The sequence below is a fragment of the Sceloporus occidentalis genome, unplaced genomic scaffold (assembly GCF_023333645.1).
Source record: "Sceloporus occidentalis isolate IW3139 unplaced genomic scaffold, rSceOcc1.0.p SCAF_2, whole genome shotgun sequence".
NCBI classification, from domain to species: Eukaryota; Metazoa; Chordata; class Lepidosauria; order Squamata; family Phrynosomatidae; genus Sceloporus; species Sceloporus occidentalis.
The window spans coordinates 8905972-9043893 of record NW_028316982.1 but is presented as its reverse complement, the minus strand read 5'-3'; the positions used below and the strand labels follow the sequence as shown (position 1 = coordinate 9043893).

The following is a 137922-nucleotide window of genomic DNA, read 5'->3' as shown; positions in this document are numbered from 1 at the left end:
ACTTAGCCAGGGCAGTTAAAGTGGTCTCAGACTGGATTATTTCTGCAGTGTGTTTCAGACCTAAGTGCAAACTGCTTTCATACTTTAAACTCAGTTTGCAGAAAATGAAGTAAGCTAAAGACAAATGAGGAAAGTAGGATGAGAGAGAAAAGCATCCAAAAAGTTGGACAACAAAGGATGAACCAGAATTGTTCCTGTCAAATTGGGACAATTGGAAGAGTATGCTTTTTGCCCTCAAATAAAGGGACTAGAAAGTTATTTTGCTTTTATGAAAGCTGAATGGAACTACAGCTATGTATGTGGATGAGAATGGACTTCATTTTTCCTACATTCAGCAGAGTTTTTATTTAATGGGTTTTGCAAATTAATCCCATTTGGCAGATAACTGACAGATTTCCCCCTTCTTACTTATATTGCTATATGGCTTCTAAGGCTGGATCTGCACTGCAGAAATATGAAATCAGTTTGACACCACTTGAACTGCCAAAGCTCAATGACACAGAATTCTGGGAATTGTAGTTTGTCATGGCACCAGTGCTCTCTGGCAGAGAAGGCTAAATGTCTCACAAAACTACAATTACCAGGAATCCATAGCACTGAGCCAGGACAAGATTATTTCTCAGTGTGTTTTGGACCTTAGTTTACTCAGTGGGATGAAGTGGAGGAGGAGGAGGCAGAATCGTGTCCTTCTTAGGCGCAAAAGCAACCTGCTGCAGTCTCCTCCAGCCTGTAACTTATGCCATCTTGACCACACTCTGACCATCTGTGGTCAGATTTCATCTGTGAAATGTCAGAAGGACTTATAGTGACCCTGAGGCAGACCCATCATAGTGTTTTCTTGGCAAGATTTGTTCAGAGGAACTTTGCTATTGCCATCCTCAGAGGCTAAGAGAGTGTGACTTGCCCAAGATCACCCAGTGGGTTTCATGGCCGAGCTGGGACTCAAACCCTGTTCTCCGGAGTCATAGTCCAAACCACCACATCATGCTGGTTCCCCTTGTGTTTCAATACTCAGCATTTCACTTAGGGTCACCATAAGGTAGAAATGACTTGAAAGAACAGAACAAGAATAAAATGGAAACAAGACAAAACATTTCTAGCATAATTTCCCCCAACTTCAACAAGAAGGAAACCTAGATTTAGGCCCTTCAGCATCAATTCCCACTTCTTTCTATACCTCAGGCCTCCATATTAAATTTTGCATTGCAAGTTGGTGTGCAATTTTTCTCAAAATCATTTTGGCCACATCAATTGTACTGTATAGATCAAGAGAAGTAATAGTGCCACTCTCTGCTCTGGTCAAGCCCCACCTGGAATATTGTGTCCAGTTCTGGGCACCACAGTTCAAAAAGGACATTGAGAAACTGGAGTGTGTCCAAAGGAGGGAGACCAAAATGGTGAAGGGTCTGGAAACCATGTCCTATGAGGAACAACTTAGGGAGCTAGGGATGTTTAGCCTGGAGAAGAGAAGGTTAAGAGGTGATATGATAGCCCTGTTTAAATATTTGAAAGGATGTCATATTGAGGAGGGAGCAAGCTTGTTTTCTGCTGCTCCTGAGACTAGGACCCGGAGCAATGGATGCAAGCTGCAGGAAAAGAGATTCCACCTGAACATTAGGAGGAACTTCCTGACAGTAAGGGCTGTCTGACAGTGCAACACACTCCCTTGGAGAGTGGTGGAGTCTCCTTCCTTGGAGGTCTTTAAACAGAGGCTGGATGGCCATATGTTGGGGTTGCTTTGATTGAGAGTTCCTGCATGGCAGGGGGTTGGACTGGATGGCCCTTGCAGTCTCTTCCAACTCTAGAATTCATATGATTCTATATCTGACTCCTTTCTCATTGCAAAATACTTGTACTGGCAAAAATCACGAACTGTCATAGCAGACTAGACGTTTGCTGATGGGTTAATCAGCCGGAATAAAAACCAAAGAAACAGTCAGGGAGAAATGTATCTTTCTATCAAACAACCTCCTCCTTTCCTAGAGCGAGCGGATGATAAGTCTCATGGCTTGGAGACACAAAAGGAGCTAATCCAATTTGTTTCTAAATTTGCTGCGCTCACACAGATGCAATCCTCTTTGGCTGAACACTTTCAAAACTGTTTTTTTCAAACAACTGAGAACTCTCAATGGACAAACAGCTCATTCATGTAGGTTCTGCCACTTTTGGACTGTGGGCAAAATACTGTTTGTTTGAACACTCTGGCCTGGGAAGAAAGGGAAAAAACAACCTTGGCTGTGTCCAACTAGCATGCCAAAAGCGTGTCTAAATTTGTGCAGAAGAGAGAGAATATCTGATCACTGGTAGAAAATCCTAGATTAAATTCTTTGTGCATCTCTTTCAAAGAAAGAAAGATTGTGTAGCAGAGCTGGGGAATCTTATTTTTTTCTGGCCCACGATCCTCCCACTATGTTTGCCAAGGGATTCTGGGAATTGTAGTCCCAAATAACCTTCCCAAGCTATGTCAACAAATGAGATTTCCACCAAAGGCCCTGAAGATCTGTTGCCATTCAGAATAATCAATACCAGCCAGCAAGATCATTTGTTTAATCTAAGGCAGACTGGTCTGCATTGGAATGGCACTATATCTTGGAAAAGTTAAGATTTTTGAACTATAACTTTCAGGATCCACAGGAGACCTGCTGGCTTGGGATCCTGGATGTTGTAATCCAAAAATACTGAGTTTTCAAGCTTTGGTTTCAAAAGTGTAGAATGATAGAGCTGGAAGGAGCCCAATAAGTCATCATGTCCAACCTCCCACTCAGTACAAGAACTCCAGCTAGAGCATCTCCAACAGATCGCTTTCCAGTGTCTTTCTGAAGATGTCCAGAAAGAGACATACCACCAACTCTCTAGGAAACTGGTTCCATTGCCAAACTGTTCTGACCATCAAGAAATTCCTTCTAATGTTCAGTCAAAATCTATCCCCCTATAATTTATGAGAGCCAGCTTTGTGTAATGTTTTGAGCATTGGACTATGACTCTAGAGACCATGGTTCAAATCCCAGGTTGGCCAGGTAAACCCACTGGGGGACCTTGGGAAAGTCACACTCTCTCAGCCTCAGAGGATGGCAATGGCAAATCCCTCTGATGAAACGTGCCAAGAAAACCCCAAGATAGGGTTGCCATAAATCAGAAATAACTTGAAGACACACAACAACAAACAACCTAAAACTATTAAACCTGTTCTTTCCTATCAACAAATGCACCCTCTTCTCTGTGACAGCACTTAAGATATTTAAAGAATGCAGTCATGTCACCCCTTAGTTTATCAAATGGGAGGAATTTCTCTTAAATTTGAATGAAAAGAAAGTGGGGCCAAAACGCATTCACTTAAAGTCGCTAGTTTCGCGCAATTACGTGAATAAGCACTGCATTCAAATTGGCTCCCCATTGCCTGAAAATAGCATGCCATTGCCCGAATTTGCATGTGGCAGTCCATCACGCAATAACGTGAAACCCCATGATTGTGTTTGGACTGTCTTCCCATTGCCCGAATTTGTGTGTAGTGGGTTATCATGCAATAACGTTAAACCCCATGATTGCGTTCAGATTGCCATCAGATTATACTTCCAATTCCCCTTGTCTGATAAACTCCTTAGTCTTTTCACCAAGCTGAACATGCCCAACTCCCTCTTTCCTCATATTTTTGTTCTCCTTACCTCTTATCATCCTTGTGGGCCTTCTCTGAACCTGCTCCATCCTGTTTATATCCTCCTTAAAATATTAAACACAGTTCTCCAGATGAGGGCCGATCAGTGCCAAATATAGTGGGAATATTACTTCACTTGACTAGGGAGCTATGATTCTATTAATGCAGACAAAAATGTTGTTCCCTTTCTTTGCTGAAGCATCACACCTCTGGCTCATGTTCAGTTTATGATCAACAATAATCCCAAGGTCCTTTTCACATGTAAACCAAGTAATCCACATCCTATATCTATTACCTATCTGTACTATGGGGATTTGGGATAATTTGGTATAATTCAGGAAGGGAGGAGTCATGCATATGTACATGTGTTTGACACTGATAAACAACTGAGAATCTGAAACCTGTGCATCCTTATTAAATGTACTTGCTATTGCTATTAAATTCTGCTCAGCCAGAGATCAAAATTTTGCCCTGATCCCCACTGTACAGATAGGTAATAGAATCATGGCCAGAGAATCAATTATGTCTGGTGTTTCATAACTCATTTATCATCTTGTGCTGCCTCCTCCTCCTTTCACACGTTTGGACGCCAAGGCCACAGCTGCACATGCTGGCAAATGCCATCCTGTGGGTCTGTTTTTTGGCAGATGATGAAGCTTCCTATGAATGGAGAACATTATCTGAAGTACTCAGATAATGCAAGAAATTAGGCCTAAAAAAAATCTTGCCAAGGCTGGTGGGGAGAATAATTTCTATCAGTCCTATGATTCTTTCAGAACACAGAAACATAAGAGTTAGAAGGGATGCCAAGGACCATCTACTTCAGTTTCCTGCCATGCTGGAATGCACAGCTGAGGTACTCATAGAATCATAGAGCTGGGAGAGATCCCAAGGGCCATCCAATCCAACCCCCTGCCATGCAGGAATACACAATCATGGCCATCCAGCCGCTGCTTAAAAACCTCCAAAGAAGGAGAGTCCACCACACTCCGAGGCAGGGTCATCACTAGGGGGGTACAGGCCTCAACAGGTGACACCCCAAACATTTGCCTTTTTGCAGAAACATATAGCATTTGTCGGTGTCCCTGTTTATGTCACAACTATTGCCATTATATTCAGTGATATACTGAAAGTACGAGTAATATCAGTCCAAAAAATATTACTAAGGATTCTGTATGGCATGATATGGGAGGAGGTTAATCAGGTGTGCATGACACCATGAGTTATTGCACTAGGGAATGCCAACCCTAGTAACATTGCTGCTCCTAGGCAATGTGTTCCACTGTCAAACAGCTCTTACTGTCAAGAAGTTCTTCCTAATGTTTAGGTGGAGTCTCTTTTGTTGTAGTTTGAATCGATCACTCCATGTCTTAGTCTCTGGAGCAACAGAAAACAAGCTTGCTCCATCTTCAAGATGACACCCCTTCAAAAACTTAAACAAGGCTATCATATCACCTCTTAACCTTCTCTTCCCCAGGCTAAACATACCCAGCTGCCTAACTCGCTCCTCATGGGGCATTATGGTGTAGTACCTTTGTTGTAACCCGCTTTGATCTCCCAGGAAAAGTGGGCTATAAATAAACAGTAGTTATTATTATTATTATTATTATTATTATTATTATTATTATTATGGTTTCCAGACCTTTCATCATTATGGTCACCCTCTTGAGTGGTGGCTTTCCAACTATGTTTAAAGACCTCCAGGGACGAAGAGTCCACCACCATCTTCCAAAGCCTTACTTTTCTGCTGGTCCAAAAGGTCTTAACAAACTAGATGTTGCAAAAGTTACTTTTGGGGAAGTACATTCCCTGTAGTCATATTGCCTGGGAAATTCTGGGAGCTGTGAACTTTTCCAAGCTCTGGACTGAACCCATTCAGTTGCTTAATGAGACTCCTCCTTCCCACCATAAGAGGGAGACAAACCCTTGTAGATACTGAGTGCAGAAAGTTTGGTTTTCCTGATAAGTGTACAGGAAATTGGGAGAAGGACAGCTTGTGATCTGTCCTTCATTTTTGATTTTAGTATTTGATTTAGTATTTGGTGCTACCAGTTTTTTTGAACCATCTGTGTTCCTGAAGCCTGATGTAGTCATCAGGCTTCAGGAACATTTCTTTATTTACTTACTAACACTAACATGTTACACTAACATTTATTTATTTACTTACTTAATTTATATGTCACCTTTCTCCCTGGAGGGACCCAAGATGTCTCACAGGCAAAACTAGGACTAGGACATCACAGAATCATAGAATTGGAAGAGACCATAAGGGCCATCCAGTCCAACGCCTTGCCATGCAGGAAATCTCAACATCAACAATCTTCTGGTGTATTTCTTTAAATGCAGCAAAGGCAGGGAAGTTGGACATCATGCATCTCATGACAGAGGACACAGGACTCTGACTTTTAAGTTTACCGTCATTCTGCACCATTAGTAACAAAGGGAAACAGCATGGAATTGCTGGACTAGAATTTATCAGCAAAATTGTTTCTGTGTTAGCCCTAATGGAGGCTGGGAATGTCTCTACGAGTGTTAATAACATAATACAGTCGAACTCAGGAAAGTTTACTTTGTTCGACTACAGCTCCCAGAATCCTCCAACAAGACTAGCTAATGGTCATCTTGGTTGGAGGATTGGAAACTGTAGCCCCTCAAAAGTTAATTTTCCAAGCACTGATGTGATACTGCCAATTGCTACTGTCATAAACATAAGCATATCTTCCAACTGTCTCAATTTGGCAGGGACAGTCCTGATTTATTCTCTGTGCTCCTACTTCTTCCACTGTGGGTGCATCTACACTGTAGAAATAATGCAGTTTGACACCACTTTAAGTGCCATGGTTCAATCCTACAGAATCCTGGGATTTGTAGTTTGGTGAGACACAAGCATTCTTTGGCAGAGAAGGCTAAAGACCTTGTAAAACTACAAATCCAAGGGTTCCATAGGATGGAGCTACAGCAAGGTGGTGTCCTCCCACTTTCCCCTTTCGTTTTCAGATTGCTTCCATTGCTGCAAACTGAGTTCAAATGCAAATGTAGTTTAAACTGAATTAACTCAGCAGGGGGACAGAATCTCCCACTTTCCAATAGGCTCAAGCAAAAGCAAACTGTTGCAGCTTTGCTGAGCCTGGGTGTTCTTCTCCATTAACAATTTTTGCTATTTTGACTACACTGATGTTGCTTCCTCACTTGTGTCCTGGTTTTTACCTATGCAATTGTGGAGGGTATACACAAATCCACTCTTTCTTGTTTACACTGGAGCTCAGCATGGCAAGAATCCAGATCTACCACACCTCTTGCATTCTATGACCTGCCTCCTCTCCTTGTTAATATTTTCTTTCACTTTGTGCCCGTGGATATCTGCCCACTGACAATAGCACTCTATGCATCTGACAAAGTGGGATCTGATTCATGAACGCCTCCATCTGCAATAAACCTGTTAATTTTCAACATGCCACAAGTCACACTGGGGTTTTAAAGTCTCTTGATAAGATGACCTTTGTGGAGGAGTTGCTACCTACCTTCTGCCAGCAAACACCCCTCCTTATCTTCTTAATGCGAGTCCTCTTGCTTCCCTGAAAAGAAGTCCATATGGGTGGTTGCATGATAGCTAATTCGTATCATAATAATTAATGAGTCATTTATATAGCAGAGCAAATTTACATTGCAAGTTCTAAACATAGCACATATCATGACTGAATCTAGGTGGTGGAGAGACCTCTGGTTTGCTCTGTTCCCTGGAAGTTACAACAGTGCTGAGAACCTGGAAAAGTTGCTTTTGCGAAAGATGGAACATCAATGTAATAAACACATACTGGCTGGTCCAACTTATGTCACCCTTGTTCAGTGCAGAATGATATTATTTGCAATCATGAAACCCAGTTATCTGACTTTTATAGCACATTAGTTCAAAGATTTCCAAGGGGAACAGGTTTGCATCCAACCCACATAGAAATTCTCTAGCCTCAAATAAGTGTTCATTCATAGTGATTCATCCTTGTTCTACTTTACTTCAGGATGATATTATTAGCAAGTGAAGGGCAATGGACTGTCTGGTCAGGAATTGCATCATAGACCCACAAAATTATAAGAGCTCTCGTGAAATTCCTTATCAAGGGAGGTGTATTTGGCCCCTGAATTTCACCTCCATGGTCCTTAATTCTGCAGGCAAGCCCTTTTTATTCAACTGATCTTTGGCAGCTCAACTGGGTTGCAGCCTATATTTACCATTGCCCTCTTGGAATCCCATTTGGATGGAGGAAAGAAAAATAGGGTAGAAGCACCAAGAAATAACACATAACTAAGGACCATGGATTTCCTCTTCTGAAGTAAAATGTCTCTTACCAATGGGAGCAACATTTTTGATTTCATGCAAGAGAACCAGTTCAGGCCTTTGACACAGAGCCATGCCCAAATCACAAGCCCTCTTCCTGTAGGAGGTTCCTGTTGAACACCAGGGAAGGGAGAGACCTCTGGAGATCAAGAAGAAAAACAAAGAGGCCATTTGTACATAGGGAAGGCAGCAGAGGTGGCTGGAGTAGGCAGAAGCAGGGTGCAGAGGTCAGGAAAAATTCCAGGCTCGCATGTAGGAAGGCTTCAATTATATTCTTTAGTAACAGTGGGCAGGAGGAGGACAGTGATCCCTTGATGGGCCTTTGGCAGTGGATCTGCTGGTGTTTCTAACTCAAGTGCTTAACAACAGAAACACATACACACCCTTGCAAAGCAGGCTGATGAAAAGCAGGTTTACTTCAGACTGCTCAATTCTGACACTTTGATACCATCTGAATTGATACCAGCCTATGGGATCCTGGGATTTGTAGTTATTTAGAATTCTCAGCCAGAGTGCTCTTATGTCTCTCCGAATGACAAAGCCAGGGATTCCACAGGATGCAGTTCAAGTGCTATCAAAGTGCTAGAATTGTGTACTCTGAAAAAGAGCAGGAACAGATGGAAGAACTCTCCAGGAGACTTACTGCATCTTTCTTGTACTGCATTTGCTACATTCTGAAAAATTCAAGCCAAACACAAGTGAAGGCAAACAAGCACTTTTACAACAGGCAACATATTCAACCATTGCCTGCATCTGTGTCAGGACTTGCCCGCTCCCTTTGGTTCAGTAAACCCGTCTTCTGTGTGTTAACAGCAACACTTTCTTTCAGTAACTACAGCAGTTAACACCTTGACTTCTGCAGACAGAACTACCATAATCTCCAGTTACAAGCATATAGAAAGCAATATGCCCTTCTAGTATTTTGCACACTTTCCCCCCATTCGCTCCTGCTTCAAAACAGTCACACATCCACTCCTGCTCACACTGTCCCCTTGACTCAGGCCCCTGCCAGCTTTGAGACTGACCTTGGGGAAAGCTAGTACACTAGCACTCTCCCCCACAAATCTGCTCAGTATCAAGCCAGGCATTTTTGTTTTCCTCCACGTGCTCCATCAGGTGCAACATTTTAACCCCTCATACATTTTATAGATGCTATTGTTGTTGTTAACTGCCCCCAAGTCAACCTCGAATCATAATGATTCTAGGGATGAGACATCTCCAAGACCCACGGTCCTCTACTGCTCTGCTCAGGTCCTCCAGGCTCAGGCCTGTGGCCCCTCTGATTTGAGTCCGTCCATCTGCCATGTGGTCTTCCTCTCTTTTTGCTTCCCTCTGCTTTACCTATCATTATTGTTTTTCTAATGATTCATGCCTGTCTCATGACCTGGCCAAAATACGATAACCTCAGTTTAGTCATCCTGGCCAAAGAGAGTTCGGCCCGATCTGTTTGAGAACTCATTTATTTGTCTTCTTGGCTGTCCATGTTATCCTCAGCACTCTTCTCCAGCACCACATCTCAAAAGAATTTATTTTCTATCTGTCAGATTTCTTTGCTGTCCAGCTCTCCCACTATTTCAATTTTCTCATTATCTAAGATGCTTTAGTAGATCTACTGTGATCGTTAGTTTTGCTTTCTTAATGTTCTTTCATAGCTGCCTTTCCTAGTCAAGCCTCCCTTGGCATTTTCCTCCTTGAACTTCTTCAGTTGGTGGTCCAGGTCTTTGTTTGTGTCCGTTAATAGTATTGTGTTGTCTGCATATCTTAGGTTGTTAAGATTCCTACCTCCAATCTTCACTCATCCTGCTTCTGAGTCTAAGCCTGTTCTGAGTACAATGCTACTGTGCTATTGCTTAAACAGACTACAATCAATAACAACAGTTCAGTTATGCTGCAAAATCAAAAGGTTAACAGATGGAAAGGAATATCTATCCTCATTTATGGCAAGATCTGCAAAGGATCCTGACAAACTGTTTCCTAGTGCAGCCAAGGCCAACCCAAGTCACAATGTACAGTATCCGAACCCAGACAATTTGTATCGGTGAATGAAAGAGAAAAACTCAAAAGCACTTCTTCCCAACTCTGGCAGTAATAATACTGATAACAAGAGATTAAATAGCTAACAAGCTGAATCCTTGTTCTGCTAATGACAGGCCTGTTCCCATCAATAGCTCCTCTAAGACCAAACCTTCGTTGCCAAATAACTTTGGTTAACAAATGCCCATAACATTCAGATTACGTCTTTCCTTGCAGAAAGGTTCCTCCACCCCCAGGATGTTCCTTCCCTTCAAGTGAAGTGGCATCAACTTCTGATGATGAGTCTCAAACCATTAACACACTCCCATCCTAGGAGACCATGTCCTGATATTTAGCAACCACTATTGAATCATCAACCTAGACATTTAACAAAGGATCTCTTTTGAGGTCAAGCTGACTTCTCCAGTATGTGCAACTGCCTCCACCATTTTATGCCAGGAGAGGTTCTTCTGATGCCCATGGAAATCAGAGGTGTCAGTGCCTGGAGGGGGTAGCCGTTTCACACAGCCAAGCTCCTAACACAACTTGGCAGTGAAATGGTCCATTCACAAAGACTGCTGGGGGCCAAATTTTCCCTCCATTCCTGCACCATCCCTTCATGCCACAAGCGTGCAAAGAATGTGCTTTTTATAAAAATATTTATTCTCACATTGATCGGCACAGATGAACACCAAGATTATGCAAGATTGCAGAAAGCTCCCTGTCTAGAACACCCTGTTCAATCCTGGGCACGTCAGTTTAAGAAGGACGCTGATAACATTAATACAAGCGAGAAAGAAAGGAGAAGAAAAGAAAAGGCCAGAATACTATAATGGGCTTTTGGGTCATGTGCAAAGATTAAAACCAAACAATCCAGGCCAAACAATGCGAGGAGGAAATGGGAATTGTGGCCATGGAGAGCAAATCTCAGCAGCTTAGGGAGAGGAATCTACAACCAAACTTGACCTCCCAGAATCCCCCAACCAAAAGAGTCAAGAAAGTAATATCTCTAAGTTCTGGCATGCAGTACTATGAGGACTAAGGCCTTTATTGGTATGATATGATGTGCAGCTTGGGGGGCTGGGTATGTTTAGCCTGGCACAGAAAAGGTTAAGAATTGACATGATAGCCATGTACAAATTTTTTTTAAGGAATGTGTCATATTGAGGCTGGAACAAGCTTGTTTTCTGCTGCTCCAGAGACTAGGACATGGAACAATGGATTCAAGCTACAGGAAAAGAGATTCCACTTCAACAGTAAGAAGAACCTCCTGATGGTAAGGGCTGTTCGACTCCAAGGCAGCCTATTCCACTGTTGAACAGCTTTTGAGGAAGTTCTTCCTAATGTTGAAGTGGCATCTCTTTTCCTGTAGCTTGCATCCCTTGCTCTGGGTCATATTTTCTGGAGCAACAGAAAACAAGATTGCTCCATCCTCAATATAACATTCCTTCAAACAGTGGTAGAATTCAAAGATATAACTGTGTTAGGTAGGATTCAAAGATATAACTGTGTTAGTCTGTAGAATCAGTACACAGAGAGATCTTGTAGCACTTTTGACTAACTGGGGCCTGAGACAGATGGGCCAAAAGGAGCGTGGTGGCGACGATACTAGGGTTCCGGACCATGCAGCAATCACACGGTCTGGAACCCTAGCATGTAATGGCGGTGGCCTGATGGCAGTGTCCCATCTGCATAGCTGCCACCATTTTCACCTAACGGATGCATAGCATCCGCACATCACGGCACATCTATTATGTCACAAGTGCGCCATTGGCGCACTTTTGATGTAACCCGGGCACCAGTACAAGAACCCGGAAAAACCGGTCTAGTGGCTGCAGTGTCCCTCCGGAGTTAAAATGAGCACCTGCAGACCGCGTTTTCCAACGGTCTGTACCTGTGTTAGTCTCAAAGGTGCTACAAATTCTCTCTACGTACTGATTCCTTCAAATATTTAAACATGGCTATCATATCACCTCTTAACTTTCTCTTCTCCAGTTCCCTAAACTGCTTTTCACAGAGCAAGGTTTCCAGACCTTTTACCATTTTGGTTGCCTTCCTCTGGACACACTCCAGTTTGTCAATATCCTTTTTGAACTGTGGTGCCCAGAACTGAACCCAGTATTCCAGTGAGGTCTGATCAAAGGAAAATAGTGTGGCACTATTACTTCCCTCAACCTAGACACTCCATTCCTATCGGGATGATGGGAGAACATAAATATAGATAAAGAGTAAATGAATGAATGAACAAAGGCAGACAACATAATCAACATGTCCTCTGTTGATTTGTACATCCTTTATTTGCATTGTGAAGACAGGAGGAAGTTTCCCATGCTTCACTATTGTGGCCCAGAGAGAGGCAAGGCAACTCTTATTTCCTGGCTGTGTAAATTCTGTGGTTATTTTGTTCCCACAAGCTGAGAACCTGAGTGGTGATTTGAACCCTGGTCTCCAGACTCATAGTCCAACATTCAGACCACTACATCATACTAGCTCTCCAATTTATTTAGCTACATTTGTTTTTATTATTCTAAGCCAGTTTGAGTCCCAAATTGAGGGGAAAGGCAGTATATAGCTAAATAGGAGGGAGAAGAGGAACAGTGGTTTGTTGTTGTTGTGTGCCTTCAAATCATTTCTGCTTGTGGTGACTAGTCTAAAACAAACTTATCACAGGGTTTTCTTGGCAAGATTTGTTCAGAGGGGGGTTGCCTTTGCCTCCCTCTGAGGCTGAGAGAGTGTGACTTGCCCAGGATTATCCAGTGGGTTTCCATGGCTGAGCAGAGATTTGAACCCTGGTCTCCCAGTGTCCTAGTTCAATGCGCAAACCACTACACCACGCTGGCTAAATAAGATCTAAGGCTGGAGACCTAAATCCCTTCTTTCTATGAATCTATGGGTTAAAAAGGTAAAGGTCAAAAAGGGAAGTGGGAGATGCAGTTAGGTTCCATCCAGGTGGAAAAATAATGCAGTTCTACACGGATGTTCAAAGATAACTTGTGAGGCAGAAAGGGGAAGAAATGAAGCAGAAAAAGCAATTCTATTTGGATAAAAGAGGTAGGAGATTTGAGTACACCGACTCCTTTCTGCAATTGGGCCTAGTTGAGAGCTCTCCCAGGGCCCATATAGACCGGTCAAAATAAAGCTACTTTGGGTCACTTTGGAGGTATGCTGTTTAACTGACACACACATCTTAAGAGGCCAGAAGCTGCACCAAAGCAGCACTCCAGTCCTTAGGACTGGGGTGTGGCTTTGGCATGGCTTCTGGCCTCTTAGGATGCATGCATTATTTAAATAGCATACCTCCAAAGTGACCCGAAGCAGCTTTATTTTGGCCTGTCTGTACAGCCCCCCTGTCTCCCTTACTACACTAGAAATATGTTTGTGTGTGTATGCATTTATATATATATGCATGTGTGTGTGTGAGTATTCATATATAATCGTGTGTGTGTGTGTGTGTGTGTGTGTCTGTCTGTCTGTCTGTCTGTCTGTCTGTCGTGTGTGTGTGTGTGTGTGTGTGTTTGCCAAATCGGATCAAGGAGGAGAAGGCAGTGGGTTTCAGTGGGTAGAGACTCTGCATCCAAAGCCCAGGGTTGGAAAATGGGATCAAGGAGGAGAAGGCAGTCAGTTTAAGTGGGATAGAGACACAACGATCCCAGCGGCAAGAGGCTACAGACCTAAGAGAGAGGAGAGAGTGAAAGCCAAATAAAGCAAGAGCAAGAGACGTCCCAAGACAGCCAGGGAGAATCCCTTCAGAGAGCCCAGAGATCAATGGGAGAGGCTTCTGGCAAAGCAAATTTGGGGAGCCCAAGCAGTTTCCAGAGAAACTATGGGATGGGTTTTGCAGGACAGCATCCTCTCTTGATGTCTCCCAAGACAGCCAGGGAGAATCCCTTCAGAGAGCCCAGAGATCAATGGGAGAGGCTTCTGGCAAAGCAAATTTGGGGAGCCCAAGCTGTTTCCAGAGAAACTATGGGATGGGTTTTGCAGGACAGCATCCTCTCTTCATGTCTCCCAAGACAGCCAGGGAGAATCCCTTCAGAGAGCCCAGAGATCATTGAAGGAGGCTGCTGGAAAAGCAGGGAGGGAGCACTCTTCCCAAAGATTCTCTTTCCAGGTTTGGAGGAGAAGGCAGTTTCCATTTGAGAAATGGAGGGAGAAAGGCTCTATTCCCCCCCCCCCCATTGATCAGAGCCCTTCCTTGCCTGGGCGAGATCAGATGCCTCCTCGCGAGGAGCCTTCCCTTCCCTGCCTGGGCGAGATCAGATGCCTCCTCGTGAGGAGCCTTCCCTTCCCTGCCTGGGCGAGATCAGATGCCTCCTTGCGAGGAGCCTTCCCTTCCCTGCCTGGGCGAGATCAGATGCCTCCTCGCGAGGAGCCTTCCCTTCCCTGCCTGGGCGAGATCAGATGCCTCCTCGCGAGGAGCCTTCCCTTCCCTGCCTGGGCGAGATCAGATGCCTCCTCGCGAGGAGCCTTCCCTTCCCTGTCTGGGCGAGATCAGAGCCCAAGCGGGCAGGGAATGCCTCTTCGAGAGGAGGCTTCCCTTCCTGCCTCTCCTCCGTTAGAAATGGGCTCTCCCCACACAGAGGGGAGGTTGCAATCCACCGGGGGAAGCCTTGTAGTCCTTTGGCAGATGCAGGTGCTTGAGCAGCCAGGACTTCAGGCGCTTAAAGCGCTGAAGAGATTAAGCGCCTGTAAACCATTAAAATAAAAAATAAAAAAACCTTATCTATTATTGAAAGACCACAGCGGACAAAGGGGTGAGGGAAGCAAAAATGGCGACAGCCACGACGGATGGGGACAGAAAGGGCAACTCCCCCAAGGCCAGCCCCATCGCACTCTGCTCCTCCCATCCAGCTAACCCGATTTCAAAGGCTGTCATTCCTATTTAAATGCTCCAGTTCCTATCCCGATTCAAGGGAAAAATGTAGGTTAGACCCTAGTACTTTTTTAACGCGCGTTAAATGACGAAAACACGATTCAAAATTTTAAACCGCTCTACGATTCGAATTGTAGTGGGGACGATTGCGGGTTGCTCTAGAACTGTTCTAGGTTTAAATCGGATCCTAGTAGGAACGCCACTCCTAGGATTCGATTCAGAACGCGGGGTTTCCCCTAGTGAGAACAACCTCTAATCTCATTTTCATACCCTCCAACATTTCACAGATGAAAACTGGGGCCTTGTCTGCACTGGCTAAAAGGCCCGTCCATCCCCCCCCCCCATCATGGTGGTGTCTTGTTTGGATGATGCATGGTCCAAACCCTGGATCTGGTGTGAACAGTCCAGACAACACCCTTAACAGTAATTTTTAAAAAGTTACCACTTACTCCGAATCTTCTGGGAAGATCAGGTGCTCTTTGTTCCAGTGACAGGTAGCTGTCTGCATCCGCATCCCACTATGCCACTTGACACATCTGCCACTGCCCATCAGTCGCTTGCTCTGAAGTCAGAATGAGGTGCCCAGCTATGTGATTGTTGCTGGGCACTTCGTTCTAACCTCGGAAGAGAGTGACCCATAGCTGTGACAGAATTCCCCCTATACCCCTCAGAAGGCATTTGGGGTCATATCTTTTTACTACTGGAGGCTCTGTGGGCTACACAAATGGCCCTAGGGAATGTGTGTGGCTTGTCAGCCATATTTTGTCCATCCTAATCTATTAAAAGTAGAGTTGCGAGTTCAGAATCATCCCAGACCCCCATGTTTCTGGGTGAAAACTTGAGATGTTGGGACAGTCCCAGTGATGTTATTAAGCACCACGCATTAAGAACCATCCACAGTTGCTCACAGCTTGTCATTCAAAACAAATGCATACAAAACACATTTTCCTGTTTGAGACTTAAGATACAAATCTTTGCTAAAAAGGCAGTTTCCTGAGAAAGCTGAAATGGGAGGACTGCTCTTTCTCACCTACTTAGGGAGAAAGGAAAAGGATCATTTAAACTAATAGTCTGTCCTAATTGTCATTGTCATGTTTCCATAAACTCTTTCTCATTCTACAATAGGCAAATTCTGGAGGAATTTATTCATTTCTTTTGTCTTTTAGAATACACAATTTCACCCATCCATGCCTTGAAACCTTTGATGTAATTAGCAGGAGTGGGAAGAAGAGGGGAAGAAAGGAAAGAAGACAAGGAGGAACTGTGTAGGGCAGTCACATTCAACTGCTTAGGCAAAGTGGGTATTTAAGGCAAGAAACTGGATTGGTGTGCCTTTCCTGCTGCTCAGAAACAGAAAAGTATGGTTTTACTCTCCAACACTTCAAAGATGAACACTGCGATTCATGTGGCCAAGCAACATCAGAGTGTGGTCAAGGCTGCAAAAGTTATTAATCCATAAGCTCAGAGAGGCTGCAGCAGTTTGCTTTTGCCTGAGTCTAGTGGGAAGAGCAAGCTTCTGCCCCTTTGTCTTCTCGTCCATCCCCCACTCCTGAATTGAGTAGAAATATGAAGCAATTTTCCCCCCATTCCATCTATATTATCATATTATATACAATATATTGTCAATTGACAGACATAATAAAGTAGATATAGATATAGAAATAAGTTCCGCCCAAACTATAGCCTTTTGTCTTAAATCTGGGGATTTCAATCCCATAACCTGTTGACCTTTTCCCATTTCCTTTGGAACTCTTGTTCCATTTTTCCATTTATAACCATTGTCAATTTATCCATTATAGATAAATCGGATACTTTCATAACCCATTCTTCAAGTAGATTGTGCTTATTACCTTCCAGCGTCTAGCAAATGGAAGGCGAGCTGCTGTGACCAAGTATAGAACAACTCTCTTTCATCTTGATTTAATTTTAATTTTACATCTTCCATAATATTTAATAGATATAGTTTAGGGTTTAGTTTGAATTCGATTTGCAAAATATCTTGCATTTTAGCATGTATGAGCTTTTGCAGATGACATTGCAATATTTCTGGACAATCCTAAAGATAGCATTAGAAAATTAATCAAACTTTTAGAAGAGTACAGTCTAGTAGCAGGAATCAAGATTAATAAAAAGAAAAGTGGATTATTAACAAAAAATCTTACAGAAAAAGAAGAAAAAGAATTAGGAGAAAAGACTGAAATCAAAAGAGTTCGGAAAGTAAAATATCTAAGAGTTGTAATCACAGATAGAAACTCAGATCTTTTTGATATAATTATGTCACCACATGGAAAAAAGTAAAGGAAGATTTAAGGAAATGGAAAGGACTACAATTATCTTTAACAGGAAGAATAGACACAATAAAAATGAATATCCTTCCAAATATGTTATTTTTATTCCAGACTATCCCCATAATCACAACAAATGAACCATTTAGAATCTGGCCTAAAGACATTAAAGAATTTCTATGCCAAGGTAGAAAACCAAGGATAAAAACAAGAGCGCTTCAGGATTGTAAAGAAAAAGGAGGAATGGGCCTACCAAATCTGCACATTTATTATAATGCTAGTGCATTTATCTGGATTAAGGACTGGATAAATTTAAAAGAAAAAAGATTGCTTGGCCTAGAAAGTGATGGTTTGGAAAGAGGGTGGTATGCTTATCTGTGCTACAACGAGGACATAAATTGCCAAACCTTCAACAAACATGTAATAAGGAAAGCCTTATTTAAAATATGGAATAAAAATTATATATATATATATATATATATATAGAGAGAGAGAGAGAGAGAGAGAGAGAGAGTAAAATTCCGAGATGGACCTCTGTTTTAGAGGCCTTCTATAAAACAGGAAAGACATATAAAGTGAAATGGATTCCATATAACGACATCTTAGTTAAAAAAAATCGAAGAAGAAAGAATGAAAACAATAAAGGAATTACAGGAAGAAGGAATAGATGTATGTTGGTTAACATACTATCAAATTAGAGGAAGATTCTTAAAAGATGTTTAAAAATACAGAAATATGAAGCAATTGATGTAGGCTGAGGAGAAAGGGGGAAAGTGTGAGAAGGAAAAAGGAGCTGGATAATTTTTAAACTAGCTGAAAAAGTGAGATGAGAGAGGATTGATCAGGACTGTCCCTGCCAAATCAGGACAGTTCGAAGGTATGTGATGGATTGTTCCTGCTATTTAATCAATAATAACACTCAACCCCTGGTGCTCAAGCCAGTGCCATCCCTTTGTTCCAATACAGCTACCAGAATCACATTTGCAGCTCCTGATGCCTTCCAGAAGACTCTTCAAACCCTGCAGATCAACCTTTTTTTTTTTAAATGATCCCAAATGCACCACAAGGGTTTGGGCCCCCTTCCTTCTCACTGTCCCACCAAACTCTTTAAAAATTGTCATTCTTAGGTGGAATACTGTGGTACTGGAAGTGGTTATGGGGCTTGGAGTGGCCCCTGCCTTTTGGATTTGCCAACCTTGCTCTCCTTAGTGCAGTAATTCCCAAGCCACTAATACAAGCACCCCAAGAAAAGCCATCAGAAAACTACTAGAACTAAGGAGGAAGAATCTCAGGGAGAGAGTACTAACTTGAAAATGTGTGTGTTAATATATGGTCTAGTTTCAGGTAAGAACTTATAATGGTGTGTGTGTGTGTGTGTGTGTGTGTGTGTGTGTGTGTTGGACTATAAGTGCCAGAATCTCTTTGCTCCTCAAAATGTAAGGTACTGGCTCTGGCTTCCATTGCCACAGTTTCACACACACATATAATTCATTTAATATTTCCCCCACATCACTTAATACTACCTATACATTTTTGAAAAATTCTATTGGATTTTTAAAGTATAATTACAAAGAAACGAAAAAAGAGATGAAAATGAAAAAAGGGAAGGAAGTACACAAGATGTGAATGTGGGCTAGATAGGTACGTTAATATAATATATGCATATTGCTAAAAATACATTTTCTTGGTTGATGTATATGAAATGAACGTTCATGTGTGGACAAAGGAGTGTGAAGATATGGATAGATGGTGAATGTTTATCGTACCAAGAATTCCCCCTATGCGCGATGGCTGTCCTCTGGATGTGTGAAATAATCGCCTGCCTTCCTTATCATGGTTTTGATGGAACACAGATGGGCATCTCACTGTCATAAGTCTCTGCCCATCCACACACCACTGTGATTTTGCTATCTCTACCCACACATGGAACAGACTGAGGCAACTAAAAGAGCCAAACGCAGTTAACAGCGCAAAACCTACAGTATGTTCTTGTTCTTGTTGTTGTTGTTGTGTGCCTTCAACTTGTTTCCAACTTATGGGAAACCTAAGGTGGACCTGTCATGGGGTTTTCTTGGCAAGATTTGTTCAGAGGGGTTGGCCTTCCTCTGAAGCTGAGAGATTGGGACTTACCCAAGAACACCCACTGGATTTCTGAGGCTGAGAGAAGATTCAAACCCTGACCTCCAGAGTCATAATCCAACACTCGAACCACAACACCATTCTGGCTCTTGTACAGTGTACTTTTAATAAAATAACAAGACAGAATGCAGAAGAACACAACAAAGTCACAGGAAGCATTTTATAGGAAACTTTTGCAAAATATGCAGATATTTCATAACTCAAAATTACCAAACATTTGTGTTCTTTCCCCTGGTTGCAGAATCCTAAGCCTCCTGCCCACGGTTACCCTGAGTAATTGCTTTCTTCTTCTTTTTCCCTGAGACAAAAAAAGCATACATTGTTGTCTTTGACCTTGGCTCTGAGGTGGAGAACCCTGAAAGAGACATTCACGATACACCCATAAGGCAGGACCTATATACAAACTAAACAGGAACTGGCAAAACCCAACACTTAAGTAAGAATCAGTTAAGAAATATTTTGTATGTTTAATTTAGAAACAAAGGCTAAAGTTCATTAAGCCACCTTGTTTTCTTAGCCATACCTGAAACAATCAACACATCCATGGTTTCTTTGCTTCCTTCCAAAGGCTGCTGGGAGCCAAGGTGTGCTTCCTTGTCAGGGGTAAGACAAATCCAGGATAAGAAGCCAATAATAACCACCCCAGGTGTGTAGCTGCAGCTAGGGTTGCCAAATTTCAGGGCCTGAAATCCAGTTTTGGAGGTTTATCTCCAGGTGGGAGACAAGGGTGCTAATTCTTCATTTTTTGGAGACTCAGCTCAGGGCAAGCAGAAAGAGCTGGGTACAAATTTGCAGCTCAACTAGTCAGTGGCATCACTAGAGGGGTGCAGGGGGTACAGATTGCACCGGGTGACACACTAAGGAGGGAGGACACCACTGCTCTTCAAACATTTATATTTTAGAAGAATCAGTCTGTGGCATTCATCTGTTTCCCTTTAAAAGGCTTTAAGAGATGGTGGGAGTGGGGTAAAGCTCAGTGGGAGGAGAAAGGAAAGCCCCCCCCCATTTTTAAAATTAAAATTTCAAATTTTAACCTAATTTTTTAAAAATATGTTTTAATTTTTTGGAATTTTGAAATTCTTTTTAGATTTTCTTAAAAAAAAAGAAAATCACATTTTAACCAAAACTTCATTATGTATATGTAAACATATTTAGGTTGTGTGTATGATATTGTAATTTGAAGGTATGATTTTAATTTTGCTGGTTATGTCACAACTGTTAACATTACACTCAGTGGTATATGGGAATTATGATTTAAGAGTAACACTAGTGCAGAAAAACATTCCTAAGGATTCTGTATGGTGTGAAATGGGATGAGGTCAAAGGGAGGGTGACGCCATGAGTTATCACACCGAGTGACACCAATCCTAGAGATGTGACTGCAACTAACAGAGCAGAAGCTCTTGATTTGTTGCTTTAACTTGCAGAAACTTCCCAGAATGGGGTTGGACTGGATGGCCCTTGTGGTCTTTTCCAACTTTATGATTCTATAATTCTGTAAGGAGATACAGTCTTTTAGATTGATCGCAAGCCATGTAGACCTTTAAAGGTCATAACCAGCACTGAATTCTGCCTGGAAAAGGACTGGCAACCATTGAAACTGTAGCCTATTGATATTACTTGTTCCAATCCTGGGAAAGCAACATGTTACATTATTTGCTCTGCTGCTTACTCCTTTTTTCATTGCTTTGTGGTAAGCTGAGGATTGTAAGGAAATGCCATAAAATCTTTTTTAAAAATACCAGGGAAAATACCTCTGAAATTGCCCTTGATATAGAACTTTTCAAAGTCATGTGGAATTTGTTACTCATTCCATGACTAGAGTAACTTCACGCTTACTCATTGCATTGCTCTTGAACTGTAACCTTGTGGCACCCTTGTTATTCCAAAAAGAAAATAGGCTTTTCCCTTCCAGTCTCTGGTTCATTCTCCTTGTGGCACATGGGATCCCTGATGGCTTTGCAAAACCTCAAGGGGGAGCATCCATGGCTGTTGAGCCAAAGTTTCATTTGATCAAAGACATGGTTGATGTCTTTCCTGGGAGCAGCTGCTGAAATGGGAAAGAACACGCATCTTATCATGGCTGAAGTCCTGTAGAAGGAAGACTGGCATAATGGGAGAAAGAAAGAAAGAAAGAAAGAAAGAAAGAAAGAAAGAAAGAAAAGAGACACGATTGTTCTCTGGCTAATTTTGTCTACTTTTATTTTTTAAAAATTATCTTTTAAACAGGCATATAGTTTTTCCTGTGAAAACACAATAAATCATATTTCTGACATGGCAATTTCTGGCTGACATTTGAATCCAATGTAACTTCCGGCTGTCCAGCACTGCATGTTCTTAAGTCTTTTTCTTCTTTTTAAGTGTTAGAGTTGGGCTGGGAATTATGCAGCCTCCGAATACTACAGGACCACAAATCCCAGAAGCCCTAGCTAACACAGCCAAAGCTTAGGGATCTTGGAGTTGTAGTCCAACAACATCTGGAGGGCTGCATGATTCCCATCCTGTCATACAATGTAGCTACACTACACTATTCAAATATTTTGATACCACTTTAACAGTCATGTGTGCATCCTACAGAATCCTGGGATTTCTAGTTTGGTGAGGCACTTAGAATTCTCTGCTCAAGAGCATTAATGGACTTCCCTGAACTACAGCACTAGAACAAGAGGTGTCAAATGTGTTGTTTTGATCATGAATCTGTGGAGGCAGTTGGGGAAAACTAATCTGATGAACACAGAGGTAGTCTCCATGAGCTCTTTTAACAATAGCAATTATTTATGATGACCTTAAACTTTAGGCTGCAAGCCACTTGGCCTGGAATTTCAGAGTATTGACCGCATTCTCTGGTCTTCACGGTGAAGGAAAAGAACCTATGGCTAAGTTCACTTCCTTGAAGTGTATGCATTTCTTTCCTTCTCCCACTTTTGCCCTTGATCCTTTGTTTGCTTCAATTACTGCAGAGTGAGTTCAAACTGCAAAAAGAGGAGCTCTCTCAATTCACTAAATGGGGGAGAGGATAGGAGGGGGTGAAATCTTGCCCTTTCCAGTAGGCTCTAGCAAAAGCACATTGTAGCATCTCCTAGTTTGTGTGTCTTTCTTTACAGGGGCATCACTATGGGTGTGTGGGGAGTACATGCCAAACCAGGTAGCACCCTAAGATGGATGGCACTACTAGTCTCCAAACATCTGCCTTTGTGGCATTTGCCTACATCACTTTAAAATGTAGCTCAGCAGAAGATGTGGTGTGAATGGGGCAAGGATCAGTGGACAAAGAAAGGGGAAGCCCCAGGTTTTCTTAAATTATGTTTTTTAAAAAATCAAAACATTCCAAACAGATGAGCATCCAGCCTCTGTTTAAGAACCTCTAGAGAAGAAGAGTTCATTACACTCCAAGGCAGCATATCCCACTGTCAAACAGCTCTAATGCTCAGATAATTTGGGTGGAATCTCTTTTCCTGTAGCTTCAATTCATTGCTCCATGTCCCCGTCTGTGGAGCAGCAGAAAACAAGCTTGTTCCATCTTCAATATGCCACCATTTCAAATATTTAAATATGGTATCACTGTTGGTTAAGATCATATCTAAAATTGCTGATCCCTTTCAGTGGCATTCCTAGGGTTGGTGTCACGTGGTGCAGTAATTCATGGTGCAGATTTGATTATTCATGGATTTTATTAATATGCTGTCTCTAAGAATATCTATGTCCTCCAGCTCAACTCTAGGGTCCACTTTAACCAAAGGTCACACTGAAGGACCTAGAGATTCCCAGAGAGAATATTCCACTAGGCATTTGTAGCGCCTCCAGCACAATTCTATGGTCAATGTCTAGCAGACGTTGACCACAGAGTTGCACTGAAGGACCTAGAAATTCCTAGAGAAGTGTTCTCTTAGGTAAAAACATAGTGTTTTTATTATTTGCGGTTTTTCTACATCAGGGGTAGGCAACCTTTTTGAGCCGGGGGCCGGGTTGCTGTCCCTCAGACAACTGGGGGGCCGAAGCCAAAAAATAAATAATTAAATATTTTTTTAAAAAAAATTAAATATATAAATAAACCAGGACAAATGTAGGACAAAATTTTCAAATGGAAGACACTTTTTTAAAAAAAATGGAGGACACGTGAAAAAATTTGCTGATTTTTTAAAAAATGTTAATATAAATGCATGTTTCTGAGGCTTCTATAGACAATTGCCCCCCAAAGGCCCCCGGTGGCAATCGGCAGCAGGACCAGGCTGGGGCCGGTCCCAAGGCCTTGCCGGGCCGCATCCGGCCCACGGGCCGCAGGTTGCCTACCCCTGTTCTACATTCACAGGTGTCCTGTGCCCATAAGCCCTGTGAATGGGGAGGGACAAGTGTATATTAATTTCCTAAATGCTGTCACCAGAGAACAGTTAAATACAACTCAGAAAAGGCTTGGTTTAATGGGTACTGCATCTTTTCATTTGTATTGACAGAAGAATTAATTAGTGTGACAGAACAATTAATTAACAGAGCAACATCTGAATCCCAGACGTGCACAAACAAGCTTTATTCATGTTTTGCTACAGAGGTGGAATGACAAATACAAAACTAAAAAAAAACAAATCTCATTCCCTAAAACACTGCTTTGATAACAAATAGACTTGTTAAGATAATACCATCCCTGGCTCTGAGATTTTAAGGCCAAAATCCGAGGCCAGGAGTGGCCCAGGGTGATGTCTCAAGGTTGGTCTGGGATGATGCCATAAGAGGCAGTTCCTGGGTATGTCAATAACAATAACAATTTATTTATTTATTTGCCACCTTTCATGTAGGATCAAGGCAGCTCACAACATTAGATAAAGCACAACATACAGTTAAAATACATCCCATTAGTTACCTTCCCCACAGATTCAACCACAGCTGCTCAGACATTTTGAGAAAGCAGGTGAAAAAGTGGGACAGCAGAGATTAATTGGAACTATCCCTGCCAAACTGGAAAAGTTTGAAGGTATGCCATTGCAAGGCCTAAGATGCTCAGATGTAAAGTGAGAATTTTAATCTCAAACAGTCAAAGACCCAGAGCCACAAGTAAGAGCCCATATTTGTGGATTCTCCTTGCACAGATTAACCATAGCTAAAGTGTGATACACATCACCCAACTAGGCCACAGGTTGCAGTCATTGCAGTAGTGCCTGTGACAGAACATTATGTTTCTTGTGCTGTTGTTCCTGATTGTCTGTCTATGGCATAATTTGTGTATCTAACCAAATAAGGCTGCAATTTGCAAAGTGTTCGCTAGAAAACAATAAATACAGTACTAACATATTAAACATTAACCCATTTACTGTATCATGAACTCACATGTACGATGCATCTGATGAAGCCTACAAAAGCTCAGGCCATGGATATGCTGGTTTTTAAGGTGCCACAATATGGTAACAATATGGTGTGTTTAAGTCACGGGCAAATTGCACAGACTGTCTCTCTGTGCTAAAACTGGAAATGATAATGTTACCTATTGTTTGGTGGCATGGAAATGGCTAATTTGTACGTAGTACGCTCTGTTCAAAATAGTCAAAATTTCAAAATAGTTCAAAATTGAAATAATCAAACAGTTCCCATACCTGATATCAAACACTGATCAGAATGGAGACTGCAGTCAGTAAATAATAATAAGAGCAGGAATGGGAAGGGCCACCATGAAGGAACTAAATAAGATCCTAAAGTGTAAAAATGTACAACTGAACACTAATGTTAAAATTGTCTAAACCACTGTATTTCCCATCACCATTTATGGATGTGGGATCTGGACAGTGAAAAAAGCATGCAAGAGGAAAATAAATTCAATTGAGATGTGGTGCTGGAGAAGGGTGCTGAGGATACCACGGACAACCAAAAAAGACAAATAAATGTATCGTTGAACAAATCAGGCCTGAAAGCCAAGATGATGAGACTGAGGTTGTCATACTTTGGCTACATCATGAGAAGGCATGATTCATTAGAGAAGACAATAATGCTAGGGAAGGTTGAATGCCATAGAAAAAGAGGCAGAAAGCATACCAGATGGATAGACTCAATCTGGGAGACCACAGGCTTGATTTTGCAGGACTTAAGCAGAGATGTTGAGAATAGGGGATCTTGAATATGTCTCATCCACAGGGTCACCATGAGTCGAGGTCGACTTGAGGGCAGTTAGCAACAACAACCACAACGAAGTTCTGCTAGACATTTTCACTTTTTCATAGAACCATTGGCCAAGATCCTACACTGGACACATAGATATAATGTTGAGGTGACACTCTTTCTCTCAATTCACCCCCAAAACTCACCTTAAAGATCAAAGCAGTAGTACCAGAGGATGGAGTTCTGTGAGTAGGACCCTGAAGGATAACATGTTCATCCCCGTCCCATCAGCATGCTGTGGTGCAATGAGCAGAACAGGTATCCATGTAGGGTCCTGTTGCAACTCATCATTGCACCAGGGCTCACTGGAAGGAGGAGGCTGAAGATGTCATCTTTCAGCACTGCATTTGCCAGTGCCACAGAATTCCATCCTTTGGTACAGCTGCCTGGATTTTAAGGTGGGTTTAGGGGGCACTGGAGCTCATAGCAATGGTACTACAATCACAAAAGTGCATACCAAACAGTTACTACATTTCCGGGGTAGTCATATTGGCCATATAGCAAAGTACAATAACAAAAAAAGAAACAAAAACAGTGGATTTGTTCTACACAAAATTCACACACATATCTGAATAGAAAACAGCATTTTCTGTGTGGAAATATAAATTATCTGCACAAAGCTCAGAAAACGAAGCTTTCTACACAGATATGCAAATTTTGTGCTGAATAAATCCCAAATTGTGAAGATTCTTTTCAGTCCTGGATTCTTCTTGACAGTATTTCGTGACACTTGAGAAACACAGTCGACAATCCATCTATCTATCTATCTATCTATCCATCTATCTACACACACACACACACACACACACACACACACACACATATTCTTGCCATCCCTAATGAGATTAAAAGGTGGCCACCTTTTTGTAGCCTTCTGCCATCATCCCCATGAGAGATTTCCACAATAGCACAAGGTATGAGAACTTTTTTATTGGCAAGTACTCCTGATAAACTCTTGAAATCAAAGGAAGCCACTGTTCTAATTGCTGCTCCTGGGTTTGCATTTTGATGTTTATGGTTTTACCATTTTACTGTGTTCTCAGAAAGGGGTGAGCCACCTGGAGAATTCAAAGAAGTAGGCCTGAAATAAAATTACAATTTGGGGATTGGCAAAGAGTTTTCGTTTTTTAAAAAAGTTCAATCCTGCCTTACCCTTTTAAGATAACTATAGCCTTCTGTTTGCCAGACGGATGAAGAACCCACCCAGCATCCTTGCAAAAGATATGGGATTACATGTTGAGTCTCCCTTATCTGAAATGCTTGGGACCAGAGTGGTGCTGGAGTTTATACTTTTAAATTTTACTTTGGAATACCTGTATGTGCATCCATGTCCATAATGAGATGTCTTGGAGATGGGAGCCAAGTCTAAATTCATTTATGATTTATATAGATGTTATACACATAGCCTGCAGGTAATTTTATACATTTTTAAAAAATAATTTTGTACACAAAACAACGTTTGTGTCCATTGAACCATCAGAAAGCAAAGGTGTCAGTGGTCCAAAACACACTGCAGAAATAATCCAGTCTGTGGCTGAATGCTAGGGAATTCTGGGAACTGTAGTTTTGTGAGACATTTAGCCTTCTCTGACAGGGCTCTGATGCCACAATAAACTACAATTCTCAAAATTCCCTCGCACTGAGTGACGGCAGTTAAAGTGGTCTCAAACTGGATTATTTCTGTGTTTTAGACCACTACCTCAGCCAGCCATGAAAAATGTACTGGTTTTTTGGGATATCTTGGATTTCAGAATTCCAGAAAAGGGAGACTCCATATTTATGGGGCCAGAAACTAGTGGTGAATAAAACAAGTAGAACTTGCTGGGCCAGTCAAGATTAGGTACCAATCAAATTGGCAAAACCCTCAATTACAGAGCTAGGAAAGATATTCCAAAAACCAGTACCAAGATACTTGAAAGTTATACATTACAAACAATAGAATATTTGTAATTAATTCCATACTTCACTAAGTTGTAACTACACATGTCATATATAACAACTCCTTAGTTCAAAAAGCCAAGCTTCAGTGGTGAAAACTCAGAACCTTTATTCAGAAACTTATAGATGTTCTCCATAGGTGTTTGTTGTCAGAACTAACCAGCAAGGAGAAATAATTAGCAAAGCATAGTTAAAGCATACACAAATTCAGATTTGTGGCAGGCTACCTCTCATTTGTCATAACAATGAAAGCATTTTCCTTCTCCTTTCCCATAAGAATCCCTCTTCTTCTCTAACTACGGACTTCGCAGTCTTCCGAAAACAGCCTCAATTCCCTTCCCATCTGCTCCATAACTACAAAAGGAAGGTTGTCAACAATCTTAACAATTAACCCACTACTACATATCCCATCACTTTACAGCAGTACAGTGTAACACATTGTAGGCCAGCAAACAAGCAAATGGAGCTATACCTCTGTAGTCCAACAGTACAAACTATGGCTGGCAAACTGAAACATTCAGCTCCTGACAGTGCGACTGGAACTTATTCCTGTTTTTAGTTACTGGGGTGTAGCCTCACTAAATTTTAGAGGAAGAATATCACTAGTGTAGCTGCCTCATGCTCTTCACAGGTGTTGAATCTCCATCTAGAATGGAAGAGAGTGTGTTTTGCATCCCTGGCCAGTATCTTACAGCAGTCTAATATGTTTTGTTTAAGATAATTCTAAGTAAAGGTTGAATCCCCTTTATCTGAAACACTTGGGACCAGAGTTGTTTTGGATTTCATCTTTCTTCTTTTCGATTTTGGAATACCTGTCCTTGCCTGTATAGTCAGCCCTGCATATCTGTGGATTTTTTTATCCATGGTTTCAAGCATCCATGGTTTGAAAGTATTCCAAAAATATATCATTTTTTAAAAAAAACTTGGTTTTGGTGTTTTATATAAGGGGCACCATTTTACTATGCCACTGAATATAATGGGGCTTGAGCATCCATGGATTTTGGTATCCATGTGGAGTCCTGGAACCAAACTCCAGCAGATACCAAGGGTCCTGCTGTCTTGAACTGTCTTGGAAATGGGACCTAAATCTAAACACATGCTAAATTCATTTACCGTATGTTTCATATACATCTTATATACAATGAAGGATGATAAGTCCAGCCCATTACCACACGCAAGTCATTGTGTGACGAGCAGATGCAACAGGATCTTGTGAACAAGGCATGCTGCTTCCCTTTGGACCACAATTTGTCACTTACCTCTGTACTCCTTGGCTGGAGCAACTGCCTGGTTTTTAAGATGGGTTTGAAAGACATTTATGGCCAAGGCAATAGTGCAAATGCAAATATGAAGTTGTAAGTCTAGGTTATGGCATCATACACAGGATGTCAACCATTATTTTCTAACAAGTTGGGAAGGTGGCAGGCATGTGCAAATCCACACCCTTCTTTAAACTCAAGGAAAGGTTTCCTGTTGAACAGACAGGTATGTGAATAATGACGTTTCTTTAAAAGAAAAAAATATATGAATACAGGTGGTGAAGACAAAGGGCAATAAATGTAAGGCACAAAACTGGGCCGCAATGTAACCTGCCTCTTTTAGACATGTAGATACACATGCACACTTCTCTCTTGATGGGTGGCAAATTAAAACAAGACTGTGGTGTAATTTATGAGATCAGTCTCACTTTTTGCTGCTAGTTGTGCCTACAAGGAGAAATAGTTTATGCCCCAACCAGAAGCATGCAAACACACATACATGCCCACCCCAGTGCCACCTTCTGTTTCTATAACATAAAAACCAGTAAGTATGGGAGGCATTGAATGAGGGCACGCTGCTATTTGTGCTGCTGCACATGTCCTGCCAAGCAGCTGTGCCCATTTCCAGGAGTGACTTCTTAGATGAAAACAAGCAACCACTGTTGGTAGTTTCATGTTGCCCTGGCTTCACCATAAAGGTAACCTGGCTTCACCGTATGGGGGGGGTAAAATCCTTGAGCTGTACTCTGGTATGTAAAAACAAAACAAAAAAATTATTACAATGGCTCCAGTGCGACAGACCAATTGTAGTGGTGGTTGCCACCTTCCGTACCAGGCAAGGAATGTGGGTTTTTGTGTACAAGCATCCCTCTATTAGCAAAGCCTCTAACAAAGCAGCTCCATTTTACAAAGGCTGCACCTATGCTGCAGAATTAATGCACTTTGACAGCGCTTTAACTGACATAGCTCGATGGGATGGGATTCTGGGATTTGTAAACCATTTAGCCTTCTTTGTCAGAGAGCTCTGGTGCAACACAAACTACTGATCCCAGGATTCCATAGGATGAAGCCATGACAGCTAAAGCAGTGTCAAACCGCTTTAATTCTGCAGTGTGGCAGCAGCTTTAAACCTTGTCTGCATGGGCCAGGATACTCCAGGGGTTTGGAGTGGAGAAATTATATGTATAAATTAAATAACCATAGTCAGTGAACTGTGGGAAGTTGACTGGGGACAGAGAGAGGGATTTATAATTTATAGTCCTGTATGTTTAGTGTTTTCTTCAAGGTATTTTTCTTTCCTTTTTTCTTTGTTGTCTTTCTGATATTTTCTGTTTTTTCTCTGTAATAATTAAACTTTAATAAAATGTAGCATTTGGTACCCAATCTTTTGTTAAAGAAGTAATTTTTTTTTAAAAAAACCCTACATATCCCGGTTTTCCATAGGAGGTAGCCATGGCACTTAAAGCAGTATCAAACTGCTGTAATTCTGCTGTGTGTCAGCAGTCAAAGTGATTTTACACCAGCTCAGCCGCCCTCTTTATATCCTGGTCCTCTATGTAGCTGGAAGTTTTTTAGCTGCTTTAGCAATGGGAGGATGACGAAGGAAGGATGGACAAACAGACTTTCAGTGTCAATGTGTCTGCAGTACTCAATGCAATAAAGCCTGAAAAATGGGATTCTGCTCTTGCCAATCCTACTGTGTAGTTTTGTGTGGCCTGGCTATTTACAACAGGCAAAGTAAACAGCAGTTGATAGTTTTTTGTGGGTTTTTCGGGCTATGTGGCCATGTTCTAGCAGAGTTTCTTCCTGATGTTTCGCCAACATCTGTGGCTGGTGAAACATCAGGAAGAAACTCTGCTAGATCATGGCCACATAGCCCGAAAAACCCACAAAAAACTATGGATGCCGACTATGAAAGCCTTCGACTAAACTACAGTTTCCTCCAGAATCCCTTACTGAGCATATGTGAACAGAAAGAAAAGGGGGAAATTAGCTTGCTTCATCAAGTGCCCCCAGCATGTTAAAAAAGCATAAACCTGTATGTTTGGCCATCCAGAAGGAGAAGAAGGGAAGATGGTGCAAGAAAGAAAAAATCATCCCTGGATGTATTTTGGAAGAAGTCTTCAAGTGATCTTGCGAAAATTCAAAATGTCTTTGCTTATCTATGGTAGGCTTACTTTATATGGTTGTTTCATTTCATATGTGGATATTGTTAGCTTTCAATAAAAGGTCTGCTGAACTGTGCTTCTTCTTCATGGTTTAGGAATCTATCTCTATTGTTTCTATGTTCCTTCTGCCTCTGCTACCAAATTTTCTGTAGAAAGAGTAATACTTTGTTAACTGAAGTATTCATGTTGGGTTTAGTCCATCCAAGGCTGCATCTACACTGCAGAATTAATGCAGTTTGACTCCACTTTATCTGCCATGGCTCAATACTATGGAATTCTGGGATTTGTACTTTTGTGAGATATTTGGCCTTCTCCACCAGAGAGCTCTGGTCCTACAACAAATTGGAAATCCCAGAATTCCATAGGATGGACCCATAGCAGTTAAAGTGGTGTCAAACTGCATTAATTCTTCAGCGCAGCTGCAGTCCAAGATGCTGATTTTTTTCCTGTGGGACAGGATTGAGTAGCTTGTATAGATCTTTTAAAGTTTAGACTATAATCCAGAGAAAATTCATCACCTTTTTGACACTGGAGCCTCGGCTGGCACTAACATTCTGTTTGCCAGCTATATCTGCCTTATTCTTTTTGTTATAAGTTATATATATTATGTATATTTGTTTTGCAAACAAAGCTCTCAGCAGTGCAACAATACAAACCATGACCTAAATCCTATTTCACTAGAATAAGCCCACTGAATCCATTAGATTTATTGGTGTGTAGACTAACCATTCAAGAATGGGTTTTGTTTCTTTTTTGTTGGTATGATCAGCCTACAACACATACAATTCTATTCATTAGGCATAAAACATTTTGGCTATAGTACAACATCAGTTTAACACCAATATTGGCACATGGGGAAATGTTACATGAGCACTACTAGCAACATTGTACACAGATGAATAACTAGGTGCCATTGCAAAAATGTACAATACCTGATGCACAACTGCAGGGCACAATACATGACTGCAATGCACAATGTGAAATACCAATGGGCAAAGACAAAGCACAGAGGAGCATTCTGTCTGCATGACTGTGTTTCTGGCACTGTCCATTGCACAATGATGACTTTTTAGCCCTGGATGCTTAACTAACTGGATGTCAGCCTTTAATATACTTAAATGGACAAAGACTATTTTGTTAATTGGAGGTGGTAAGGCACTACATTCCTTCTCAGTATAATTTCAAAACCATCTGAGTATTCCTTGCTTAAGAAAATCCTATGAAATTAATGGAGTTGCCATAAGTCACTTGAAAGCACACACACACACACACACAATAAGGAAAGACAACATTTAAAAAGAAAGGGGTGGAGATGAGGAGAGTGTGTGGGAGGGAGGGAGAGGGAAGGAGAAAGAAAAAGAAACCCAATAATGTCTGTCTGGAATCTACAGAATTTTTTAATGAGACTTTGCCATCCTGATACTTTCTGAATGTATTGAACTATTAATCCTATCAACCCTCAGCCAGGGAGGCATGGACTGTGTTGTTTGTGGATGACTAGCAATGCAATCCAACATGTCTGGATGACACCAGGTGTAAAATGATAGAATCATACAGTTGGACAAGACCACAAAGACCATCCAGTCCACCCGCTGCCATGCAGAAAGACACAAAGTACCCCCAACTATGACCAGCCTCTATTAAAAACCTCCAAAGAAGGAGACTCCATCACTCTCCAAAGCAGCATATTCCACAATTGAACAGCTCTCACCATTAGGAAATTCTTCCTAATGCTTTCCTGTAGTTTGCATCTATTGTTCCATGTTGCAGTGAACTCCAGACTTCCTCCATCTTCAGTATAGAGTAGTCTGCACTGGTCAAATAAAGTGGCTTCAAACCACTTTGATGCCTAGCTGTTTAGACGCACGAAGTAAAACCAAAATGAATCCATGTCCAGGGCTAAAAACGGGAGCAAAAAGAAGCTGATACTTCGACTTAATGCAAAAATAAATAAAACAAAATAAAAAATGCCCATCATTGCAGCAGCATATAAACAGCCCAGCACCAGTGCGGGAATGAGGAAAAGCAATAACACAAACCTATGACAAACAGGGCATGTTGCCAATAATGCAAAGGATTTAATTTCATCATGCACAAACCAAACAGTCCAACAGAGGGGCATAGGGTGAAATGGGTAAATGGGGTGTGAATGGGGGCCTCCATGGTTGTGCAGTGCTGATGTGTCGCTGGGCTCACCGATGCACTATACAAGTGGTGCATTGCACATGCAATTGTGTGGACGATCATACCAGCATCAAATGGAATGGCATCTGGGCAGGTAGAGGGAGGTAATTGGAGGTTACAGGTGGTGGATTGGTGCCATGGTGCATAGTGTGGAGTCGGGGGGGGGGGGAAATAACCAAGCAGCATGGCTTGATGTCACATGGCATGGACTGTCCATGTGTATTCAGCCTGCTTTGGAAGCAGACCATGCAGACGGTGGGTTTTCAACCTGCATTCAGAAAATCCCAGATCAAGCCCCGTTTTTGCCTATCTGCTCCAGCCCAATGACATCTTTTCAAATATTTAAACATGGCTATCATGTCACCTCTTCACTGTCTCTTCTCCAGGCTAAACGTACCCAGCTCTCTAAGTGACCCTTCATAGGGCATGGTTTCCAAGCCTTTCATCATTTTGGTCACCCTTCTCTGGACAAGCTCCAGCTTGTCCACATCCCATGTACTAGGGGAAGTTGTTGAACGCTCTCCATCATTGCCACGTCTCCCACTGGGGGTCGGGGGAAAAATAGACAATGTTCAGCCCTCCAAATGTTCTGAACCAACTCGCAGAAACTCAGACAGCATGGCCAACAGCAAGGGATAAAGGGAATTAAGGGAGCTGCCAACCAAAATGTCAGTGGAAAGGAAAAAGTTCTTTGACCCTGCTGTGCCCCAAAGTCCCAATATGAAATTGCATGGGGTGGTTTCCAAGACTGCATCTTGATTAGCTCAATTCAGGAGTTTTAAGAAGACCACTCTTAACTTTTTTAGGCTTACCATTTGCCAAAACCATCTTCAAACATAACAAGGCCACTGCTAGGATCTTATCAAGCGCCTTGTTTAGCACTTTAACAAAAATTATGTTCCAGAAAGTTAGATGCTCCATGTCACATGCGAGGGCCAACTGCCCTAAGGGTCACGTCACCCCCATCATTTTGTTGAAGCTGCATTACAGATGTGGCTGGTTTCGGAAAGGCGTAAAATACCAGCCAAGCAAAGTTTTTCATATCACATTTGCCTCGTCCCTGAGGCTACGGAGTGATTCCTGTCCCAACGTTCTTTTCACTGGGGTCTGTCTGTTCACAGAGCTCTGCCTTTCATGGGTCCCGTGACAGTCAAGTTACTGTCAGAAAAGAGGATCCCACCAAACTGGGGACTGGGATATGAATGGAGAAGTTCTTTGTGGCTTTGTTGTTGCGTGCCTTCAACACATACGTTTTCAATTTATTGGGTTTTCTTGGAAGATTTGTTCAGTGATAATTTTGCCTTTGCCTTCCTCAGAGGCTGAGAGCATATGACTTGCCCAGGGTCAGTCTTTGGAATGCCATGGCTGAGTGGGGATTCGAACCCTGGTCTCCAGTCATAGTCCACTGCTCAAACCACTACACCATGTTGGCTCTTTTGCTGCTTTATTAAACCTCATGATCATGGTTCGCATAAGCTATCCTTCTCCAAGGCCTTCAACATGTCTGAACTGTCCAGACAGTTTTGGTTATTGGGTGCTGTAGAAAAGTAGTAAGCCAGTTGTTTGAGTGCTGGACTAGGACTCCAGGAGACCAGGGTTTGAATCCCAGCTCAGCTATATCAACCCATTGAGTGACCACAGGCAAGTCACACTCTCTCAGCCTCAGAGGAAAACAGTAACAAACCTTCTCAGAGCAAATCTTGCCAAGAACAGATGACCACACAGTCAGAAAAGAGAGATGTAGTAGTGATGGGCGACTTCAACTATCCTGATATTTGCTGGAAGTCAAACTCAGCAAAATCCTCAAGGCCTAGCAAATTCCTCACTTGCCTGGAAGACAATTTCATGGTACAAAAGGTGGAAGAGGCAACAAGGGGGTCAGCTATTTTAGATTTGATCCTAACCACTAAAGATGACTTGGTTAATGGGGTGCAAGTGGTGGGATCCTTAGGTGGAAGTGACCATGTTCTCCTGGAGTTTGTAATACAGTGGAAAGGAGAAGCCAGGCAGAGTCAGACACGCATCCTAGACTTTAGGAGAGAGGATTTCAGTAAACTTAGAGAAGTATTGAGGGTGATCCCATGGTCAGAAATACTAAAAGATAAAGGAGTTCAGGACGGATGGGACTTTCTCAAAAGGGAGATACTGAAGGCACAATTTCAAACAGTTCCAGTGAGAAAGAAAAACGGGAGGTGTCTCAAGAAACCAGGATGGATGACTAAGGAACTTTCAACCAAGTTAAGTTTGAAACGGAACATGTATAAGAAATGGAAAAAGGGGGAAATCACGAAAAAGGAATTCAAAGAAATAGCAGGCATGTGTAGGGGTAAAGTCAGAAAAGCTAAAGCACAGAATGAACTCAGGCTTGCTAGAGAGGTTAAGAACAATAAAAAGGGCTTTTTTGGATATGTCCGCAGCAAGAGGAAGAAGAAGGAAACGGTAGGGCCACTGCGTGGAGAAGATGGCAAAATGCTAACAGGAGATAGAGAAAAGGCAGAATTACTCAACACCTTCTTTACCTCAGTCTTCTCAGAAAAGGCAAAGGGTGCTCAACCGAGGATAATGGAGCAGAGGACAGAATAGGGGAATTTCAGCACAGAATAAGTAAAGAACTGATATGATCGCCCTGTTTAAGTATTTGAAGGGGTGTCATATTAAACCAGCTTGTTTTCTGCAGCTCCAGAGAACAGGGTCCGGAGCAATGGATTCAGATGACAGGAAAAGAGATTCCAGCTGAACATTAGGAGGAGCTTCCTGACAGTAAGGGCTGTTGGACAGCGGAACACACTCCTTCCTCTGAGCCTGGAGTGGAGTCTCCTTCTTTGGAGGTCTTTAAGCAGAGGCTGGATGGATGGCCATCTGTCACAGAGGACTGAGAGTTCCTGCATGGCAGAGTGGGGCTGGACTGGAGGGCCCTCGGCATCTCTTCCACCTCCATGAGTTCCTCCTTGGGCCTCGATCCCTGGACCCTCGGGGCTCGCAGGCAGACCCCGCAGCCCTGGCGCCCGCTGGCCCTGGGGCAGAGTGAGGCTGGCTGGGAGCCCGGGAGGCCCTTATAAGGAGGGAGGGAGGGAGGGGCGGGGCCTTCCTCCCGCGGAGGCGGAGCCTCTGCTCCTTGGACCGCCCAGCGCAGGGGCGGGGAGAGCGGAGAAGGAGGCAGGCAGGGAAGGAAGGAGCGGAGCCCCGCTGGCTCTCTCTCCGGAGAGGAGCAGCGCCGGAGGAGAAGGGGCCGGGATGGCGGCCGACGGGGGCCTGGAGCAGCGGGCGCTGCAGTACGAACAGACCTTGGTGAGTGAGATGCCGCCTCCAGCATGTGCAGAGGGCATTCCCCCCACCAGGCAGCTTGGAGAGGGGAAAGGCAATGGGGCTGAACTGCTGTGGCTGCTGGCAATGCTGGCCAGGACCCTGCTCCCCCAGCCTCTGGGCATGTGCAGAGTGCCTTTCCTGAAGCCTCCCTCCCTGCCTGCCTTGGAGGGTTAGGAATGCAGCACCTGGAAGCCCAGGGAGCAAGGGGAGGAGAGGGGAGGCAGTGGGGCTGAATGGTTAGGATTGCTGGCTAAGAGCCCTTGCTCTCCCAGCCTCTGGGCATGTGCAGAGTGCTTTCCCCAAAACCACCTTAGAGAGAGGCGAGGGTTGCGGAGGCAGGGGCTGGAAGCCCAGGGACCTTTAGCCATGCAAAGGGAGGAGAGGGGAAGGCAATGGGGCTGAATTATTATTACACTTATCACTAGCAGTCGCCAGGGCTCCCTGGGCTCCCAGCCTCTGGGCATGTGCAGAGTGCCTGCCTTGTTCTTTTAGGGTGCCTTCAAGGCGCTTCTGACTTGTGGCGGCCCTAAAGGGTTTTCTTGGCAAGTTTCCTCAAGAGTGGGTTCTCCCTTGCCATCATCATCCTCATCCTCTGAGGCTGAGAGAGTGTGACTTCACCAGGGTCCTCTTAGTGCTCCAACCACTACTTCTGCCTGCCTTAGAGAAAAAACTTCTGTGGCCCTTTAAAGGCTAGCATACATTTTTGGAGCATCCAGGATTTAGAAACAGGGATGGCTTTAATGCGGCAGAGCAGCCGGTGGATCTGCATTGCAGAACTAATGCAGTTTGACACCACTTTAACCTGCCATGACTCCATCCTACAGAATCCTGGGATTTGCAGTTTGGGGAGGCACCAGCATTCTTTGACAGAGCGAAAGTTAAACACCTTGTCAAACTACAAATCCCAGGATTCCACAGGATGGGGCTACCACCCTTAAAGTGGTTTCAAACTGCATTATTTCTGCAGTGCAGATGAAGGTAGAAAAAGTTACTTTTATTCCAAGTAGGTCAATGGTCCCTTATCTCCCTGCTCTTAATCCATACTTGCACCGGCTCCCAAACTTAGGTCCTCCAGATGTTTTGGACTTCAGCTCCCACAATTCCTGACTGTTGGCCAAGCTGGCTGGGGCTTCTGGGAGTTGAAGTCCAAAATTACCCAGAGGACTCAAGTTTGGGCATCCCTGGGAGTCACTCTCCAAAGTGTTGTTTCTTTCTGCTCCTCATCTTCCAAGCAGGACCCAAGATTTAAAAAGCTAAAAACTGAGAACAAGTGCAATCTTAAAGAACAGTTAAAAGCCACAAGGTAACACTTATAGAAGTTTTTAAGCTGGCATTTTGCTCTGCACTCACTGGCTGCTGATGCCAGGGTTTGAACCTGGGAGCTGTTGCATGCAAAGCAGGTGCCTTGGCACAAAGTTTGAGATGGCTCTTGGCCAGGATTTGAACCTGGGACTTTTTGCATGCAAAGCGGGTGGCCTGGCACACAGCTGCAAAGGGCCCTTGCCCAAATGCCCCTTCCTGAATGCTTCAGCTGTCCACCCCACAACTGGGTTTTGGGGTCATACAAACAAACTTCCAGGGATACCTGAACTCCAAGCCACTCTCCTCTCAAAAGGAATGGCCTAGAGTGGATCCACACAGCAAAACGGTAGCAGTTTCATACCATTTAATGGCCATGAAATCCTGGGATTTGGAATTTGCTGAGGTGCCTCCCTCTGAACTACAAGATTGCAGCTTTCTGGCAGAAAATTCGGACTCCCGCTTGCCAAGCTACAAGTCCCAGGACGCTATAGGAGGGCACCATGGAAGTTAAAGTGGTATCAAAGTGCTTTAACTGCATAGTATGGACATGTCCTCAAGAGAGTTGGGGTGAAGGGCACGCCATCCTTCTAACATATGGGGACAACCCATTTTGGACGAGGTTTGCAAGCTCTGGGCACTGCTGGGCTGGGCATCAATCAAGGTGCAGAAACAGTCTGGTTTGACACCACATTAGCTGCTGTGGCTCAGTGCTATGGAATTCTGGGAAGTGTAGTTTGTTGAGGCACCAGAACAGTACAGTCAGCTCTTCATATCCATGGATTTTTCTTGTCCATGGACTCAAGCATCCATGGATTGAAAATATTCCAAAAAATATAAATTCGAAAAAGCAAACCCTGATTTTGACGCATTAGAAAAGGGGCACCATTTTACTATGCCACTGCATTTAGTGGGACTTGAGCACCCACAGATTTTGGTATCCATGGGGTGTCCTGGAACCAAACCTCAGCAGATACCGAGGGCCCCCTGTATTTGCAAGAACATCAGTCCCTATAACACCTGGCCTGGGACTTGAGATCATTTGGGATACACTTCTCCAAGATCTTTGCTGATGTTGCGTATGGATTACTGTAACACATTTTGTGCAGGGCTGCCTTTAGAAATTACAGTGGACCCCAAATGCTGCTGCCAGATTGCTGACCAGGTCTGCTTACAGAGCAGGCATGTTGCAACAACTTCATCGGTTAATTTCCAGGCTGGATCCAAAGTGCTGACTATGACCTTTAAAGCCCTCTATGGTTTGGGTCCAGACGGTCTGAAAGGCGGTGCCAGCAGCACCAGCTGAAAACTGTTTTTGTTTGCTAAAGTATTTTTAATCAGCTGATTTGTTTGGATTGATGGATTTTGCAACCTCTTGTTTGTTTTGAGGAGACATAGATTTGACTGTTTTGATTATATTTTCCTGTTTTACTATACAGTTGTCCCTCCGCATTTGCGGCTTTGACTTTTGCAGATTTGATTATTTGCAGTTTTGATTAATATGTTCTCTCTAGGAATCTCTCAGTCCTCCAACGCAACTCCGCCAGAAGTTGACCATAGAGTTGTGCTGGAGGACCTAGAGGTTCCTAGAGAAAACACTTCTCTAGGCATTTGTAGGTCCTCCAGCATGATTCTATGGTCAACTTCTGGCAGATGTTGGCCATAGAGTAGAACTGGAGAACTTGAAGATTCCTAGAGAGGTATTCAGGTGTTCACCAGGAGCCCTGGTTGGGTACTGCCACTCAGTCACAGTCACATCCATAAGGTTGTGAGTTCAATACCAGCCAGGAAACTCCAGGGTTGGTTTAGCTTGGCATCCTTCTGAGGTTGCTAAAATGAGCTTGTTGGCACTGATAAGGGTTATAGAAATGTACTTGCTATTGCCATTAGGTGAAAAGAATAGTGCTTTTTTCATTTGCGGCTTTTCCACATTCACAGGGGTCATTTACCCTTAACCCCAGTGAATGTGGAGGGATCACTGTAATGGTTTATATCTGAAAGAACGGGGTGGGAGTTTTAAAATGTAATCTTTTTTTAGGAGCTGGTAGCAATGATGAATACCGTAGCTGGTCCAAGAAAGTATTAATTTTTTGGGTGAGATCAAGGGATCTTATGCGAACATGTATTTTCCAAGGTAACTTTGTACAGTGAGATCTTGTTTATCCACTGGAGTGTGGTTCCAAGATCCCCTGTGATACCCAAATCTGTGGATGCTCAAGTCCTATTAAATATAATGGCAGAGCAAAATGGTGTCCCTTCTATAAAATGGAAAATCAAGGTTTGCTATTTGCAATTTATACTTTTTTTGAATATTTTCAAACCATGGATGCTTGAATCCGTGGATAATTTACAGCGCTATATAAATAAAGTTTAATAATAATAATAATAATAATAATAAATCCATGGATAAGGAGGGCCAACTATAGTTAGGATCCTTACCTTGAGTGGGGAACATATGCTCTGAGATGGACACCAATTGTATGTGAAGGCACATCTATACTGTAGAAATCATACAGTTTGATACCTCTTTAACTTCTGTAGCACCATCCTAGGGAATCCTGGGATTTGTTGTTTTATAATGTCTTTAGCCTCCTTTGCCAAAGAGTGCTTTGACACTCTTCCCTCCACATTCGCTGGGGTTTAGGGGCACAGGACTGCCATGAATGTGGGAAAATCGCAAATAACAAAAACATGATGTTTTTACCTGAGAGAACACTTATCTGGGAATCTCTGGGTCCTCCAGTGCAACTCTCTGGTCAGCATCTGCCAGACTTTGACCATAGAATTGTACTGGAGGAGCTACAAAGGCTTAGTGGAGTGTTCTCTCTAGGAATTTCTAGGTCCTTCAGTGCGACCTTTGGTTAAAGTTATCCATAGAGTTGCACTGGAGGACCTAGATATTCTTATAGAGAACACATTAATAAAATCTGTAAATAATCAGATCCGCAAAACTCAAAGTTGCAAATGAGGAGGGACGAGTGTACAAATCCCAGGATTCTGTAGGATGGAGCCAGGGCAGTTAAAGTGGTATCAAACTGCATGATTTCTACCCTCAGGGTGCATCCTATAGATGCACCCTGAGTTTGCTTCTTAAGAAATGGATGTGGAAGAGAGCAGTGGCATGAGTGGAAATAGATATGTAAAATGTAAAATTACCAGAAATTTTGAAGCCATTGGTGAGTGTGGGTCTGGCTTTTTCCCCATGGAAATTTTTGGGGAAATTGTGATATATGCTTCGTTTATTTTATAGTTTTTGCTTCATGAAATCTTCATTCATAACGTGCCATATAAGATTATACTATAGGAGACATTTATACGTTTTAAAAAAGAAAAGCTTTAGTTTTCTACAAGGAAAATTATGACAGTGCCCTACACTGAAGACAGAGGTGGAAATTTCTTCATACACATGGATTTTAGTGTTTGCCATCTGAGAAGCAGGAAAAAAGCTCGCGGGGGGGGGGGGGGAGAAAGAAACCACAAATTGGGTTGAAAAAATAAATAATAAAGTGCAGTGTTTGGAGAAATCAGCTCATGTAGTTACAGTCTTAAGGACAAGATTGGCAGCGCAAGTCAGCACTAAATATACTAAATGCATCCCCACAAATGTTTTATATATCTACCATATGCACACAAACTGTTGTTGTTGTATACCTTCAAGTTGTTTCTAACTTGTGGCAACCTTAAGATGAATCTATGATGGGGTTTTCTGGAGCCAAGAGTATGTGATTTAACCAAGGTTACTCAGTGGGTTTCTATGGTTGAACAGGGATTTGAACTCTGGTTTCCAGAGTCATAGTCCATGTTCAAACCACTACACCACACTACCTCCTATAGACAGGTATTCCTATGCACAGGAATTCCCCTTTCTTAATTCTGGGGAGTCCCTTAACAAACAAATCATCATACTGTGTCATTCCTACCATTCAGAGAGAATAAAACCACCTCTTAAGAAGCATTTTACAGTAATTCAAAAAAGAGAATTTCCACTGGAAAAACAGAAAATTTGTCCCTGGAAAACAAAATTTCAATAAATATTCCCCCCTTCCTTGCAAATGTGTCTATCTCACCCCCGCCCCCCCCCCCCCAGGCTTTCACATTTTTAAGGTATGAATCCATGTTTGCCAGGAAGATTGCTGCTTGTTATGATTTGGTGTCAGACTGGTAAATATCACTTAACTGTGTGCCTTGAATGAGATAGCTCAGGTAGGCTAGTGCTGCATCCACACTGCAGAAATCATCCAGTTTGACACCACTTGAACTGCCATGGCTCAGTGCTATAGAATTCTGAGAATTGTAGTTTTATGCAACATTTAGCCTTATCTGTCTGAGAGCTCTGGTGCTCAATGTATAGGTCCAGGGCAGGTTTGGGGGCCAAAATTATGGATTTTTGATATGACCCATGGATAAGTCAAGGGTAGAACTCAGGGGCATGTAACAAAGGATCTAAAGGATAAAGCAAAGGAAAACGGTGCCAAAGAGCTTGGAAAATCCCAGCAGGCACATATGTTTGTGTTCACACTAAAGGCTGGGTGGATGAGAGAGTAGTGGTGGATCAGTGCTTCCAGGACAGATTACATTCTTGCCTTTCACCAGGAGATGGTTCCTTTTCTAAAAATAAGAGTTAAAGTACAACACTTGTATTAACCTGTAGATAAGTGGATTCTGTTTTTTGGGGTGAATTTTTAGACTCAAATTTCTAGACTTATACATGAGTATATACAGAGATATAAAACCATAACTCAGGATTCTGCAAAGTGTGGTATTGGAGGGGGTCAATAGGGAGGGTGATACCATGTGCTAGGGTTACCATAAGTCAGAATTGACTTGAAGGCACACAACATACACACATAGGATAGTTAACCTGGTGATCTTTCACACTACACAATTATAGCATTGTCATGGCTGTACCCAGTGGATATCTGGGAGTTATAGTGTGGTCAGAGGCACTAGAGCTCTCTGACTAAGAGTTCTAAATGTCCTTTCCTAATCTGCAAAATTCCAAGATTTCATAGGATGGAGCCGTAAGTTGAAAGTAGAATCATAGTGTTGCATTGCACAGTGAAAGGAACCTGGGGCCTACACTGCTTCATTTTTATTGCCACACAAAGGTCTTTGTATTTTTCCATTCTTTTTATGTCTGATGCATTCCATCACCTTACCTCCAACCTTGTTGTCACTTCTTGGAAAACCTTCCTGGACATTTCGACTTGACAGGATTAGTACAGAAATATTTGAAATAGATTAAAAATACAAAGAAGGTGGGCTAGGTATTTCATGTGGTAGGCTACATGGAGATATGGTGATTTCCTCAAAGTTACTCAGTAAAATTGTAAAATAAAAATCAGGGAATTGGGTTTGGGGTAAAAAAAATTTGCTTTCACACATCAACATTAACCAACCACTTTAAAGATCTTAAAGATGTGAATCACCTTTCCCAGCCCTTTGGAAATTTAGTGCAAGGGACATGATTTTCACCTTTCTGAATCTTATTACATTCTATCTCACTCCCATGATTGCATAAATATGCTTTATAACCTGAGGCTTTAATATCATTCTGTGCTGCATGTGAAGAAGTGGGTTCATGTCCGTGAAAAGCTCATGCTAAAATAAAAACCAGTTAAAGGTGTTGCCATATTCCATTTTTTCTCCCTATCCCTGCCTCCTCTTTATGCCGCAAGAGACTAACACAATTAGTTCTTTGACAACTCAAGGCAGAGAGAGAATTTGCAGTGTAACCCTGTCTACTCAATCTGCTCTCCAGATGGGTTGGACTACAACTGCCATCAGCCCCAAACAGCATGGTAGTGAGACTTAGGGAACTCAGTAGGGCATCCTTCTAGATATTCCTGAACTTTTGCTGTTAAGGCAGCTGAGCTACACCTGCAAATTACAGTATTATAGTTAAAGTAGCTTCCGGCTACTTGAGTTAAACATTTAAACATTGAATGAAAGGTGGTTAAAGCAGGCAAAGAAAACAGATTCCTGGAGTGTACAGTTTCAGCATTTGAATGAAGTAAATATCTATCGGTAAGCTCCCTGTTCTCCAGGAAACTGTTTCAAATAAGTCTGTGCAAATTGTGCTGGGCAAGTGGGAGTTTTCATATTTTTTGGAGGAGAGGGAAAGACTGACTCATCTTGATATGGCTGTAATTGGTGTGTCCCTTCAATTAAGCAGTTATGAAAGAAACCACTTTCTCTTACTTTCCCTTTGAAAAGGCCTCTAGTCAACTATGCAATCCTGTGGATTTGCCCAGATGTGCATTTCTTGGGCTCAGTTTTTGGAGCTTATTCTCATATCAGTGTGTCTAATAGGTATGGGTATCCATGCAGAGTTTGGGCCTGTAATCCCATCATCCCCACCAGCATGGCCAAGGATAAGGGAGTTTTAGTCCAAAACATCTAGACAGCCAGAGGTCCATGATTGCAAATTTGCACCATACTCTCATATGAACATGTAGAGTTTGTTTGGAGGGGGATGCGGCCCCATCAAAGTATGGCTCCTCTTGGCTCTAAGTTGGGTGTCTCCTTCCCTGTTCTGCACGGACCATCTGAGGTCCTTTAGTAATGTTAGAAATCCTTGTTTGGAGAAGTTTTTGTCTGGTTGGCCTTGATGAATCATTTATGATTCTTCATCTTTGTGATGGGAAATCTTGCAATTTTCAAGCCTTGCATCTAAACAACAGTTCTCCCTAACCCACTGGAGACAATTCAGGAGTTATCCAGGACACTGTGATTCTGCCCTTGTGAAACCAAGGGAGATATAGAGATGTATCATCAGGATGTGCTGCACATGATTCTCAATCATAGATATTGTTTCCTCAAAGTCTGAAAGAAACTATTGTGGAGGCTGCCGCCTTGAGTAAAAGACTGTTAAAACATTAAAACATGACCAAAATTAAAAATTTGTTAAGTAATTTGTTAAATGGTTGTTTATTAGTGTCCTTTGAAATTACTGAAATCAGGTGGAGATGATTGGAAGTAAAGCGAACTCAGATTAATGCTGTTGATGTATAACAATTAAAATATGGAGTTTTGAAAGCATTGTTGAACCTTATAATTTTGGATAACTAATTAATTCATGGCTGTATCTGCATTGCAGAAATAATGGAGTTTGACAGTGCTTTAATGACTTGGCTCAGTGCTGTGGAATCCTGGGATTTGTAGTTTGTTGTGGTACCACATAGAGAAGCTTAAATAGCTCACCAAACTACAAATCCTAGGATTCCATAGCATTGAGCCATGGCACTTAAAGCTGCCTTATTTCTGCAGTGCAGATGCAGCGCTTAACACCTAATTTTCAAGCTCTGAGGCTGACTAGGCATATGAGGGAAGGGTTATTTAATCTTTTCTGCTCTAGCCATTTCTAAACCATTTAGTTTAATCAGCTCCTTCCCACACACACATCTACGTTTCTGTCTGCTGGAGAAGAATATGTCAGTACTTGTGTTTTTTCCCCTAGAGGTAAAAATGCAAGACTTGTTTTCATCCAGCAGTGAGAAAGTTATACCAATCTGGTCACCACTCCAAATGCATTGGAAGAAAACCTTGCCGTCGCCAGCTGGTGTGGCTATTGGTCAGAATGGCTGGGGATGATAGAGGTTGTAGTCCAGCACCTCTGATGGGCACCAGGTTTGGGAAGGTGGACTGGATGGCCCTTGTGGTCTCTCTATGATTCGATGACTGAGGTGGAAATACTCAAAAAGAGCAAATGAATTCTTGTTAGAAGAAAAAATGAGTCAACTGAAGCTATTCTGACAGTCAGGCGTTTGTTTTCCATTGTGAAGAGCATTTGAAAAAACATGATAGACCCTTGTAGTAGAGAGTTGTATTATCCTGAAATTCTATCTCATTTTGTGTTGTTTGACTGTCTCTCTCTGTGTGTGTTAGAAGACCAAACAGGATCACTGGTATCTTCTCCTGGACCTTGTTTCTGTAACTGGATTTCCTCCCTATCCCACTTCTCATGAACATGCTGAATTTGCCTCTGAGTGGCTCAGTTTATTTTCTCCATTGCCCCGAGCTACCAGCAGTTAAAGTGATTAAAGTGGAATTGCAGTACTGTAACTGTGTTTTATGGTAGGGCCAGAGAACTGGGACCTAGTTTCAAACCCTGCACTTGTGCATCAAAGCTCACAAAGTGAATATTTATGGGATGGGTTAGGAGCTTTTTGCACTGCCAATTATAACACTTCAATTCCACTTTAATTGCCATTATTTGTATCCCGTAGAATCTTCGGATTTGCAATTTAGGGGAGAATATTTAAATTTTTCAGCCAGAGAGCTGTAGTGACCTGCCAAATTTTATAGGCCACATTTCCATAGCATGCAGCCATGGCAGTTGAACAGGAATTGTAATACTATCATTGTGTAGTTGGAAAGGGCTCCCGGCTTATGCTTTTACAATAACAGAAATCCATTTAGAGATTTATTATTATTATTATTATTATTATTATTATTATTATTTCTAGAGTCTTTTTTCCCCACTACAGTCATCTTCCAGCCTGATCTACCTCACAGGTTTATAGGAAGGGGAGACCTTTTATTTGTAAGCTGCCTTGGCTCCCTTTCTGGGAAAAAGGCAGCATAAAAATGAAATGAAATACTGTATAATATAATAAAATAAATGTTACCCCGAGCTTCTTTGCCAAGAAGATGAGGTAAATCCAGTGAATTTTCAAGGCTGCAAAAACTGGCACACTGGGTGGAACACTAGGCTGAGCCTGATGTCCTATCCAACAGGTAAGGCATATGAGAAGGGTCTTAGAATTACAGAAACATAGAGTTGGAAGCGATCATAAGGACCATCTTGTCCAACCCACTGCCAACCCACTGTCATGTAGGAACAGAAAACCAAAGTACTCCCAAAAGATGATCATCCAATTTTTCTTTAAAGAAAGAGGGTTCACCATGCTCTACAGCAATCTCTTTCACTGTTGTGCATCTCTTACAGCCAAGAAGTTCTTCTTAATGTTTAAGTGAAATTTATTTTCTTGTATTTTTAATCCATTGGTTCATATTCTGTTTTCTGGAACATCATAAAACAAGCTCCATCTTCTACATTGCATTGCTTCCAATATTTAAAGATGCCCATAAGATCAACTCTCAGTCTTCTTTTCTCCATACCCAGCTCCCTCAATTTTTCCTCTCATGGTTTGGCTTTTACCATCTTGGTTGTCTTCTTCTGAACATGTTCAGGACCATCAATATCCTTCTTGAACTGTGGTGCTCAGTACTGTGCACAATTTTCAAATTGCTTGATTGTGTGAGTCAGCTTTGAATTGTGAGGAGCATGGGACTCAAGAAATAGCCAAGGGTATCTCAATGGATCTCATTTTCCTAGGTGCCTAAACTTGATTCACCCCATAAATAGTCATCATAGAATTCTAGAAGTCATGTAGTCTCTCTTCCTGCTCAAGTCAAGAATCTAGAAACTGTAACATCAATGACAGATGACTATTCAGCCTCTGCTGAAAAGTTAGTGTCTTATTGTTAGGCTTTTTCTCCTAATGTTCACCCAGTGTCCGTTTTCTTTGGAAGCAATCTGACCTTGCCCATAGAAGATGGTTCTCAACCTTTGGTCCTTCAGGTGTTTTGGACTTCAAATGACAGAATCCGTGACCATCAGCCATCCTGGCTGGGTCTTCCGTGAATCAAAGTCCAAAATGTCTGGAGGACCAGAAGTGGAGAACCACAACTTAAGAACAACAGAGGACAAATAAATTCCACCTTTGGCAGCCTATCATCTATTTGAAGATCACTGTCAAGTGTCTCCTTAATATTTTCTTAAAGGTAAAGAACTCCTCCTCTGGAGGTCAGAACAGCCCCCTCCCTGCTCTCTTTTCTCCGACAGCAGAAGACATTTTTATTTAGGCAACCTTTTGGTGGGTGAATTTTACTTACGTAGTGTGGAGCCAGAATGGGGTAGAGGTTTGAGCATTGGGCTACGATGCTGGAGATCAGGGTTCGTTTCCCTCTCAAGCATAAAAACCCACTGGATGACCTTGGTCATGTCACACTCTCTCAACCTCAGAGGATGGCAATGGCAATCCCTCACTGAAGAAACCTGCCAAGAAAACCCTATGATGGTTTGCCTTATGGTCGCCATAAGTCAAAAATGAATTGGAAGCACACAAAGAATTTGTGATGTGCTGTTTTAATTTTTTTTAAAAAAAACTTTTTAAAATGGTCTTAACTATGCTGTGTTTTAAACTTAGGTTTTAATACTAATTTTATTTAATTGTTTCTTAACTTTTGTAATTACAGCAATGTTTTAATTACATCCTTTTGAAATTATTGTAAGCTGCCTTGAATCCCATTTTGGGAGAAAGACAGGATAGAAATCAAATAAATAAATAAATTCTTCCATGTTTCCACCAACTGTGTCGGCAAAGGAGATGGGATAAAAAGAATTTTCTTCCTTGAGCCTAAAGCTTTGGTAGGCTTAGATGGGAAGACCCGACATAGTTGGGTTTATATTCATATAACTAGAAAAAAGGGGGGCAAGATAACGTTCAATGACAAGTTTTTTTTTAAATTCTTTAAAAAATGAAATGCATTTCCAATTGCCTTTGGAATAAAGGTTCTCTTTCAGAAGTTTGCACAGAAGCCAAAAAGATGTGGACGATGCCAGCCCCCCACAGTGAGAGATCTCTTGAACAGATCTCATAGCATTGGCAGGAGGGCAGTATTTGAAAGCAAGTTTGATGGGGTCCAGATTATATCTGGGTAGCAGTAAGGAAGGAAGTGGTTAATCAGTGTTAGTAGTTGTGCCATGTTTTCAAAACAGCAAAAAGGGACAGCTGAAATTCAGGCTTGACAGTGATAAAGTACGGACCTATTAACCAGTTTGTGTTCTCCATTCCTGGAACCTTCTTCCTCTGCATGCACGGCTCATCACTTCCCTAACCAGCTTTAAAGCTGAGCTGAAAACCATATTGTTTAGGGAAGCGTTCTCAGGGAATTTGTGATTGTTATCTGGCTGTCTGACAATATTTGATGTGATGTGATTTGTTTGATATTTGATGTTTTTAATCTGTTTTTTCCTTTCTATATGGTAATTTTATCTATTCCTCTTTTAATTGTTATTATCTTAGAATGTACGCCTTGGGCAGGCTTTTATTTACTCCTAATTTTACCGACTTTGTACAGCGCTGTGTATAATTACAGCGCTATAGAAATAAAGTTTAATAATAATAATAATAATAATCCATAAATACCAAAGGAAAGTGTTGATTTCAATTAATGTAGCCATATGTTTCTCCATAAAACTGACACATTGTCCGCGTTCATAAAATAAATAATGCACACATTTCTGTCTTTATGGGTGGACTGTGACTCTGGAGACCTGGGTTTGATTCCCAGCTAGGCCATGAGATCCACTGAATGACCTAGGGCGAGTCACATGCTCTCAGCCACCGAATAAATCTTGCCAAGAAAATCCCATGATAGATGCGCCTTAGGGTCGCCATAAGTCGGAAACAACTTGAAGGTATACAGACGAAGGGCTAATTCTCAAAAATATGAGCTGGGGCTTGTCTACACTATTAAAATACAGTATTCTTCATTCTAATGGTAGACTACAATCTGGCCACACGAGATTTGGCAGAATTCAGGTTTTTTGCAAGGGAAGGGGGAAACTCTCTAAAATCACTAGAAAGGATTTGTGTTTTTTTACCAGCGTATCTGCGAGTAGCCATGGAGATGCGTGTTATTGAACATGTGGGTGTCGGTCCACTATGCATGAAGTTACATGGTTGTGTGTTTTTGGCTGAGCATGAGTGAATAGATGCAGATTTGCATAGGAAAGTGAAGACAATTAGGTGCCGATATGAATGTGCAAAAATTTGCAGCAGTTCACATAATTGTTGTAGACTAGCTCCAAGAGAAAGAGGCTGGAACATTTCAGGAGCAGCTGGAAAAGTGGGACAACACATGATAGTTGGAGGGTATGGGGTCCCAAAGGCTTCACAAGACACCCATAAGGGTTGTATGTGGCTCAGGGGTTGCATATGCTCTCTGCTAACAGCATAGATCTAGACCAGATAAAATTAAGACATTTCTCATTGAAATCAGTAAAACTTTTACCATCGGTCCATGACTAAATCATGCCTTTCATTGCAGTGGGATCTTAGTTGAGCTAACTTAGGCTCATCTACACCATAGAAATAATCCAGTTTGACACCACTTTAACTGCTCAGTGCCATGGAATTCTGGGAATTGTAGTTTATTGTGACACCAGAGCTCCCTGACGGAGAAGGCTAAATGTCTCGCAAAAGTACAGTTCCTAGAATTTCATAGCATTGAGCCATGGCAGTTAAAGTGGTGTCAAACTGAATTATTTCTGCGGTGCCAATGCAGCCTTACTTTGGATTCAGCCTGTTCTCTGTACCTTGCGACAACCCTGTAAGCCTTTTACTCAATGGAAACCCATATCATTCACCTGGTATTGCAAATGTTGGAAACTCAGGTGGAACAAATAGTTTGGCAGAGGTTTCCATGGGGATGTGGTAGAAAGATTCACGTTTGGTAATGCATTTCTTTGCAAACGATTTACATTTTTTTAAAACTCCCTTCAAAGGATCATATTTCTTCTTGTCCCCTTTTCCTTTCCCAGTATCTGCTTTCAGGAGCATAACCCTAATGGAGCAGCTGTCTCAGTTCCGTTTCTCTGCCATGGCAGGTTCTCTCTGCTCTGCTAAGAGATGAGGAAATAGAGATGCTCTTTTTTTCCTCCATGCCCCTGGGCAGCACATTCTGCTGAGAGTTGTGAAACACATCTCACTGTGTTTGCTCCTCACTGCCCAGGGCAGGAATTAGCTGCCTCTTCAATTGGCTCTCCTCAGGCCATCCATCCCTCGTCTTTCTTTTGAACACAGCCTTATCAAAGGAGACCATCAGACGGGGCTTTGTGACGATTATCCTAGAAGTGGGGCAGGGAGAGAAAGAGACCTCACACGCTATCTACTGAGTTCCCCATCGCCTTTCTTGCAGATCCGATGGAACTCGACCTGGCTGGTTTGAACAGGGATGCTGTGGGAACTGGACCTCTTCCCACCCTTCTGATTTACTCCTTTGGAGGGAACTGGCAGGAGCTTGTAGCTGGTTGGAAACTTCCTTTTCTCCCCAGAGAGGCTCAGCTGTGGAGCATCTGCTTTCTATACAGAAAGTCCTAGATTTAAACCTTGGCATCTCCATTTAATGTGGAGGACAGGATGGAAGCCAAAGACTTTCTGAGAGTTGCACAGATTGCCCCAAATGCCCCGAAACCAAACCAGAAGTGGCTGGAAATCCACTTCTGGTTTTAAAAAGCCCCACCCTGATACTTTTTAATGTTGAAAGGTGCAGGGCTCTCCTGCAATTGCTACTGCCAAAGTCTTCCAGGGCTTCATTCCCACTTACAGATAAATCAGTGTGCAATCCAAATCAATGGATCGATTCGACAGATGAGCGTGGTTCCCACTACATTTGCCTCGATCACATTTTTCCCCTCTAAATAATCCACTTGTGATTCACGTTCAGGCATGAATCGATTCAAAATGGACACGCTCCAGCCGGACGAAGGGCAAATTTAAATCAATTCCGATCTGCTTCTGGTTCACAGTTGCGCAGAAACGATTTATCAAAAAAGACACAGAAAACATCAGTGTCAAAAAGATGTGGTTTAAATGGGTCTAGCGCATGCTGCCCCCTCTCGGAATCGCTTCAGCGATTCAGTTTAAATGGGAACCAGGGTCATTTGAACTGGCTGAAACTTATTTGCGATCTGGTTTAAAAGATAGTGGGAATCAGGCCCAGGAGTTCTTTTACACTACACAATTCCAGTACAGCTGGCCCTCTGTATCCATGGATTCTTCATCTGTGGGTTCAGGCATCCACGACTTGAAAACATTCAAAAATATATATATATAATACATTCCAAAAAGCAAACCTTGAATTTGCCATTTTACATAGGGACACCATTTTACTACCCATTGTATTTAATGGGACTTGAGCATCCATGGAAAGTCCTGAAACCAAACCCCAGCATATACCACGGGCCCACTGTGCTATGATTCTACCTGAACTGCCCCAGCTGGCTAGGGCCCATTCACACTGCAGAATTACAGTGCTATCATTCCACTTTAAATGCCAGGGTTCAGCCCTGTGGTATCCTGGGAGCAACGGTTTGTGGAGGGTTATTTAGGATTCCCAGCTGGAAAACTCTCATGCATCACTGACCTGCAAACCCCAGGATTCCATAAGATGGACCCATGGCAGTTAAAGTGGAATAAAAGCACTATAATTGTATAGTGTGAATGCCCCCTTTTAAACTCAGATTAGTCACTAGAACTCTTTGGCTGAGAATTGTAAATATCCCTCCTTGAACAGCAAATCCTAGGATTCAGTGGGATTTTTATATGATACTCTGTGTTTGTGTGTGTGTGTGTTTTTCTTGGGCTTTTTTAAAAAATGTACATGCCAGCATGGTTGTAGTGGTTTGAGCATTGGACTATGACTCTGGAGACCAGGGTTCAAATCCCCACTTAGCCATGGAAACCCACTAAGTGACCTTGGGCAAGTCATACTCTTCTAGCCAAAGAGGAAGGCACACAACAGCAAACCCACTGTGGACAAACCTTGCCAAGAAAACCCCATGACAGTTTCACCTTAAGGTCACCATAAGTTGGAAATGACTTCAAGGCCACTGTGCTTTTCTGCTTTAAATGCTTGCCTTCCCCCATTGCCTGATGAGGATTCTTTCCAGACACAGCTAGTATTCTTGAATGTTCATTCTGGTCTCTCTGCTCGCCACTGGTTTGCTGCACCCACTGCACACCAGTTTTGCTAGACTGCCTGTGGCCCTGTCTCATTTTTGCCACTTGCTAACCTTGATCTTTTCCCTGGTGGATGGATGCCTTATCACTAGCAAGGGAGCTATCTGCACTTCTAATCCCTGTTTATGATGGGGTAATATGCTCTCTCTAGTCAATATACTTGCCCAATTGCTGGCATTGCAGAACATTTTTCAGGGAACAGTGACTTTGTGTCCCTCCTCCCCCTCTCTCTACCCCCTTCTTCTCCTGCTTTTCAGTTTTCAGTGAGATACCTTACAATTAGAACAATGCAAGGAACAATAGGATATAGAGTTAAAAGAGCAGCATTCTAAACAGGGACCAAAGTGTGGACATTTTTTTTTTTTAAGAGTCCTTGCACAGAATTTCTACAACTGGAAACACTAAGACTTGAGTATTTGGGACACTAGTCCTGTATGCTCAGGGTTCCTATCTGAGCACATTGACACCGAACATGAAAAAGTTACCTTCCAGGACTATATTTTCTTGGATTACTGTTTCCAGATTCCCTTAATAGTATGGGAGAAAGTCATGCATTGCAATGCTAACTTCTGTTTAAAACAGAAGGTTGTGTCAGAGTGCATGACCGTCTCAGAATTTAGTCACATCTAATAAGCCATAAAATGAAGACATGCATACACACAACCAGAATTAAACCTTTTTGCATTCAGTAGGGTTTGTTGTGTCTGGTAAGCATGTTTGGCAGTGCAGCCTTTAACGTTCAAATGTAGGGCAGGGAAACATACTTGGCTGCATGGCTGTAAATACTTCAGGTACTAGTACAGGCAGCAAATACTATTACAGGTAGTAAATTCTGCAATACCTGTATTGCAAAAATTGTGTATAGTCAGCATTTGGAGGAAGGATTGTTTGTACAGAGCCAAACAAGGATTATGTAGTCTCACAGCGATGCAGATGTTAATCTTCATTATGTGGCAGCAATAAGCATGTCTAGTATTTTAATTCAAACTAGCCACACTACTTTCTGTGCATGGTTTTGAAAGCTGGGCAGTAAAGAAAATGGACAGTGAAGAAAACAGATAGGAGGAAAATCAACTCATTTGAGAGATGTAGGCCTGTTACAGACAGCCAAAATAAAGCTGCTTCGAGTCACTTTGGAGGTATGGTATTTCAATGATGCATGAGTCCTAAGAGTCTGGAAGCTTCACCAAAGCTGCACTCCAGTCCTTAGGACTGGAGCGTGGCTTTGGTGCGGCCTTTGGACTCTTAGGACGCATGTATCATTGAAATACCATGCCTCCAAAGTGACTCGAAGCAGCTTTATTTTGGCTGTCTGTAACAGGCGATAGTGCTGGAGAATGTTCTGTGGATACAGTGGACAAATAAAATAAAAGATAAATAAATGGTTCCTAGAGCAAATCAAACCTGGGCGCTCCCTAGAAGCTGTGATGACTAAACTGAGGCTGTCATACCTTGGACATAACATGAGATAATATGGCTCACTAGAAAATACACTTATGATGGTGAGGTAGAAGGCAGTTAGAAAAGAGGAAGACCAGATGGAGAGACTTGATCAAGGAAGCCACCTCTATGAGCCTGCAAGACCTGAGCATGGCAGTTGATAACAGGGACTTGGAGATCTCTCATTCATAGGGTCACCATGAGTCGAAGTCGACCTGACAGCGGTTAACAACAACACACTACCTTCCCAGGCACGCTTGGCGGGGACATGGGAGAGTGCCTTCTTGGTGGCTGCTCCCAGCCTTTTAGGGTGGTCTCCAGGGTGAACATTTTTTTCTGTTCCAGCAGGCTTTTAGGAATTATCTGCAAGGACATTTAATGGTGTGGTGTCCTGCTTTAATAGTTTTGCTGAAGGTTATCTTTTATCTTCTTGTGGATTTCTTTTAAAGGGTTTTAATTCTATGGCTTGATTGACTGTATTCTAACAAAGACTTTTTACATGTTTTTGTAAAATGCTTTTAACTGTATTTGCTTTAGTTTGTGTAAGCTGCCTTGTGTCCCAATAGTGGGGAAAAGACAGGATATAAATGAAGTAGCAGCAGTAGTAATAATAATAGAGTTGGCTCTCCATATCCACAGATTCAGCCATCCATGGCTTGAAAATATTTTTTTAAAATTCCAAAAAGTAAACCTTGATTTTGCCATTTTAGATGAGGGGTGTCATTTTAGTATGCCATTGTATATAACAATGAACATGAGACTCAAGCATCCATGAATTTTGATATCCATGGGGAATCTTGGAGCCAAACCAAGAGCCCACAGTAATGATGATGATGGTGGTGGCGATAGTAGCATCCCTCCTCCCATCGCACTGATAATACTGATGATTAAAATATTGTAACATAGTCTGATCACAGTGTATGGCACTTTACTTTGTAAAGAAGGTAGGTCCCGGTTTAAATGACTTACAAGCTATAATAGAGAGGTGGAGATGTTTAAGACATTTTACTTTGCACCTGTCAGGGTCTCTGACCATTGGCCATGTTGGCTGGGGTGATGGGACCTGTAAGCCCAAACATTGGGAGGACCAAATATTCTCCATCATTGCTGTAGTGGTGGCAAACCCTCAGACATTTCACAGAAGAAAACTGGGACATTTGTGGCCAAGCAATCTCACAGTGTGGTCAGGATGGCAAAAGTTATTAGTGAGGAAGAACTGACAACTAGTAGAGGTTGTAGCAGTTTGCTTTTGTTTCAGCCTACTGGGAAGGCCAAGATTCTGCCTCTGCCTCTCCCCTGCTGAGTTATTTGAGTCCAAACTCCTTTTGCAAATTGAACTCAATTTGCAGCAGTTGATGGAAGAAAAGAATGAAGAGGGGAAGTGGGGGGAGAAAGAACTTGGGATGTTTTAAATGCAGTTGAAAAAGTGGGATGAGAGAGGATTAATCGAGACTGGTCCTGCCAAATCAGGGCAGTTATGGGGAAATGAGGAGCTGCATGTGGTGCATGGCCAGTATTTTTTTTTTCACCCTGTGCTCAGTGTTGTATGGAAAAATCGGGGTTCAGAAATGTTTTGAGTGGTACATAGCAACGGGTCCTACACACAGACCTAAGACAGCAGATCATCTATGTACTGTCCCGTATTCAGGGCACTGGCTGAAATTCTGCTTTGGCCGTGAACTGTGTTATGAAGGTGCTAATGCAAGATTGTTACAAAGATTAATCAGATAAAAAGCATGTGAATCACACTGAACTTTGTGAATATCACCATTATCTACCTGGCAGGAGGAGGTTATGCCAACAGTTTCACCAGTAATTTCCAAGTGGTGTGCCATGAGTAATAAATAATCAAAGTTTCTTTAGAGCCCAAACATCCTGTTCATTGAAAAGGCAGTTCATTGTTACTCTAAGCTTCCTTGCTCTGGCCTTCGGGTCTCCTTTGGACCAGGTTTATTTTCTTATTTATTTAGTGCATACCCTATTTTTCTGATGGTCATTCTATATCTGCAGTGTCTCTGTATGAGTCTCTGTGTTGAACATGTAAGCAGCCTTGCGTAATGTATAAGTGAGGCTATGGAAATTCCGGCCTTAGTTAAAGGAGTGCTCAGAGACCACTGTGACAGAGATTCGAAGCAAGATTGTGTTTTACTATAGCTTTGTTGCTTAGCCCTGCTCTATCATTTACCTAAACTAAGGGTGAACAACTATTGGGAGTTAGATGGATGTATATTCCCACCTCAGCACTTTAGTGAGATGCACCACCTTCAACCACCACTCAAAGCAAAGTAGGTTGTCTTGGGGAGCAATTTATCCTATGCTCTCCAGCATTTCGCAAATGGAAACCAGAACACATATAGCCAAGCACCATCACAGTATGGCCAAGATAGCAAAAGTTATAACTGAGGAAACAGAGGCAAGCTCAGAGATGCTGCAGCAGTTTGGTTTTGCCTGGCTCTACTGGGAAGGGCAAGATTTTGCCTGTCCTCTCTTCCTGATGAGTTACTGGAATACAAACAAACTTGCAGCTGTTGAAGGAAGCTAAAGTCAAATGAGGACAATGGGAGGAGGAGAGAGAAACTGGAACATTGTAAAGAGATATAAAAGTGGAACAACAGAGGATTAATGGAAACTTCCCTTTCCATTATTGGGGCAGTTGGAGAGTATGATCTCAACATTTTTGGACCCTTCCTCTTAGGATGTTTTAGGAATGGCCTTTTTGCAGCAGGAAGTAATTAGATTGTCAATTTGTAGATCACTTTCTGTTGGAAAAGGGGCCTTTCCTGGGTCTAGAAGGAACCGGGTGAACTGGGGTAATAAAATGCCTGGGTGATGTGGGGCAATAAAAAGTCTGGGAATCTTTTTTAAAGAGGAGGCACTATGAACCATAAAACTGGACTTAGGGGGTTGCATGTTACCCACAGACTTCATTTGTGCTATCTTAGACCTAAAGTAATGGACCTGGAGGGCTGCAGCAAAGCAGTTGTTTGTGTCCAAAAGGAAGGAGAAAGTGGTGTGGTGGCACCTTTAAGACACCCCCCCCCTTTAAAGAAATCATAAGCCCTATGTGTATTTCATTTATTTATTTTAAATATATATCAGAGGCCTTTGCAGAATTCTTTGCCTGAGGCAACACACATATATATAAATGACCCATAAAAATGGTGGCACACCAAAGCACGATATTAAATCACAATATCTAAAAATAAACATAATGCCTGGCAGAGACAAGATGTGGAGAACATGTCATTTATTTAAAGATTCCTCAAGGACGTCATTTGCATATCATTTCCATGTGTCTGGCCAAAGCTGAACTGCAGTTGGTGGACAAGGTTGCGTTTGATGCTTCTTAATAACCTTCCCTTGGTAGAGTGTCCTTCAGATTTGGCATCTTTTTTTACGTGATTTTGTTGCTCTGAAATTATTAAGATTTGAACTCTAGTGTAAGATCTCTCCCACAGTACCCATTGCGGTGTTGATATTTCTTTTCAAGCTGGCTTCAACTTATGACTACCCTTTGACTAGGAGACCTCCATGAGCCTCGGTCATTGACAGTTTTGCTCAGGTCTTGCAAACTCAGGGCTGTGACTACTTTGATTGAATTGATCCATCTGCAATGTGGCCATCTTCTTTTTCTGTTGCTTCCCACTTTTCCTAGCATTATAATCATTTCTAACAAGTCATGTTCATCTCACAGTATGTCCAAACTATAATTTGTTGTTGTTGTTGTTGTTGTTGGGTGTCTACAAATATCTTTTGACTTATGGTGACCCTAAGGTTTTCATGTGTAAATCTACAGTGCTATATAAATAAAGAATAATAATAATAATAATAATAATAATAATAATAATAATAGGGGTTTTCTTGTCAAGTTTGTTCAGAGGAGGATTGCCATTGCCATCCTCTGAGGCTGAGAGAGTGTGATTTAGCCAAGGTCACCCAGTGGGTTTTTATGTTCAAGCTGGCAATCGAACCCTGATCTCCAGAGTTGTAGTCCAACACTCAAAGCACTACACTGTGCTGATTCTCACACCAAACTATAACAGCTTCCATTTAAATTATTTTGGCTTCTAGTTGAGAATTCAGGCTTGATACGACTTTTGTTGTTGTTATATTTTCAAGTCAGCTCTGACATGACTTATGGTGACTCTAAGACTTTAACCTATCTTAAGGTTTTCTTAGCAAGATATCTTCAGAGGTTTGCCATTGCCTTCCTCTGTGGCTGTGAGAGTGTGACTTGCCCAAGGTCATCAAGTGGGTTTCCACAGCCGAGTGAGGACTCATAGTCTGGCGTCTGCCCGACACTCAAGCTATAACAGTACACTGGATCTCTAGAGTCCATTTATTTTATTTTTGGCAGTCCATAGTATCTATAGAACTCTCCTCCAACACTCTAGAATAAATTGTTTGCTCTTGCTATCACCTAAATATCACTTTAGTAGCCATTGTTCCATCTATGGTATCTTGAGAATCTGTAGTTTTGTAAGCTATTCATAATTCTCTGTCCCAGAACTCTAGTGCCTCACCAAACTACAAATCCTAGAAATGCAGTTGAAGTAGGATCAAAGTGCTATAACTGTATAGTTTGATAAAAACATAAATCTAATGCATTGTTGGATATTGGACTATATGGCCTTTGTAGTCTCTTCCAACTCCATGGAATACCCTAACCCAGCCTACTTAGACTTTCCAACTTCCAGCTATGTTGGACTGCAGCTCCCATCATCCTAGCCAGTGGCCATGCTGGTTGGCTGGGGATTTTGAGAGTCAGTCCAATACAGACACTGATATGGGGAAGTCTAGTATACAGGAGAGAGCCACTGTGGCATAGTGGTTTCAGTGCTGGACTACGACTCTGGAGACTGTAGAGACCAGAATTCAAATCCCCTTTCAGCCATGAAGCCCACTGGGTGACCTTTTGCAAGCCACACTCTCTCAACCTTAGAGGAAGACAGGTGGCAAACCTCCTCTGAATAAATCTTGTCAAGAAAAGCATATCATAGGTTCACCTTAGGGTCGCCATAATTTGGGAATGACTTGACGGCACACAAGAATGACAACAAGAACAGGAACAACAGCAGCAAGAACCTTGGGATTTGCCTAGCCTTTGGAGTCAACCATGCTGACAGGGGAGTGATAGGAGTTGCAGTGCAGATGATCTGGAGGACTTCAGGCTGTGGAAGCTGCTCTGCCCATTATTACTCCCCTAATCATGTGAAAAGCAGAATTGGACAATAGAAACCTCTTAATGCTGGGAAACAGGATCAGTATCTGGATTCCTTGAATAGTTCCTGCTCATGATCATGGTTTCTATGACCTTTTCAGGGAATCCTAGAGATTGTCATTCCCTGAGTGTTACAAAGTCAACATTATTACCAGGAAAATTACTTGGTTGTAGAAGATTTCAAGTCAAAATAGCCTCCTTCCTATACACAGGTTTTGGCACAAACCTCTTATCTGTTGGGGAAGGTTTAAATTGTGCGGGAATGGATTGGTGCCCTCTTCATCCTTTGTTCCCTTTGTCCCTCTCCTGGTTGAAATTTAAACCATGACCTCCTCAGGGCCTTTTCAAGTATGATGTACATTGGCATTTCAACAAATGCAGTGCATTTAAATGGGAGTTTCAAGTATGCAGTGTTCATTTTGGAAAGAAATTATTTAAAAAAAACATATTAATGCAAACAACAACAATCATGACATTAACAATAGTATTAATAATAACAGTAAGAAATCAAAAATACATTTCTATGATCCTAAAATAAACATATAGGGCAAACAAATTGCACTAAACTACAAATCTAACTACTAAAAACAACAATAAAAAGATAAACAGACAAACAAACTGTGGTTTCCAATGTACCTGTGTTTCTATTTCACTGAATATATCTACTCCCCTCCTCACCATTCAAACTTTCACCTCATAATACATCACATTTTAAAATGAGCTTTAAAAATAAATCTATAAACCCCTACATAAGAAGACCATTCTTATTTGGAAACCGAAAGTCATTGTGGATCCCTGCTTTTCTCCCTAACTAATTATTAAAAGCTTCCATTCTTCTATGGAAACATATTCTGATGTTACAGTAATCAAGATTTAACAGTTTTAGTGTATGCAAAGGGATCTTACAGCACCTTTGAGACTAACTAAAAGATAGAAATTGGTAGCATGAGCTTTGGTAGACTTGAGCCTACTTTCTTAGATGCATTTGGTGGACTAGAAAGCCCAGGGACAGGCGTATATAGCAATCTGTGTTTCAGAATATTTATAGCAATGCAAAACTTTGTGGGTGTGGAGAAGAGGTGGCAGGTTCAGTTGGGGGACAAGGCAAGGATGGTGCCTAAAACCAAAGTTAGTAGATAACCATATGAATTTGTATTGGGATGTAGTGTGGGAGCCAAAAAGAAGATGTGATGAACTGGCCAAGAAAGCCTCCATGAGGCTGGGGGTTAGCTTGTGTTATAATTTGTCTAGTGTTCCAGGAAACCATTGCCTTTGTTCATTCCACTTCATTCTCCCTGGGCATTCCATCTTGAACCTCAGAACAACTGCCCTTGAACAAAAAAACCCTGAAAAGATTGGAAAGAGAAACAACAGAATTGGAATACAGTCAGCCCTTCACATTTGTGGCTTTGATTTTTACGGATTTGATTATTTGCGGTTTTGATTAATAAGTTCTCTCATGGTCGCTTTGGTTGATGATCTCCATCTGTGCATTGACAGGGGAAGTGTGGCCCTGTTGGTGCTCTTGGACCTCTCAACGGCCTTCAATACCATAGACCATGGTATCCTTCTGGAACGCCTGAGGGAACTAGGAATCGGAGGTACTGCTCTGCAGTGGTTCCGGTCCTATCTCTCAGGCAGGTTCCAGATGGTGTCGCTTGGCAACAGTTGTTCAGCCAGGAAGGAGCTCAAATCGGGCATCCTTCAAGGCGCGATACTGTCGGCGATACTATTCAACATTTACATGAAGCCGCTGGGTAAGACATGGGGAGGGGTGTTATCAGTACGCTGATGACACTCACGTTTATTTCTCTATGTCTCGGACTGCTTCAGTGACCAAGGAAGGCATCTCCCCTCTGAATGACTGCCTGAAGTTAGTAATGGATTAAATGAGGGAAAATAGACTTAAACTGAATCCAAATAAAACGGAGGTACTCACTATAGGCAATCCCAATCTGGGTATGGCAATAAGCTCTCCAGTTCTGGACAGGGTCACACTTCCCTTAAAGGACTGTGTTCGTAGCTTGGGGGTACTCCTGGACTCGTTGCTTCAGCTGTCATCCCCAGGGGATGCGACAGCCAGGAGCATCCATTATCAGATTCAGCTGATTCACTATCTACAACCCTTCCTGGAACGGGAAAACCTAGAAATGGTTGTACATTCACTGGTAACCTTTCGTCTCTATTTTTGCAATGCGCTCTACATGAAGCAACCCTCATGCCACATTCGGAAGCTGGAACTGATACAAAATATGGCAGCCAGATTGGTGACAGGGAGTTCTAAATTTGATTCTATCACACCTATCTTAAAATCCCTACACTGGCTTCCCATTAACTTCCGGCCATAGGATGAGGTGTTGGTTATTACCTATAAAGCCCTGCATGGCTTGGCCCAGTTTACCTGAGGGAACGCCTCCTCCCATACAATCCTTCCCGCACTCTCAGGTCCTCTGGGAAGAACCTACTGCAGTTAGAGAGAACTAGACTGAAGACGACTTTCCAGAGGACGTTCTCTGTTGCAGCTCCAAAAATCTGTAATGACCTGCTGGATGAGATCTGCCATCTAACATCTTTGGAGGCCTTTAAGAAGCCAATAAAAACAGATCTCTTCCAGCAGGCCTTCCCAAACTGATCTCCTCAGAATTATCACTCTCCATTTGTTTAGCTGTACCCACCGGACTTTGATCTTGATTTATTTTATTAACCATTCTATTGGGAATTGTTTTTAATGGTATTTTAGGGTGGAAGGGAGATTGGGGAACTATGATCCAATATGTCCTGTTATGCTTTTATCTATTGATAGTCATGTTTGATTTTACTGTTTTTGTTTGTTGTTACCCACCTCAATCCAATACAGGGAGAGGCAGGATACAAATAAATATTATTATTATTATTATCTCTAGGTCCTCCAGGCCAACTTTGCCAGAAGTTGACCATAGCATTGTACTCGAGAACTGAGAAGTTCCCAGAGAAAAAGCTTCTCTAGGCATTTATAGGCCCTGCAGCATGATTCTGTTATCAACTTTTTATTTGTAGATCCAATACCTGTATGGGGTCAATCAAAATGCACAAATACATGTTGCAAGCTTTCGAAGTCACACTGGATTCTTCATCAGGCAAACAGCAGAAAGAAATTGAAGATGTTAGGCCTGCATTTTCTGGTCTTAGTTTAGATGGTAGGGAGGGCTATCTGTAGGCTGGCACCTCCATGTAGGCCTGTTACTAATATCTTCAATTTCTTTCTCCTGTTTGTCTGATGAAGAAGCCAGTGTGACTTCGAAAGCTTTCAATATGTAATTGTGCATTTTGGTTGGCCTAATAAAGGTATAATTGTTTGGATATTATTGGATTTGCTGTATGGCCAACACGGCTATCCCTAGATGTTTTTTATTTGCAGTTTTTCCACATTCACAAGGGTCCTTCACCCTAACCCCAGCGAATGTGGAGAGACCACTGGATATCAACAAACTGCAGTAAATCAGCAGTGGGTTGAACAGAGAAACCTCCATACAGTGCTGTCATAGGAAAGGGGGTTTGGGTGCCTTGAAAATCTTTGCAGGGCAAGACCTGAAGTTCTCTGCTTTTGTGCAAGAGCCTAATCTGAAGCTACATATGCACTGCAGAATTAATGCAGTTTGACCCAGCTTTAACTACCATGGCTCAGTGCTGTGGCATCTCAGGATTTGTAGTTTGTTGTGGCACCAGAGCTCTCAGACAGAGAAGATTAAATATCTCACCAAACAACAAATCCCAGAATTCCATAGCATGGAGCCATGGCAGTTAAAGCAGTGCCAAAACTGTATTATTTCTGCAATAGAGATGCACCCTGCATTTGCAAACCTTCCTCTTCCATCCCCTTTCCATAGGAAGACTGTAGAAGTGTACTTCAGTTAACAAACTGGGAATGAGTTCTTGAGCATTGTAGCATTTTGACGACCCTGTGGCTTGCCAACGTAATGGCATGGCACTGCTGCAGAGTTTTGGTTGTGCAGAGGAAGGGATTTTATCAGCTGCAGGTTTTATCACTTTGCAGGTTGTTGTGCACCTGCTGAGTTTCCCCTTTTCTGCACCACTCTAAAATGCATGGTGCTCTCTCTCTCTTTTCCATCTGGCCAGTCTCCTTCCAAGTCCCATGCTTGGCTTCCTTGGCAGCCCACTTGCCAAGAGGAACCTGCCCTAGAAGCTGAAAGTCTGAAAACAGCAGACTTATGCAAAGGAAAGTGTTTCTGAATGGCCATTACTTCCACCTTAGATGTCCCTGGGCCGGTGGGGCTCCAGGCTGGACAGTCCATTGCGATTAAACTTCACAAGCTCCCGTTGTTCCCCGTGCAGCTGATCGGGACTGATTAGAGCGGCCAGGGAGAGATTTGTTGAATAAATTCAGCATGACACAGATTTCTGCCACTGTTCCCTTTGTATTCCAACGCCTCTTGGCACTTGGAGGCAGGGACAGACCAGAAAACAGTGCCAGAGAGGAGAAAGGCTGGTGTGTTTTTCATGTTGCCTCCTGCCTTCTCCGGACTTTGACTGGTTGAATGTTGGAAAATGGAAAGGGGGCAGCTGGTTACCTAAACCAAGTGTTATACCTTAAACAAACAAACAAGCCTGCCAAATGTGCAACCCTCCCCATAGTCATTTCTATTCCTTCCCCCACTGCTGTTGTATAACTTATGGAGTATTTTCAATCTTTTTATTACAGTCAGCCCTCCATATCCATGGGCTTTTTACCCATGGATTCAAGCACCCATGGCTTGAAAATGTGCAAAACACATATATAAAGAAACCTTGATTTTTGCCATTTTATATAAGGGACATCATTTTATTATCCATTGAGTTCATTGGGGCTTGAACATCCAAGGATTTTGGTGTCCACAGGGGGTCCTGGAACAAAACCCCAGAGGATACCAAGGGCCCACTATGATTCAGTGTTGGTGATGGGAATTGCAGTGTACCTCAGCTTGGAGAGCTGGATGGTGAATGTGGAGCTGTCAGTTATGATGAAGGGTGATTCCCCGCCCCCCCTTTGCATTGTCTACTTTGGGGCTTGTCTCCAGGACGGTGGAGTGTGGTGGAGTCTCTCTCTTTGGGGGTTTTTAAACAGAGGCTGGATGGCCATCTGTCAGGAATGCTTTGATTGTGTCTTTATGCATGACAAGGGGCTGGATTCGATGGCCAACTCTATCATTTTATGATTCCGTGAAGGCTCCAAAAACGTTTGCCACACTAGAACTGCGCCCTGCATGTGAGCTTAATAATTGGCTTTTAGACCAACATTGGTGCCTTCCAGATGTGCTATGCAACATCTCCTACTGGGGATGATGGGAGCTGTTGTCCAATGCTTTGGAGAGCCCCACTTTGCAAATAGCAAAGTGTGGCCGCCAAAACATCTTCTGAGCCCTGCTCCACTGCCAGTCATTTATGTGTCTTCAAGTTGTTTCTGACTTATGGCAACCCTATTACAGGATTTGCCTTTGCATAACGGGTGTGACTTGTCCAGGGTCATCCAAAGAATTTCCATAGCCAACTGAGGATCCAAACTATGGCCTCCAGAGTCATAGCCCAACACTCAAACGACTGTACCACAGCTCTCATGAGCTTTGGCTTTACCTCCCTCTGAGGACAAGAGTGTGACTTGCCCAAGGTCACCCAATGGGTTTCAATGGCCAAGCAAGGATTAATACCCTGGTCCCTAGGGTCGTATTCCAATGTTGAAACCATTACACCACACTGCTAGCTGGCTAAAATTGCAGCTTCTTTATTATTATGCTCTCATCACTTGGCTTGGAGGAAGTGAAAGGGTTTGCCCAGCTATGGCTTGTCTTTTCAACAGGGCAACTTACGTATTGTGTATTTGCTCTACCTAGGTTGTCTGCTCCAGGCACAATCAGGGTTTTTCCACAATGCAGAAATAAATCAGTTTGACACTACTTTAATAGTTATTACTCTGTCCTGCAGAATTCTGGGATTGTAGTTTGGTGAGGCACCAGAGCTCTCTAATGTGCCAGGCTGAATACTTCACCAACATACAAATCCCAGGATTCCATGGGATGGAGCTATGACAAGTAGTGCCAAATTGCTTTATTTCTACAGTGTGGCAGGTCTGCTAGTTATCCATTCTGAGACACTGCTGCTGCTGCTATAAGAATGGATATGTAACAGTACATAAACCTCCAATACACTCATTGAGGAGAAAAATACAGGAATAGCTAGGCAAATTTTTAATAGTTTGCTGTTGATTTGGGGACAAAGCCATTAAATGCAATACAAACAATAGGGAAATGAATTAAATTCATTGTAGTCAAGGGTATACCTAATAATCAATTTAGTTCAATACAATTGTATTGTAATCAATACAATATTAGCTAAAGAGTTATAAAGCAATTTGTAGCATCTTTAAGAGAGCCAGCAGATTTACGTGTTGGATTATGATTCTGGAGACTAGGGTTCGAATCCTCATCTTGGCTATTCATTAAGTCTTTGGTCACACTGATTTACTTCAAATGTTATGTTCAGAATTTGAAAATTATGTCAATTTTTTAACTTGCTAATGCACTTAACATGTTTTTAATCCATTTAAATTATTTTTTATTGTTTTAAATGGTTTTAACCTGTTAGTATTGGTGCTATCTGTCTGACTCCCTCAGTCTTATGATATCGGGTGTGATAGAATCTGGGAAACGTTCTTTTCCTTTTAAAATAAGATAGTACAATAAGGCTTTGGTATCCACTGGGGTTTGGTTCCAGGATCCCCCATGGATCCCAAAATCCGTGGATGCTCAAGTCCCATTATGTGCAACGCAGTAGTAAAATGGTGTCAGTTATATAAAATGGCAAAATGAAGAGTGGCTTTTTAGAATGTATATAATTTTGGAATATTTTCAAGCCATGGACACCTGAATACATGGATAAAGAATCCCCTGGATATGGAGAGTTAGAATCTTTAGCAATTCTGGCTATTGGCTGTGCATCTGGGAGTTCAGTCCATATCATATCCTCCAACTGTCTTATTTTGGTAGGGATAGTCCCAATTAATCCTCTGCCATCCCACTTTTTCAGCTACCTTTAAAATGTCCCATTTTCTCTTCTCCCTCCACTTTCCCTCTTTGTCCTCAGCTTACTTTAGTGGCTGCAAACTCAGCAGAGGGAGAGGAGAGAAGGAGGCAGAATCTTGCTCTTCCCAGTAACCTCAGGCAAAAGCAAACTGCTGCAGCCACTTGTAGTTTGTGTGTTCTTCTTCATGAAATTTTTTTGCCATCTTGATGTCGCTTGGCCACCTGGGTCCCAATTTACATCTGTGAAGTGTTAGAGGGTATGCCATATGATTCTCAGCCCTCTTCTAGGAATGGATGAAGAAGATACAGAGTTCTAAACCAAACTGGAATATAGAGACCTTATATTTTAACAGCTCTTTCTTCCTGCCTTTGCCCTGCTGTAGGAGATGGGGAAATTGTTATGTTGTTACTCTCAGGTCTCCCTTCTTTTTTCCTCTATTACAGCCCCCCCCCCCCATCAAACATTATGAGAGTTCAGCAGCCCTCCTTACTGACTCTTTCCCATTGCTATAGAAAATAGCTGGAGAAGAGAAAACTTTATTCTGAGTCATAGGCTGAATCCGCACTGCAGAAATAATGCAGACACCTCTTTAACTGCCATGACTCAATGCTATGGAATTTTAGGAACAGTAGTTTGTTATGATACCAGAGCTTTCTGACAAAGAAGGCTAAATGTGTCACAAAACTACATTTTTCAGAACCCCATAGCACTGAGCCATGGTAGTTAAATTGGTGTCAAAGTGGATTATTTCTACAGTGCAGGTGTGGTCATAGTTTAAAACACTTTTGAAGACTACAACCCTACCAACCTGCTAGCCAGCATAGCTCATTGTTGGCTGAGATTAGGGTAGACAAAATCCAATGAATTTTGCCAGTTCCTTTCTCTGAAATATAGCCTACAGCACCTGTTATTCATTTATGATCTGTCATCCATGTACTAACCTGGGCTGACACTACTTAATTTCCAACATCAGACAGGATCTGGTGTCTTTAGGAAGTAAGGGCATATTTTGTAAGTAGTTCTGTTAAAAAAGTGTAATGTGCTGTTTGCAGAAAAGCTTTTCACTTGAAATCCCTTCAAATATGTTACTTTCATAAGCCAAGATTACTGAATTGCCTTTCTCTGATGAAGTCTGTGTGGTATCAGCACATGCGCCAAAGTGCATTTTCACAGGCAGTTGTAGATGTCTCAAAAGTGAGTCCTGCAGCATACAAAATGTACATGCATGGAAAGATTCCGTGTGCATATGCAATGTTCTAGTAAGTTTGGGAAGTGTTAGCATTGAGGTTTCGCAGGATTCTGTCACAGCCTTTTCTTTGGATGCCTAAGCTTTATTTCTAAGTGCTCAGCTGCAATGTTGGAAATTTGGGGATTTAAAGAGAACTTCATTTCAGGAGACAGAATTCTAATGGGATGGCAATGCCCTCATCTTCCCCCCCTCCCCGCCATTGCCATACACCTGCCACTAGTCCAAAATAATGTCTCTAAATTCTGTCCCTTATTTTCAGCAATAAACATTTTCACTTTCATGGCAGGGGGAAAAATAAAATAAAATTCAGCAAAATGCTGAATTTCTTTTGTACACATGCAGCTAGCCAGTGTGGTGGAGTGGTTTGAGTGTTGGGCTACAATTATGGAGACCAGCATTCGATTCCCTGCTCTGCTATAAAACCCACTGGGTGACCTTGGACTACTGACACTCTCTCAGCCTCAGGGAAGGGAATGGCAGACATTCTCTGAACAAATCTTGCCAAGAAATATCCATGATAGGTTTGCCTTAAGGTTGCCATAAGTCAGAAATATGACTTGAAGGCACAACCCACACACACCGGCAGCCCTTCATCTCTGCACCATACTTCGTACATTCCTCCCTCTATCTTTTTGGAAGGTGACCAGTTTTTTCACTGGGGAGAGGGGTCCATAGGGATAGGTCAAGGCAAAGTTAACTTGTAAGCCTCTTCCCTGTCCAAGGAGGCAGAAGAAAAGCCACCCAGAACAATGCCAGGCAGATAAGGAGGCAGGCAGGCTGCTGGTGGATCAATAGCCATTGTTTCCCCAGTGCAATGCTTCTCCCAGCACTGAAACCGGAAATAAGCCAGCCCTCCCAGCTGGAACTCACTGGCACTGGGGGATGGTGACACCCCAAACAGCCTGATGTAACTGGCAGCCTGGGCAGCAGAGCTGGGTCAGATCAGGCCAAGCTGAGTGCCCAGTGAGGCGAGGTGGAGGTATTTAAACAAGGGATGATAATAATAATAATAATAATAATAATAATAATAATAATATTTTATTTCTATACCGCTATTCCAGTGATCACAGCGGTGTACATCAAAGAGTAAGACAATTGAAACATTAGCATGAAATAATACAAAGTTAATAATTAACAACAGTAAAAACTAACAACACCCTATACAAGTGGCTGTGTAGAATGGAATACACAAAAACATTGCCACGGGGAAGAGAATGACCACAAGGCTCACGGGGGGAAAGCCTGGCGGAACAAAAAAGTCTTCAAGTTCTTCTTGAAAGCATCGAGGGAGGTAGAAGTACGGAGCTCATTGGGGAGGGAGTTCCAGAGCTGAGGGGCTGAAATAGAGAAAGCCCTCTGAGCTGATACATATCGAGCGTCTGGAACTCTTAAAAGATGTCTTTCACCCGACCTGAGAGTGCGGGGCGGATTGTATGGGGAGAGGCGGTCCTCCAAGTACCCTGGGCCCAAGCCATTTAGGGCTTTATAGGTGATAACCAACACCTTGTATTCGGCCCGGAAGCGAATAGGCAGCCAATGGAGATCTTTTAGGACTGGTGTTATATGGCTGGCCCTGGAACATCCAGTAACCAGCCGAGCAGCCATATTCTGCACTAATTGAAGCTTCCGGGTTTGGTACAAGGGTTGCCCCATGTAAAGCGCATTACAGAAATCTAAGCGAGAGGTTACCAGAGCATGTATAACGGTTTCAAGGTCCCCCCGGCCAAGGAAGGGTCGCAGTTGGTGTATCAGCCGAAGCTGATAACAGGTGCTCCTGACCGCCGCATCCACCTGAGCAGTAAGGTGAAGTGATGAGTCCAGAAGCACCCCCAAACTGCAAACAGAGTCCTTCACAGGGAGCGTGACCCCATTTAGGACAGGTGGAAAAATTTCCTTACCCAGACCAGGAGAGCCAATCACCAGTACTTCCGTTTTCTCTGGATTCAGGCTGAGTCTGTTTTCCCTCATCCAGCCCATTACCGACTCCAAGCAGGCATTTAGAGGAGAGATGCCATCCTTAGTTACTGCATCAGTCGGAGACACAGAGAAGACTATTTGGGTGTCATCAGCGTACTGATAACACCGCGCCCCGTGTCTCCGGATGATCTCTCCCAGCGGCTTCATGTAAATGTTAAAAAGCATAGGGGACAAAATCGCTCCCTGAGGGACCCCAGATGTCAGGGCCTTCCTATCGGAGCGACAGTCCCCCAGCTCCACCATCTGGAATCTGCCCGAGAGGTAGGAACGGAACCACTGCAAAGCAGAGCCCCCGATACCCAACTCCCTCAGGCGACCCAGAAGGATACCATGGTCGATGGTATCGAAGGCCGCTGAAATGTCCAAGAGCACTAACAGGGACACGCTCCCCCTGTCCATACCCAGACGGAGATCATCAACTAAGGCGACCATAGCAGTCTCAACTCCATAGCCTGCCCGGAAGCCGGTTTGAAATGGGTCCAGATAATCCGTCTCATCCAAGATCCCTTGAAGCTGAAAGGCAACTGCCCTCTCGATCACCTTCCCCAAAAATGGCAGCAGCGAGACAGGCCGATAAAGGGAGGGCTTTTTCAACAAAGGTTTAACAATGGCCGTTTTCAAAGTTGATGGAAACTGCCCATCCCTGAAGGATGTATTGATAATACGGTGCAACATATTAGTCACAACCGTTCCCCCTTGAGCTGTCAGCCATGAAGGACAGGGATCGAGAGAGCAAGTCGTCTTCCTAACACTTCGAAAAATCTTGTCCACATCCTCAGTACAGACAGACTCAAAGTGATCCAGTTTAACCAAGTCCACGGAGGCTCTGGACACCTCTACTCTAGATTCTGAACTAATAATGGAGTCAAGATCAACCCTTATCCGAGAGATTTTATCCGCAAAGAAGTTGTTAAACTCGTCGCAGCAGGCTTTCGATGGTTCCAAAATAGGGTTCAGGGGAGGAGGGAGTTGAGTAAGCTCCCTCACTACCCTGAACAGCTCTGCCGGACGCGACTCCACGGACGCGATACGCGCAGAAAAGAAAGAGTTCTTTGCTGCAATTATTGCCATTCCGTAGTCCTTCAAAAGAAAGTCCAGGAGTATCTTGTCGGCTAAGGCCTGATGTTTCCGCCATTTGCGCTCTAGTCGTCGCAAAACCCGCTTCCTGGCCCGAAGATCTTCCGTATACCAAGGCTGTTTTTTGGAAGCAGGTCTGAGAGGACGCTTGGGGGCGATACTGTATATAGCCCTGGAGAGATCAATATCCCAGATGGGTGGATGGATGTCAAGGCAGCTACATCCTGCATTGTAGATCCTACACAGAGCAGGAGGATAGCAATAGTAATAGCACTTATATTTCTATACCGCTTTGTAGTGCTGAGCACTTTCTAAGCAGTTTACAATATGCAAGCCAGTTGCTCCCAACAAGTTGTGTACTCATTTTACTGACCTATGAAAGGATGGAAGGCTGAGTCAACCTGGAGCCCTACAGGATCAAACTCACAATGTTTTGGCTGCAATACCGGCATTTAACCACTGTACCACCAGGGCTCCTGGACTACTACTATGGCCTGGGGCTCCCACCCAGCCCAGCAGTATCATCTCAGCTGGAAGCTACTAAATTTCAATCAAGTCTGAAGACCTGAGGAGAAGCAACATTTTGGCAGTGATAATAGTAACCCATTTGTACCAGCTTGCCCAAAGTAAGGGTTAAAAGTTGTTGGGTTCTCCAAACCTCTTGTAGGTACAGAAAACCAAAGGTTTTACCGCATTTTCCACCTCCAACTGGTGCACCTTTTGTTTCATGGCCAGCTGCCATCTTTGGCAACAGAAGCAGCAAGCCCAAAGCTTTCCTGGCTATCCCTAACTCTGCCACAGCAGCATGTGCCGCTAAGGAAGGCTGAGGAAGAAGAGAAAAGAAAATCTTCTCAGCCAGATACTGTCATGAATGGAAGGCAGGCGGGAAAGAAGAAAGGAAGAAGAAAGACGGAGAGTAACCATAGAAAGAGAGGGAGAGAGAAAGGGTCATCCTGGCCCTGATATCTCATCTCATTCTGCTGTAGGCAAGTGTAGCTCCACACACATTTCTCCAATCAATTCCTCCTTTTCATTATTTCCAATAGCAGAAAGAACTTTAAAGCTTGAGAACACTGTGTCCCCAAAAGGTCACAGCATTGAAAGGGCTTTACAGCTCCTTGTGAACCAGCTGATGGATATTACAGAACAGAACAGACAGAACTAGTTGTGAATTATTTTGAATGAAATCAAAATATCAAGCAACCCAGATGTGAAAAATCCTGGACCGAAGAAAATCTTCAGAGTTCAGAATTTATTCGGCACAAAATTCACAAGCGGTTGATATGCACTGAAAACAGCATTCTGTATGAAAAAAATAATATTTCTGTATGGATTTTTTTTCCACAGAAAAAAGTAGTTTCCTGCTCAGAAAATCTGTGGTTGGGACATTCTGGGCAACATTTTTGTGTGACTGATTTGCACTGAAAACAGCATTTGATGCACAGGAAACTTTTTCTGTACAGAAAATAATGTTTCATATGCAGAAAAGGTGTTTTCAATGCAGGTCAAGTTTTGTTTCCTCAGTTAAAAATAATTTTTCTTGCAACAGGGGGAAAATTGCTAAAATTACTCATTGCTTCCTTCAGAAGGAAAATTAGTGGTACATCCCTAATCCAGTATGAGATCTCTTTGACAGAACAGTACATTCAGCCTATCTGTTCTTGGGCAGATAGAAGTCCCTTTTCATCCCAAGGATGCTCCAGCATGCATTCATAAACAGGAAAAGCATCTCTGAAGGGTCAGTGGCTGTATTCAGCCTGTCCTTTTAACCCCTGCCAAGAAATTAAGTGCCTGGCTTCCGTTCCCTTCCCTCTTCTCCAAGCCTAGAATACCAAAGAGCCAGGAGAATTTAGCAAGGCAGGTGGTGTGTCTGTGTGTTCAGGTTGAAGGTGCTGTCTGGAGGGGGAGAACAGTAGGAGTCTTAAACTAGAGGAGTTCTTCCTTGTGTGGAAGAAAAGCTGAGAAGCCTGATGATTCTGGAAGTCCAGCCTTTGCAACAGGGCTGTGGAGTCCCTATGTCAGACCTTCAGCTTTGACTCCTGCATTTTTTTAGTGAACTCTGTCTTTTTCCTAAATGGCAAATGTATATTAATTGGTATAGTTGAGTCTCCCTTTTCTGCAACGCTGGGACCAAAAGTGTTTCAGATTTCTGGGGATTTTGAAATACTTGCATATACATAATGAGATCTTTTTGACATGGGACCCAAGTCTAAACATGAAAGTCATTCATGTCTCTTATACACATAGCCTGAAGGTGTGTGTGTGCGCACACACACGCGCGCACACACACACACACACATACCCGCTATCCTCTATTCTCTGAAGATGCCAGCCACAGATGCTGGCGAAACGTCAGGAATAAACTCTTCTAGAACATGGCCACATAGCCCAAAAAACCCACAAAAAACTATGGATGTCGGCCATGAAAGCCTTCAACTTCACAATATTCAGAAATGTTTTCCTTCTTACTGAGAAAGGTTTTCTCATTGCAAGGAACCACCTCTTGAGAGATGGTCAGCTACTGTGAAATTTTTCATACTCCAGGACTGTGTGTGTGTGTGTAAATAACAGATTCAAAATACCCAAGTTTTTTTGACCAAAGATATAATTATTTTGCATAAAATCCCCAATTCTTTTGTACAACCCCCCATTTTTGTTGCCTATAACCCCCCAAAGGAGTCCTAAATCACCAACTTTCCATCTCCTTCTTATAGGAAAATGGGGAAAGGGGTGGGGATTGAGCACTAGTTGAATTTTCTTCTGCAGGGCTCTAACCAGTTAGTGACACAGAATGTTACAGTTCTGCAAAGGTTTTGCAGTTAAGGAAGCTAGTTTGGGGGAGCAGGAAGAACATGTTTGATGAAAATAGTTATTTAATAGGCTTCTTTCCCCTTTTCTCAAATTTAATACTATATGTATGCATTTGGTAATTTTTTTCATATTCTTCATACAAAACCTTTCATCATCTCTCCCAGTAGGGAGAAAACTTTTGCTATCATTTGTTTTCATGTGTAGAACAAAATAGGTTAAGATTTACATCCATTGTTCAGACGCACTCTGATCTTTGACTCTAAATGTATGGTTTTTCCACTTGGTTCTAGATTTGGACTTTTTAAATAGATACCACATGTCTGAATCAGAGCTTAGAAACTTTGGAAGGAGTATACTTTTATATGGGGAGCTGGAGGATACTTGTGGCTCCCATGTAATCCTACCTTAAAGAACTGTCCAAGGTGCTGGACCTATATGGGTGATAAGGAATAACACCGTAGATAGCTTCTTTAAAGTTCAAATTAAAACAGTGTGGATTCATTGCTGCACTTACAGTAGCCATGATTGAACCTTCAGGTATTGCCCTATATTGCTGCAACTTGGCCCAACATTTCCATCCTGTCATGTAGTAGAAAAGGCCAAACCTTCATTGGGAAGATTGATGCTTGAATCCCATTGGCAAGTGATGCTCCTTCTCAGACCTCTGTGGGATTGTGAATCAGTCCATCTTCTCCTTTGTCAGGCAGTGCCCTTGATCCTTCTTTGTTGTCTCCTTGCCAGATGTATGGCCGCTATACTCAGGACCTAGGAGCCTTTGCCAAGGATGAAGCAGCACGCATCCGGCTACAGCAGGAGCGTTGGAAACCATCTTCTAAAGAGCGCCTGCGCCCCTCAGAGCTGTTGGAATATGACCAGAGCCGCTGCACACGTTGCCGGAGTAAGGAGCCTGCCATATATTGCGGGGGAAGGAGGGTGTATGTGGGCTGGTCATAATAATTTTAAAACATATACTTGACTGTAAGTTGACCTCATGTATAAATCAGTGGCAGGTTTTGGGGCCAAAATTATGGATTTAGATACAACTTATGGATACGTCAAGGGTAAAACATAGGGGCATGTAACAAAGGATGTAAAAGAGGAAGCAAAGGGAAAAAATGACAAAGAACTTACAAAATTCCAGTAGCCATAACTGTTTGTGCTCACCCTGAAGGCTGGATGGATGAAAAGGGAACTATGCTAAATTGTGGCTGTGCAATGTGTATGAGAGGCAACTAGGCAAGGCTGGGGCTAAGAAAACACACACATTAAGAAAAATGAAAAGACAAGGCAAAGAAAATGGTGACTACATTAGCAGTGATTATAGCCTTTAACTTTAATGTGATAACTTTACCTGATTTTAACCCAGAAAAGTTGGCAAACATACACAGAAGTCTTATCAAAGTCTTCAAAGCCTTATTCCTCTTTGCCCTCCTTTGGAGGGAAGTGCCCAAGAAGTGCCACTGCTGCCATTTTCCCACCCAGTCACTCAAAAAGATCAGAAGCACCACCATAGCAGAGATAGGGAGACCTGTTGGCACAGTGATTAAATGCCAGTACTGCAGCTACAAGGTTGCGAGTTTGATCCCAGACAGGGCTCCAAGGTTGAGTCAGCCTTCCATCCTTTTGTAGGTTGGTAAAACGAGTACCCAGCATGTTTGGGGCAATTGGCTTACACATTGTAAATCATTAGGGAGTGCTAGTTCACTGATAAGTAGTATAGAAATGTACTTGCTATTGCTACTATTATAGGGGGGTCAAATTTTTTACTAAAATGTCTAAACTTATACATGAGTTATTAGGTGTTTGCATCCTCTTTGACTAGGGGCAGTTATAATAAATAATAAATAATAAAATTTTATTTATATCTCGCCCCTTTGAGGTCAATCGGCGCTCAGTTTTTTATTGTGGGCACATAAATTTCTTCTTTGCTGTGCTTCTAACATAGATTAGAAACATAGAGTTAGAAGAAACCACAAGGGCCATCCAGTCCAACCCCCTGCCATGCAGGAAGTCACAGTCAAAGCAGCCCTGAGAGATTACCTGTTCAGCAACGGAATGGAATGCCAGGGGGAGTGGTTCATTCTTCTTCACTGAAAATTTTTAAACCAAAGCTGGATGGTCATCTGTCAGGAATGCTTTAGCCGTGTGATTCTTATACCAGTAACCCATTTGACCTGTCTGAACAAATGCCCTTCCACACCACCTGAACTGAGAACAGCAACATCTTGACAAATTGCTGGCTTGTGGCTAATACTGTAATTTTTTTCACTATGATTTTTAACACCTTTGTGTGATGAAGAAGCCAGTGCAGCTCTGAAAGCTTGCCATATGTATTTTGTGCATTTTGGTTGTTCCTATAAAAGTATCACTGTTTTGTGGATTTTAAATGTTGTCTTTTACATAAAGTTCATCCAGAAACCTCTAACAATAGGCAGACCTCTGCTTAACTTGCACAAGTTCTCTGGCTAAATCCTTGGCATAAACAGGACAAGCAAAGCCTTTGAGCCAGCAGGAATTTCATTCTGCTCTTTATTGGGCATAAGGAGGGATACAAGGTTGGAAAGTTTTTTCAGTGTTTCCTGAGTTAGGAGATTCCCCCTCAAAATCACCAGAGATCACACAGCCATGATCACATAAGGGATGTGATCATGGGAGGAAGGCTATTTTTAAAACAAGATACTCTAAAGAAATGACTAAACGTGGGTTATTGTATTGTGGGCATATCATGAGATGGCATGATTCATTGCAAAAGATGATAATGTTCACTAGAAAGGAAAGCAGAAGGAAAAGGGGAAAACCTCACTACAGATGGATTGATTCAATAAAGAAGCCACAGCCCCAGGTTTCAAGACCTGAACTGTTAATGACCAGGGCTCATGGAGGTCTCTTATTCATAGGGTTACCAGAAGTCAAAGCTGACTTGGCAGTAAATAACAACAGAGTTTAAGGAACCAGACTTTGCAGGTTATTTTTTCCCTGCTGAGAACTGACTGATTTGATTTGGTTAGATTTATATCTCATTCTTATACATAGCAGCTCCAGGTGGATGAATGAGGGACTTGCAAAATGCATGCCCTCCTATAAAGAAGCTGTAAGCTTTGTCTAACGGGGATTGAGGCCTACTGTGCAAATAAAATAAAAATGGCACATGAAGTTAAGTAAAAATAGTCCTTTGACTACGGCACAGATGTACAGAACAGGCATGGGTTATGTTAGAATTTGTGCAGAAAAGGAGCAGTGTGCATGAGGTGTGTATGTTTAAGGGATGAGGTGTTATCGAAAACAAGGAGAACATGCTGAGGACTAGGACAATGCAATCTAGTCCGGAGTATGGAAATGTTACTTTTTATAGATTCAGTTCCAAGAATCCTACAGCCAACACAGCCACTGTGGCTGTGTTGGCTTGGGGATTCTGAGAGTTGTAGTAAAAAATCTAACTTTTCCAAATTGTGCATCAGGCTGCCACAAACAGGAGGCTTCTGCCTCAGCTTCTGTGTGCCTTGTTTTCCCCTACCCTGGCTCTGCCACATTGCTTGCCATAGCCCCATAAATGTAGAAAGCATTGCAGGGGGTCCCACATAAGGGGTCCCACCCCTGCTTCAGGCCTCCAAGTCACCCTAGGCAACCCTGAGAACATTGTCACCGCTTTTTCCTGTTATACTTGATCATCCATTCATGTCTAAATATCCTGTAAGGTCACCATACTTGAATTTGGAAGTAATGCAGATTAACAAGGGAAATACCATGGTGTATTTCCCATAGAGTTTGGGAAAGTTCCCTTTTCTTTTCCTTCTTTCTTCTTTTCTGTTTTGGACTACAAGTCCTAGGACTTAAAGATGGTGGGAGTTGCAATTGCAAGAAAAGTGATCTTTTCCCAACCTCTAGTATTTCTTGCACTTATAAAATCATCACATTGCACTTATAAATATCACAAAAAGGATGGTTTGCAAGATAACGCCTCTCTTTCATGTCTTGTTTTCTTCTCTCTTTTGAGAAGGGGGAGTATACTGTCTGAGGACCAACTTTTTAAAAATTTCTTCCATCCCTAAAATCCTACGGCTCATTAAGAAACTCAGACCGTCCTCATTTTTCCTCTGTTGTGTGTGTGTGGTGGGGTTGTCCAACACTCCAGTCAGAGTTCCCCCATCATTGTTGTTCAAGGGATCTTACTGTTCCCGATGCCTTAAAATAGTTCCCTTAGCAACTGCCCGGAGAGCTTGGCTTGCTTTGTTCTTGAGGCAAATTCTCTGGTTAAATGTCGCCGGCTCCCTGGGGCAGCGGCATGAGCCAGAGCTCAGCTGTCCCTACATGGCCCCGGGTGTGGTTGCCGTCTTCCCACTCTACTCCATTCACCCCTTTTGTTGACGGATGCACAAACAATGTTGTTCCAGAGTGACAACATGTTTTCCTAAGTCCATCTGTTGCATCTCCTTCTGGGTCCAGCTGCTGACCGCCTGTGGCTCCTATAAGCAATGGGGGAGTGGGACGGCATGCTACAGGTCTACTTTGCAAAGCCAATACGTAACGCTGACCTTTCCACCAGCCCCAGGTGGCATGGGGGCGAGAGGGCTCTAGCACAGTCAGTGGGCTGCTCTTGCCTTGTTCCTTCAAAGTGTAAAGCAAGTTGGCCGGCTTCAGTCTGGAAACTCACTACCTTGCCCCCTCCCTCCCCTGCCGTGTTCACACATGGACACGGACAAAACTTGAAAACTCAGCAGAAACGGCCTTTCAAGATTTTATTATTCTAGTGCTCAGTGGATTATGTTAAAAGTCCCATTGTGCAATCAAATGCCTGTTATGGAAACACAGCAGCACAAATTGACTTCACTAAAGCCCTGTTCAAGTATTCTCCAGAGGGTTACTAGCGTTGCCATTACGAAAACTGGAGAGTTTCTCTTTACCTTTAGTGGTGCAGAAGAGTGTGTGTGATTTCAGTACAGTGGGCTCTTGTTGTCCGCTGGGGTTTGTTTATAGGACCCCTCATGGATACCAAAATCTGTGGATGTTCAAATTATATTAAATACAATGGACTGTAAAATGGTGTCCCCTAGATAAAATGGCAAAACCAAGGCTTGCTTTTTGGAAGTTATATATATTTTGAATATTTTCAAGCCATGGAAGCTTGAATCTGTGGATACCAAGGGCTAATTGTAGATGTTGCTGGTCATAGAACCCGCTAATATGCAGCACCTGTTGCAATTCCCTCTTTTACATAATCATTAAAGGTATGGCTATATGACGTAAGTTCAGGCTATCGGACAGACTGTACAGTGCACCCGCATACATGCGGATGAATAGGATGCATGCCTGTGGTGTGCCCGCGCCGCCACATGCACGAGCCCCATTCATTTGAATGGGACTTGAGCATGTGCAGTATTTAGCTTACGCGCGGGGGGGGGGGGGGGGGGTCCGGAACAGATTCCCCCCGTAAGCCAAGGGCGGACTGTATCTCCCCATAAGAGGCTGCCCCACTTCTGAGATCCTTGAGAGAGGCCCTCTTCTCTGTCCCACCACCGCCACAGGTATGGCCAGTGAGAGTAGGAAAAAGGGCCTTCTCAGGGTGCATCTACCCTGTAAAAATACAATCAGACCTCCTTGTCCACGGATTCTTTATCCACAGATTCAACCTCCCATGGCTTGAAAATATTTTTTAAAATAGAAATTCCAAAAAGCAAGTCTTGATTTTGTCATTTTATATAGGGGTCCCCATTTTATTATGCCATTGTATTTAATGGGACTTGAGTATCCACGGATTTTGGTATCCACAGAGGGTCTTGGAACCAAACCCCAGCAGATAGCAAGACACTGCTATAATGCAGTTTGACAGCACTTTAACTGCTGTGGCTCCATCCTACAGAACTCTGGGTTTTGTAGTTATGGGAGGGACCAGCCTTCATTGACAGAGAAGGTTAAATACCAGGATTCCATAGGATGGAGCTACAGCACTTAAAGTGGTATCAAACTGCATTATTTCTACACTATAGATGCAGTCACTGTGACTGCCCTTAAACTTTGGAACTCCCTCCCTGGGGAGGCTAGAATGGACCCCTTCCTTGCTCTCCTCCCATCAGAAGGTGAAGACATTTTTATTCAGAGTTTTGGTATTGAAGTCTTTTAACCAAAGGACTGTAAGTGCTGTACTGTTTTAAACTGTATTGTTCAACTTCTGAAAACCTTTTTAGAAGGTATGTTTTTAATATGGTTGATAGCTTAGTTTGGTTTTAATCCTGACATTTTGTATTTTCTTAATTGGAATCTTTTAAATGTGTAACGTGCCTTGAGTCTCAGTTCTGGGAAATAGCCTGTTGTTGATGTTGTTGTTGTTGTTGTTGTTGTTGAGATCCCACTTTTCCCCCAGATTGGGATTCAAAGTGGCTTATAACAATTTTTAAAAATTGCTAAAATTAAAAATTTAAAAAACCACACACGTTAAAACACAGTTAAACAATCAGAAAAAAATTAAAACCAGGTTAAAACATATAGATGATGATGATGATTATGATGATGGAGATGTCAGGAAAAAGCAACATGGGATATATAGTCACAAGAAATATAATATGTATATGAATGTATTTGAAAGTAACATGACACAGCAAAAGCAATTGAAATGACACATAGGTGTTGCATATAATGTAATTAGAAGTTCCTAAAAGCCAAGGACACATGTGGCAAGGACAAAGTGAAAAGGTGCAAATTGATATCACCTGAAAGTCATTGAGTGGACAGCAACGTATGATGCAATGTGAGGTAAAGATTGAGCCAAGTATGATATGTCAATCATAATGTATGTACACGCCCAGGAGGTGGCAACTGTATAATGAATGGAGAGACAAATGCCTATATAAGCAATAATGTATGGCAATATTTTGTGTGGGTATTGAGGAGTATAGTAGTGTGAGTTTTGTGAGTAGTGAATTGTTTTGTGCATAGTGTATATATTAGAATAAAAGTAGATCTTTTATAGAAGACTACTGTGCTGACTGGTGTCTTGAGAGCTGAACAAGAACCAGCAGACTTCAGATAAGATTGGAAGACATCTTCAGAGCCAATTCTCAGAGCTACTGGTCAAACTGGTTGTTCTTCCGCTGACCAGGGGGGTGAGAGTGAAAGCCAGGAGAAGAGCTGCAACTCCTATCATCCCTAACAGGAGAAGTCCATGCCAGCATAGTGCAGTAGTTTGAGCATTAGACCATGACTCTGGAGACCAGGGTTTGAATCCTTACTCAGCAATGGAAACCCATAAGTCATACTTTCTCAGCCTTTTAGGAAAGCAAAGGCAACCCCCCTCTGAACAAATCTTGGCAAGAAAACCCCATGATAGGTTTAACTTAGGCTTGCCATAAGTCAGAAACAATTTGAAGGTGTAAAACAACAGTAAGAGAAGCCCTTTCCAGTTTTTACTCTGGCCACCTTACACTACACAGTTATAGCAATTTGAAACTCTGTGATTATATTACTGTACGGTCAAGGGATGTGCAACTATGCCTATTCTTTACCTGGCTCTCTCAGTGACCTTGAATACCAAAAACCATGGCCTGTTACAGACTGTCAAAATAAAGCTGCTTCAGGTCTCTTTGGAGGTATGCTGTTTAAATGATGCATGGGTCCTAAGAGTCCAGAGGTTGTGACAAAGCCACATTCCATTCCTAAGCACTGGAGTGCAGCTTTGGTGCAGCTTTCGGATTCTTAGGATGCATGCATCATTTAAACAGCATACCTCCAAAGAGACCCGAAGCAGCTTTATTTTGGCAGTCCGTAACAGGCCCGTGATACATCCTTCTGGGTCATTTTGCAGTAGTCATGTTGACTGGGCCCTGTTCTTCTACCCACTTTTGGAAAGAAGCAATGAGGGAAACGTCTATTCCACCATGTGGATTTTGGCTTTTAGGTGTCACATGATTTCACAAGATTGGAAATGCTTTTTCCCCAGAGTTTTTCAAGTACATAGGAAATTACTGAGTGAGGCCACATGGATCTGATGTGTCATCCATTCACAGATTACAGCCCTACTTCCCATTTCCATCATGTGGCCCCATGAAGCAAGCAGCAGGGATAACAAAACAGTATCTGAGATCACTCTGAACATGAATGAGTCTTATTTGGCTGAAAATCTGGATATGACCAGGGATCCCATTAGTCTGAGTGCAGTGAGGATGGGCCCTGTGTTTGTCATGGGGTTGCTCTGTCCCCAAAGGAGTAGGTGCAACATTTGGGGAGTGTAACCAAATGCACAATCCATGAATGCACATTCCCTTTGTGCACAAAGTCTAAGAATGCTTTCACTTGGTTTTGGCTGGTTCATCAGTTGTGGCCTGTCCTCAGGACACCTGACCTGACTGCTATCATGTATCAATTTATTAGTTCCATCTCAGGTTCCATATGATGGGAATGTCATAGTCTTCTCTCCATTGGGCTGCTTTTAAGAACAGTGTGGAAATTTGATGGATCCAAACCATGGACATTCCTGGCAAACAAAGATTTGGGCTGCTGCTACACTGCAGAATTAATGCAGTTTGACACTGCTTTAACTGTCATGGATCCATCTTATGGAACCCTGGGATTCGTAGTTTGGTGAGGCACCAGAGTTCTCTGACAAAGAAGACTCAGTGTCTCGCAAAACTACAAATCCCAAGATTCCATAGCATTCTTCCATTGCAGTTAAAGCGGTGTCAAACTACATTAATTTTGCAGTACAGATGGGTCTTGGATCTTTTCTCTACTGTACTAGCTGGCATTTCCTCCTCTCCCACAAATTCAATGTAAATTTCTGGTGCTGATTTCAAAGCTGTGAAGTGACATTACCTCTCCTCCCAAATCTCCCTAGCCTCTATGAAATATAAACTAACTTTTCTTTTTAAAAGGTGATCTGCTGTTTTCTTTTTTGTTCAAACAGAGAATTGATAAGCACTGCTGTTTTCAAATCAGCATTCTTAAATCATCTTTGTATTTATATTTTATTTTTATAGACTTTAAGTTCAGTTATAAGACACTCTGTTGGATGGAGCAAGCTGCTCTGATGACACAAAAGCAAGTTAAAAATGATCCGTCGCCTTTCCCCAACCTGGCTCCCTCCAGGTGTGTTGGACTATAACTCCCATCATCTCTAGTACGGTGGGAACTATAGTTCAACATATCAAGAGAGAGCCAAGGTGGGGGGGGGACGACTAATCTTTCTTTTGATTTCTCTGCTTTTAAGTAGCTATTTCTCTCCTCCCCTTGACCCAGTTGAATGGAGAGCAGTGAAATTTGAACAATGGACTATGAAACAATTTGTTCCTTAATCCTTAGATAAGGTTAGAGGCGAGTGGTGGGCAGGCCTAGTTCTGAATGTTGGCATTGAAGGTATGGAATGTTTTGTAGTTCTTTTCTTTTTAAAAAAATCTCCTTTGTATATTCAGCAGATATACTGAGGAGGAATCGAAACCCAGAGTGAGGCAATGGTTTTATTTAGGGCCAACCAAAATGCCACTTAAGTGTGCAAGCCTTCATGATATCCAGAACTATTCATTAGTCTAGGTGGTACAAAAAGGCAGCGGATGGGGGAAGAAAGTAAAAAAGTGGGAAAATTAGGCTTGACGTTGTGGCCGTAAGGTTTGCCATCCCAAAATGGAGATTGCAGATGGCCAGGGATGCAGGTACAAGTAATGCATGCCGGGATAATGAATCAATGGTTGCTTTCCATTTCTGAAGACATAGTGGTGGCTGTAGCTCACACATCTGTCCATCAAGTTCGGCAAAGCACACATTTCCTGAGCTGGTTAAGTGCAAAATAACAGAGAATCATGATAGTCTTTATATCTGGAAAGCTGGTGATTAAATTTAGGTGGTCCACTACGTTAAAATAAAATAAAAAGTCGATTGAGGCAAACTTTTGAATGAAGGAGCCAATGTCCATCCATAGACCTTCTTGGCTATTGAGCAGAAAAGATGGAAATATCTCTCCCACATCTTGAGTAATCAGAAACTGGGCTGGCATTGTCACCTGTCCCCTTCGGACAATTGTCTGGGCACCAGAGGCCCATTCCCATTACAGAATTATGGTGCTGTTATTCCACTTTAACTGCCATGGTTCCATCCTACAGAATCTTGGGGTTTGTAATTTGGCACTATTTGCTCCTCCAGATACTTTGGAATTCAGTGCCCAGAATTCCTGAATATTGGTCAAGCTAGCCGGGGCTTCTGGTAGCTGAAGTCCAAAACATTTGGAGGGCCAAAGTTCAAACCACTGCACTGGAGGAACTCTCTGTCTGAGAATTCTAAATGTCAGGGTTTGTATTAGGGTTGGGTTAGGGTTAAGGTGGAGGAGCAAGCTTGTTTTCTGCTCCTCCAGGGACTAGAACACAGAACAATGGATGCAAGCTACAGGAAAAGAGATTGCACCTCAACATTAGGAGGAACATCTTGACAGTAAGAGCTGCTCAACACATTCCCTAGGAGGAGGGTGGAGTCTCCTTCTTTAGAGGTCTTTAAACAGAGGCTGGATGGCCATCTGTCGGGGATGCTTTGATTGTGAGCTCCTGCGTGGCAGAATGGGGATGGACTGGATGGCCCTTTGGAGTCTCTTCCAACTCTGTGATTCTGTGATAAACCTCTAATCCCAGAATCTGCATCTGCAGGAAAATTAAAAATGGCATCAACCATCATGGGGACCACTTTCTTAATTTGTGCCAGTGCTTTGGAGCAGCACTTCAGCAGAAGCATTATGGGAAATGTAGAGGGCTGCTAAAATCAGCCACCTGGTAGTATTTGAAGCAAAGAAATCCAGGTGTCACCATTGCTACCATAATTTGACCAAACTGCTTCTCCAGTGGACTCTGCCCAACACCCCCTGAACTTTGGAGTCCATCAAATCCAGGCATTAGCTCTGGTCTTTTTTAAACATTGTGATAAATAACAGCCTGTGTGGGTTCCTGGTGCAGCTCTGTGGCACACTGCAGTTTGCTGGATGCATCACCCTTTAGTCCTGCACTCTCCAGCACCTCAGAGCTCCATCCCTCCTGTGGTGGAATTGTCCCATAATAAAATGATTCTAGACAAACATTCATATAGCTGTCTTTGAAATGTTGAAAATAAACTTTCGGATGGAACCTGAAGTCTATTTGCTAAACATGACTAAAAAGATTCTGAACAAACATTCATATAACTGTCTGTTAAAATGTTGCAAATAAACTTTCAGATGGAACCGGAAGTCTATTTACTAAACATGAATAAAAAGATATCAAATCAAGCTGGGGGGAAGGGATGGAAAAATATCTATATATGGTTTCTTTTGCTAGTATACTCCTTGCTCAAAAATGGAATTCCAATAACATTCCTACACTAGATGATTGGTTAATCAAAGTGGCAGACACAATGGAAATGGACAAACTGCCCCGTTGGCTAAATGGCAAATCTTCAGAAGAAGCAGAACTACAACGGAATCTAATTATGGAATACTGAAAAAACTAACAGAGCTGTTAACTACTTAATGAGAAACATAAGAAAGAGAAAGATAGGAAGATAAAGTCAAAAGAATAATAGTAGACCAAGCCTAAATAAAAGTCTTAGCAATGCATAAGATTTTTAGTAATAAATTTATTAGAAAAAAATACAGTTTCTTGTTATAACATGTATAAACTTTATTTAAGGAAGATAGTAAGCATATGGAAAGTTGGAGTGTATAAAATGAATGAAAATGTAACAAAGGAAAAAAAACCCTCCATCCCTCATTGTAACTGGCTTGATTTTAAGGTGGGTTTAGTGGCCATTTATGATTGTGGCAATACATGAATGGGAAATAGTTGCAAGACTGTAAGTCTAACAGGATGCCCACTCTGTATATTATATTTTGTATTTCACCTTTCTAAAAGATTTTACATAAATATACAAATTATTTCCTTGGCTATGAAAATACATTTAAAACTTTGATTTATAAAAGAGTATTTTCTATTTTAAAAAATTGGGTGTTTCAGTGTGAAGCTCCAGCATCAGTCATAGATTTAATACGGATGAAAGTTTACAACTGCTGGGCTTAGAAACTCCAAGAAATAAAGCATATATCAACCACCACCTGTGCCCAGTGGTCAATTAATGCCCTGCTGACAAACAGCGCAGCTTGTTTTAACTCGTCGGTAATATAGATGTCAAGTTTCAGTGGGTCAGTAAATGTTGCCTTGCTTGATTTTTCTTCTCTTGAGGCTGTGTGTTCTTTCCCATGCCACAGCCAGCATACCTGGGATAATTTTACTGCAGGGGCAGATTTGTGTGGTCCTTTTGGTATACCTATCTTTCCTTGGCAAGATTTTTCCAGAGGTGGTTTGCCTTTGCCTTCCTCTTAGGCTGAGAGAATGTGACTTGCCCAGTGGATTTCCCTTGCTGTGCAGGGATTTGAACCCTGGTCTTCAAGAGTTTTAGTCCAACACTCAAACCAAAGCATCAAGTTGGCTGTCCTAAAATATATATAAGACAATTTCCTTGTGATGGTGAATGTTATGTACTTCCAACTCCTCTCTACCTTGCGATGACCTTAGCCTATGGTTTTCTTGGCAAGATTAATTTTGAGCAAGTTGGCTGTGGCCTTCCTCTGAGGCTGAGAGAGTATGACTTGCTCAAGGTTACCAAGTGTGTTTCCCTGGCTGTGTGGGGATTTGAACCATGGTCTCCCAGAGTCATAGCCCAACATTCAAACCAAAGCCCAATTCCAACTGACCACTTCCACCCAAGAATGCCCTGAGAAGTGTGGTAGCTATGAAAGCACACAGAGATGGGGTGGACTTCTAGCTTCTGGAGTGTGCCCACCCGTGCTTTACCAATATGCTTTCCCCTTTGTGGGGCTTTTTGACTCCATACATTTACAGCACTACAATTCTACTTTACCTGCCATCGTTCTGTCCTATGCAATTCTGGGATGTGCAGTTTAGGGAGGAACACTGAGAAACCTCCTCTGAACCAATCTTGGTGAGAAAACCCCATGATAAGCTTGTCTTAGGGTCACCATAAGTCAGAAACAATGTGAAAGCACACATCAAGATGCCTATACAATTTCTGACAATTCCAAGTACAGGTCCTCTGTTTTCATGGAGGATCCATTTCGGGGACACACACACACACACCCCGCAAAAATGGAGGCATGCACATATTCAAGCCGCCAGGCACGCACCATTGCAAACAGTGTAGATCGCCCCTCTGCAGATATTCAGGGTCATGGATCTTAGATCCGCGAGTTAGGAGGGGTGACTGTATAACCAATCCAATAACCCATGCATTCATAACTCAACAACAACAATGCCATCTTATGTCCAGATACTATTAGAAATCAGATACCATTAGACACTCCCCAAAGTATCTAGGTAAAGTTGTACATTTGGACTATACCTCCCAACCTGGCCATTTTAGTTGAAAATAGTAACTTTGGCATGCTCTGCTCCTTATGCAAACGATGCTGCATAATTAAGGGATGTTATGCACATGTTTGTCTGGTTATGTAACCAGCACCTGCCCAGAATGCTAAGCTACTGTCAGGGAGCATCATGTTGCACTTGGCCCAGGGAAGACACTCCTTTGGGGTGCATTGTTCATGCTGACCCAAATCATCAAACTCATTCATGGTTTTTGTTGCATGAGCCGTTGACTTTGCCAGATCAAGCAGGCTCCTCCATTTTGAATAGAGACCATTACCTTCAACAAAGCAGGACTTGTTTCACAGAAACATGTCTAAAAATATTCTGTTAAAAAAGGCTTGGTTGCTTCCTGCCCCCCCCCCCCCCGCCAGCCCCACACTATGAAAGTAAACATTGATTTACAAAACCAGCCAAACAAAAAGGAAGCTTGTTTCAAGCACTTGAATTTGCATCACATCCCAGCCTTCAACATCATAACAAGTAGGCACTATGCTTATGTATGGCTGAACAGCATTTGTTGTTGCTGCACTTTCGAGGCATTTCAGACTTATGGTAACCCTATTGTAGGGTTTTCTTGGCAAGGTTTATTCAGAGGAGGTTTTCCATTGTGTTCACCTGAGGCTGAGAGAGTGCGACTAGCCCAAGGGCTTCGTGGCAGAGCTGGGAATTGAGCCCTGGTCTCCAAAATTATAGTCTAACACTCAAATCACTGCCTAAATATCCCAAAGGCACAAGATCTTGTCTGATCTTGGAAGCTAAGCAGGATCAGCCCTGGTTATTACTTGGATGGGAGACTGCCAACAAATATCAGGTGCTTTCAGAGGAAGAAAATGTCAAAACCACCTCTGAATATTCCTTGCCTAAGAAAACCCTAAGAAATTCATGGGATTACCATAAGTGGACACACACACATGCTTTGCTAGAGTGGCACACTGCCTCAGATGTGCAAGTCTTAGAACTTGGATAACTTCTTTTTGGGGCAGCAGGTCCCAGAGTCCACACTTCCAGGAATATTTGGAGTTATAGTCCAAAAAAATTGAACTTTTCCAAACTCTGGCTATACTCCCAAAGGACCCTCAATTTCTCTACTAGACTATGCATCATCCTTTACTGCAGAAGCAGATCCTGGGGATCTTCAGCAAGTGAATGAATCTCTGGGGAAAGGATTGATTTATTATTCATGATGATCTACATCTCATCTGTCTGTTCCAATCCCAGCATCCAGGGTACTGTATAAGTATTAAAATTATGAATCCATAAACCTCCATAAAAGAGCAACACCATGACACAGTAGTCAAGTGCTGCAGATTAAAAAAACAATGTCAAGACTCTAGGGAGTTGAGTTTGCTAAAACTCATTAAAACACCTGGTGGGCTAAAATCTGGGTAGGCTTTTCTTGGTAGTTGGAAGGTCAACAAAAAGGGGAAGAAATGAATGTCATATAGCAGGGAGTTCCACAGACAGATCAAGTAGTTTCTCTTCTCCCCGCACACCTTGCCTTCCATTCACATGCCTTTCTCAGATACCAGCAGAACCCTGGATATCACATTCCTTTAAAAATTAGATTTTGAAGAACAGAAAAAGACTTAATTTGGAGGCTGTGAGTTTGGATAAGCCAAGTCCATTTCAGACAGGGATGGGTGATTTCAACTGCTATAGGAACAGTTTTGCTTCACAGTGACCTTTTAGGCTCTGCCCTATCTCACACACACACACACACACACACACACACATCTATTGGGGGATTTTTTTGATGACAGAGAGATCCGAAAGTGCCTTTTCCCACACACATAAAACACACGCACACAGAGTGCGCTGTGCCTAAAATCACGACTTCTGGATTGTTTCAGAGGGCCTTTCATACAGCAGTTATAGTACTATGATTCTACTTTAACTGCCATGGCTCCATCCCATGGCGAGTTCTAGTACCTCCCCAAAGTACAAACCCTAGAATTCCATAGGATGCAGCCAAGGCAGTTAAATGGAATCATAGTGCTATAACTGTGGTTGCATCTGCACTGCAAAAACAATCTGGTTTGACACCACTTTAACTGGCCCGGCTCCATGCTATGGAATTCTAGGAATGGTAGTTCATTGTGGCACCAGATCTCTCTGACAAAGATGGTTAAATATTTCACCAAACTACGATTCCTGGAATTCTATAGTGTTGAGCCATGACATTTAAAGTGCTGTCAACCTGGATTATTGCTGCAGTGTGGATGCAGCCGGTTTCATGTAAAAGAGCAACAGCAACAGAAATTTTCATTTTTAGCAAAATGGCTCAATGATGATCATTCAGGGAGCACAGAAATGACCCTGATGGCCACATGTACCCCATAAGCCACCCTTACCCCACTTCTGTATTAAATGAAACTTGAAACTTCTCTCCTAAGAAGCAGGCTCAAACTCTCTGTGTGTGTCTTCTGGAAATTATACTTAAACGTTCTTCAGGGTTCAGACACGACTGGTTCTTGACACATCCAAGAGGTCCAGTTGGCTGTGAAGAAGAAGAATTTCTTTGGAGCATCCTCCATCTCCATCTCCTCTTGCTCTCATGTGCATGATGCATCATCTGCACATCCCTTGTTCTAATGTGCTCCCTCCTCTTTCTTTCTTCCTGCAGTCTGTACAGTGCGATGCCAAAAGTTCCTCATCTCCAAAGTGGGTGAAGACTGGATTTTCCTCATCCTGTTGGGATTGGTTATGGCCTTGGTGAGCTGGGCTATGGATTTTGCTATAGCCACCTGCCTGCAAGGTAAGGAAGGTAATGGTGGTAGTGATGGAAGGGCTGTAGGGTTGCGTATGGAAAAAGTGATTGTGTAGAAGAGACTCATGTGGTGCTGAAGAAAAATTGTAACTCGTATGCTGAACGTATCATATGTAGAGCAGGATTAGACTCGGATGAAGATATTTAGCCTTCTCTGTCAGAGAGCTCTAGTGTCACCACAAACTTCAGATCCCAGGATTTCAAAGCCTTGAGGCATGGCAATTAAAGTGGTGTCAAACTGCATTTATTCTGCAGCGTGGCAGCAGCCCTAGAGCTGGAAAGGGCTTCAAGAGTGCAGAAATATTCTGCAGTGCACAAATATTCAGTTACCCGTCCAGCCTCTGTTTAAAGGCTTCCAAAGAAAGATAATCCACCATCCTCTGAGGCAGTCTGTTCCACTCTCAAACAACTCTTATAGTCAAGAAGTTGTTCCTAATACTTAGATGGAGTCTCATTTCATGTAATTTTAATCCACTGAATTGTGGTCTAGCCTGTAGGGCAGCAGAAAACAAACTCACTTTATCTTCTACATGAGATACCATCAGATATTTAATGATGACTATCATCTCACTTCTTAGTTATCTCTTCCCCAAGTTAAACATATCTAGCTCCCTAACTCATTCCTTTAAAGTCTTAGGCTCCTGTCTTTTCATCCTCTTGGTCACCTTTCTCTGAACACATTCCACCTATGGTTCCCAGAAGTGGACACAAGAACTCCAGATGAGATCTGATCCAAGTGTAACAAAGTGGCACTTCTTATTTAGAGTCTTCTCTAACATAATGCTCTCTAGGAGGAGTGGACTACACTTCCCATTATACTCCAGCCAGCATAGCAGTGACCATAAACCATGCTGGTTAGAAATTACCAAGTTGGGTGGTAATATCTAATTGTTTATGAGAAAGTCAAATTCACCAAAAATCATGCTGGTACTGATGGGAAGAAAGAGTAAATTGTGTGAGCTTTTAAGGAATGTTTTAAGTACGTAGGGAGAAGTATAGAGTAAGTGTAAGAAGGCTAGAAAGGAAGCAATAGAAATTTAGTAGATGAATGTTTTTATTTGGACAGAGAGGAAAAGGTTTTAGAGATAAGGAAGAAAATATAAGTAGATATAGGTAAGGAGAAGTAAGAAAAGGATTGGTTTAAAAATAATGAGTTGAAGGCAGAATGATGGCTGTAAGGATTGTAATTGATGGTTTATTAGTACCAGACTATAATTATAATGTAGTTACTATTCACTGGGAATGTGCCTCCTTTTCTTATCTACATGCTCTCTCTTTTTCTCTCTCCACTTCATTTTGTGTCTATGTGCAGCCCAGAAGTGGATGTATGGAGGGTTGGACGCCAACATCTTCCTGCAGTACATGGCCTGGGTTACCTACCCAGTGGTGCTCATCACTTTTTCAGCCGGTTTCACCCAGATCTTGGCTCCGCAAGCAGTGGGTAAGTCATGGTAGAGAGGTTGCTTATTTGGCAGAATGGGACTTGGAAGAACAAGTAAAGTTGACCTTCCACTTTTGCAGATTTGACTTTTGTGGATTTGATTATTTGCATGTTTGATTAATATGTTCTTTCTGTGAATTTCTAGATCCTCCAATGCAACTCTACTAGACGTTGACCATACAGTCAGGCTGGTGGGCCTAGAGATTCCTAGAGAAAACAATTCTCCAGGCATTTGTAGGTCCTCCCGTGCAATTCTGTGGTCATCTTCTGCCAGATGGTGACCATAGAGTTGCACTGGAGGACCTAGAGATTCCTAGAGAGGTGTTCTGCCAGGTTAAAAGAAGTGTTTCTTTTTATTTGCATTTTCCCCCACTTTAATGGGGGTCCTGTGCCCCTAACCCCAGCAAATGTGAAAGGCCTACTATACCATGCACCACCCTAGCTGATATGGGACTATCCTGAAGAAGGTCTTTCCTCCATTGAGAGACAGAGAATTTCCTAGCAAGTTTTTCCTGTCCATGTGAACTGACTAATTCCCATAAGCCATCTTTATGATAGCCCTCCCTTCCCCTGGTTCACTACTTTGTGGGTCCTGTCACACTATGTAATTATAATTCTATGATTCCACTTTAATTGCTATGCTTCCATCCTATGCAACTGGAATTTGCATTTTATGGAGAGACATTTAGTATTCTCTTCTAGCGAGTTCTAGGGCTTCACTAAACTACAAGTCACAGGATTCTCTAGGATGCAGCCATGGCATTTGAAGTAGAGTCATATTTGCTATAATTATACAATGTGAATAGGTGCTTGGTGAGAGGTAGTCTCCATCTTGGCAGACCAGTGCTTAGCAATGTCTGTCTGTCTGTTTGTTTGTTTGGACTGCAACTTCCAAAATCTCTTGCAGTTCAAAAAAGGCAACATTTCCAAGCTCCATCTCTGGACCCATTCACTCAAGGCTGTGTATATTCTAAGGTTCCAGAACTGTTCCATACAATTTGGAATGGGTGCAGCAATACCTCTAGATAAGCCAGTCTTTAACTCAACCCTCCAGATGCTGAATTCCCAGAATTCCTCACTGTGGGCTCTGTTGGGTTGGGCTGCTGGGTGTTGTAGTTGCACAATGTCAAGAGGGCTACATGATTCCCACCCAAGATACACAGAGGGAAAACTTGTGCCCAATCAATTCTGTCCCTACTGTTCACACCTCTCCTTTCCTTCTTTCCTCTCCAGGTTCTGGCATCCCAGAAATGAAGACCATTTTGCGGGGTGTGGTGCTGAAGGAATACCTTACCCTCAAGACATTTGTGGCCAAAGTGATTGGCCTGACGTGTGCCCTGGGCAGCGGGATGCCTTTGGGCAAAGAAGTGAGAAAGACCATTGCATTCTTGTGCTGCAGCCAGAGTTGAGCACATGGGGATGAGTCCCAGAGTATAGAACTATTAACTTTTGGACTGCACCTCCCAGAATCCCCCACCCAACATGGAATCCAAAACTGTAATTGGTGCAAGCTCAGGAGAAGCCAGTGTAGTGGAGAATAAAAACAACAATATGCAATATGTGCTGTTTTTATTCCTTGCTTTGTGGTGGATATGTTTTAAAACTACTTTTAATTCTATCCATAGTTTAGAAATATGTTGAATGTTTTGGCTGATATGTGCATTTTTATATATTTCCTTTATTTTGCATATTCAACTTTTGAGTCCCAGGGTTGGAAAAAGGCAGGAGACAAATAAATAAACTTTTGCAGGGGAAGAACTCAAGCTGTATTATGTTAGAACAGGGGTAGGCACTTGCATGTGGTCCAGGCACCAATTATACACACACACACACAAAAAAAAACCCAACCACTGACCCCTTCTAGAGTTGCTGGAGTGAAGACTGGAGAAGTCTTCTGGACCGCTAATGGTTATGTAGAAGAAGGAATTTCAGCAGATATTGCTTGTCAGGCAATCAGGTCACAAACAACACCTGTTGAAATTCCTTCTTCTGCACAACCATTAAAGGTATAGAATCCATCTGCAGTTTTCACAGTGACGATCCTGACTCCACCACATGCTGCATGCCCCTCCTCAATTGCACCAAAAAACGCATTTTCCCCTCCCAGTTCCCCTTCAGAGTGGCAATAGGAAGCGATGTCACACTGCTTCCTATGGTCATTTGGGGGGGGGGGGGGACAGGTAAAAGATGGAATTTGAGAGTGGGCATGTTTGCTCACACTTGGAGGACTTTGTTTGGGTGCAACCTTCAGGCAATTTTTACTCTTCAAATTGTATGTGTGAGTGCCTTAAATTACCTGTCAACCTCTGGCAACCCTATGAATTTCACAGCATAGCAAAGAATACTCAGAGGCAGTTTTACCAGTTCCTTCCTCTGAAATATAGCCTACAGCATCTGAGATTCATTGATGGTCTTCCATCCAAAAACCAATCAGAGCTTACCCTGCAGGATCTGGTGCCTTTAAGGTATACCAAATCTTTTTTCCTCAAAAATGAAAAAAATTGGGGTCCTTTGGGAGCCTGGTGTGAGGTTTTAGGGCCCCAAAAGTGGGATCCAGGGGCCACATAAAGACTATCTGCTGCAATTCCTTACCCCTGCATTGATGGTGGGATGTTAGCCCTGTCCTGAACCCACTGCAAATCAGTTCTCAGAGAGTATGTCTGTGAAGTGTCTGTAGTTGTGAGTGTCCCTATAATTGTTTGAACTCCTTCTTCTCTTTTCTGTGCAGGGTCCATTTGTCCACATAGCCAGCATGTGTGCTGCCCTACTCAGCAAATTCCTCTCTCTCTTTGGTGGTATTTATGAGGTAAGTATGCAAATGATGCCCATGCTGACTGTGGGATTTTGGGTGCTGGAGTTTGAAACAGGAATTTACCCCCAAACTCTGCCAGTTTGAGATTAAAATTCAGTGGATGGCGATAGGGAACCCTTTCTCTTCCAGCATCAGTCCCTCTGGTCAGAGAAATATCTTACTTTGCAAGATGACTTTCTGCAATGATTTCTCCAGATAGGTGTATCTACACTGTAGGAACGAATGTTACTTTGACACCTCTTCAAGTGCTGTAGCTAACAAAACTACAAATCCCAGGATTCCATAGAATGAGCCTTGACAGTTACAGTGGTGTCAAACTACATTATTACTACAATGTAGATGCATCCTGAATTAGCAAAAAGCAGAGAACTTCATGTGAGACTACTTTCCCCATAGTTCCAGATGACCTTAAACTCTGCTGTATGGGTTTGCAGTAATGTTGTATGCTTTCAGTTGAAGGGTGGAGGACATTTAGCCTTCCAATTGTTTTGGACAACAGTTCCTATAATCCCTTCTTATTGACCATGCTGGCTGTTCATTCTAGGAACTGAAGTCTAAAACATTTTAAATCGTGATGCCCTGTACCTTTGCTGTTCTCCTTGCTAATTTTGGCTAAAAGGCAGCAGGGAAGGGATTCAGGTGATATTTTTGGAAAGGTGACAATTCAGAACAGGTGTCCAGTGCATAATCAAATCAAGTTTAAATGTACATTCCCTGAATGCAAAAAAGGGAGCAGCCATTCTGTTTTTTAGTAGTCATAGATGCATTCTTTCCCACTGCTGTCTACTGTTGCTTCCCTGTCACTTTATGCAGCTCTTTCACATTGGCTGTAGATTTTCCTATGGTTTTGGTGCACTTCTCACTCACTTCTTTTGCAGAACGAATCCAGGAACATTGAGATGCTGGCGGCTGCCTGTGCTGTGGGTGTTGGCTGCTGCTTTGCTGCTCCAATCGGAGGTAAGACTTGCTCTCAAGGCCTTTTCACTGCCCATCCCTGTCTGGTAGCTATTCCTGCCTTGACCGTCCCTTTACCAAACTAATAGTTTCAGAGATGAAGCTGTAAGTGAGTGGTAGAGCACATGCCTTGCATGCAGTAGGTCTTGAGTTTAATCTGCAGTGTCACCATTTAAAGTTAAATAAGTCCGTGTTTCATTAGTGGGGCACTGGCTTTGGATACCAAAGATCTCAGATTTAGTCCTTTTTATCTCCATTTTTTTAAAAAAAGTCCTCCAATTTAATAAAATCTGTTACCATTTTATAACTTCCCTGGATAAAGTTTTCTCTTTAAGCCAATGCAACGAGTTTCCAGTGATTCCCTCTTGTAAAACTAAACCTTTCTGCATAGGGCAAATCTAAACATTTGAAAGCTTTGGAGGGCATCTGTTGGTCAGTAGTAGAACCAGAGCTTAGAAAAAGTTGTTTTTCCAGATTATGGTTCCCAGACTCTATGACTGCATTGAAGTTGTAGCCCAAAAAGTAATTTCCCCAAGTGCTGGTCAGGATAGACAGTACTGGAGTAGATAGACCAATGGCTGGATTCAGTAGAAGGCAGTTCCATATATTATACCATAGAAAATGATGGGAGTCCTGTCTGCGCTGGCACAAGGCGGCCCAGAGTATCCTGGATCTGGAGCTGGCCAAACCTTCCCCTGTTGTAAAGGCCCTCCATTACTTTGCTCTGAAGTTAGAATGAGGCACCCAGCCTTGATTGCCTGACTGGGTGCCTCATCCTGACATCAGAACAAGCAAGCGACTGGTGGCATCAGCAGATGTGCCAGGCAGCGCAGTGAGACATGTTTTAAACAACTGCCTGGCATTGGAACAGAGGGATCTGAATCTTCCAGGAAGACCATACACCGTCCTTAAAGTTCTGGCCTACTTTCCTATATCCACAGCAGTTCTTGTAGTGAATGCTGAAGTAAATTGCAATTTTCCGGTTGCTCATTCTTTTTTATGGTTCAGTACAGGATGTAGCCCAGGGCCGGGATCAGAGCTCAAGATGTACTTTTCTGAACTATAGCTCCTGAAATCTCCCAGACAGCATTGCTAAGGTTGTATTGCTAGGGCTGGAGCTGCAGTACTTAAAGTGGTGTCAAAATGTGTTATTTCTATAGTGTAGATGCACCCTAAGAGACAGCCATTGGACCATGCAGGTTGGAGAATTCTATTTTATTGGGGGGTATTTTAGGCCCCCCCAAAGTGTAACCTTTCCAAGTTCTGGCTTGGCTGAAGTTTTAAGGAATCAGGAAGCTTGGTCTCCAGAAAAGCCTTGCTTTCTCTTAACTTCAGTGTGGCAAGGTGAAGATCTGGGGGCCCAATGAGGCACCTTCATTGCATTTCTCTTCTCATTTGACCCCTAGTGTGGTTGGTCCAGGGTTCTGCACTGTGAGAATAGTGTGGGTCCAGGTTGGTTTTGGGGGTGGTGGCGTGGCAGTGATATTAGGTAGAGCCCCTCTCCAACTGTAGGCATAATATCCTTTCCTCCTTTCCTCTACTGCATGCCCACCCTGGCAGACTTTACCACACAGCCTGGTTTCCTCCTCGCCGCTTTGTGCGCCTAGGTTGGTGACACATCTAACTCTCCTTGCTTGTTACCTTCTGTGCTGAACACGCACGCCCACCCTCCATCTGTGTGTCTCTTGCTATGTTGTGTATCTTCAATAAACCTCCTGTGGGGTTTGCTGGCTTTCCCAAAAAGCAAGACAACGTGAAGAGAGGGAGGGCATGAGGCCATTTCTCAGTGGCCTTCCCTTATCTAGAATTCCAAAATCCAAAATTTTCCACATGGGCAGATGAGATAGTGAAACCTTTGTGTTCTGTTGGTTCTGTGTACACAAACTTTGTTTCATGCACAAAAACATTTAAAATATTGTATTAAGTATAAAATTACCTTCATGCTATGTTTATTAGATGTACATGAAATATAAATGAATTTCATATTTAAACTCGGATCCCTTCCCCAAGATATCTCATTATGTATATGCAAATATCCCAAAATCTTATGCAACCTGGTGTGCTCCTTTTAAGATGAATTCAGTGAAACTGTGCCCTGTGAGGAGATGAATCCAGAGGAGGGCAAACAAAATGATGAAAGGTCTGGAAACCACTAACCTTATTAGGGGCAGTTTAGGTATATGTTTAGGGTATGTTTAGCCTGGAGAAGAGACAGTTAAGAGGTGATATGATAGCCCTGTTTAAATACTTGAAGGGATGTCATATTGAGGAAGGAGCAAGCTTGTTTTCTTCTGCTCCAGAGACTAGAGCACAGAACAATGGATGCAAGCTACAGGAAAAGAGATTCCATCTCAACATTAGGAGGAACTTGCTGACAGTAAGAGCTGTTCGACTGTGGAACACAATCCCTCGGAGTGTGATGGAGTCTCCTTTTTTGGAAGTCTTTAAACAGAGGCTGGATGGCCATCTGTGAGTTTCTGCATGTCAGGGGTTTGGACTGGATGGCCCTTCTGGTCTCTTCCAACTCTAGGATTCTATGATTCAAAAGTGCTACAAGATCTCTACATACTGATATGCTTGTATTTAATACATTTTGTATATTCCACCTGTGGAAAAATGGGAAAGAGCTATGGTCTACAGACATGGCCTACATTGCTCTCCTTCCTTTCAGTTTGTGAGGAAGGTTAGGCAGTAGGGTTACTAGGTCAGAACTACCCCAGGCCCTGAGAATTCAGGGCATAAACCTGAGACTTAGAAACAAAACCTTGTTGTGCCATAGGGAGGAGCTATGGTGATGATACAAGGGTGATGTTTCTAGATGTAGCCCCCAGGTGATATCGATAAGCATGATACATTAAGTGTCAACACAACTGTATAGATTGAGTCTCCCTTGTCCAAAATACATGAGACCAGAAATGTTTTGGATTTTGGGTTTTTATTTTATTTTTTTCATTTTGAAATATCTGTATTTGCATATATGTATGTAATGAGATATCTTGGAGATGGGACCCAAGCCTAAAGACAGAATTCATTTATACTTTACATATATAGCCTAAAGTTAATTTGCTACAATATTTTTAATAATTTTGTGCTTGAAAGAAAGCAAAGATCTCACTATCTCAACCACCCATGAAAAAGTTTTGGTCTTTGGAATATTTTGGAATTCAGAATTTCAGATAAGAAAGACGCTGTCTGTATAGAGTATGCCATTCATATAAACAACACCAAGTCTAACAAATGTGGGAAAACATAATGTGTGCACATTGAAGATAATGCTCTCATATATAATTTCCTGGAAATGCAACTGGGACCCACAGAAGCCACAAGAAGTACAGTCTGTTATTGAGGTTAGGAGTCCTTCAGCAAAAACTGCCTCCATCTTTTAAACAGAGAAAGCATTCCAGGAGGTCTTGGTGATTTTAATCTTATCAGTTGACTATTGATTACAGATATTGCGATTCCTGTATTCAGCAACTGTTGTGGCGTGATGATTGCATTTCTTGGAAAAATTGCTTTTGGAGGACAACAGCTTCCAGAATATCCCAAACAGCATGTTTGGAGAATTCTGGGAGTTGCAGTAAAAATAAATTAGCAATTCCAAGTTCTGTATCCTGGCATGTGTGCTCACATGAGGCAACGTGATTTTTGCCAAGAAACAATTTTCTTGTCCATGTTCACTCTGAGGAAATAATGTCCTCACTAAGTGTTCTAAATGCATTGGTTGTACTTTGGAATTGTCATAATATTTTAGACTTGTGACGAGAACACTGGAACTTGGAAGCAAGACATGCAATTAAGCAAAGCTATTTATACAATTGCTATATATAATATTCCTTAAAATGTTTAGATTAACCTTACACTGCTATAAGCTGCAGTTCCTTGTGCCTACCCAACATCCATAACTCTGAAGTTTGTTGTCATGTGTCTTCAAGTCGTTTCTGACTTATGGAGATGCTACGGCAACCTATCATGGGATTTCTCTCCAAAGTTCAGAATGGGTTTGCCATTGCCTTTTTCTTTTCTTTTTCAGGCCGAGAGAGTATGGCTTGCCCAAGATCACTCAGTGGGTTTTTATGGCTGAATGGGTAATTGAACACAGGCTTCCAGTGTCCTAGACCAGCATTCAAACTACTACACCGTACTGGGTCTGGGACAGATAAATCTGTCAGTTTTGTTTTCTTCCACACATCTGAATTTTGCCAAATTCTGATCAAAACCAAGCCTCAATAAATTTTTTTCCACATATTCCTATGGATGGGCTGTCAATTTCATTTCCTCCTACTTCTGGACGTTGCTAAATTTTGTAAATTCTGATTGAGTATGAACTGAAATTGAATTCTCACCCATCTCCCCAAGATGGATGAATCTGTCATTTTTGCTTCATCTCAGATTTTAATTTCAGTATGATGGGATCTGAAAGAAACTGAAATATAATTCTCACCAATCCTTGCCTGAAAGTCTAGACAGTTGTTAGTGGTGAAAAAGGAAGTGTAAAGGCCAGAGAGCACATTGTTTAAGATGCATGCTTAAACCAGCTGCCTCTGTGTTGAAGGAAAAGCTGCCTACAACTGCTTTTCAAACCTGAAGGTGATATTTACCAGCATGGCATAGTGGTTTGGGTGTTTGACTCTGGAGCCGAGGGTTCAATTTCCCATTCATCCATGAAACCCACTTGGGCAAGACACATGCTCTCAGCCTCAGGCAATGGCAAATCTCCTGGGACAAATCTTGCCAAGAAAACCCTATAATAGGTTTGCCTCAGGATGTTCATAAGTCAGAAATGACTTGAAGGCATACAGTCACAACAACAACAGCAACAACTAAGCAAATAGCAGGAAGCAGAGGAGGATTTCGAGCTGGAGTGGAACCCTGGATTGGTACCCATTGCCTGCTCTCCTTTAAAATAAAACTGGCCTTTTATAAACACACTCTGTGTGTGTGTGCACGCGTGTGCGTGTATGCATGTGTGATTAATGCCACAGTCTGTTGTTGGCCCTGTGTTTTGGTAAACTTTGTGTAATCTCAATTGAGTAATTTCCAAATTGGGGAGAGGAGGACAGTGAGTTGGTGGTAAGATTAGATTTCCTTCTTGAGATGCTGCAATTGGGCTAGTCATTGGATCAGGTTGCTGGAACTCAGCATAGCAAAAAGAGTATCTCTTGTAAGATCAGATGCTGGTGCTTCTTGGTAAACAAGAGAACATATCAGTGAACACATACCTGTGTTGTCCTGTTCTGGGAAGGGAGTTTGGTTTTAATCAATTTTCACTGACACTTCTAGTGTCACACTCAGGAGGACCAGATGCCATAACCACAAAAGAGGACGAAGCACTGCAGAATGCAGGACACTCAAGAAAAATGTAAGACATACCAAACTGAAAGCTAAAAACACTCATATAAACATAAATTCATGCTTCTGTTCAAATTGGAGGACGTTTTAGAATTCCTCCTAGACAGAAGGTAGAAATGTAGGGCATTTCCTGGACATCTGGTCACCCTGAACTTAATTAACATTCTAACTGCCAGTGCAATGAAAAACTCACAACAGAAGTGGACAAAGCATGCTTTGTAGGATGTAGGTGGTCCCTGGAGCCTCCTTAGGAGATCACTAAATCCCCATGGGTTACTATTATATTTTGGGGGCAATTTCCGAGCCAAAACATGCTTCCAAGGCATCATAAAAACATGGCGGTTTTTATCCGCCTGTGAATCGCCACAGGCATACCTCCCTCTGCCTTACATAATAGTGTTACAGATACCTTAATTGTACAAAAAGAAAGAAGTTACTACAAGTTGAGCCTCCCTTATTCAAAACCCTCAGGACTAGCAGTGTTTTGGATTTTGGATTTGTAAATATTTTAGATTACCTGTATTTGTGTATAAATAACATAATGACATATCATAGAGATGGGACCCACATCTAAACACAAAATTCATTTATATTTCATATATACTTTATACTTATAGCCTGAAGGTAAATAATTTTGTGCATGAAAGAAAGTTTGTGTTGACTGAACCCATCAGAAAGCAAAGGTGTCACTATCTCAGCCACCCCTGAAAGAAATTTTGGTTTTCAGAGTATTTCTCAATTCCAGATAAATGATACTCAACCTGTAGACTTCTAGTTCCCAAACTTTGGTCCTCCAGATGGTTTGGACCTCAGGTCCCAGAATTCCTGACTGTTGGCCAAGTTGGCTGGTGCTTTTGGGAGTTGAGTTCCAAAGCACCTACAGGACCAAAGTTTGGGAATCACTCCTGTAAAGTGTAACACATGCCTGGAATTCTGTTTCCTTTAGAATTAGGCCAGTGGCATCTTAAGCAATTCGTATTACATTTTGTAATATGTATTTATTTGCTAATGTATAGCTTGTGCATAGGTGGGTGTTTGGTATTGAAAAAACAACAGACACCTAAACCCTACTGATCCCACATAAAATCTGTAGGGGGACAGCCAATCCCTTAAGCTATTTAGGAGTTTCCCAAATGGTCGGTTCTCTGTCTTGTCTTTGTCTGTCTTTGTCTAACTCAATCTGCTATTCTTGTTCTTGTGTTCCTTTCTTACAGGTTTATCTTGCTCACCACATTCTTTAGCAAGGAGTGGGATGTGGGTGGAAAAGGCATCACCCTTTCCAATAATTCCTCAGCCACTGTTAAATTGTGGAGACCTCTCAGCCTATAATTCCTCTTAACAAAAGACAATAGCAGCCAGGCCATTAAGATAATCTTTAGTAGTCCTACTAGTTCAACTGCATTGGCCATTCTCAACCAGAATCAACAGGAAGCCATAGAGATGGAGGGCCAGAGCAGCGCCAGGGCCTTCATCCCCCCCCCCCCCAATGTAATGGCATTTTGGAAATGAGTATTGAAATTGCAGACTGCATTGCCTAGCATGCAGACAATGTATGTATGTGCCTTCAAGTAGCCTGTTGACTTATAGCAACCCCATAAATTTCATAGGGTTTTCTTAGGAAAGGAAAACTCAGAGGTGGTTTTGCCAGTTCTTTCCTCTGAAATATAGCCTACAGTACATGCTGTCCATTGATGGTCTCCCATCCAAGTACTAACTAGAGCTGACCCTGCTTTGATTCCAAGATCAGATGGGATCTGGTGCCTGCCTCTTCACACTGACACATCCTCCCACTTTCTCTTGCATTGCCTCATCGGGCAAAGAGGCTTCATGTCTGCCTGATGAAGAAGCTTTTTGGTTTTGAAAGCTTGCACAGATATTTTTGTGTCTTTTTCTAGTAGCAGTGTTTATAGTAAAGGTGTTAGAGCAATATGTGCTTTGGAATTTGTCTTACAGTCAGTGTGGCTTCTTCTGCATGTGTATTCTCTTATTCTTTGGAAGTAGTTGTGGCCTTCCAGATGTTGTCGGTGTTCAACTCGCATGAGGTCCAGTCACTATGACCAGTGATTAAGGACAAAGGGAATTATAGTTCAGCAATATCTGAGGGATCGTGTCTTCATTCCCTTTGGTATAAACAGTATTGATTTTTTAGTGGCTCCCAGATGCTTCCTTCTTTTCTGTCTCACCAGGTGTCCTCTTCAGCATTGAAGTCACATCAACGTTCTTTGCTGTCCGCAACTATTGGCGTGGCTTTTTTGCAGCCACCTTCAGTGCTTTCATCTTCCGAGTGCTTGCTGTGTGGAACAAAGATGAAGGTACAACTTCCTTTTTTTTTTTTCTGATAGCAAGTTGGAGTTCAAAATACCTGGAATACCAAAGTTTGGAAACCACTGATTTAGAGGAAGGAGGTTTCATCCAAGGTTACCAAGTTTGGGATATGTGTGATAATCATCATGGTCATGTTTGCTCAAGCCTTGTGTGCAAGAAATAAGGGCCTTGTCCGCACTGCAGAAATCATACCATTTGACTCCACATTAACTGCCATGACTCAATGCTATGAGGTTTTGTGAGATATTTAGCCATCTCTGTCAAAGAGCTCTGGTGCCCCACTAAACTAAAAATCCTAGAATTCCATAGCATTTAGCCATAGCAGTTTAAGGGGTGTCAAACTGCATTATTTCTGCAATGCAGATGGAGATGCAGCCAAAGGGATTCTTCTGGGATTATAGAGTAGTTAGGGATGCCATATCCTGCCTGGGGGCGGGACTTTCCTGGTTTGGGGCGGGTCCGCATGGTCCCGCCCCAGTTTGGCCCCGCCCCCGGGACACCCCCCCTGCGACGGACGCCAGGCAGGGAAAGGAGCCTCGTATGAAGGGAGGGGGCCGCCCGCGATCGCGGCAATTGCAGCGATCGCGGGCGTTCTCCTCCTTCTTTCCCGGCCTCTGTGAAGGCCAAGCCTCCACAGAGGCCGGGAAAGGGAGCGGATTCCTTCTCCGCTTGGGCTCCGTGAACGGAGCCCAAGCGGAGAAGGAATCCTCACTGAGCGGAGGGATTCTTTTCCCCTTGGGCTCAGTTGGCAAAAACAGAGTCCAAGGGGAAAAGAATGCCTCCCTGGGGGCGGATTCCTTCTCCGCTTGGGCTCCGTGAACGGAGCCCAAGCGCAGAAGGAATCCTCCCCTCAGCGAGGCTCTTTTTCAAATGTAGGACCCCAAAAAAATAGGTCCTACATTTGAAAATTTTGTCCTACATTTGTCCCGGTTTGGAGGCCCTGACTAATGGCAACCCTAAGAGTAGTCTTCTTCTTTTGAACCAGGTTGGTCCATTCACCTCTGATCAAAACATAGAAAAATGACTTTGGGGGACTGTGGATGCATCCAAACTATAGAAACAGTGCAGTTTGAAACCACATTAACTGCCATGGTGCCATCCTACAGAGTCCTGGGATTTGTAGTTTGGTGAGGCATTAGCATTATTTAGCAGAGAAGGCTAAAGACCTTGTAAAGCTACAAATCCTAGGAATCTTTTGGATTGAGCTATTGCATTTAAAGTGGTCTCAAACGTCATTATTTCTACAGTGTAGATGTACCCAAAATGGTTCTAAGACTTTTGGATTCAGCCTCAGAGTTTGCTCTCTTTTTTTACCAGAAACTATCACAGCTCTCTTTAAAACCCGCTTCCGATTGGACTTCCCATTTGACCTGCAGGAGCTGCCGGCCTTTGCTGTCATTGGGTGAGTGTCATCAGGTTTTACTGGATCTTCCCCACCTTTCAGTGAGATGTTCCCTCTCAGAAAGGACCTTCCTCTCATTGCATCCCTCCAATGTCCTCTTCTTCTCACTCAGAATTGCCAGTGGCTTTGGAGGGGCCTTGTTTGTCTACTTCAACCGCAAGATCGTACAGTTCATGCGCAAGCAAAAGGCCATTAACCGCTTCCTCATGAAAAAGTAAGATGTTCTCAGAACCAGTCAACTCAATTCCCAATAACCAGGAAAACAGCTTATTGTGATAGAAAACAAAAGATTTTTATTCCAGACATTAAGACTGAAATTTCCAGTTCAGGGTCTTTGTTGCAACTGAGGGTCCCTTTCCTCTCCCATAGTATTAGAATACAAACTATTCAGCTCTCTCTCCCCCCGCCCCTTTCCTAGTTGTTAGTGCCCAGCCTTTGGTCCCAATCAAAGCAAATTCCAATAGTCCCTTCTTCCTCTATATCCCAGAATTCTCTATTGGCTGTTTAGTTAATTATATTTAACTAGGGGGCACAGAAATAATGCATTTTGGGGTGACTTCATGTGCTACAGTTCTACCCTATGGAATCCTGGGACTTGTAGATTTAGAAATTCTGTGGTGTTTTCTGCCAAAGAGAGCGGGTGCTTCACAAAACTACAAATCCCTGTAGGGTGGAGTCGTGGCAGTTAAAGTAGAGTCATACAGCATTATTTCTACAGTGCTCCTTATTCAACCGAGGGTACATCTGCACTGAAGAAATAAGTTTAACTGCCATGGCTCCTTGCAGTTGAGAATGGTAGTTTTTTGTGGTATCTGAGCTCTCTGACAGAGAAACCTAAATGTCTCACACACTATAATTTTCAGAATTCCATAGCATTAAGCCGTGCCTGTTGTCAAACTGCATTAAATCTGCAGTGTGGATGCAGCCGAAATCTCATAGCCTCTGTCGTTTAATGCAATCCTGTTGATACATCACATAATGAGATTTTGTTTTCCCATAAACAATGTTGATGGAGTTTGGAACCTCCCAGTTTGCTGTTTAGAGCAGTCATGATATTTTTGTATCACTTGGGGTGGTATTATATGGTGTGATTCATCTTTGGTCTGTACCCTTACAGGCGTCTACTCTTCCCTGCACTTGTCACACTTCTCATAGCAACACTGACCTTCCCACCTGGTTTTGGGCAATTCATGGCTGGCCAGGTAAGTCCAAGAAACGTCCACCACTTTGTGGTGAGCAATTGTGATGGTACCTAATGCATAACACTTCACAACATTACCAGGGAGCCCCCCTATCTTTCTGGTTTGGGCCAAGAGACCCCAGGGCCCGAGACAACCCTGAACTTACAACTTAAGTACTGATGATCGGTGGAGGGTGTTAAAGTCAGTATGAGCCCCCCCAGAATTGTAACAGGTCCTGCTCCTTTTTCACCCTCTGATCTGCTGTCTTTTACCTCGCAGCTCACACAGAAGGAGACGCTGGTGACCCTGTTTGATAACCGTACATGGGCCAAGCAGGGGTTGGCAGAAGAATTTGAATACATTGGTGTATCCGAGGCCTGGAAGCACCCTCACTCCAATGTCTTTGTCACCTTGGTGGTTTTTATCCTCATGAAGGTATGTTGTGACTTTGAACACTCTCAGAGGTACCTTTTTGTTGCTGGCAAAGTGCCATTATCAACTTCTGTGAATAGGGAATTGGCTCTTGCTTTGCACTGGGATCTTTCCAGTACTGTCTTAACTTTTGGACAGAATGAGAAATTATCCCATTCTTGGAGTTATTGGGGAAAGCAGTGGCAAGCTGTTGAAACTGCTAACCACAAATGAAAGTGCCCTAAACTAGCAGGGTGACTAGTTAAAGACTGAAAGCCTTGCTCAACATCTGGTGCCCTTAAGATGTGATGACTACAACCCCTCTCATCTTGAGCCACCATGGCTGCTGGTGCTGGGAGTGGCAGTCCAATATATCTGAGGGCCATCTAGTTGAGTAAAGTGGTAGAGATGATCTCTCTTCTACTGCTAATGAACAGTTGTCTCTCCTTCCCCCAGTTCTGGATGTCAGCCTTGGCCACCACCATCCCTGTGCCCTGTGGTGCCTTCATGCCAGTGTTTGTCATTGGTGAGTATCATCTCTCTTGCCTTCTCACCCTGCCTTTCCTCCTGTTTCACTCTGTTTCTCTACAGGTACCTATTATCAATGGTTATGGGCCATGTTGGTCCACCCAAGGGACTCTGGAGGGCTATATACCCTGACTACACTTCCTGAAAATGTGACTTTTAAAAAACAAACAAACCTAAATGCCTCTTCAAAATTTTGAATTGCTCCACAAGGGTGCGCTAGGGACCATGGGGGCAGTTATATCACATTGTAGCCCCTTTGGTCTTTATTCCAACAAAAAGTAACCTGGAAGTTGATTTATAGTCACTTCTTGTTGGGGAAAAAGGCCTCTCCTACACTTGAAATGGCTCAGGAGGACCTTCAAACATACCAATATGGCTTTACAGAGTGCTTAGGGGGTGTTTGGGGAGCATGTGGAAGCACCTTATCCAACCTTGAGCTATAATCTTCCCCAGGAAGTATAGCACCTTTATATATTCCTATATTCCCAAAGAGTTGCCAAGATTGTGTTAGTCAACAGCTGCCCAGAAGAAAGAGTGCTTATGGGGCAGCTGTTGACTAACACAGGCATGGTACCTCTTGGGAATATAAAGATTGAGCCCCTGCCCCCTGAAGAAACTGGGGATCAAACCATACCTTGCCATACCTACCACAGTGGCAGTGTCAAATACACACACACCCCAGTCTTTTGCTGCATCCATCCAGCAGGCCTGATCCTTCTTCTCTGTCTCTATGACCAGGTGCAGCATTTGGCCGCCTGGTGGGTGAAAGCATGGCTGCTTGGTTTCCAGATGGCATCCACACAGACAGCAACATCTACCGCATCGTGCCTGGGGGCTACGCAGTGGTGGGTAAGAGGCAGCCTCTCTCATACCCTTTCCAGAGAATGGGAGGTTCAATTGGAGGTGGAGGTGCCTCCAAGACATGGGAGGGACTTTTATATAATGAATGTTCTGTTTTAGTGCTGTGCTGTTTTCATTCTGCACTTTTAAATTCATGTATGGTATCATCCCAAATCCACATAACAGAGATATATTTATTGGGCCAATCAAAATGTGCATTATACATGTGGCAAACTTTTGAAGCTTCACTTTTGAAAATTTGCAACATGTATAATGAGCATTTTGGTTGGCCCAATAAAGAGATCACTGTTTTGTGGATTTTGGATTAATCTACTGTATAGCCCAAAAAACCCACAAAAAACTATAATCTGTACTTTGCTATATAGCCAACACGGCTACCCCTGGATATGTCTTTTGAATTAATGTTTTGTATGGTTTTAGTTCTGTAGATTTTGGGCGGTCTGTAACTCGCCATATAGTACCAGTCAAAAAGTGAAGGTTTCCCACTGGAGAATTGCTGTGGTGTCAAAACTTACTGGGTTGACCTTGGGCTAGTCATATTCTCTCAACTTCAGAGGAAGACAACGGCAAACCCTCTCTGAACAAATCTTGCAAAGAAAACCCTGTGATGGGTTCATCTTAGGGACACCATAAGCCAGAAATGAATTGAAGGCACACAACAAAGTAGTTAAAGTGTTGGGCTGGGACTTGGAGGTCCCAGGTTCAAATGGGCTAGTCACACACTCTCAGCCTGACCCACCTTATTAGGTTATTGTTAGGAAGAAGGAAGGAGGAAGAGAGCTATGCATGCCACCATCTACTTGTTGAAGTTAAAACAAGGACAAAACAAGCATCATCTGTTGGCGTTGCTTTGATTGTGTATTCCTGTATGGCAATGGGTTGAATTGGATGGCCCTTGGGATCTCTTCCAACTCTAGGATTCTATGTAACTTTGAAAAACAACAACACAAATATTACTGCTTACATGTGTGAATCATTTCTGTGCTTCCTGCCTCCAGGTGCAGCTGCGCTGTCTGGTGCTGTAACCCACACAGTCTCCACCGCTGTCATTGTCTTTGAGTTGACAGGCCAGATCTCTCACATCCTACCAGTCATGATTGCAGTGATTCTGGCCAATGCTGTGGCCCAGAGCTTGCAGCCCTCGCTCTACGACAGCATCATCCGAATCAAGAAGCTGCCCTACTTGCCAGAGCTGGGCTGGGGACATCAGGAGTAAGTGTGGCTGGTGGCCAGGGTGTGTATGTGTTGGTGATGTCTCCTCCCCACCCCATTTGTATGATGCTGTTGGGTTTCAGTGTTGACCAGTAGCTCTCTCTGCCTAAAGCAACTTTACACAACCTGATGTCCTCCAGATGTTTTGGACTACAGTTCCCATCATCTCCAGCTGGTAGGATTAAGGGAGCTGAAGTCCAGAGGGTTCCAGATTGGAGAAGGCTGATCTAGAGCTGAAAAGAATGCATTGTCTAGAGATATCCAGGGTGCCTTGCTCAAAGGTACCTTTTTAGAGGACTTTAATACATCTTGGACTATAACTCCCAGAATTCCTTAGCCAGCTGAATAGAGGATTCTGGGATTTGTTTTCCAAGCATTGTGACATGATCTAGAACTGGATTTATTTCTGGGTCCCTCTCAGTGCTGGATGCTGACACACACTGCTGTAGCACAAGGATTATTGTGGTAAATGATGCAGCAGATAGTACACAGCAGAGAAGCATTCCAGCCCTTTTGCTAACAGGGTTCAGCACCTCTCACAGCCAATGGTAGAACTGGGCCCCCAAACTAATTCTATCCAGGCTTATCCCTAGCAATCATATCAAATCCCTATTGCTGGACTTGTAGGGCACCTGGGTCTGAAAACATTCTCTCCTAGGCCAAGACAAATGGAAGATGGATCCCCAAATGTTATATAGTACAGAGGCAAATAAAGAAAATCAAAGTGTACAAGCTGACCCATCTCTCCCCCTAATAACAGCGAGAACTGTACAAACCAGTTAGCAACAGACAAAAATTAACTCCCCCAGTTGATTCTCAGCCTTCTTATCTTTTCCCAGCCACAAACTACAGAGGGAAGAATCCAACAAGGTCACTAACACTATTTAACTCTTTCTCACCACTGGACAGCTGTTAATGCTTGGCCATGATGCCAACAAGAATTCCAAAATCCATAGATCAAGGTGGGGGACAACAACAATGAATAAACAAACAACTTTAGTTAAAGCACATCAGTTGAAATACACATCAGTTTAAAAGAACAAATAAAGAGGTACACATATTAAAACAATCCACATCTAAAATTAATCATATAAACTCACAGTTTAAAAACCATTTGGATAAACCTGCTGGAAGAGACTGATCTTTAATGCTCTTTTAAATTCAGACGATATTTTCAGCTGTCAAATCTCTTCCAGCAGTTCATTCCACAGTCTAAGGGCGGCTGAAGACAGTCCTCTGGCTGACAGTTGCCAAACTAGTCCTAGCTTACTGGACTAAAGGTTTGCCAGGCAACTGAATGTATGGGGTGGATTATATGGGAGAAGGCGATCTTGTAGATTGTATGAAGTAGTATGAAGTGTGTACTATAAAGGTGCTGTGATTTACCTGCCAGATCCCTAGCTCTCATTGCAGACCTTGCAAGCCTTAATATTCCATGAGGAAAGTGAATGAGCTATGAGAACACCTTAAATTCACATTGCAGTCATGTGTCTGCCTCTATAGAGAGCATTTTCAAAGTCTGTTGCATTTTGCAGGAAGTACAACGTTCGTGTGGAGGACATCATGGTCCGTGACGTCCGCTACATCACCCTGAACTGTCGGTACCGCGATCTTCAGGATGTGTTGCACAGTACTAAAATGAAGAGCCTGGCTCTGGTGGAATCAGTAGGTAAGAAGGAGACCTGGGCGGGATACAGACCGCCCAAAAAGGGCTGTCTGCCGGTGCCTCCTTTTCCGCCAGCGGGAATCCACAGCGGATAAACCGCGCGGTTTCCCACCGGCAGAAAAAGGATCCACAAAAAGTGGGTTCTTTTTCTGGCACACTTGTGATGACCAAATGCGCCAATGACGCACTCGAGACGTCACAAGTGCACCGCGACATGCGGACGCTAAGCGTCCATCATGTCAAAATGGCGATGCTCATGTGTACAGGGTGCCGCCATTTTGACATACGAATACGTACTAGGGTTGTGGGGCATCTGTAAGCAACGCCCCAAGGCAACCCTAGCATGTATTCCTTACGTGCTTAAAGGCCCATTGGTACTGGGCCCTGGAGAAGGAAAGGAATAGTATGGCTCAGCATTGGATGAAACAAGGAAAGTCTGAGAACTCACCATTGTGTTTTCTGGGTCATTTCTCCAAAAGAGGGGTGGGAATCAGGTGACCTTATAGAAAGTTTATAGATGCTGTTGATCTGCAGTTCTTATCATTCATTGCCATCAGCTGTGAGAACTATGGCTGCTGGGACTTTTAGTCCCAACAACATCTGGAGGACCACAATGCTCACTCCTGCTTCAGAACATTGAATAGAGATTGAGTATCCTCAGTTTGATATAGTGGTTTGAGTTCTGGACTATGACTCTGGAGATCAGGGATCAATTCCCCACTTGGCCATGGAAACCCACTGGGTGACCTTCTGTGGAGGTTTTTAAACAGAGGCTGTTCGGCTATCTGTTAAGGGTGCTTTGATTGTGAGTTCCTGCATGGCAGGAGGTTGGACTGGGTAGCCCTTGTGGTCTCTTCCAAGTCTATGATTCTGTGACCTTGGGTGAGTCACACAATCTCAGCCCCAGAAAATCACATAATAGGTTTGCCTTAGGATCACCATAAATCCAAAATGATTTGAAGGCACACAACAATGACAATCCCCAATATGACCTTTCTTTATATCTTTGATTTGCTTCTCCCTGCCATCAATTATTAGTATTAGTTTTAATACACTGCCTTCCACCGCCCGCCTTCCAAAACTGAGTCTGAAGTGGCTTACAGATTAAAACACAATAAAGTAAACACACACACACAGAAGGTCAACATTAAAATGGAGTTATACAACAGAATTTTAAAACAATTTAAAGGATAGGGTTAAAAATGACAAAAAGCAGTTGACAAAAAACAGTACAATTAATAAAAACAGCACTGCGCCTTCTATAAATGCTTTACATTCAAAAGTTCATTTCTCAAAAGCTAGTTGGAATAGAGATGTGTTTTGTCTGTGGAAAAACTGCAAGGAAGGGACCATTCAGGCTTCCCTAGGATGGAAATTCCAGAGCCTAAGGGGACACCGCCAAGAGGGCAGAAAGACTCTGGCCTGGCTTTTCCCTTGACATACTAAGTTTTATACGAGAGCAGTTTTGATTTGATTTGATTTTTAGATGGAGAATTATTCAGCCATTCACCACCACAATTCATGGTCCAAGTCCAAATTACCATCCAAGTTACCATCAGTAGTAGTTCACTTATGTCTAAATCCATTAACATCCAAAATCCACAAAATAGTGATACCTTTATTGGGCCAACTGAATAGCACATAGTACATGTTGCAAACTTTTGAAGCTCAACTGGCTTCTTCATCAGGCAAAGGTATTAAAAATCATACACATCAGAAAGAAAAATATGATGACATTGAAGTTACAGGCCTATTTATAGGTTTACTAATATTTTATATTTTATGTCATATTTTTCTTTCTCCTGTATGATTTTAACACCTTTGCCTGATGAAGAAGCCAGTGAAATTTCGAAAGCTTGCAATGTGTATTTTGTGCATCTTCCTTGGTCCAGTAAAGGTATCACTGTTTTGTGAATTGGATGTTATTGTACTTTGCTATAAGGCCAACACAGCTAGCCCTGGATGTGTTATCTAAATCCATTCTAATACTGTGTGTGTGTGTGGGCGCACACGCGCACATGTACCACTTCAAGTCGACACAGGTAAAAGCTCCACTAGTGCAATTGGGCTGAATTGCCCAGATGATTCCACCACGTCTTGCACAACTGTTTACCCAAGCACGTGCACAATGACAACTGTATTGGATGCTGCTGTTGTGCTAACTCTCAAAATGCTCAGTTTGCACTATTGTACTACATCTTAAAAGAGCTAGTAGCACAGCATGGGGAACAAGTATGGTGTAGGAGTTTGGTTAGGACTCTGAGAGACCAGGAATCAAATCCCCACTCTGCCATGGAAATTCACATGGGCAGTTATGGAGACCTTGGGCTAGTCTGAAAGGAAGGCAAAAGCAAACCCCTTCTGAACAAATCTTGCCAAGAAAACCCCATGATAGAATTGCTTTGTTGTTGTTGTGTGCCTTCAGGTTATTTCTGACTTATGGAGACCCTAAGGTGACCATATCATGGGATTTTCTTGGCAAGATTTGTTCAGAGGAGGCTTGCCAATGCCTGAGGCTGAGAGCATGTGAGTTGCCCAAGGTCACCCAGTGGCCAAGTGAAAGATTGAATCATGGACTCCAGTAGTCCAGCACTCAAACCATTATACTTCACTGTCTCAGATTTGCTTTAGGATTGTCATAACTTGGAAACAACATGAAGGCACACAACTGCAAAGCACAAAGGCCTCACATTAACACAGGGACATCGGCCATTTGTCCAAAGCTCAAACCGTGCAGGGAATCTGCACTAAATAAGCTCATCTCTGCTTCTGAAACCTCCAAATTCTGCCACCAGATGGAAACAAAATTCTACTCAATGATGCCCAGAGAAAAGCACACACGCACACATTGTGTCCTCCCCTGATATGGAAGCACAAATCTGTTTTGTACTTCCATTTTTCTTTGTTCTGTTGAATTCCTTACAGATCTCAGGCTCTCAAATCCTTAAGTGGTGCAGGTACATAATAAGCACATTTCCAATGGAGTGTTTTATGGATTATTTAATTGAAGGTCTGCTTCACAGTGACAAATTTAGATTGTCCAACTTGTCCTGAGTCCTCTTCAAAAGTAGCTGATGTAATATGCTATTTTCCTACCTTATCGATTTGAGTGAGTCAACAGAATAGCTCTTGACATCACTTGGCCTTGATGATAACAAAATCAGAATCTGTTGAATTGTAGCAGAACCAGAAGTAGACCAAAATAGACTTTCCGGTGCAGAACACGCTCAGAACTTTTTACATACTTCCCAAGATTATTTATTCTTACATAGCAAAGAGATTGGGAAGGTAATAGCAAGGAATGTCTAGTAGGCAGAAAAGTTACTTTTAGGGACTGTAACTTCCAGAATCCTTTCATTCAGCATAGTTAGTGTAGAGTAGCCGTGCTGACTGGGGGTTTTTGGAAAAAAAAGTGCAATTGAGAGTGGCAGACCAGAAAAGTAGCTTTTCCAAAACTCTTTACTTATATGCTGATGGATGTTTTACAGAAAAAGTAGAATTGGAAAATTGTTCCGTGCTCAACATTATGGAGTATGTTTGGTTTAAATGTTATCTTCAAATGGTTTCAAAGCTTTTTGTGGACATTATTTTATTGGAATATTTGTAATAATGTAGGCAGAATAACATATACTTCCCTTATACTTAACAAAAAAATAACTGCACCTGAATATTTTAGTGAATCACTAAAAAAATTTGGACTGCAGTCTAAAGAGTTTTGCATCTGCCATATATCGACATTTTAATTCCTCCAAGATTCTTATAAAAGTTCACCTATTTCTGCTTTGGCCTGTTTATGGTGAAAAGGCCTGTGAAACTTGCATTGAGAAGTCAAATGCCAGTTGAGTCAAATTAATGGCAGATGTGCATGAGCAAAAAAGCCCAGTTGATGTCAACAAGTATGCTCCTGGGCTAACCCTTTCCCAAGTTGGCACCTTCTAGATGTGTTGGGACTATAGCTTCCATCATCCCCTGCCCTCAGCCATAATTATGCTGGCTAGGCCTGATAGATGTTGTAGTCCAGCCCGGATGAAGGTGCTACATTGGAACATGGAGGTAAGGCCAGCCCAGACTGAGATGCTGTTTTGAGCCCCAAGAGAATCTGCAAATGTGTTGACAAATGCTATTAAAATCTTAGAAACGTCCACAGAGGAGTAGTACGTAGGTGGATATGACTGAATTTAGCACATTATCACACCCTCCCTCTAGCCCTAGTTTATAAGCTTGTACAGATGGTTCCCATTGCTTGAGCATTTGTGCAAAACATACACATTAATTTTCCCCTGGATAAACAGTCCTGAATAAAATGCAAAGAAGCCTCCAGTACTTGTTGTGCAGTTAAAGTAACATTGGACTTTACCACAAGGGAGGCAAGCATCCTCCTCCTGTCATTAAATCATGTTAATTGTGCAATCGGGGGGGGGGGGGGGGAGATTATCACACCCTTGTGCGCTTATCCCATTCTTGTCCCATCTGTAAACAGTAATGGGTGCATCATTTGGTATTCATGGAATCTCCCGTCAATACCAAATGATGTGTCCATTGCTGTTTACAGATGGGACAAGAATGGGATAAGCATGTGAAGGTGTGAAAATCTTCCCCCCGATTGCATGGTTAACATGATTTAATGATGATTTAATGATGGGAGGAGGATGCTTGCCTCCTCCATGTGATAATCACCCTAGTTTTCAAGTGCTGAATGATAACAGCATTGTAGCCATGTAGCTCAGATTTAGGGAGGTTTGATAAAGAGCTGTCAATATGCTTTCATTTGTGAATGTGACCATTTAGTTTGAATGAGTATGCTTCAAGCATTTGGATATGCAGTTCAGCATTTGCAGAATTGCCCCATCCAATTGGTGTGCCTCCTTTGATACAGTACATGCATTTCCATGCCACACTCACAGGCCTCCCTCTAAAACAAGTTTTTCACCTTTTTTGTGCATGGACTCCTTTGACAGTCGGGTGAAGCTTGTGGCCCCTTTCTCAGAACCATGCAGCATTATTATTTGGTGGCTAAACAATTACCAGATGGAGAATGGCCTGATAGTTGGCCAACTACGTTGCATGCATGTTTCTATATATAGGATGGTTGTGGTCACATGCAATTTAGAGGCAGGTCTAATAACTACAGTAATTTCAAAGTTGTGATGAGCATAAACAATATTTTGACATAACTACAACAACTGTACAGTGGTCCCTCCACATTTGCTGTGGTAAGGGATGAATGACCCCTATGAATGTGGAAAACCCTCAAATAAAAAAACACTATTATTTCTAACTGAGAGGACACCTCTAGGAATCTCCAGGTCCTCCAGCACAACTCTATGATCAGCATCTGACATACGTTGATCATAGCATCATGCTGGACCTACAAATGCCTAGAGAAGCATTTTCTCTAGGAACTTCTGGGTTTTCTAGCACAAATCTATGGTCAACTTCTGGCAGAGTTGCGCTGGAGAACCTAGTGATTCCTAGAGAGAACATATTAATCAAATTTGCAAATAATGAAATTCACAAAAGTCAAAGCTGCAAATGTGGAGGGCCAACTGTAATGTGATATGTAAACATGTGATATGTAAATGCTGTTGGTGACCACATCACAGGTACTGCTAATACCATTGTAGTTTGTTGCCTACATTCCTAATGGAAGGAAATGTTAAATTTCAGTTAGGGAAGTTACTGAAAATAAAGTTATGAGCTGAGATCCTGTATGAAAGATGATAATGTAGCTGCAGTTGATCTCCTGATTCACATTTATAATTGTGGCACTGTCGCCACGATCACACATTCTCCCTAAAATCCACCTTAAAAGTCAGACTGCTGCACTAACCAAAGGAGTTCCATGGCATTGGTGTTCAGGGTGCTGAAGAATGACCCTTCTAGTTTTCTCTCATTAGTGAACTGTGGTGTGACAAGTAGAAGCAGGGACCTTGTGTTGTAACTGTTCATCACAACTTGACTTGTTGGCAGGAGGTGGTGGACACATCATCCTTTAGCGCCTTACTAACCTGTAGGACTCCTTTGTTTATTGTGGCTGCCTGGCTTTTAAAGTAGTTTTTGAGGGAAATTTGTGATCATGGCAATGGTCCCATGATTCTAGATGTGAATGCCAAAATTTATGAAGCCATAAATCCAGCTTGGTGTTGAGAGCCATGCAGTCTAGTGGTTTGAGTGTTGGACTGTTACTCTGGAGACCAGGGTTCAAATGCTGGCTCGGCCATGGAAACCCACTGGGTGACCTTGGACAAGTCATGCTCTCCCAGCCTCAGAGGATGGCAATGGCAAATCCCCTCTGAAGAAATCTAGCCAATAAAACCCCATGATAGGTCCGCTTTTGGGTCACCATAAGTCAGAAACAACTTGAAGGCACACAACAACAACAACAACAACAGATCTAGCTTATGACATTGTAAATGCTGTACAGGATGCAAGTCTTTTTTTTTTACCAGTCTAAGTTCATGGACCCCTGAAATCTGTGCATGGATTTCAAGTTAAGAACTCCTGCTCTAAAACTACCCAGGCAAAGCCTCTGCCCATCCCAGCCATGCAGCATGCTCTGTTCCCCCCTCCACACACAACCTCTTCTTTCTCCCTTCCATCTTTTCCTCCTCCTCCAGGCTACTTGTTGCTGTATGGACATGATGTTGTGGTGTTTCTAGGTTGTACAGCGGTTAATATTATCCCACCCTTGTGCTTTCTTGCTTTGTTTCCTTGGCCGGAATAGTAATATCTTCGGCTAGCCACGACTCTCATGTATGGCTACCACAGCAACAGACACTTCCATGTTGTCATGGCAATCTGCAAAATTTGAAAGGAGGGGAAAACAAGGCCAATGCAAGCTTGTTTAGAGGAGGTCGATAAATGCCAATCTGCAGGCATGATATGTTGTTGTCCTTTCTCCTTTATATCCTTGCCTGTCCCTGGCTTACACTAGATCTCCAGGCTATTGCCCACTGAGTCAAGTGTGGGGACCATATGGCCTTCCAGATGTTGTTAGACTACATCCCCATCATCTCTCATCAATAGCTGTGCTGGCTAAGACGGATGAGAATTGTAGTCCAACAATGCCTGGAGGTACACATGTTCCCAGCCTAAACCAAATGCAGCCAGCCAGTGATATATGGAGCCACTGCTTAGAAAATTTACTTCTGGGAATCCTCTAGCCAGCCTGTCTACTGGGAGTTTTCCTCCAAAAAGGAGTGATGCTTCCAAGTTCTGTTTTTTTCTCCTTGAGTGTGGACTTCTGAATTAGCTGGAAGTCCCACATTTTATTCTAAACCCATCTGGTGCATAAACATCCAGACAACAACAACAGCCAAATTCTGCTCAGTGCTCCCTTGTCCTTGCAGAATCCATGATCCTGCTGGGCTCCATTGAGCGCACACAGATTGTGGCTCTTCTGGACGACCAGCTGAGCTATGCGCGCCGCTTGCAGTACATGCGGGAGAAAGTCCAGGCTGAACGCAGAGCCACCGAGAAGAACCCAGAAGGAGAGGAGCAACACCAAACCTCTGACACAGGAGTGCGCTTCCAGGTGATGAGGGCGACTGTCTTGTCCAAGTTGGGGTAATTTTTCATTTGAGGCAAAATAGCCCAACAACTGGGGAAACACGATAATTTGGAAAGGAAAGGAGGAGAGTGACTGAAGTGGTGTAAGAAGTGGCAACCAAGTTGTTAGCTTGGTTTCTCATTGTCACAGTGTTCCATTTTCTTTCCTTCTTTAAATCCAGATCATCACAGAGGAGTCCTCCTTTGTCCCACCCCGAAGTGAGTCCCGCAAACCCCTCAAGCCAGCTCTGAAGCGAGCCCCTAGCACTTTATCTGAGAGTCCTTCAAGTAAGTTCTCTGCCCTCTTTAGCTCCATCAGTCCAAATTAGGCCCTGACTCAAAGATGAGGAACCTTTTCAGCTCAAGGGCCAACTGCTACTTCAGTGAAGTTTCTCAGGGGCCACTTTTCAACTGTGGACAGGGCCAAAGGAAGAAGAAGAGTAGGACCAAAAATGCTAGAATACTTAAAGTTTACAGCTCCTATTGCAAGTAACTAAGTCTCAGAAACAGTCTTTTTGGACTTTTAAAATAGGGGCTGGCTCACTACTAGAGGCCAGTTCACACTACAGAATTATAGCACTATGATTCCACTTTAACTGTAATCCTATGGGATCCTGGGATTTGCAGTTTAGAGATGGGCATTCAGAATTCTCAGACAGAGAGCTCTAGTGCCTCCCCATACTACAAGCCCCAGGACTCCATGGATGTTAAAGTGAAATACAGTCAACCCTCCATATCCACAGATTTTTTTTATCCATGGATTCAAGCATCCACAGCTTGAAAATATTCACAAAATATAGAAATTCCAAAAAGCAAAGCTTGGTTTTGCCATTTTATATAAGGGTCACCATTTTACTATCTATTGTATTTAATGGGACTTGAAGATCCATGGATTTTGGTATCCATGGGCGGTCCTAGAACCAAACTCCAGCACATATCAAGGGCCCACTGTAATAGCACTATAATTGTGTAGCAAGAATGATTCCCAATGATGGTTCCTCTTACTGGAAGAAAAACAAGGATAAAACAAGCATCATCTGTTGGGGGGTGGCTTTGATTGTGTATTCCTGCATGGCAGTGGGTTGGACTAGATGGCCCTTGTGGACTCTTCCAACTCTATGATTCTAGAGCTATGGGTGTCTGGGGAACCCCAAAAACTTGGACTAAGACCCTAGGAAGACTGGATTTGAACTGCAGACCTAAGATTCAACCACGCTGCTAATGCAATTACTAATTACCTCTCTCTCTTCTCTTATCCCCTCCTTCTCTTTTTGTCCATTGACAGGTGGAGCTGTGGACCCACCAGGTATCGCCTTGCGGAGCCTTTTTTGTGCTAACTCCCCAACTACAGAGTCTGCTGAGGTGAGGTCTTCTTTCTTCCCACTCCATCTTGTGGCCATATTTCTGGGCAAAAAAACCTTCATTTCCCTGGGCCACCCTTCACTCTTTCCATTATGTGGCCAGGCATGTTCCTGCCCCAGTTATCCCTCTCCCATAATTCCTCTCTCTTTTCCCTATTTATTTTGTTTTGTTTCTCCTGGTTAAAAAAAAAAGGATGAGAATTCGGGCCTGTCTGAAAAGCGCAAGTCGAAGCGCGTCCGCATTTCCGTGGCGGTAAGTGTGGGACACGCCACATCCATCCAACTCTTCCCAAACAATCAAAGGGGAAGGAAACTTATCCTGCCCCATAGTGTGTCCATTGAGGTCTGGGTCTGTGCTGAAGGCTTTTGGAGCTCAAGGCCTACACAAGTGAGTTTGCTGACTGAGATGGCATCCTTCTCTTTCCAGGGACACACACTTACACCTATATCAAATTATCACTGGGTGTGCCCACTAACTACCATGTAAAAGCTGCATTTTAAATCAGTGGGAATTGCAAAAGGTCATTCCTGGACACGAGGTGTATATTTAGGAGGAAGGGAGTCATGTAGTGAAGTTTAGTGAATTGCAATTCCTTCATAGAGAATAGGAGGAAAATTCCTGCAGTGCTTCAAAAATTTACCTAAGAAATTTGCTTCCATAAGTTCTGCTGAGAACTTCCAGCTTAAATGAGTTTTTAGAATGACACCTTTCTCAAACTAATTTTTTTTAAATAAAGAAAATGAGATCTCTGTAAGATCTCTTCACTAAAATATCACCAGTTGGTAATCATGATAGAGAAATAGAACCTCCATGTTTAAACAGATTCTATCTTTGAACATCTGGTATTGGATGGCTGCTGAGCATTTGCACTTCAAATGAGCTTTCCAAAGACACCTGGGAGGATGCTAGGCTAGATTAATCTTCTTTGCAATTGTATTTAGGAAAACTAAAGGCAGTGTTGGTCTCGGAAGAAACCCAAAAGGTACTCCTAGCGCTTCTTCTCAGGAAAAGGTTGGAAAAGTTTAAGAAAACTACTCAGCTGGCATGTCCACTGCCATGGCTGAGGGGTGATATGAAGCATAATTCAATATTTTCCAACTTTTGCTCCTTCTGTTTAGAGATTGCTACATCCTTTTCCCAGTGACTGATGAAATTATTTACAATGCAGAAACAAATCAACCACAAGAGCCTTCAGCACAGCTCAACCTCTTATTTTGATTAATCTTTTCTCTTAGTGGCACCCAACCAACCCAACCCCTTTTTACAAACTAACCAATTTATATAGTGATCTCTTCTGAAACAGCCAATCATAAATTTTCATTGCCTTCATTCTTGCTTGAGAATGACTTGTTTCCCCAGCTAATTTGCTCTTATCCTCACCCATGTAATGAAAACCTGCCACATTTAAATGATTTAGATGATTCTGTATCAGCATCTAGAAAGACTGTGATTTGGGCTAGCATTTAGAGGCAGCTGGCAGGTGGGTTTTTTATTTTTGTTCTCTGGAGGTTTTTTGGCCACTCGTCCAGAATTTTTTAGCCCTCTGCAGTGTCTGTTGCCACATTTTCCTGATGAAGCATCTGAAAAGGGACTAATCTGACCTATTATTTAGGAGTGGGTGTACAGGAATCTGTTTTGCTGCCAGGATGTGTGTTAAAAATGGAAGTTGCTTTTGCAGCCGCACATCTTTGCAATTAAATCTATATTGTGACGTGCTAAGCTGGGTGATGCTGCTGCTAAAACGCTAATGCAGTCTTAAGGGCTGCATTAGCAGAAGCCTGGCATCTATATCGTGAGAAATAATAATTCTGTTCTACTCAGTGCTTGAGAGCCAGAATGTTGTAATGGTTTGAATGTTGGACTATGACTCTAGAGACCAGGGTTTGAATCCCTGCTTAGCCATGGAAATCCACTGTACAAACCCAGTGGAACAAATAAACAAATGCATAAATAAATTCTGTGAAGTACAGTTCTAAAAATTCTGGAAAAAAGAAAATTTAAGTGATATATAACTTGTTGTATGCCTTCAAGACATTTTTAACTTATAGTATTCCTAACCTCTTCCTTTTGGGGAGTTTAAAACAATACAGAATGGATGTAAGTTTAAAATCATACAATGTGATTATATGCATTACATGAGAGATATGTGTCAGTCCCTTAGTGGTTGTTCAACACATGGCTTGAGGAACAGCCAGAAGTGACATACAATTTTGGAGCACACACTTTTCATTGCTACTGGGTTCTATGGCCCATATATCAAGATGATATAGATCTCTTGGCTATTAAGTACACAACATAGGGATAACTGATCTGAAGATAACCACTTAGGTTGGTCTACCACTGGCCTGGAAAGAAAGGTTACATATTACATGGTGTGGTGAGGGTATTATACCTGGCATTTTTTACTAGCCTGCTGAGGCTGGCAAAATTGACAGAACTTATTTCTCTGCTGGTGAGTGGAGAAGGGAGCTTCCCTCAGGACTTAGAAAAATTCCACTTTTTGACTGGTTCTGGGAATTGCTTTCCAGAAAAGTAATTGTTTTGCACTGGCCTGCATGGAATTCCTGGTCACTAAGGTTGTCAGATTAGTACTTAACTGCAAGGCTGCTTTTATGTATGTGCATGAGATCCAGATCTGTTTGGAAATACGGTATAATGTCAGTGGTCTCATTGTAGAGCTGGGATTGATGACAGCTCCTGGTGGAATGTGTAGTCAGGGTCAAGCTATGTATTGCTGACCTATACTGCCTGGAATGGCCCTGAAACATATTACTCAGCAGACCAACATAGCAAGCATTCCATCCTAATACAGCTTGTAGGCTCCAAGTGGAAACTTACCTGTTTAGACAACATCAAGGTATTTAACCAAGTGAGAAAAGATTCCCTCACCCCACAGCTCTAAGAAAGGAAACACATACAAAAAAGCACTGCCTGCTGGGAGTGGTTATTTACCATGCTAGAGTGAACCACTGAAGACTAGCTTTGGTACAATAACTACCAGTTCCAGCCACATGATTGCACATTCAGACAATGTCCTCACGAGCCAAATCAGTCTCATAAAGTTGTGAGTTCACAGCATGATAAAATAACCTGTACATAGGGCCTAAAATTATATGGCCTAGATGCCCTCTTAGAGTTTGACAGTCCCTCCTTTTCTCCAGATGTCTCCCTCAGATGCCCAGTATACCCAACTCCTTACACTGATGGGGAGCAAATGGTGGCACTTTAAACGCTGAATTGTAGCTACCATCAGACTTTGTCAACATAGCCAATGATGAGGAAGCCTGGTTCTTGTATTTCAGCATCACCCCTTAGTCACAAAAATCAGGTAATCCAGACCTTGGGGGAAATAATATTTTATAGGCTACAATTCCCACAATCCCCCCATCATTATGGTCATTTTTCCAAGCTCTGGTAGGTTTCTGCTTCTTCTGTACAGCCCAGCTGTGTCCATTGTTCCTCCCTCAACTCCTCATCCTTTCCCAAGTGCATTCTCTGGAGGACCTTGGCAAATGGATCTCCCCTCTTTTTCTCTTCCAGGATGAATATGAAGTGGTTGGTGAGATGACACCCACAGAAGTAAGTATCATCTGTCACTCCTAGGACACCCCTCATCTGTACAGGAGCATGTGTCACTCTGGCTGAATTTCTATTGCATCTCAAACTGTGCCTTCCCAAAGCAGGGGAAGAATGCATGTGGCCTTCCAGATGTTGCTGGATCACCACACTCATCTTTCTCACCATTGACAATTCTAGCCAGGGCTGCTGAGAGTTGCCTGATACTGAATAAGATCATGGTCCACCTTGTCCAGTGTTTCCAACCCTGACTGTTAGTGGAAGTTCAGATAAGAATCTTTCCTAGCCCTACCAGAAGATACCTAGTATTAACCAGGCCCACCTCTGAAATCAGAAGAGATTGAGTGTGTTTAGGGTGATCTGGTGAACAGATATGTTTTGTATTTACTGCTAAGTATAGACTGGTATGTACCCCACCCCTGTCTTAGTTGGGAAGTGTCCAGTCATTTGCCCCATAGGCTGAAATGGTACAGCCAGTCAGGTTACAAGCTATGTCACATGAATCCATATATGATAATGATAATGATGATGATTAATATATTTATTTATATCCTGGTTTTCCCCAAAAAATTGGTACACAAAGAAGGTTATACTTTAAAACAGTACTATTAAAAACATACCAAAGTGTACATTAGAGTACAATTGTCCCTCCATATTCGCTAGGGTTAGGGGAACAAGACCCCCGTGAATATGGAAAAACTGCAAACAAAAAAAAAACTGTTTTTACCTGAGAGGACACCTCTCTAGGAATCTCTAGGTCCTCCAGTGCAACTCAGTGGTCAATGTCCAACATACACTGACTATGGAATGGCACTGGAGTAGCTACAAATGGTCTTTCAGTGCAACTTTTAGTTAAAGTTGACCACGGAGTTGCACTGGAGGACCTAGACAGTCCTAGAGAGAATATATTAATGAAATCCGTGAATAATCAAATCCGTAAATATCAAACTTGCAGATATGGAGGGATGACTGTAGAATTAAACTAGTATAATATTAAAACATCACTCATTAAAAAAATAAAATGCAGTTAAAAAATCATGTACATCTATCGGCCTGTGGGTAAATATGCCCCATCAAAGCAACGTTTGAAAGTAACTAGAAACCATTACTTGTTGAACCAGTAAAGTTAACTTCATTCTTACTCATTGCAGTACTTTTGAAATGTAGTTACATCACACCTTCATTACTTCAAAATTTACAGTTAACTATGTTGTTTGCAACACATGACTTACAAATTTTGTTTCATGGTGGTTTTAGTGGGAAAACATTTTGCTTTTTTCAACTGATAATAATGATGAGTGTCAGGTTAGCATTTGGGCTAGTTACTGTCTCCCAGTCTGCCCTGACTCACAAGCTTGTTGTGAAGAACAGTTGGGGAAGAGAATCAGGTAAGCCACCTTGAGCTCTTTGGAGGAATGGTGGGCAAATGTGATATGCTAAAATAAATCAGCATCATCTAGTCTCATGTCTTCTCACTTTTTCTGATGTAGAAGACTGACTTTTTTTTAATGTGCCAGGGATCAGTGCAGTGGGTCCTTGGTATCCACTAGGATTTGATTCCAGAATACGCACACACCCCTAGATACTAAAATGCTTGAATACTGAAATCCCAATGGTATAATAAAACAGTCTCCCTTAAATAAAATATCAAAATCAAGATTTGATTTTTGGAATTTATTTTTTTTAAAAAATAAATAGATGGTTGAATCCATGGGTGCAGAATCCCTGGATTTGGAGTGCCAACCGTAGTATATTTGTACTCATTAGACCAGCAGCCAATGGCTTGCACATGAGCATCGGTCCATGGGCCACCACTATGGATAGCACTCGTGTAGCCCATAGAGCCAGAGGAGCTGGCATGGCACATTAATCTGGTTTCTTGACTTTCAGATCCTGGAGTGGGAGGAACAACAGCTTGATCAGTTTGTCAACTTCAACAACAGCAAAATTGACCCAGCACCATTCCAGTTGGTGGAACGCACTTCTTTGCACAAGGTGTGTTTGGCTGGGAGAAGGGTAGAAATAATCATAGTTCAATGGATGTTGTGATTCTGTACATATATCCTGTGAGTACAGAATCTGCCATGCAAAATCACTGAATCTGGAAGTTATGATTATTTCCATTTCATCTAGTTCACTCTTCTGCTAATGCAGAAAATCCGTGGCTCAGGCATCCAAACACTGTTTAAAAAGCTCCAACAAAGGGGATGTAGCCCATTCCACCATCAGACAGTTCTTACTTTCAGAAAAAAATTGTCCTATTCCAGAATTCTGCAGCCTGAATAAATTATCTGTCTCGAGCACCTCACTGAATGATTCCTTGAGATACTGTAATGGAAGTTAAAATGGGATCATAGTGCTATAATTCTACTGTGTAGGATTGAGGGTTCTGGGAGGCCAAGAGTGGGAATAGAATGGGTACACCCTGGAGAGAAGGATCTTTTACTTCATCTCCAAGATTAGAAGGGTCCCAGCTTGGAAAAGTTCCTTTTGGACAGTAGCCAGAATCACATACTTTGACCATGTGGACTGGAGGATTCTGGAATTTGTCATCCCAAAAGGTAGCTTCATCAATCTGCGTGAAAGATGCTGGCTGAGGACCTCTTCCAAGTCCAGAAAGGGTTGCCTAACTCTACTTTTGTCTCCTACAGACACACACCATTTTCTCCCTCCTAGGAGTGGACCATGCCTATGTCACCAGCATTGGACGTCTTATTGGCATGGTGTCCTTGAAGGAAGTGAGTACCCTTGAGCCAAGGGAAAAGGGTTGCCCTTCTACCCATGAACAGGGGTTGGCATGTAATTATCGCAGATCCTTGAGGTTAGGTTTGACCCAATTTGCTTATAATAACTGAGAAGGAGCAGAGCTTTGGGGACAGGGGGAAGCTTCTTTGAATTACAACTCCCACAATCCCCCAGCTAACATGGTTGGTTTGGGCTTACAAGGCCCTATAAAGTTCAGTACCAGGCTCTCTGACATACCAGCTTCTCCCATATAGACCATCCTGTCTTTATATGGGGAATGGGAGTCTAGCACCATGGTGTAATTAAGCTAATTTGATTTGTAGTGCAGAGACAGGGCAGTTGTAGCTATTAGTTCTGTTGTATCTGTTGTAAATCACTTGAAATAAGCAATGTTTCTGAACTCTGAAAGAAGCAGGAAATGATGTCAAGAACCATCCATTCTCCATCGCCGGCATTTTTCCTTAGGTGGGAAGGTTTTGTCCTTTGGCACTCTGCAAAGTGCTAGGCAGACAGAGGACATTAAGACAGAAAGAATTAAGGAAGAGAAGAAGAGAATGTAAATCTTTCCTATTTGTGTCCCAAAATCCATCCTGAAAAAGCTCTGGAGAGCCCTCCCCTCCATCCACCTCAATGCTTGGAAGGGTAACTTTCTGAGGATTATAATTGCTCAAATCCTTTTACTATGTTTTGAGCCAGCGTGGTGTAGTGGTTTGAGTGTTGGACTATGACTCTGGAGAACAGGGTTTGAATCCTGGCTCAGCCATGTAAATCCACTGGATGACCCTGGGCAAGTCACACTCTCTCAGACTCAGAGGATGTCAATGGCAACCCACCCACCCCCAAATAATCATGCAAAGAAAACCCCATGATAGGCCTTAAGGTCACCTTAGAGTTGCCATAAGTTGTAAATGACTTGAAGGAATACAATAACAATATTTTTAAATGGTTGATTTTGTGTTTTTATTTAGTTTTTTAAAAGTGTGTAAAGGTTTTATCTTCAGTGGAGAACCACCTTAGGTCCCATATTGATTGGTTGATCCCCAGAGAATTCTAAATACACCAAAAAACTATAGAACCCATGATTCTATAGGATGCAGCCATGATAAGTTAAAGTGGCATCTAAATGTCCTCTTTCTTCTTCATGCCATCCCTTTTTCTCTTTCACTCTTTCTCATCCCTCCAGCTGCGAAAAGCCATTGAGGGCTCAGTCACAGCCAAGGGCGTCAAGGTACGTCCCCCGCTGGCCAGCTTCCGTGACAGCACCACCAGCAGCAGTGAAACGGAGGCCACCGAAATCCACCAGCTGTGGGACCGGCGGCACCGACACTCCATTCCCCGTGAGTCCAGCCCTTCTGAGAGCGACGACAAATGTCAATGACAGCAAAGGAAGAGAGCGTGCGGCAGAGTGCTGATGAACATAATAGGTCAGCGTTGATGCCCCACCACCACATGGAGGGTGGGGTTGGAAGTGCCTTGCCTAGCATCCTGGCCCATGGTCCTGTTACCTCACCAACAGACTTGCCAGCGGCCTCCTCATCAGAACAGAGTTAGGCCCAAGGCTTGGGAGACAGGCAGTGGGAACGCTCCCCAGTCCAAAGCACCAAGGCTGCCCCCTTTCCTGTTCTTGGTCGGAAAGAGTGGAGGGTGCAGAACACATTCCTGCTGAGGAATTCCTCAAGATTTTCTACTGAGAGACCCATCCTCCTTGCTGGGGTTCATGTCTCAAGCAGAGTGTAGACTTCGTGGAAATACTGGATTCATCTCTCCCCACTGGATGCTGAAGACATCACACCTGTCCCACTATAGTGGGATTGCGCTCTCAGTCCCACACCTGAGCAGTCTCTTATCCTGCCCTTGTCTTCAGGGTTTGCTCATTCGATGCTAGTCTCCTTCATCTCTCTGTAACTCTGGTTTTTGAGCAACCTCTACACAGAAGACCCTCCAGTGGAATCAAACCTTCAAAAAGAGGGAGAGTTTGCAAGCAGAGATTGTGAGGTGATTTTCTTTGTCCCAAGAAATCTTTTCCTAACAAAAGAGCATGTGCTGGTTATTGCTTTGAGCAGACCACCTCTTGGCTGAGGCTGGTCTTATCCTTTAGTGCAGCATTCCCCAATCTGCTGTGCTCTGGGTATACTAGACTATAATTCCCATCATGCACAGACATTGGGACAGGGGGTCTCCATATTTCTGAAGGGCACACAAAGCAAAGCTTGTGGGAAGTTACTTTATTTTTTTCTATTTTGGACTGGAGCTTGCAAAATCTCCCCAGCCAGCACAGAGATTCACAGAATCATGATCCAAAAATGTAACTCAAAATGTAACCCAAACTCTGAAGCCCCATTATCTGACTGTCTTAGTCTTTCCTCAGCTCTGCTGCCCCACCATGATCCATTTGCAGTCAGTCAGTGAATCATGGCCCTCTTATTTGGGGAAGGGGTTGTTCTGCTAAATAAAGGACAAGTCTCCAGCCTCCCCACTTTTATTAATATATGTGGGGATAAAATAAGGTGAACACTGGATCTCGTAGCTACTGAGCCTTGGGCAGTTTTTCCATCATCCCACCCACCCTCAGCCCCAAATAAAGATTCTGAATGGCTGTCCCTTTCCCACTTCTCTATGTGGGGCCCATCCTATGCTTGAAACCCAGAATGAAGAGAGGAAAGTGGGGATGGCACCTGAGATGTAAATACAGAGGGATTTTTATATTAATTTAATAAAAGAAAGAGATTACAAACAGAACTGTAAAAGAACCAACCTAATGAGTGTCTAGTGTCTTCCTAAATCACACAGTCCTACCAGGATCTTGGAGCAGTTTGCTTTGGGGAAGATGAAAAGGAAGGGCACAGATCATGAACACATACTGAAAGGGTGGGAGGTTGGAGGCAAACGAGAAATGGAACTTGCACATAATGATTTAAAATGAATCCTATTTTATACAATAGGATGGCTTATACTTATAACAAAGGAAACCTATGACAGTATTAACCAGTGTTAATACCGGTTAACACTGTTAACCATTGTGAGCCAACATGGGGTAGCGGTTTGAGTGTTGGACTATGACTCTGGAGACCAGGGGCCAGATCCCAGCTCAGCCATGTAAACAGGGTGAGCTTCCACAAGTCATACTCTCTCAGCCTCAGAGAACTGACAATGGCAAACCCCCTCTGAAGAAACTTGCCAAGAAAACCCCATGATAGGTTTGCCATAAGTTAGAAGCTGCTTGAAGGTTCACAACAGCTGCAACCAGTGTTATTTCCACAACCCCCAATTCATCAACAGTGGGTCGAACAGAGGCAATGGCTTCCTGGCACACTACACATATAACACTGGTTAATACTCCTACCTCATGAGGATGCTCTTGGGCAGTTTATCATATCTCCTTTATGTTTCCCAGCCTGCACATACCATATTCCAAAACTCTCTCTGCCATTCATATGACCATCCACCCACTCTGGCTTCAGGCAACATCTTTCCTCCGCCTTTGTCCCTCAGTGACCATTGTTAAAACTGAACTTGTCCCTTCATCATCATACCAACAAGTTTTGCATTTCTACGGCTATCCCAGACTAATACAGCTATGTCTCTGAATTAAAATCAGGGACTAGGGAGCTTGTTTGTTGCAAGAGCAGCATGGTGTAGTGATTTGAACATTGGATTATGACTCTGGAGACCAGGATTTGAATCCTGGCTCGGCCATAGAAACCCACTGGGTGACCTTGGGCAACTTCATTGAGGGCTCCCTAGTCCCTGATGTAGGACAACCTGGCTCAAGTGACCTGATTTGGTGGTCCCAATCAGCTGTTATGTACAGTGGACCCTTGTTATCCACTGAGGTTTGGTTCCAGGACCCCTATGAATACAAAAATCCATGAGTGCTCGAACCCCATTATATGCAATGACATATAAAGTGTCCCTTATATAAAATGACTTCTTGGAATGTATATATTTTTGGAATATTTTGAAGCCAGAAATCGTTGAATCCATGGCTAAAGAATCTGTGGATGTGGAGGGCTGACTGTACCTTCATCTTCCCCCTGCCTCCCATGAGTGACGCATCATCCTGCTGGGGTAGAGACCCCCTCTCTGTTGTTGCAACTGACATAGAAGGTGAACCTCTGCCTGGGGCTTGAGCGGCACGCACAATGACACACACTGGCACATGCCACTGTGGCCTGTCCTTGTACTTCATATGTTGCCCAGAGTTACAGCTTCCTGGCTGCCCTTCTTGCTAGGAGGCCTGTGACCTTCCAACCTCTGGCCCTACAGCTTCTGCCCTGACCGACACCAGCTGCCTCCAGCTGTACCTCCTGTTCAGGCCAGAGAAGGATTTGGAGGTGACTTCGCTGCTTAATGAGCTATGCGATGCGGAAAAAAGAGAAGCCAGATGGATGACATCTTTTGGACATGAACAGGAGAGCAGGAACGGGCAAAGATCTGCACTCTGCAAAGGCAAGAAGGGGTGCAACAAAAAAGATGGAATGGGCAAGAGGAGGGATTTGGAAACAATCCCTAGCCTCTGTTGGAATGGTGAATTAGCTAGTTCACTATATCCCTACACTGCTCAATGTTAGCTCACAGCAGTCTGCACGCTGCAAAAGTTGACAATAGACTGTGGCTTCTGCATTGTTTTTGACTCTGAAAGAACCAATCCTACCTCAATATGGGACTCTTCGTTGGGACAAAATGGTTAAAGAATAGACCTTGCATCTCTAAGCTTGAGTAGCTCACTAGCAGTAGCTAGCCAGTGATTTGGTGCTTGACCCAGCAAGTCAAACTGCCTAAGCAGAGAACTAAAATAACTTGAACAACCAGAATGACCACTATGGGGTGTAACATTGCATCAAATGCTCCAGTCGCTTTAGAAGATCATCCAAAAAGAGATTCCCACCAGAAGTGCTTTCCAGTGGTGCCTGTTTGATCTGAAGGTTGTTATCTCCTGCCCATTGTGTGAAAAGACCAAGGCCACCGTATCTTCTGATGCTTTGATCTTTAATATTTGCTCCTTTAATTCAGGATGTGTGACAAGTTTGCATAGCAACTCCAGGCCTAAACCTAAAAATATTGGAGTCATGGGGCTATACAGTTGTAGGGATAGAGCCATTTCCTGATGGGTCCAAACAGGGAAAGTGTATTTGAAAACACATCCATGTTTAATGGAGATACCATAGAAACTACTAATAATAAGCATCATGGATTGCAGATGAAAGCAATTTGAGATGATGGTGTGGCAGCCAGTTCACACACTTCCTTTCCCAATATAAACTCTGGCAGACTTGGTTTCCTGTTCACTGTTTCATGTGCTCTGGCCAATTCTGTTTGTCCAGGGTGATGGGCTTCTAATGCTTGATTCTCCCAAACTTAAATTCTCTTTGTTCTGGCAACTTCTACATTAATAGTCTTTAATGGGCCCAGAGATGACAGCCCAACAGTTCTGGTCTCTAGAATATAAGGTGTCACCAGGAACAGTTTGCAATCCTTAAAGATGGATAGAGTGGATGGAGAATGCTTTATCTGCTATCACAGTGACAAAGAAAAGTCTCTGTTGGTTCAACTGAAGGGTATATGTGTGTTTGATAGAACCCACCATACTTCTAAAGCTGTTTCCTCCTCCTTCAAATTCTGTTTCACCAATTCTCAAATTTCCTGAGGTATGTTCCCTTTGTGGGCATACAGAATTAAATCCCCAATTGACCACCTGAATTTGTGTTCATGCTAAAGCCAATGAAAGATTTTGCTGTAATGACTGCACACAGTTCTTTTCCATTAATAAATCCCAGTTTATTAGTAGCAAGCTGATGGAGTGCTGGCCTTTGGACAAATTGCCTTAGGACTGCCTTATGTGATCGCTCAGCTTGGAGATCTCTGTTGTGGCAAAACTTAGTTTATTCACAAAGACCTCTATGTTAACAGCATCCAACAAAGGCATGCCTGCTCCAACAGGTGTGATCTAATCTTTTAAATCATTTTATTCTGATGCCTGACATTTTTCCTTGCCACAACTTCAACCATGCGGCCCAGTCAGCTTCATTGGGACACACATATGGTTCGCACTCTGGCAATTTGATGGACTTATTTAGACCTCTCAAACCTATTCTTACTTCCTTTAGTGACATTACCAGCCAAATAAGTATCAGCAAAACATTGGTTTTTTAGTATGTGGGACCCCACTATGGGGTATTCAAGGTAATACCTTGTATTAACAAGGTAACATCTCACATTAAAGGGTCTAACGTGACTATGATTCATTTTATATGCCCAAAAATGAGGGTCTAATCACCAGCTTCATGATTATCCCTATTCAGAGAAATGCAGAGTACAGTCACACACACAATAGAAAGCCAAACAGACACAACATTCAGAGCTAATTAAAATGGAAATATGGAAACTGGATAGTGGAGTTTGAGGGGTTCAAAGAGGGTGATACTTACCTGTCTGAAGACTAGACCACAGAAAGCGGGAAGTGGTTCAGATTGGGGCCTGAGGGCAACACAGCTCATACACGGAGTGCAAACAGGACTAACTATGCATACTATGTGCTGGATGCTGGCTATGTGCAAGGAGACCAGGTTTGGGGACTAATATTTACACCTGATAATTAGCTCTGGGGGTATACTCGATGATCTCTAGAATTGGGGGCATACTTACCAAATTTGTAGATGACACCAAATTGGGAGGAGTAGCTAACACCCCAGAGGACAGGATCAAAATTCAAAATGACCTCAATAAACTGGAAAGCTGGGCCAAAGCTAAGAAAAATGTAAGGTACTGCACTTAGGGCAGAAAAATGAAATGCACAAAGATAGAATCATAGAATCGTAGAGTTGGAAGAGACCGCAAGGGCCATTCAGTCCAACCCCCCTGCCATGCAGGAAATCTCAATCAAAGCATCCCCAACAGATGGCCATCCAGCCTCTGGTTAAAGACCTCCAAAGAAGGAGACTCCACTACACTCCGAGGGAGTGTGTTCCACTGTCGAACAGCCCTTACTGTCAGGATGTTCCTGTCAGGATGGGGGACACCTGGCTAAATGAGACTATGTGTGAAAGGGATCTAGGAGTCCAAGTAGACCACAAGTTGAACATGAGTCAACAGTGTGATGAGGCAGCTAACAAGGCTAATGCGATTTTAGGCTGCATCAATAGAAGTATAGTGTCTAGATCAAGGGTCAGGCCCTACCTGGAATACTGTGTCCAGTTCTGGGCACCACAATTAAAAAAGAACATTGAGAAACGAGCGTGTCCAAAGGAAGGCAACTAAAATGGTGAAGGGTCTTGAAACCATGCCATATGAGGAACGACTTAGGGAGCTGAGTATGTTGAGCCTGGAGAAGAGAAGGTTAAGAGGTGATATGATATCCCTGTATAAATATTTGAAGGGATGTCATATTGAGGAGGGAGCAAGCTTGTTTTTTGCTGCTCCAGAGACTAGGATCCGGAACAATGGATGCAAGCTACAGGAAAAGAGATTCCTCCTCAACATTAGGAGGAACTTCCTGAAGTAAGAGCTGTTCGACAGTGGAAGACTCTTCCTCAAAGTGTAGTGGAGTCTCTCTCCTTGGAAGTCTTTAAATAGAGGCTGGATGGCCATCTGTGGGGTAGGCTTTGATTAAGAGTTCCTGCATGGCAGGGGGTTGGACTGGATGGTCCTTGTGGTCCCTCCCAACTCTATGATTCTATGAACAGAGATTTAATGGCTTTCCCAGGAATTGACAATGGGATTCCAGACTTGTTGATGGGTTTGACTTTAGGGTAACAAAAACAGTGACTGGGTGAGGACCACCCCAGGGAGCATTAACAGAGAAGTTGGGGGAAAACTCAGCAGGGAATAGGCAGAAGGAGCTGGCTTACTACTTTGGTACAATGAGGCCTCCTTTATCTCTTGGTGCAAGACGAAATGCAAACAAGCCTAGTATGAGGAAGTAGCACACCCATTTGATTTTGATTTTAGTATTACCTGGATTGTACAGGTGCCTTGGGTTGTATTTATTTCTCATGGGGACTCTACCTAGTGTTCCAAAATGTCATTATGACCTCCTAAGAACATGCTGGCTCCATATATGACTATGAAAACATGAAGGAACCAAATACAATACAGGGTATGTAGGTTGTACTAACATGGAGCACACTGACAACAGGCAGCTGGAAAGAGTGCTACAGATATCATTTCCCAGTGTCCACATCTTCAGCACCTTGGAAATTCTTCAGTTGGGGTGCTGTCAGGCTACAAATGTAGATTTGGGGGTCATGTTCAGTCATTCATTGCTGCAAACATGAATCCCTAGCACCTATGAGTGCACAAGTCCATGCTACAGTCTCATAACTGTTGAGCATTATGCTAGCCAAAGTTTAGGCCCCTAAAAAAAGGAGCAGTCAAAGTTACCTGGGAACACATGAATGTGAACACAGCACATGTAAGAGTTCTAGGGGTGAACAATTTTTACTGTCTTGCTCCCTAGAAATTTGGGGATGGAAGAAAAATTTCATTTAGTGAGGGAGAATTCTTTCGGTGCTGCCCTGTTTTTGCCAATTCCCATAGCTATACCCTTGGTTTAATCACTGCAAGATGGCCACCTACCACTGATGCTTGAGTTATATCCTCTTCCAACCAGGAGGTGGACTAGATGATTTTTCAAGATCCACTGCTATGTTACATTTTTAAAGTAAGGTTTTATTTTCTTTTAATAAGAGACTTTAAAGTGTGCATACTCAGACACCCACTTGCTAAATGAGAGTTCAGAAAAGAAATTGTTTCCCTCTCCAACTAAAAAACAGTCACTTTTCTAAGTGCTAGATGAAATCTCTGATGCCAGGTGTTGTCTCAGTGAAATTTTCAATGGTTAGAGAATGGAACTTCAATGCCCTACTTTACACCTTCCCAAAGCTACCAAAAGCAATATAAATTATGCAAAATAAGCAGTTGTAACTAAATGTCAAGGCACATAAATTTATACATGTTGTAACATTCACCCTTCCTTGAAGAATTGTGAGTTCTCTTTTCAATATAATATACAGAACCCAAACCAGTATGGCATCATGGTTTGAGTGTTGGATTAGCATTCGGAGTGACCAGGGTTCAAATCCTAGCTCAGCTATGGAAAACCACAAGTCACATTCTCTCAACCTCAGAAAAAGGCAATGGCAAACCCCATTTGAGTAAATCTTTCCAAGAAAACCCTGTGATAAGATCAACATAAGCTGAAATCAATTTGAAAGGACACGATACACAACACTCTTCCACTTATCTACTGTTGTCAACCATATACACTCTGCCCATGTATATAGGCATTCTGTACATCCTAGAGTTGAGCTGCTATTCTTGTAACAAGAACTGATGCACCAGGACATATTGCTTTATTACTTGGTCTAGGGTTCTGTTTCAAAGGACAAATCACAAGAAAAACTGTGTTGGGCGCAAACAAAATGCCTGTCTAGTTCTGTCTGTTCACACAGTGGCTTATAGTAAGCCCAACAACTGGTTGTGAGTGTGGTGGCCTCCTCATCTCACACCTCCCAACAGCTGATATGTAGAATTATAATCAGTCTGTTACACGAAGGAATATGCAACTATTCTGACTAGTAGTCACTGGTGGCCCCCTTGTACATGAACTTATTTAATCTGCTTTCAAAGTCCTCCAATTTGGAAATCATCACTCCATCCTGTGGCAGTGAGTTCCACAGTCGAACCATGCACTGTATTAATACTCAAACCAACATCTTGTTTTGGGACCTCCAGTGACTGGTTCTTCGAAGCCTCTGAATGCAGTGGTCCCATTTTTTGCATGAGCAAAAATGTGCTTTTTAAAAAATTAATTCATCATCCCATTCTTTTTTCCTTTTTTTTAGCAATATATTGCTTTAGAACAGTCAGGTTGTGTACACACTTGGTCATATATTTTGGAGGGTTCTGGGGTTTGTAGTCCAAAACAAGTTTGTCCCAGCGTCCATATGACATCCCTTCAACTATTTAAACAAGGCAATCATGTCACCCCTTAACCTTCTTTTCTCCAGGCTAAACATACTCAGTTCCCTAAGACAGTCCTCATAGGGCATGGTTTCCAGACTTTCTGCATTTTGGACCCTCCTCTGAACATGCTCCAGCTTCTCAACATCCTTTTTGAATTGTGGCATCCAGAACTGTACACAGTATTTCAGGTGAAACCTGAGCAGTACTATTACTTCCCTCAGTCTAGACACTGTAGTTCTACTGATGCAGCCTAGAATCACATTGGCTTTTTTTGCTGCCACCTCACATTGTTGACTCATGTTCAACTTGTCATCTACTAAGACTCCCAGATTCCTTTCACATGTATTGTTGTCAAGCCAGGTGTCCCTCACCCTCTATTTGTGCATTTCACTTTTTTCCCTGTCTATGTGCAGTACCTTACATTTATCCCTGTTGAAATTCATTTTGTTACTTTTGGCTCAGCTTTCTAATCTATCAAGATACTCAGTTTGCTCAATGAAACTGCTGTCCATTCATCACCAAATGGATTTTAACAAGTGGCATCTAGGAAGAATCTAAAAAAAAAAAAAATGCATTTACCCGATAAGTTGAGAAGTCTAATACAATTTTAGGTGGTATTGCTCCTCCTTACAGAACCCTGGAGTTTGTAGTTTTATATGGGAGACATTTCTAATAGAAAGCTTTCATCCACTCCCCTGAACTAAAGCACTCCTGTGAACTAAAGTGCTCAAGCAAAGAAGTTTACCTACCTCCACACACTACAAACCCCAGGATTCCGTAGGATGGTACTTAGACATGTCTAAAAACCTGTATAATAGTGTGGTAACATAGATAGATTGAGAGACCAGATTTTACTGTTCTCTCTCTTTCCAGTTTGGCAGACTTCCCGCACTCAGCCTTCCCCCTCCCTCTGCTGCCCTTTGGCCAGATTTCTGGTTTTGTCTGCCTAGTCAACAAAGTCTGAGCTGGCCTTCCGGGAGCTGCCTGTGAAAATGCTGAGCCAGGCAAGCTGGAGATGGAATAGAGAGAGGGAAATGGAAATCAAGCTAGTGAAGTAAAGAGATGTAATGAGCAGCTGGCATTTGCACAGGCAAGAAGGAGACAGATGGCTGGTGGAGCCAAGAGGCACTCCTCTGCCAAAGTCAGGCAGAGCCTTTCAAAAGAGCTGGGAGAAAACTGACCAGTTACAATGTGTGTGCATGCGCCCTCAAATCGCCTGTTGACTTATGGTGACCCCATGAATTTTTATAGGGCTTTCTTAGGCAAGGAATACTCAGAGGTGGTTTGCAAGTGCCTTCCCCTAAAATATAGCCTACAGTACCAGGTATTTCCCTCCTGCCATTCAGAAATATATAGTACAAGTAAAGCACTCTGGAGACATGGACATTCAACCTACGTCTAAGAGGAGGTAGAGTCCATCTCTCCTCTACATCATCTGTTCCCCAGTCAAACAACTCACACAGTCAAAGAGTTCTTCCTAATGCTTAGGTGGAATCTCTTTCTTGGTTATTTGAATCCATTGGTTGGTGTCCTAGGCCCTGAACAAACGGACTGGGCTAGCATGGGCCAAGCCTGTGCTATCCTGGCCTGGATCCCAACCTGGATTGGTCCTTGGGCTGTTGTGGGCACATGCCCACCCGTCCCTGCCCATGGAACTGCTATCACCGTTCACTCCTTAACATACTCCCCAACTGTTGCTAGTTAGTAGTCCCCCATCACCATGTCTGACATGGAGATGGGGTGCCTGGCCACATAGTTGCAGCTAGGTACCTTGTGTCCATGTTAGACATGATGAGAGGGGGCTTCTCATTAGCAGCAATAGAGGAGTAAGGTAAGGAATGCATGGTGCTATTTGTTCTGCTGGGGTTCATGGCAAACAGTGGGTCATTTTGACCCATGTTAAGGTCCCTTTGCACTGGGATCAGGCTGGATTCACCAGATCTACATCCGATCTGCCTGATCTAGGCCTGATCCCAGCCCAGGGCTAGTGGCCTGCATCATCCAAATAGGACAATGTGAGGCCATGGAGAACATGAACCTTTTCACCCATGCAGACAGCCCCTAGTCTCTGGAGCAACAGAAAACAAGCTTCTTCTGGCTTCTAGATGGCCTCCCTTCAAGTATGTAGATAGGGCTATCATACCACCTTTCAATCTTCTCTTCTCCTAGCTAAACACACCCAGCTCCCTAAGCTAATTCTTCATAATGCTTGGAGGTGCAATGTGAATAGTACTGAAAATATGGAGCACTTGTGCTTAAATACGTTATTTATTAAAGGCATTTTTATACAGCTTTTCATTTTTTTAAAAAAATCCCAAAGAGATTTCCAACATTATAGTGTTACATAACAATAAAAAATGTCCTTGTTTCTTGCTTTTAAAAAAACCAGCAACAAACAAGACAATGCAAGAACATCTAGTGATCAAACTGTTGAAAAGTGATTCACACTATTACAGCATTTCGATAACCTGTATCTCCACCTTTCTTTAAACAATAAACAAGAAAATGTAATATAACCAAGTGACAAAACTGTTGAAAAAATGATAAAACAGTGAAGAGCCGGAAAAAAATAGTTTCATGAAAATCCCTTAGATATGGACAGGAGGTATAGATTATTTTCAAACAAGAGATATCTTTTGAATTCAATAAATGATGGAAGAGCTGGCTTTGCTAACCTTCTAGTGCTGATGGAATCCTCATCTCCACCTTCAAAAATGTTTTCTGTGGAAATTGCCATGGGAGTTATAGACAGAGTTTGAAAGAAGTTACTTTTTTGTTGATTGTTCAACAAAACTCTTTGCAACCTTGTGAATAAGACACCTCCTAAACTTCTCAGTCTTCAGCCTCTCTGCTCAGGTCCTGCAGGTCCAGGCCTGTGTCCTCCCACATTGAATCTAATCATCTGGCATATGCTCTTCCTCTCTTTCTACTGCCTTCCAGCTTTCCTAGTATTGTTTTTTTTTTCTAATGATTCATTTATTCTCATGATGTGACCAAAGTACAACAGCCTCAATTTAGTGATCTTGGCTTCCAGGGAGATTTCTGGCTTGATCTGCTCTAGGACTCATTTGTTTGTTTTATTGGCCATCCACAGTATCCTCAGCACTCTTCTCCAACTCCACATCCCAAATGAGTTTTGATTGCACTTCCTTAAACCTTATGTTGTCTGAGGAGTTTAGTATTAGCATTGGCCAGAATTCTGTATTATC

The 137922-nt window shown here is 42.6% G+C and overlaps 1 protein-coding gene across 3 annotated transcripts; it reads left to right on the top strand.

Annotated features, from left to right (window-relative positions):
* Positions 1-36155: 36155 nt before the first annotated feature.
* Positions 36156-127719, top strand: CLCN2 (chloride voltage-gated channel 2). 3 transcript variants are annotated; one of them, XM_089508715.1, is made up of 24 exons: positions 36156-36273; positions 73973-74129; positions 89234-89365; positions 90690-90818; positions 92052-92185; positions 93547-93624; positions 94509-94587; positions 102120-102245; positions 103576-103660; positions 103773-103874; positions 104778-104862; positions 105121-105276; positions 105709-105778; positions 106519-106629; positions 107640-107853; positions 109389-109522; positions 116869-117053; positions 117250-117355; positions 118353-118429; positions 118622-118681; positions 121970-122008; positions 123896-124000; positions 124657-124743; positions 125934-127719. In XM_089508715.1, the coding sequence occupies exons 1-24, from the start codon at positions 36220-36222 to the stop codon at positions 126126-126128; spliced, it is 2700 nt and encodes an 899-aa protein (XP_089364841.1). In that variant the 5' UTR covers positions 36156-36219; the 3' UTR covers positions 126129-127719. The 3 variants fall into 3 exon arrangements, with proteins under 3 accessions (XP_089364841.1, XP_089364843.1, XP_089364842.1); XM_089508716.1 differs by lacking the exon at positions 36156-36273 and adding an exon at positions 60754-60821; XM_089508717.1 differs by lacking the exon at positions 118622-118681.
* The last annotated feature ends 10203 nt before the right edge of the window (positions 127720-137922 follow it).

Bases quoted from the DNA above. Each gene is read 5' to 3' on its own strand.
- CLCN2 (XM_089508715.1), top strand. From the start codon at position 36,220: ATGGCGGCCGACGGGGGCCTGGAGCAGCGGGCGCTGCAGTACGAACAG. The intron at 106,630-107,639 runs GTAAGAGGCAGC...TCCTGCCTCCAG, and splicing joins TGGGGGCTACGCAGTGGTGG to GTGCAGCTGCGCTGTCTGGT. The intron at 117,356-118,352 runs GTAAGTTCTCTG...GTCCATTGACAG, and splicing joins TTTATCTGAGAGTCCTTCAA to GTGGAGCTGTGGACCCACCA.